This window comes from Thermobia domestica, chromosome 16, assembly GCF_964235325.1.
Source record: "Thermobia domestica chromosome 16, izTheDome1.hap1.1, whole genome shotgun sequence".
NCBI classification, from domain to species: domain Eukaryota; kingdom Metazoa; phylum Arthropoda; class Insecta; order Zygentoma; family Lepismatidae; genus Thermobia; species Thermobia domestica.
Genome location: NC_137469.1, coordinates 120,184,659 through 120,328,837, shown reverse-complemented (window position 1 = coordinate 120,328,837; position 144,179 = coordinate 120,184,659). Strand labels below are relative to the sequence as shown.

Sequence of the window (144,179 nt, the reverse complement as noted above, 5' to 3'; positions counted from 1 at the left end):
TGGAATTGCAAGTGAATGATGATGAAAGAATAGGTGGACTGAGAAAACGGGAGGAAACGGGAAAATTCCGAGAAAACCCAAGTATACGCTATCGTTCTCCACAAACTCACTTGGCCTGGGATCGAACGAGTGACCCCTGAAACCAGAGATTGGCTGTAGCACTGAGCCAACGTGTTCCCGTCCAATAATACCAATCGTGTTAATCGTTTAATTGCAATAAATATTTTCGTTTTTAGTTTTCAGTATTGACTTAATAGTTTTGTAACCGGGTACTTGGAAAACGGATAGGATTTCAATTAAAAACGGTTTGTGGGCTGGCCTAGATAGTTGCGATCTACACTTAACGTAATTATCTTAGAATGAAATTTTATTTACAAAATTGACAATTCAATTAAACCATTAACAGTAGTGCTTTATAAGATAATCCTAATTTAAGATCAATTAAAATTATTGATCAACTAATAACTGACTTTGATGAAGTGGATTACACTAAGTGTGATCAATTTACAGTGTCTACATTTAATTCATTTAAAAAGTTCGTTATTGAATTCTTCGCCCTCGCGCCTTCGCTTTTCCTCGCCCTCGCGCACCCTCACCATCGAAGCTTGTCCTCGCCCTCGCGCACCCTCACCCTCGCCATCGAAGCTTGTCCTCGCCCTCGCGCACCCTCAGCCTCTTCGTCGAAGCTTTTCCTCGCCCTCGCGCACCCTCAGCCTCTTCGTCGAAGCTTTTCCTCGCCCTCGCGCACCCTCACCCTCGCCATCGAAGCTTGTCCTCGCCCTCGCGCACCCTCGCCCTCGCGGCCAAAACTTGTCCTCGCCCTCGCGCACCCTCACCCTCTTCGTCGAAGCTTTTCCTCGCCCTCGCGCACCCTCACCCTCGCCATCGAAGCTTGTCCTCGCCCTCGCGCACCCTCGCCCTCGCGGCCAAAACTTGTCCTCGCCCTCGCGCACCCTCACCCTCGCCATCGAAGCTTGTCCTCGCCCTCGCGCACCCTCGCCCTCGCGGCCAATACTTGTCCTCACCCTCGCGCTCCCTCGCCCTCGCGTCACTGTGGGCGAGGGAATTTGAGGATGAGGATGCCCTCGAGAGGGCCACCCTCGCGAGGGTGAACATCTCTGATTCCATACTTCATTTGTGCGTAAGTTGTACGCTTGAAATTGTACTTAATGTAGGCTCGGAATCATTTCTGTTTACTCTGTGAAGAAGTTCAGTATGCTGTTTACTCTCTTAAAATAGCTGTGTTGGCTAATGGGAATATCTCATGGGCCTTACGTAGTTTACGTCTCATAGATTGGAAACCTTATATAAGGACATTATTTCTAAGTAATGGAAAACAGCTCAAATTGGTTTATCCCTTAAATCAGTGATTCCCAACCTGAGGAGCGCAAATACTGACAGAAATAAACTACGTTTGTGATTACAAATATTGCGAATGTTGTAACACAGAAGCGTTAAATACTGTTTGTTGAGTAAAAGTTACGGTTGTATAATATGAGAAAACAAAGCTGGAATACTGCACTACAGTGGTATGCAGATACTTTGTTGGAAATAATAATAATAATAATAATAATAATAATAATAATAATAATAATAATAATAATAATAATAATAATAATAATAATAATAATAATGGCAGGGATGAGCGGAAGCGAGAAGGTGTGTCCGTAGGGAACAGGCACGTCAGCTGTGACAGGAATACATATAAACGAAGATAGTGCTTTATATGTCATAAAACACATGCTTTTGTGTGTGGCACAGTTTTGTGACATTTCTATGTGTACACTACCTTCACATTGTACTTCACTTCATCCTCTCTTTCTTATGAAGTACTGCGTGCTAGAGAACACACTTTCCGTTTCGTATTTCTACCTTATTATATATCTAAGAGGTAAGATCCCGATATATTTTGATTACTTGTAAAATCCTATTGTGAAATCAAGTAACATTTCTTCTGTGGATTTTCAAATATATGCCCTCATGAAATGAGATAGTACTCATTTCACTACATTTCATTCAGATGCAACTCTCTTCTTATTAGTTTCCGCTCTACATGTATTTCCCTCTATTACTACAGTTTAGACGTCCTAGGTTAGTTAATAAGACATTGGGTTTGAAACGCTGCCATATTATGCTCTATTGCCTATTTACCTAATATTGCATCAGTATACAAATTCATAAGTCCAGAGCTTAACTTTTTTTCTTAAGTCATCACCGTACATTGATTTATAGATTTTTTACTCCCGTGCTGACATTTCGTCTGGTTCTATTCATCTCTCCGTATTTGTGTTCGGCGCCGCCATCTACGGTAGTTAATCCTTTGGTAATATCAAATAACTGCTGTTATTTCCATAACTGACTTTATGCTGGATGTTGGGGTTCGCATATCGGTCTTAAATGGTTGTTACTACAAAAACACAATAAATAGTATTAGATTGTAGTGTTATCTTTCTTTCTTTTCTTTTTTTTAATAGTATTCAGTGCATAGTCTCCTGTGTAGAGTATGATTAACTTTTTTCTTTCTTCTTTTTGTGGAATGGTTTAATGTTGATTTTTGTTTCGCATTGTGCGTATAAACGATAAGTTCTGTTGCAAGTTAACGCGTAACTGTACTCTGACCTGTAAAATATGTTGGGTCAGCATAAAGTTCACTGTGGAGTCAAACAGCGCTTTCAAGCATAAAACACATTGAAATATACTTACGTAAGTAAAGACGAGGAAGTTATTCACTATTTATTTTTATCTATTATATGCAGGGTCGTACCTAAATGATTTTGGTGTCCCCATATATGTTTATGAAATTCAAAAAATGCGAAACAGTAATAAACCATAAACCAAATTGTTATTCAATCGATTTTTTAAATACTGCAACAAGGAAAATAATGTTTATTTTTGTATATTTCTACATAATTTATATTTGGAAAGTTTTCTCTTGTTTTTTTTTTAATTGCAAAGTCTTTGGTTAGATCCTCAGTCACTTCTATCGTTACTATTATTTTAATTTTTACCCCCGCCAAGGAGGCTGTTTTTGAAGAATATATATATATCACTGACGTTGCACAGAAAAGTATGCAAATTCACATGCTATATACAAAATTCCCTGTACTTTTATTTATGTGTTAGGGTATTTTCTTTCGATTTTATTATATTTGGCGGAGGTCTACACATTCTGAGTGGTTATATATATATATCCGTGTGTAATTTTTTCGTTTAATGTGGGGTTCCTTTTTGTGGACCATGGTAAACTCGGCTATGAAATATTTATGTGATGCCCCTTTCGCTTGATACTCTAAGCACATGCTTATTTTGCTCAATAGTGAGTCTACCCCTGATTATATGCAAATTGGTTATCCAATAAGGAAATGAAAGAGAGAAAAAAGATACAGTGAATCTGAAATCTTTGTGCTTCGCCAGACTTGCGACTCAAGATTGTCTAATTTTTAAAGGGTTTTCACCAAAGAATCTCAAACTCGCGAAGCATATAAATGGATAGCGAATTGGAGTCCGAGTAAGCCCGAGCTCCAATTATAATAAAAGGCAGTTTGTCTGTGAGTTACGTTAATCCTAATAGATGTTGCTATCTGTGCTACCGCTTGCCTGTGTAACGGAAGTCCGTAAATAATTGATAAACGCGGTATGGAGTTTCGGATGGTAAGTGGGAAAACTATACAGGGTGAACGGTAACTACGTGGACAAACTTAAACGGGTGATAATACATCTAAAAAGAAGCAAAAAAGTCCATGGGGGAAATTCCGTCCCGTTTAGAAGTGACAGAGTGTCGAAAGCGTGGGAACATGAACTTCAGAGGCCAACAGCTTAAAAATAATACATCGTAGAGAGTGCGGTTAAAAACGTCACTTAGAAAGTCATACCTACTCTATTGAAAAATGCATGTTTGAAAACTGAGCTATGCGTGCGCACGGGATTCCCCAAAGGAACGGAGGTATTCCCGGACATGCTGTAAAGGAAAGAAGTGTCACACGTTGTTAATCCCATTCGTACACGTAGCTGCGTTTTCAAACATGTATTTGAAACCGTATAAATGATGTAGTTCCTCGTTATGAAGTTTCCGCCATTTCCTATTCCCGTTTCTCTTGGTCCAAATATTCATCTCAGGATCTTGTTCTCAAATACTTTCAATCTATGTTCTTCCTTCGGAGTAAGCGACCATATTTTGCAACCATACAGAACAACAGGCATGATTATTGTTTTATATATTTTAAAATAAGCTAATACATTACACACACAATCAATTATAATGTCAGTTATATATGGTGTTCGTTGGGGAAACACTCCAAAAATAAAGGTTCATCTTAGAATGGAGAAATGTTTGTTCTTCCTTTTTCATTATTATTTGGCCATGAAACAAACGCCTGAGATATATGCAACCCCCACATACAATTCTGTTGTGTTGGAATGTATAATGGGTAGAATATGATGCTTTAGTTTTTTTTTTTAATTTCAACACTTCCAGTGTACCCGTAAAAATGTAATAAAGAAATAATGGCCATGTTTTTAAATATTGAGTTAGAACTGGACAATCTACGCAAAATTTGCAATCGATCAGTGAAAACGTCATCTTTCTAGAGCATGTAGTTTCCGAGATCTCACTGTCGAAAGGATTGGCCACATACATATAAATGTCCCCAAACATATCTATCTATTAAAATGCTACAATAGCAATTAAAAGTGCCCGAGTCCCAACCTATAACTTTAGCTTTCAAATCTTTCATTTACGGTTATGTGTGATTTCACGTTTAACAGAGACAAACAGTTTAAGTATTTGTACTTTAAATAGTCTAAATTAGTTAACTATATCTTTTAATAAAGTTTATAATATGAAATTAGCGTTCAAAACTATTGTATTTTAATAAGCCTTTTCCAAAATGAATGCAAATGAACGATGCTGCTATCTTTGGAGTTCTTTTAAACTATATGTTTCTGGAAATTTATATGTTTGTGGCCAACCCTTTCGACAATGAGATCTCGGAAACTACAGGCTCTAGAAAAGTGATGTTTTCACTGATCGATTGCAAATTTTGCGTAGATTGTCCAGTTCTAATTGAATATTTAAAAAAAGACATGGGCATTATTTCTTTATTACATATTTAGAGTACACTGGAAGCGTTGAAATTAAAAAAAAAAAAAAAAAAAAAAACAAGCATCATATCCTACACATTGTACATTCCAACACCACATTGTTGTATATTGGGGTTGTATATGTCCCAGGCGTATGTTTCATGGCCAAATAATAATGAAAAAGGAAGTATAAGCATTTCTCGAGTCTGAGATAAATCTTTATTTTTTGAGTGTTTTGCCCAATGAACACCATATATAAGTGACATTATAATTAATTGTAAATGTGATGTATTTGCTTGTTACATACTGCATGCAAGAAGAAAGGAAACACAGGTCATACATGAATTAGAAACTCCAACCGGAAGTAGGCTCAAATCTTGCAAACGGTGCGAGATATTGAGAAAAAATAATCGAAAAAATCTCCCCTTTATGATACCCCTTGCCTTTTTTTTTATATATATATATATATCAACACGTCTTTCACTTGTGTCTGTAAAGGGACATGTACATATGTTGTGAGGAATGAGAAGGAGATTTATGCTCATATGCGAATGATGCGCTATGTAGAGAGCGCAGGTTCAGCTAGTAGTTTAAAAAACTCCAAAGATTGCAGCACAATTCATTTGCATTTATTTTGGAGAAGGGTTATTAAAATGCAAAGGCTTTGAACAATAATTTAAAGGGATAAACTTTATGGGAAAGATCTCTTTAAGAAATTTATTTAAAGTACATATATTTTAAAATATTTGTCTTTCTTATAAACGTGAAATCACACATAACCTTAAATCAAAGGTTTGAAATCCAAAGTTAGAGGTTGGAGCTTAGGCGCTTTTATTGCTATTGTAGCATTTTAATAGATTGTAAGTACGACTTCAACGCATGGAGCAAGTTTAGCATCCCGAAGACTCAGGCGGAACAGATCTGAGTTTAATGAGTGCAAACTATTTTGAGTCCCATTGAGGATACCTACCTCGAACCGCATGAGGATAATAAACACGAGATAGAGCGAGCGCGAGGACTCTCTGAAGATAGTATGCCTGAGCCTGAGTGAACCTTAATTGCAACATTCCATGGAGTGCGAAACCAGGTATCCTATTTATAAACAGTATACGTCTCATTGTCAGTGTGTCATGCTAATTCCTAATAGTAAACAGTCACCTAATAGATGTCGCTTGCCTCCCTGACATAATAGACGCCGCTAGTGTGTAGATTTTCCAAGCTGATTGCAACCTCCATATTTAGATTTGACCATTCATATTTGTGTAACTGCGTGTGGTTGATGCGGAAACTAAAAAATTAGAACAATTAGAGCTTTAGTGAACACGATTTTATTCTATAAGGTACAACGGGCCGAAGGCTCAGCCGCAGTAACTACTTTTTCTTAAATCGGCTACTTCTGTAAGTTCGGCAGAAACTGGTAGCACTACTACTGGCCATCTTAAAGTTCGTTATACAGTTGTATTACATCTGTATCCATGCAATTCAGAGAGAGTTCTTGCCAGGCAGATGGCGTAACGCATTGATAGCCAACTTTTTAATATGTCCTCGTGTTTATTTTTTCTCTCTCTCTTTAATAGTCAATGTCATTGATAGCGCACCAGTAGCATGTTTTCCAGAAGCGTTTGAATTTGCCTTAAATTAAATATTTGCAGAACTAGAACGAACGTTATGATTAAACTGCAACTGTCGGTTACTATAGCAACTACCTGTTCTGTTCTCTGTGCAGAATGTCGAATGAGCTACAGAGCTTGATTGAGATTACAGTTTAATTTCCTAACTGACAACATGTACTTTAAATAATCCGTTTATATGTCATTAAGATGCTAAAAAAATACTTTTGTTCATAAAACAATTCCTTTGTAATGTATATATATGCGTATGTCTGTTGTAATTAATCATTTATGGCCTGTGATAAGAAGATATTCATCATGTATTGATCAGAAATGGTTTTATTGCACAATCACGGAGATGAAATTAAAAGCAGAAGCGTGGAGCGTGAATTGCTAACTTTATTCCAGTTACTTTATTTATTATTCATTGTTTTATGAAAATGAATTAATTTTGTTGAAAATTTAAACTTATTATATATCTGAATACAAGGATGAATCATAAGTCTGGCAATAATCTGGCACACGGCATACCTATATTTGTTACAATACAATGAAAGCAGATTAATATTCAAAGAATAGCCTCTCGTGTTGGACTAACTGCAGCCGCCTTCCTGCCAGTTCTTCGATTCCACGTCGATACCACGCCTTGTCGTTAGAACAGAAAAGTCAGTTACTACTGTTTCCACCGTCTGCTTGGCGGTGAAGTATCGTAATTTAAGGAAGTATGCTATGGACCGAAACAAGAAGTAATCCGAAGAATCAACATCAGGACTAGATGCCGGGAGTGGCATCAGTTTGAGAACAGCAAGTTCTGAATTTTTTGTTAAATTTATTGAGTCAAGTAAAGTTCTGCGTTATTCTGTTTCAGCAGGATGAGTTTTTTTCTCACCAATGCAAGATAGTTGTATCGTAATAAAGCATACATCCGCTCCATCTGTTCAGAATAAAGGTCGGTATTGATGGTACGATCGTTAGGAACGACCCCGAAGTGAATTACCTCTTCATGCTTTTACACACTAAACATCACTTTATCCTCGAAACGATCATGTTTGACAACAATTGTGGAAGTTGACCCTTGCTGAACTACTGTTTTTGCACATTCGGATTTCGGGAAAGCATCCACACAGTCGCATGTGGCAGTCCGGTTTAGGAGTGCACAAACTGCACATCACGCGAACTTTGCAGTAGTTGCCGGCATGTAACCTTCTTCTCAGGGTTTGAACTGGGTCAGCTCATGTGGCACAATATGGCAGCTCTTGATTTTCCTGAGTTCGTGAAAATAGCGCACTACAGTAGACTGGGACATGCTGAGTTGGTTTGACAATTGTCGTATGTTGGTGGATGGATTTGCCTCAGAATATGTTTACCGTAGGGCGGCTGGACCTCGGTTCATCTTCGACATTCTTTACAATCTGCACGACATTTCTGTAACCAACGAGTTGCTATGCTATGATTCATTTCACCTTTCCTTTTCGCATGACAAATGCACTAGGTTGCTTGCACGGAATTATACTCGAGTTGTCTTACTGTCTTACAGTAACAATTTACGTACGAGACAGTGTTTAGCACTCATTGTTACTACTATTAAAAACTGACTGAAGATACTGACAGTGCCAAATAGTCCACTTCCTACTCTTTTTTGTCAGTTTGGCCTGTATTTAACGGTCGATCACGACATATCTGCGCTCCTGTTGTTTGGATTGTGGAAATATTGCAGAACCTATGACTCATACTTGTATTTCAACATTTTTACGTACATTTGAGTTATTCAGGATAATAAGTGATTTTTGTCCAAAATTTGCCCCGTAATTTCTACCAGAAAAGTATTGTTTAAGGCAGTTTTTTTTTAAATATAATATTTATCTATGTACGAGGGGCGACTGATAAGTTCACGACGAGTAAAATGCATTTCTCACATCGGGCATACAGTGCTTTAATACCGTCGAAAAATATTCTGTTTCATTGCTTTCAAAATGACATTCTATGGCTGCCTTGATTTCGTACTCATCTTCAAATCTTCGGTCTCGTAACTCCTTTTTTAGATTGGAGGGAAAGAAAATAGTCGCTCTGTCGCTCTTGTTGAAATAGGGATCCATTTTTTGACCAGGTGTACGAAGCCCAGGATTCTTTATGGTTGACAAAATGTCTTTAAAAATTTCTGTAACCAGCGTTCCTTTCTTGACGAGGTATTTTATCACGACGAAGTGCGCAAAATTGCGAGAATTTTCGAATTCGCTGACATGGCAATGTTTGTCCTTCCACAGGTAGTAGCGTAATGAGATTGTTATTGAAATGAGGTGACATTCATACTACCAAAGGGTCCTGCTATTAGCGCTGTCATTAATGGGTACAAGAATCATTGCTGAGTACTTCAAGCTGCGAATTTATCAGCCACTCGTATTTATTTTGCATTAAGTATAGAATACGAAGTTTCTTGAGAACCTGCTGATAACTTTTTACGAAAAAAGTGTTGGAATAGAGAGAGTATACGTAGGTATTTCCGGACTGGATTACTGTAATTTGTAATGAATATTACTCTTTGTCCTCCCCATCGATCCTGGGTTCGATTTCAGGTGGGGACACTCTGTGGGAAAGGTGTGAAAGCTTTTTCAGGCCAGCCATCCTGAGCGAGGTTTTTCTCATTCACACCAGGCAAATACCGGGATGGTACCTAAGATACAGTTCCCAGGCCGTTTCCTTTCTTCCCCTTTCCTCAGATAGTGTAATCGCCGAGGGACGTCATCCTTCACATGTGACGGGCTAACATGGCCATAGATGCCGAAAACCTAGAAATCTAATTCCTAATACTAATCCTCTTCCTCATAGGTATTGCGCTATTATTGCCGCAAAGTGAGAAGCTTCTAAATGCTCGTCTTCACATAGGAATTTTCTGTTTTAATACTATCAGTTGTAGTCTTTTTCGCCCTTCCCTCTTTTTCCTGCTAGCAAACTTTCTATCATAGTCCCTCATGGTACAGTTTATGCTCATAGTTTTTCTCCCTCTTTTTAGTTACATCTGGAATTTCTAATTTTCTGATTTGTTTTTCGTCCGACCTAACTAATTCTCCCCATTCCTCTTTCCAACAGCATTTCTAAAGCTTTCAAAATATGTAATTAGTTTTCTATTTTTCTAATAAAAAAAATAAAAAAGAAAAAGAAAAAAATGGAAACCGACGATTACTAACAAACCGACGTTAGTACATTTTTTAAAGTGAAGGTGTGTAATTACTATTTTCGTTAGTTGTTTAGTTTAGTGCAGAACACTTGAGTTACCATTGTTTGAGAACAAGAAAGATTACTTGATAATGTGAATATTGGCAAGAAAAAACAAAACTCTTGTAGAAGTAACAACACATCTGTTTCCAGAGGCTTTTAAAGAAGACAGGAAAGGCATCTATCTCTCACGGCTGGGAATGCACGAAAGGAAAGGTGAAGGCAATTTATTTAAGTTCATAGCGAGAGACCGCTAGTGAGAGAATCATTTAGAACAATCTACTTGAAAGGATCCGATCCAAGAACAAACAAAAAAAGCATTTGAGTAAAGCAGAAGCGGCGAAAGTAACAAATGGAAAGAGAAAGCAATGTGAAAACCTGTTTGCATATAGAAATTGGATCAGCATGACATAGGAATTAGATCAAGGCAGGAATTGAGAAATAAGTACAGTTTGATTCCATTTCTTTCTCTCGGTTTTCGTCACCTCGCTGTTTGCTTTTGTAGTCGTCTTGGCATACTGCTTGCACTGGTGTTTGTTTTGGTAAATCTGAATCATGTGTCCTTGACATACACAGTGCAGGAAAAATAAGTAACGTTTATTCTTAGATTAAAAAAAAAAAAGAAAAAAAAACGTAATCGCCAATTTAAGTAGGTCCTTATTTGCGAGAGTTTAGAATAGAAAATCTTAGTAGTATTGGTCCTTATGCAGTCATTTTAACGTATGGTTAGCGTCATACTAAAGGCCTGACTACAGCAGGAACATATGTTATTCGAACTCTTTAGTATGGCACTAATCACGCGTCAAAATGACTCTGCATAAGGCCCATAGTGTTTAAAATCGCTGCTATTCTTCTCAACTGAAAATTAACCACTTAAGTTTGGCACCATACCAGTCTCATGACTTTTTTTTTTTTAATAAAGAAAGTTGAAAGTTGTAAATAAATTGGTAGTGTGTCGCCTTTACGTCCTAGCTGTGTATTAGGATTTAATATCTATTTGTGGACTAGTGTCAAATGCAAACAAGTATTTATTATGACCACACCTAACACTTAACATGGCGCAATCCTTGTTGAGAGAACTCACGAGAAATTGTTTTAGATTGTGCGAAAGTTTCGTGTATCATGCGGAATTCGTTGCATTTTGTGCATTGTAAACTTAGGAAATATTGTTGACATTTTTCTTTTTGTCAAGATGCATATTCACACTGCGTGAAATGTGAAATCCATATTTCCGTCCTGTTTCGTCATGTATTAACGTAGTGGAATGTGTGTGTCCTTGTCCTCTTCCAAGACATTCACTTTCATTTCATCCACTGGAACGTTCAATCTTGTATTCGCTGCTGACAGTGGGACGAGAAGACAGAAATGTCCGGAATAAATCAATGCGTTCTATTCTTCAATTTGTACTTGTCGGTATACTGCTAGTGTTACTTTTGGATTAGTTGATTATGCTGTTGGTGGAAATTTTTGATTACATCTGGGGTTTTCACATGGTTCATCTCCGTGGTTCCTGGTTTCATTTTGCATAGTAATGGGGGCACGGGGCTTAGTGGTAGAGCGCTTACTTCTGGTGCGTGGGGTTCCCGGCCAACTAAGTCTGTGTTAAACAACATCGTGTCCATAAGTTTTCTCGGGGTACTCCTGTTTCCGTCCACATCTCGTTCTACAAATTCTTCCATCATTTTCTTGCCTTAATTATCGCCTTCCTTAGCTTAACAGGCATAATCGTGGGACGTTAAACTGAAAGATTTTATTTGTTTTTTGCGTTTGTTCGGACCCCATTTAAACAGTAGTCTCTATCGTACATAGTCTTGGTGCAGAAAAGAAACGTTAAACTCCAATGCATAAGTGAGTGCTATTGAATGCGTTTTTAAAAATCTGTTTCCGCTACGTACATTGTTGTCAACGCGATTTTTTTTTTTTTTTTTTTTTTTTGGTGCTCAACAACGATTGAAAACCTTAACATATTTACAATTCTTTAAAAATAAACAAAATACCCAACGTGCAGAATCATAGTTGGGCGAAGCTTAGTCACTAAGAAATTGTTAAATATAGCTTGGAACTGTCAGATCTATCAATGTGTATCAATGATATGTTAGTTACAGGAACGAGAAAAGCACAGAAGGAAAACTGATTCACAATTTCAACACGATCTGCAAGGTGGATATAAAGTCTGAATCTAGAGACACGGCATGAAGCTACGACCGACTCTAAAGTTTAACCCACATTCTTAAGCGCTGTTTCGTTTCTATGATTTTTCTTTAACATTTGAGGATGCAGTCTTACGGCTGTTGTACTATCTGTTTTCTCTCTAAAGATAATCCAAATTGTAGAATTTTGAAAGATACATCTAAAATTCTAAAATTCCTCTCCCTCATATGACAAAATTCATGGAGTTGAGATCTGATGACCGTGGTGACTGTTTCATATACCTCGTTCTCTCGATCCGGTATCTGGGAAACGTCTTTTAACTGACTTGTTATAAGGAGACGAATTGGAATGAGATTTAATAACCGGTTCATAATTTGTAATACACCAACAGTGTACTACTACTGAGAATTTTTGTGGAACTTGCCAAAGATATGCGAACATACTACTGGGCTTGCGCGACTTTAACCAACATACCTCCTTTCAGCAGTATCACAGTCTCAGCAAACACAATTCCGAGTTTTGCAAATTAATGCATTGAGAGATAGGCCTATACCAGCGTTTCCCAACCGGTGTGCCGTGAATGAGCCGCTGGTGTGCCGCGAGGAAATCGAAATAAAATTATTAATTCTATAGCAATCAAATTGCAAAATAGGGAAAAATGAATATTTGTATTTAACATTACTATGGACCTCTACTACGAATCTACAATTAATGTTCAAAAAAGTATTTGTTATCATTGTTATGACCATTATTGCTTCTTTATTGTTGCTGACTATTTCGAAACTTGAAATTTTAAAATATCATTCAACCCTTTCGACAAACCAAACATGCATATAAATTACCTACATTTGTGTTTTAAAAGAACAAGAGATATGTTTGTTCGTACTTTATTTAGTGATCTTCCTTCTTACGTTAGTGAAAGATTGGATAGAGTTTTAGAAAAAGAAAGCGTATATTTTAAAAACCTGAACCCAACATTACATTGCATTTTTTTCTATTTTTAAATTACAATAAAAAAATAAGCATAATGATTAACCAGTGATCGATCTTTTTCTCTATGAGAAGGAGATCAGTAATCACAGAAAAAAATACCACGGTATTTTAGGTATAAATACAAATACATAATAATATCTATGAGTGTGCCGCGAGAATTCAAGTTATAACCGTAGTGTGCCGCAAGTTGAAAAAGGTTGGGAAACGCTGGCCTATACAGTTAAGAAGTGTTGAGGAACGCTCTCTGTTACTCCTCGAATATAAAATCAATTCTTTTACTAGTGCTTGCTCTTACACTTTCATTTAGTGTTGTTTTTGTAGCTACATTTACGAAGTACATCACACGGTATCACATTTTCTCTGCAGCATCTATTTACCTGAACATTATTTGTTTCACATCTATTGATGATTAGCGTTCGCATTTGATGAAATTATGTTCAGATATCGATCGTAAGTGCACTAATTTGTATAAAAAAGGATATGCAAAATGAAATATATCTACTACGCAATCATATGTTTACTTCTATTCACATATAAATTGGCAACACGTTTTCTCCGTAAGAAGTAGTTTGCTCAGCAGGTTCTCAAGAAACCTCGCGTTCTGTATAGTGTGTGCCACCGAGGTAATTCAGCTCAGTTCTAGCACCCTCTGTTGTTTACATACATTTTTCTTTATTAACTCTTATTTTTTAAAAATATTAAAACAATAAGAAAGGAATTAATCTACGTACATGAAATTAAGATAATATCTCAGACCAAAATAATGAATTATTGACCATCTTATAAAGCTGTAAAATGATTCAGAATGAGATTAGTTATTATATAACAGTTAGTAGTTACTAATCAACATATAATCACATTGTGAAGGTTATCTGAAATATAATATTGTTCCTCTTATTAACCACAGTTCAGCATGGGTATTACTGTATGCAGAGGTATCCGGTGGAAGGAATTATGAATCAGGAGAGAATATTGCGTGCATATAATCGATGTTGATTGGTTTTATTACGTAAATGTATGCGATAAGGATCTATTGTAAGAGGATAACACAATAAGCTTGTATTGTAGCGCGGATATTGAACATGCATGTAGCTCTATAGATTATATAGAAGCTTTCAAATGTGACTCTAATTTGTTCCGTATAGTTTAAGGCAAAAATATCACACGTTAACCAATATTTTAAAAAAACATTATTTTGTTATTGACTGCGGTGGCCCATATCAATTAGTTTTCGTAATTCGCGTGAGTTTATTGTTGCAATTTGTATGACTTCAGTTACAAATGCAGAATTTACGTTCGCCTATTAAGAGCACTTAAAAAAATATTGCATAGTTCTTCGATTTCGAGATTGACAAAACTACTTTTGTAAAGTCGTATTTCATTTATGGACATACGTGTCGATACTAATGAAATACCCTAGCAACGGTGAATATCTGAATATGTTTGTCGATGTTTGAGGCATGAAATAGATATCTGGTGGATTAACTGTAAACAACAGAAATTTCCAGTGACATAAATAAACTAAAATCTGCAGATTTTATATATATATATATATATATATATATATATATATATATATATATATATATATATATATATATATATATATAAAATCAAAACAAGAATAGTCAGAATCTACCTCTCTTTCAGAAGTTGAATATCTTTCTTCTTAGAATTGCAGCAATATTCATATTCTTAGTGTATATTCGTCATCAGCGGTTTTACGATAAACTGCTGAAAAGTTTGTAGCCTAACTCAGAGGTGCACGTAGAATGATAAAATTTTATTTTATATATAGTTATGTATAATATGTGTGTGTGGTGCCACTTCAGCTTGGAGTACCTGTCTTCACCTGTGAGAAAATTAAATACTAAAATCACTCATATACGTATCTTTTCCACAAATTATGACGTATCTATTCCGCATATTATGACTGTTTGATTTTGAAGGTGATAGATTAAAATTGTTTGCATAAATTCAGTCAAAACCTAACATAATTTGCTGTAATCACTTTTAAATTAAGGTATTTTGGCAACTGATAACTCTAATAAATTGTTATGCCCTTATGCTATGCTGTTTGAAATTGTGTTCTAATGTCTTTTTCTTTCTTTCTCTTTTCTAGGTAAGTGGTGTATTCATTCACAGAATCTGTACTCTTGTGCTGATGTAAGTTTCCGTGACAGTTTTTCATTGCTAGTATATTGTAAGATTCTGTTAACGATTGCATGTGTGATCTTTGGTTACTTGTAATTTTATTTAATTAACGAAATTTCAAATACAATCTCACAGGCCAATGTAGACTTTAATTGTTAATTGTGTGTTAATTCAAACAACATAATAATAATGGGAATGAAACTAGGAAATGATTCTAACATGACCTGTGTTTATAAATCATTCCAGCACTAGTTTGGTGAAACTAAAGAAAGCCATAGAAGAAATGTATGTTCATGTTGTAATCTTCAAATTATAGCATCTATATTATTCTCCCCATTCTCGTAATCCACTCATAGATTTGCTGTCTTAAATCCCCTCTCGATAACTGTGCAAATTCTTCCGGTTCTTAACTTGATGCTCCATGGACGACACACAAATTCTCGTATCTACTTTCGGTTAGTCCATGACACAATGACGTATCATCGAACTCATTCCATAATATCTTATAATCTGACAAAACAATAAGTTAGCATCATCTTCAACTTTTTACTAATACTTGGTACTATATACCGACAACTAACCTACGAACATAATATTTCATATTCCGACAGATCAGGTGACTTAACACTGAATTTGAACCTAAAACACTTGTTAATTGAGAAGCAAGAACTACTAGCCTGCGCCTGTTCGTTGTTATTTCAAATATTAGTGAACACTTACTCGCGGTCTTTTACACTTTCGTCTTATTATTTATACGTATATTGGTAATTTTGTAGGGGACAGAGTGTTTTTTTCCACTCAGCCTCACGGCACTTAAGACAGCTTCAGCCTCTTAAACTTCATCCTCTCAAATTTCTTAGCCTTATTACCAGGCATGAAGATGAGTGAAACTAAGGACAAACTTATTCTACTTAAATTAGAATATTAGTGAATATATATATTCACTAATAAAATCACATTTCGCTTTTTCACTACACTACAGCCCTTTATCACTTTTATATATCTGTGTGGAAGATTATGATTCCACTATAGATACTTTTCTGACACCGTTAATGCAAATGGGGGACTAGCACTGTGGGAGTAACACCGGGAAGATCCCATGAAGTAATATGATTGCTGCTCCAAAAAATCCTTAGAGGTCGACGTTAGTCTTCAGCAAAAATGTAGACTGTCATCAGAATGGAATGAGAATGTTGGAGGGCGCGTTTATAACTCATACGCACTAAGTATGTGAACCTGGGACTTCACTGATTGGAGCTAGCCATAACTAGGTCCTTGATTGGCTAATAACGTATGCTCCTTAGCACAACGTTATGCTCGATGTCCGATGCAACGTACGTGGTTGCTGCCTCAAAATAAGCAGTAATTCCTCGAACTCAGAGGTTCGAGATACGAGCTGCACTGATCGCCTTGTCAATGTTGGCAGTTCATTTCAAAAGCGCTCAGATTTAATCACCTGTATGTACATACAAATCGAATATAAAAAAGAATTGATGTTAATTTTAGTCCACTGGCCACGATGCACAAGACATGGCTATAACTTGGGTGTGGAAACGTTTAGATAACGAACTGGTAAAGCAATGTGGCTGTCGTCGTTCCGGCGCTTAGATACCTGGTGTGCAATATTTCCATACATGATTGGTGAATACACTTGATTCAGTTCCAAATAACTATAAAACATAGTTTTTGCATATTAATATGTAAGAAAGAAACACTAAAAATCTTTGTCGCTCACTAAAATATTCTCACCACAAAGCAACGTTTTTTAGATGTGTATATATATAAGTGAATGATAAAAGACTCCTTTGTCCTGTTGCGTGGGAAGAAAAACAGTTCCCATCGAAGAAACAAGTTATTTGCGTCTCAGAATAAAGTATAAATCGAAAAATAATTACTGTCTTTACGAAATACACAGAGCGTCCACAAAAATCACTTCTATAACCTGGTGACGTTTATAAAGACTTGCAGCTTTATGCGCCGTAGTGAGAAGAAGCTTGTTTCGTTATACTTGACCCCGGATGTCCATTGTATAAAGTGGACTTCGCAATATTGTTTCTGAAGTTTATTTCGTGGAACTTGTCGGCGGTTACTCGGAGTTATGACTTTTGACGACCACAGATCTGAAGCCAGTTTGCGTTCATGTGTGTTTTAGAGCGTAATTACTGAACCAACATGTTATTGTGGATGTATGCTTTCCTTGAAGATTCTCACTTATTATTCTGAAAACCAAGTCCTTTTACACTTACTTTGAATTTACGAATAACGATGAATTGATAGGGCCAAATCCGACGAGTATGCATAGTACGAAAGAGCAGATGCGCATTTTGAATGTCAGTTTCTCGTAATTTAAACGCGTAGTACATATTACCAGAATCACGTGGAACACAATATAATAAAGCGTTCTTATTAGAACTCTAATTCATTTAACATAAGTTTTGCACAGTGAGATAACTTATATACAAAAATCGTCTAGAAAATAGGTAGTGATTACAAGTTATACTGCAGCTGCGCTGCAGTCGTATAGAAAGCGCGCTCAGTCGATAGCCAGTCGGGAGACTTTGAATTTAGCACAAAGAAGCCGTCATAAAGTTTGTGGTCCCTTTGGAAGAAGAAAAAGCTAAACGTTGCCATACGTAGTACCTTCCTTTCCCTCGCCCCCTTTTCTCTCTCCCTCCTTTCCCTCCAGTGTGTGTGTGTGTGTGTGTGTGTGCCTGCCTTACTCTATCCTATTTTAACTGTATATAAAACTACATACTGACATACATTAAAGGGATACTTCCGGTTGACGTGGAAAGTTGAAATTTCGCATGATTGTAGCTTTCCGGGACTAACCGAAAGAAAAATTGCCAAAAGTTAATATTTTTAAGTTTTAGGTGGCCTAAAGCGGGGATGAAGAATTTCCCCATGTTATTTAAATGGGCTTTTTTTTTTTTTTTTATAGAAAGCGCGCTCAGTCGATAGCCAGTCGGGAGACTTTGAATTTAGCACAAAGAAGCCGTCATAAAGTTTGTGGTCCCTTTGGAAGAAGAAAAAGCTAAACGTTGCCATACGTAGTACCTTCCTTTCCCTCGCCCCCTTTTCTCTCTCCCTCCTTTCCCTCCAGTGTGTGTGTGTGTGTGTGTGTGTGCCTGCCTTACTCTATCCTATTTTAACTGTATATAAAACTACATACTGACATACATTAAAGGGATACTTCCGGTTGACGTGGAAAGTTGAAATTTCGCATGATTGTAGCTTTCCGGGACTAACCGAAAGAAAAATTGCCAAAAGTTAATATTTTTAAGTTTTAGGTGGCCTAAAGCGGGGATGAAGAATTTCCCCATGTTATTTAAATGGGCTTTTTTTTTTTTTTTTTTACCTATAATGTCATATTTTAGGTACTTGGAATTAGAAAAAAAAAACTTGAAATTCGGTATGTTTGTACGTTTTTGTTAGTGTGTAAGTGAATCACCAATAATAACAATTTCAAACTTTAGAGTGGTTTTCTGGGCAATTGGAAAAATCTTTTCCATGTTATTTATATGGGACATATTCTACACCTCAAAATGTTTAGGCACTTCCTGCAGGATTAGAATGATGAATTTTGGCATGATTGTAGTTTTCCGGGACTAGCTCACAGGAAAATTGGCAAAAGTGAATAGTTTTAATTTTTAAGGGGTCTAAAGGAGGGATGAAGAAATTCCCATGTTATTTAAATAGGCGTTTTCTTGGGATAGATAATCTTATCTTGTACGTAGTCGAAATAGGAAAAAAAAACTTGAAATTCGGTAGAATTGTGGGTTTAAGAGGTGCGAGGCCGTAGGCCGAGCAAAGGAGGGCCGTGGGGGGCGAACCCCCAGCTAGTCAAGTTCAGGAAATATGAAGAGCAAATGCACGAAATTTACTGTTCATGCAAAGGCTGATACATAAGAGAAGCGAAGCCGTAGGCCGAGCAAATGCGGGGTCTGGGGGCGGAGCCCCCAGCTAGCCACAGGCTAGTTATAATATAAAATAACAAAAATAATAATGAAATAATTTGTTTAATCAGAATAAAATTTGAGTAATGACTTACCATTATTGGATTCCGTTATTGAGTTCATAATTGTCACCATCATCATCATCATCATCGTCGTCGTCGTCGTCGTCGTCCGCTACATGAATGACAAATCTCTCCAAATTATCTGTTAAAGCTGCATAATACGTCGCCTCTACTTCCATCGTTTTCCACACACACTTGCTCCAAAATTCTTTATTAATTTCTTCTGAACACTTCCGCAAAGCGTCACAAACACTAGCACTAAGGGAAGGGGTAACATTACTTTTCCTCACTTTGTGTTTTAATTGAGCCCACACCATTTCAATGGGATTTAATACGCAATAATAAGGGGGGAGCCTTAATACTTCATGCCCAGCAGCTTCAGCCAATTTATCGATTGCAAACTGTTTATTAATGTTGGCTGCTTTAATAAGTTCCAGTAAGACAATTTTGATTGGAACTGGATGTGGGATAGGGATATTAAATTCATTCATAAATTCTATGATTTTGGGCTTGGGTGTTGCTCGTGTAGGAATTTTGATAACTTGCCTGGAATGGTAACTAGCATTATCGAGAACTATAGCGTATTTTCTATCACTTCTAAGATTATTCAGGAGGGAATGTTGGAACCAATTCTCAAAAATAATAGAATTCATTTCATCATGAGAGTCTGCTTTCGCATCCGCGATGTTCTTTGCTGAAAGATAAAGACAATTTGGCACCCACCCCTCCTCTCCGCCTGCGTGAAGAACCATTATTCTTTTCCCACGTGATACTGGTGTATTAAGCCCACAACCGCAAGTTCCATCGTCCCATCCCTTCTTCACTGTATCATGCGTGTCAAACCATGTTTCGTCCAAATATACCACACCATAGCCAGCAGCTCGCAGTTGGTTAAGTCTGTGAATATACTTGTATCTCCAGGCGACGATCCTCGAAGATTCCATTATCACTCGCCTTTTATTTAGTGTACGGAAACGAAATCCAAGAGACTTTACGATATGTCTCAGTGTAGTTTCTCGATATGGAAAGTCTGCAGTCGTTTGTAAGCGTGAAAGCAACTCGCGAATAGTTGGGGGTTGGCTTTTTTCATAAAAACCGTATATTTCTCTCCTGATTAACTCGCATTGAAACTGGTCAAGTTTTTCGAAACGAACTTTCTTGTTTCCCTTTTTCTTTGGTGTAAGAGGGCCTCTTTGGACAATTTTACGTACAGTTTGTCTATTTAGTTTTAGAACTCGCGCCGTCTCGGTAATTGATCCCTTACCTAATTTATTTTTAACGACATAGTCATGAGCATTGCATACTAATGTTTGACACTGCTTGCAAAGTGCTCTCGTAAAACTAACAGGAGAGCCATTGCCACTGGTGCTAGGTGTCGCACAACTATCACCGCTAGTTTCGTTATTAATATTAGGATTCACTTGCCCGCACGGTTCGTTATTCATTTGAAGAGCTGGTTCCTCACGGGGTTCATTGTTTCTTTCTGCACTGGATTCCTCGTCTTGCCAAGGTCTCCACATGTTTATAAACCACACTCAAAAGATCACAAATAAACGCAGTAACATCCAAAATAACTAACACTAATTATTACGACTACCAGTAAGACTACACACTAATGAACTTTTTATTCTCACTTCCTAAATTTAGCAATTGAAGATATGTCGATTACACAAATCTTTTGCTATTCCCTTTCAAAATGAAAGCATTCAACTCAAGAGCGTATCTATCTCAAACTGTTTTCCTTTTAACAGAAAGAAGGAAAGAAAAAGAATCATTGACAAAAATTTGGCAACAGTTTGGGTTCAGTTTATTGCCCGTCAGTCAGTTTTCAAGGGAGAGGAAAACCAAACAGGACAGTATGAAAAGAAACCGCACACGGAGGCGGCTTCCCTTTGTGAGCAAGTGGCTACCTATAGAGTGAGGCCACTATAAGTGTGTGATGTGTAGTTGGACCCCTCTGCTAACCAGACTTCAGAAAGTGCAGACGCGTCGCAGTGAATTTCACCACGTGTAAAATACATTGTCAGTCATGTGTGTCGTAGTCGAATCCGAGCTTCTCCACCCCAAAGATGTGGAAGAACATCTTGGATTTTTGCTTCTTGGTTCATTAATGGGAAGATTTTTTGGTAATGGATTGTTTGAATGGTTAGGTAAAGGGAGCAGAAAAAGGCACACTAGCTTAGAACTCGAAGTGGCAAGGGTGATGTCAAAGAAGCTGTTTTGAAAGTTTCTCTCGCTGTTCGGAGTAGTGCTCTCAACGGGGCGGGTAGGGTTAAAGACCGCCCCGACCCGACCCGAATGACCCGACCAGATAACTCGACCCGAGCTGACCCGAGTGACCTGACCTGACAACCTAACCCGTTTGAGAGAACTAGAACCTTACAAAGGTGCTAAAAAAAAAAAAAAAAAACGCTGGCCAATTCGTATGTAAACCATTGTTTCGGCTTTTTTATTTGCAGTATAATTATCCTCCTCCTCCTCCTCAATGTTCTGCCATTAACGACAGGCCAGTTTCTGCTAATATCTTCGTCGCAACCTAACATAATGTACCACCCTACTTATTACAGTCTATCAATTGCAACCTTCTTACACACTCTTGCTCGCCTGATATCCCCCCCCTTTATTACATCTCTCAGAATGCAATCCCTTCGCAAGATCGAAACTTGTGACCCGTCAATTTTCTCGCTTCCTTATATCATCCAATATTGCTCTCGTCTCTTGCATTTTTCCAGCATTTCCTAATTCGTTTTCCTCTTTACCCAGCTAACTTTCTCTATTTTCTTCCACATCCAAATTTCCAAGGTTAAAATTCAGGTAATCAACTTCCAAAGTCAAAATAAAATTTGAAGTCTGAAGACAACATTATTTTCTAGTAAGAAATGTATGTAGAACTTCTTTAAATAATTTTTGCTGTGTAATAAAGTATAAACAAAAATTTCATCGCGTTAACATTACGATTTTTCTGTTTAGAAACAGCGTTGGTGTCTGATAGGATCATAAGGAACTAATTGGACTGAAATATCATATTCTATAAGGAATTACCTTTTAATTTTTTCTTGATTAATTTATCTAGAAGATATTTGGAACGTTATATAAAATCAGCGAGTAATTTAGTGCCGAGATAGTGAAACCACTACCTGTAATAATAATAATAATAATAATAATAATAATAATAATAATAATAATAATAATAATAATAATAATAATAAACGGACTAAATTCAAGGTACAGAATCATAGGCGCAGATTGATAAAATAATATTTTTTTCTCTTTAACTAGGCTATTATGCATCTAAACTGTTGTTTGAAATTCTTCACTTGACGGAAATAACTTTTTTTTAATGCTGAAAACCCAGTAAAAGACGTAAGACTGTTATAGTAAGTATATATTTCACATTTTGATCTTTGATTTGAAAAAAATCTTGATCAGTAATTCACAATCAGCAACATCAGACCACTATAATCCTCTTTTTGTCTGTTAAAACTAGAGGTGAATTTATATGGTTAAATATGCAATCATATGATACCTCAAGAACTCACGGACTATGCTTGCAGACATCCTTGATATTGTATAGTATATTTTTCGTTCTGTCATTGCTATTCGTTTGTACTTAATATGTTTCTACCTTGTACTTCCGGCACATCATTAGAAACATGTATTTTATTTCTCTGTTATATCTCACCTGGATTCATGTTTTACATTTTTTTTCGGTGTTTTCGTGTTCCAACTCATGAATTTTAATGACCTCTTTTTCCTTGACAAATGAATTGAACGAAAAGATAGTTTAAAAATGCAAATGTGTGGATAGTCATTTTTTATTTAAACAATGAATGAATTGAAGGAAAGTGTGTGAACTGACTAATGAAAAGTAAGACGGCGTGAAGACAAACTTTGTACTCTTATTCTTAGTACAGTATTTTAGAACGAACATATTTATCACACTTGACTTTTTATTGTTTCGCCGACTGTTCTTTCAGCGTAAGACTGAACCTAATATACTATAGTTACTATAGTTTACTGCTTTATACTACTAGTAACGTGAACCTTTCATCATTTGCGCAACGTTCTTCAGTGATGTTTTGGAGAGTTGAATAATCTGCCTGTGTGAGCCATGATGTAACAATTCAGTTGGCTATTAACGAAGCCTGCCGATGCATGCGTATTTTTCACCCAACCGTAGGATTACATTGTTTACTAATACAGTGGAATCCTTGAGCTCAGGATGTTTCTACTTTAGAAACTAATAATGTTACAGTACTGAGTGGATAGAAAATATTATATGAATAAAGGCAACCGAGCAACTTTTATTAAGTGCCTTCTTTTTCAGCGTATTGCACTTCTACTTCGTCAACCCATCATACAGTACTTACCAGCATGGATAATCAATCAGTGCTTGCATCGGGCCGGTATGGTGAATTAAAATTCCAAAATCATACCAGCTGTAAAAATTAAAAATAAGTGTTCCATTTGAAGTGATGTCCAAGTGCACACTCGTTCATTTGTTATCTCTTTCTGTTCTATGTTTTCTTTCATGGTCGTTCGAATTGCAGTGGTGAATCCAGATTTAGTAAACTTATTAAACTCTATTTATTTGTCATATTCCTATTTTGGTTGTCCTCAGCAATGCTATACCTACGCAACGAGTACTTGATTTGTATTTAAAAGTGTATCCCCGTATTCAACTTATTTTACGTGCTTCATTACGCCAGTACTGGAAAATCGTAAAATATGGATATTTAGATAGAGCATGTACTAGTTCCTACGAAATTTCTTGAATCGCTTAGGAGAGATCCGATAATTTTCAGGCTAGGACATTTTAAAACGTAATGTTTTACATTTTTGGCGGTTTATAACTTTGACATGTTTATTAGAACTTTTTTCTTCTTTCATTTGATGTAAGAAATCACCACCTAAATTTATGACATGGCGTGCAGTTATACCCTGTATATTTATTTATGACAAATATGTAATTGGCATTTCTGAAAAATTTAGTGCGAAACAATTACCCCGAAGAGTAAACTACCAAGCGAAATAACTTTGTGATATTGTGAATTGATAGTGAAATATTTATGAAATAAGAACATAATTGTGTTTAATCATTTTGTGTGAAAACAAAAATCTCAACCCAGGATTAAGCTACCCTTTTCGGTTTTTGCCCAGAAAAATCACCTGTACCGTATTATAGGTATTATTTATTTATGAAATAGAAACAAAATCGTCTGAACGGATTTTGATAAATTTGCCTGAAAAGACGCATCCCCAAAATAAACTACCCTTTCTGGATTATTTCCAGAAAAGTATTTGTACATATTACAAGGTTTTTAATGAAATGTTGATTTATGAATCGCTACAATAGATTTTGATAAAATTGAAGTTTATAGATTTCATTTAATACATTAGTCATCTGAACCATATGAGCTCCATGCGTGTGTAATGCATCAAGAGGATGGGATGCATGATCAGACGGACGAACATCCGAAAATAATTCTTTGAGCATACAGTGACATGAAATGTGAATCGTTGAAAATTTGAATTCGATTTTTGACAATCACAACACGTCCGTTTTCTTCTATCTTAGCTTTTATATATAATCGATGTTTATTTTCTTTTAATAATTAGAAAAGCTTCAAAATCTGATGTTTCTACATTTCATTTTAGTTTGTAAACAAATTTTAGATGTTGTGAAAAACGTCAAAGGAAAAGTGCAGTAATTAGGGTCTCAGGTATATTGTTTTCGTTTTGTTACACCAATATAATTGTCATTGCAGTCACACACAGCCTCATATATACCCCAAAACATTTCCTGAGCTGCTGTTAAAGCTCTTCTCTAAGCTCACCTCCGCCATTTTGAATTTTATTGAGTTACTTAAAGAAAAAGAGTCCATCGAACATTTAGCAAATGAGTCAAATAGTATCTGGAGAACGTTATTAAGGTGAGTTTATGGGAGTGCTATTATTCAATAAACTGCAGCAAATTTTGTCTATCTCGTAATGTATTTTGTGGAGCAATAATATTCAAAACCATACTCAGAAGATCAATATTCAGACTTTGCCTAAAAACAAATTGAATCATTAATCATGGAATAATCCCTGCAGTTCTTGTGATATTTTGTTTGTTTGTTTTCTTTTGTTGTTGTTGTTGTTGTTGACGTAGTTAAAAGTGTGTGAAAAGTAAAAAAAAAAAAAAAAAAGTGATCTGAACAATGAATAAAATAAAATTGCACAAATTAACCTCTGATTAATGATTCAGTGTGATTGCGGACAAAATTTGAATTTTGATCTCCTGATTTAGATTCAGTAATTTTGAATATTGTCGTTCCCCACAAAATACATTGGAAATATAGGGGAAACGTGCTGCCATCTAGTGCTTAATATTGCTTCTTTAAAATCACCGTAAATGAACTAATTAGCTGTTTTCAGACACTTTCTTGTAAGCCAATAATCTGAGTGCGCAGTTCATAACGTCATTAATGTTAGATACACAATTTTTTACATTATAGGAAGGTGTTCACCGAAAACCACTATTAGTTCATACTGCAAATACTATCTGGGTTCATCATTATCTTTAAATAAATCACTAAAATTAAAAAAACAGGGGACTTAGCTAAGAGCCTTAACGACTTGTCAGTGTTTTTTTTTCTTTTTTAAGTGAAACGAGTGACGTGGGACGATTGTATTTTAGGAATAATATCGACTTATTTATTACCTGAAGCATTATGCTATTACAGAATGTAAATTTATGTGCATTATTTAAAATAGGTTTAAAATAGGTTCAATAGCCATGACGACATAGTTGAATGAACAGAAGATCAGATTTTTTTTTTTTTTTTTAAGCAGGATCAGAGCAAACGTTGCTTTTTCCTTTCCTTTTTCATAATTACTTTTCCTTTTATTCTCCCACCGAGTTGCGGTTTAAAAAAACTCAGTGACTAAGCAATATGGAAGTATCGTGTTTGTTGGTCTTTTCAACAGATAGCTTAATGTGTTGGCGAGAGCATGCCCACATAGGAAGCTCGTGTGCGATGTGGGAGCTCCAGGGGTGTCCGTCGACTGTCAGCTCAAACGGGAATAACGAGTGAAATTCATTCATTTTTAAGTGGCAGTACATGTAAACGAACGGGAAGTAGGAGGAAAAAAAAAAGGGTTAATCTGTTCAAACAGCGTCAAATGTTCTCTAATACTTTATGCGTAGAGACAAGTGGACGAAGTCGATCTTCCACAGCTTCCCGTTTCTTTTGTTGATGAGTGCAATTAAACATGAATGAGCTTTAACTGTACGATGTAAAAACGGATGGAAAAGTTCTTTTCTGTTCAGTGCAGCGAAAAAAATGCAGCTGTGAAAAAGTTTTTGTGTTGGAGGAGTCTTTGCCACAAGATTATTTATTATGCATGACCTTACCTTTCATCAAAAGCACAGTTAACGTATAAAATAGATTTGTCCTGAGTAATCGGTACTGAGACTTGTGCAATCGTTGGAAAGTAACATGACTCTGTACTTGCATTTCCACGGAAATTGAGACATGTTAAATAAAGCTAACTTAATGAATTTTTAAGGGGTTTTGTTTTCCAACCAGACCTCCTGTATTTATTTACCCATGTCTGCCTGTCCACAGTGGCTCAGTGGTAGAGTGCGTACCTCTGGTTCATGGACTCCCTGGTTCGATCCCCGGCCAAGCAAGTATTTGTTGGACAGCATCGTGTCCGTGAGTTTTCTCGGGTACTCCCACTTTCTCATTCCACCAATTCTTCCATCATTCACTTGCTTTAATCATCGTCTCTCTCAGTCTAAAAGACATAATCGAGGGACGTTAAACAGAAATGTTTCATTTCATTTCATTTCTCCATGGGTCTGTTTTGGAGGCGAAAAATCTCAAGAACTAATTGATGGATCTCCAATTTTGGTTAGGATGTAGACGATCGTAAGTTAGGAATCGAGTTAGCTGATAGGGTAATCCACCCACTGGAAGTGGTATAAATAAAATCTTTTCCGGTTTTAACATTAGTCATTATAGAGCATAAACTGTAATATATAGCGAGAAGCGGTCTCCTGCAATAATAAATTTCATCTCCACTCGCTACTAAAACCGAAAATGATAGAAATCCAGTACAACTTTCGGTTCAATATTGATCTACATAGAACAAAAACGATGAGAGATATCGAGAAAAGGTTTTTAAAAAGCGATTTAGCGTTCAAAGACTAGGTACCATTTTCTCTCTTAATCCGCCGTAGCACGCGCCGCGGAGTCATACTCCACGGAGACTCCGCGGATAGAGAGATTTGTTTTCTTAGAACTGTTAAAAGAGTTTGTGCTGTAAAATATAAATATTGCGGAGTGAGATTTCGCACGCGTGCCTTGATGTTACAATTGACTACGCGGACTATGGATTGTTAATCCTCTATTTAAACCGGAGTAGAAGTGGCAGAAATCAACTAACTTCTTTATCAGTTTTAACATTGATCATCATAGGGTAAAACGGTAATAGATAATGAGAAGCTGTTTTCTGTAATCAATTGAGCGTCCCAAGAATTTATATTCCATCTTCACCCTAATTTGTCTCAACAAGAATCAGATGTAGAAATCTATGCTACCAATTCTGGTTATTAAGGGAAAATATCATGCCACTACAAACCATACATGATGTGACACTTCTATTTGCTTAAAATTATTCTGTCAAAGGCTTGATTTCTTGAACCAATAAAAATCAGACTATCCTTACATCTTAGATATTAATTGATGAATGTAAGTGAATATACAGTGAAATCCCTCTGGACGACTGGATTCAGTATGAACTGAATTCTGTACCTGAGAGCATGAAGTGCGTAAGTCCAATTTTGGCAAAAATGAGTTAGAATCAGTATTGTATATCTTTCGGAAGTTAGAATCAGTATTGTATATCTTTCGGAAGTCTGCAACGAATGGTTGGCTGTATTTTGTTCTATACGGGCTGATGACGTAAGTAATCAAATATATCCGGGCTTTAAAGGTAGAGGGGAGTAAGTCATTTTTTTTTCTGAAAATGAGTTATTGCCAGATTTGAAACGCGTGTTCTGATTTCTCTTATTCTTAGAAAGCTTGTAGTTGTACTATGAATATTTAATCAAATAGCAACAATAAAATTGGATATAAGTCCGAAGGCACTTAAAGGCAAAAAGAAGTAAGTCACTGTTTTCTGTCTCTCCTGAAAATTTAATAAAAATGATTCACTCCCCTCTCCCTTTAAGGTCCGGATATAATGTAGTATGTCCAATGTGTATTTAGTGCGTAAGTAAGTGTTTTTGCTGTTTTCTGGAAAATAAGAATTTGTTACTTACGCATTTCATGCTCTCGTGTACAGAATTATAGTTCCGTAAGATTTGATTTTCAGTTTAGCGTCCCGTTCAGTAGTGAGACTATATGAGACATGAACCTACAGTGTAACGTGGGATCCGAACCGCATGAGCTCCCGCCGGGAATCGAACCCGGGTATCCCATGCCAAAGGCGCGTACGCTAACCGCTTAGCCACGAGGGAGCTCTATAGTTCCATAAAAGTAATGCATTTGAACCCCTTTTTATACCCATCAACCCTGGTTTTCGAAAGAAAAACATTAGTTTTGCCGTTTGGCGCAGACTTAAGGAAGAGATTTGTCATATGTTGCATAGGACTTAGTCATATCTAGCAACATGTTTCATAGTAGTCTTTGTCATTTGTGTTTATGCAAATTACAAGAATATTCTTAAAGTTTCCAGTAAATTATTATAAAATATAATGTGCAAAGTGTCAGATTGTCTGAAAAATAATTTTAAAAACTCTGCCTGAACGTATTTTAATTTCCAGAAAACGCATGTGCCAACGGATTAAGACAGTAATTTTACTACAAACATGTTTCGTCGAATTGGACACTTGCGGAGTTAACAGACACTAGCCGAGTAGTGTCCCAATTAAGAACTAGAAAATCCCGAAGAGACGTGGTGGGAAACTGTTTCCATTCGGATCGTGAAAATGTTGACTTGTCTCTAAAAGATGTTGAGAGTTCTTTGTCGACTCTTAGAATAATAATACAATGAAAACTCGCATTAATAGGATTTTTTTTTTTAAAGGGGGATTTTCCACATGCTGATCAAGATGTAACATCATGCAGATTATTTAGAAATTTATGAATGGAGTGGAACGTAGTTTCCTCTGATCTAAGTAATACACCCATGTGCAAAACTTAAGAATAATGCTATTTGCATGATTTATTGCACTCAGAGAATGGTGAATCAGCCACATATTATTGGAGTGTTGAACTGCAAATGGATACAGTCTGAAAACACTGGAAGCGAATGCACAGGATGGGCAACAGAGACGAAAATGCATGGGCATGGGAAAATTCGGAAATAGACCAATGTTGTTTTCGAGGGTTAAGCGTAAGATACAGGACATCAATAGTGTGTGTGATTGCCCCGCACTGCAACACATACACCACAACGTGATTGTATGCTGAGAATGAGATTATCAAGAAGTGGCTGGGGTATGTTTTGCCATTCCTGTACAAGTGCCTCCCAAAGCTCAGGAATGGATTTTGGAGACATTTGACGACGTGCAATTCACCTGCCAACCATGTCCCACGCATGCTCGATGGGGCTCAAATCCGATGAGCAACTGGGCCAATCGAATCGCCTGATATCCTGGTGCTCAAGGTACTCATCCACTATGGCAGCGCGATGGGAACGTGCGATATCATCCATTAGAATGAAATCAGGACCCACTGCGCCCCGAAACAAACGAATGTATTGGTCCAAGATGTCATCCCGATACATTGCACCAGTGACGGTACCCCGTGGGAAGACATGCAGAGGTGTACGGGACCCCAGGATGATTCCACTCCATACCATAATTCCGCCGCCCCTGTACTGGTCTACAGCAGACATGTTAGCTGGGAGGAACCATGTTCCTGGTTCTCTCCAGATGAACACACGTCGAGAATCACTGGTGAGACTGAACCTGGATTCATCTGTGAACAGGACCTGCCTCCATTGTTCCGGGGTCCATGCGTGATGTTCTCTGGACCAATTTAACCGAGCTCTTCTTTGCTATGAGGTCAATGGAACACACCTTGCTGGTCTTCTGGCATACAAGTGTCCCTCACTTAACCGTCGGTACACAGTAAATCTTGACACTGGCGTTCCTGTAGCAGCTGCAAGGTCCTTAAAGAGAGATCTCTTCGCCAAACCTCCGAGAGTTGTTTTTATTCCTTTGGAATCGTCGCCAGATCCTCGAGATGACACTTCGTGGGACGCCCAATTCATGAGACGCGTCCATCTGGTTCTGACCCCTCTCGAGTCGCCCGATGATTCTTCCATGCATATCATCATCAATATGGTCTCTTTGCGCCATTCTCCTACACGTACACTGGCAGTATGTCAAGTAATGCAGCTTTGACTCACAAGTCTCTAACGTCTCGAATACAAGTGCTTGCGTGTTGAAACAGTACTCATCATCAACCATCGTTCAATGGGTGTATACAGCATCACCATGCGGCAACATCGGGAGTTACGCGTGTCAAGCGGTCAGGTATGTGTAATAAGATAAATTATATGCATTTACCATACTTTCCAAAACTGTTGTCTTTGTATTTTCAGATTATTCTTAAGTTTTGCACATGAGTGTAGATGACACCTTCTAGTGCATAGGGTTGACTTATTACTGCTCAAGTGCTAATGTACTTTCAAATAGGGTCAAGTGTGACTTTACCATACTATATCAGAAATGGAGCACTTTTCACTGGTGGAATGGCTTGTGTATGTATCTTTGATATACTTTTTGAGTTGAGTTCTCAGTGGGAGAGCATCGAACTCAGTGCAATGGTTTAGATTAAGCTTTAAACCTACATAGCCTTGCTGCTGACAAAAGGATGTAAATAAATTCAATTAAAAAAAAAAAGAGTGCTCTGCCATGCTAAATACATGTTAAATTCATATTAATGTTTAAAAATACCCTCAAGTAGTTGTTTGTTTTTAGGCTTGAATTATTTGGAGAAAGTAGTTAAAGTAAATTGTTGTCAGGATTCATTCAATTCATTCTTATTATGAAATACCTTCAATAAATAGTTGGCTTTATTAAACATCCTTATAAGATGTTAATTTTTATCTATTAATTTACGTGTTCGTTATTTACATGATTTTCCAACATACATTTGTGTTTTAATTGTTATTGCTAAGACAGCACTATCGGAATTTCAAAAGTGAGTCATTTAGTATTTACAAACTTACATTTAATACCTCGATAGTTAGGGTCATTTTTCGTTTTTCCTTGTAATTCCGAATTCTGTGAGCGCAATTGATTACTTGATAATTATTGATTGTAGATATTTCTGTAGTGTATAAAAGGTCTTTAAAACACCATTGGTTCATTGAATAGTATTTTAAATGAGCATTAAGGGAAACACTTTCCAGACCTATGGTATACTTACTTTTGTACTTGTTGAGAGATTAAAATAATAAAAATGATGTGTTCGCGAGCGTAGTGAGGAATCTGAACAAATAGCATTTAGAAGTCATTAAAGTCTGTTAGTAATATAACATTGTAATACAAATTATCTTCGTATTGATGAAAGCACAGGACAAACACGTGAGGGGAACTGTATGTAATTGACAAGCTTTTAGTCGGGAAGTGCGAAAAGTGATCAATACTCGTTGGAAGCTTGGAATTCGTTTAGAAGTTATGAAATGTAATAAGTCGTTCGTTACATGTTAATCAATTTAAACTTTTGCTGTTGCATTTTTTAATATCAAATTTTGTAAATTCTAAATATAATTGCCTTTGTCATATCAACAGTTTTTCGTGCATGTTATCATGGTGATATCGCACTCCATATGTTTTTTTTTTTTTTTATACTACTATAAAACGCATTTACCTACATATAGAAATGACATTGAGTCGTGTAGACATATCCATCTTATTCTCATTCATCAGTAGGGCCTACTACATTATATTAGGCTCTACTTGAGGGGCAGTGGACTCGCTTACAAACCGCATGGCAGTATATTCCACAGGGAGATATCCAGCACTATCTTGATTCCATGCCAGGACGTATAGAGGCGCTGATTTCAGCACGTGGTGGATTCATACGATACGAACTTTTCAAGGTCATAGTTCTGTAATTCTAATCTTTGTATCTTGTCATTTACGTAATCTCTGGAGTAAATTTCATTGTTCTAGCCTATGTCTTTTGGGTGTTGCAATTTTCATAAACAGCAGTGTATTTATCTATTCGAATAAATCAGTTGTTAAAGCAGTTACGCCACTGAACAGTAGGTACCTTAGAAATTCGCGTTTCTAAGGTACCTATGTTTGCACTTCCTCTTTTGGGCTTAGAAATCACTACCTGCTAATATTTTTGATGGTTGGAAATAAGAAAAAATCTTTGATTTCTATTTCTGGTGAGTTAGGAGGGTGATACGAGCTCAACATTTTCACAATCCAGAATTTCCAGTGCTGAGCTGCTATGTGAAAGCTTGCATTGTCATGAGACAAAATGATGTGACCTTTAGAATTGTGGGATCAAAGTGTATTGACCTACTTCTAGCAAACAAGTGGTAGTACACCAATCAGCATTAACTATTTTGCGATTCTCTAAGGCAATAGTAGAGACGTGTCCATATGTCCAGGTTTTTCTAACAATGAAGCAACCATTTGCTTCACAACAATGCGTGAACGATTAATTTTTGTTGGTTTTGACTTATCCTTGGAACTCCTATACAGCAGATTGTCGTTTAGTTTCGGGTTCATGTGAATAGATCCATGTTTCGTTACCTGTGATGATGGTGCATACAAAATTTGATGTTCCTACTTTTTACCATTTCAGCAGGTCTTGCATCACATCACACGGGCGTCTTTTTGCTATGTTGTTGAATTGTGGGGATCTTTTTGACGTAAATAATTTTGACTCATACACAGTGTCGATGTTCTCTTGCACTGCGGGTAACGTATTTTCTTGAAACCAACGATAAATAGTTGTTTTAGATTGAGCCTCGTCTAAACGTATCACTCATTCGACTGACACATTATAGTTGTGGTAAATCCTGTCGGAAGTCATAGTAAATCATTGCGCAAAAATGCTCTCTGGCCAAATCCATTTTTCCACCTACTCCCTCTATTCAAATTGATAATGTAAAACAAAGAACAATCATTGCTGGTTAGGAAGCTACTTGTATATAGAGATGCAAGGGCTCGAAAAAAAAAAACGGCTGTTTTGAAAAAAAAAACGTTTTTTTTTGCTTCGCTTTTTTGGTTGGGAAATTTTGAGTTTTTTCAAAATTTTGCTTTAAATTGATAAAGCAGATTTTGTTTCGCTTCTCTACAGCACAAAAACTCATTTAATTAATGGTTGATGTAGGTAATAATATAAAACCTAAAATAAACCATGAATTTCGAAAGTTTTTTTTTTTTTTTTTTTAATAACTTACTTACCGTCAAGTGGGGTGAATAGGAACAAAACTTTCATGTTTTAATTTAATCAGTCTTACGTTTCATTTATGCAAGTAAACTCTATTTTAATTGTCTGAGACACTCTTCATAGCCTAACCTTGCTGTACGTGCAATAATAGGTTTTGCGGCTTGCTTTGATATTTTTTTCTCCGCAACTATTTTTAGCCGCATTGTTGTTGACAATTGTGAACTTAGCTTAACTTTGTTCACTCCAGAGGTGGCGCTCTAAGCAATTTGTTGTGTGCTACTTCAAATCATTTGTTTATGAGCGCACTTCGAGGTTTAACGTGCAAAACTAGTTTCGAAATCAGATAATTTGATTTTAACACACTTCTATAAATAACAACAGCATTTTTGAGAGTGGTAGGTGAATAGGAACAGAATGCCTCGAGTTTATAAACCAGATCCCCGTGCCAAAAAATATCGCAAATATCCAAAGGATCTGTTGGAAAACGCTAAAAGGGACATTATCGTTAACAGATTAACGTACAGAAGTGTAAGTGAGAAATACGACATACCCACAACAGTTTTACACAGACATGTAAAACATTCTAACGTGAAGTCTCAAGGAGGTCAAACAGTGCTAACAAAAAATGAAGAAGAAATGATTGTTGACAGAATTGTAAAGTGTGCAGAGTGGGGTTATCCCCTAGAAGTATATGACATAAGGCTTATGATCAAAGGATATCTGGACAAATGTGGGAAAACAGTTCCAAAGTTCAAAAATAATTTTCCAGGGAAGGAATTTGCTCGTGGTTTTCTTCTACGTCATTCGGCAAAATTGGCAGTTCGGCTAAGCCAAAACATCAAGAAAGCTAGGGCTTCAGTGTCTCCTGAAGTCATAAATGCATATTTTGACAATTTGGAGAAGGAGCTTAACAGGATTCCTGCTGAAAACATTGTAAACTATGATGAAAGTAATCTTACAGATGATCCTGGAAGATCAAAAGTTGTTGTTAAACGTGGATGTAAGTATCCGGAGAGGGTGATGAATCATAGTAAGTCAGCTACGTCCGTTATGTTTGCAGCATCAGCAAGCGGAGTTTTGCTGCCTCCATACGTTGTCTACAAAGCGGTAAACATGTACAACACATGGAAGCTCGGAGGACGTCCGGAAGTAAGATATAACTGTACCAGATCGGGTTGGTTTGACAGTCGCACTTTTGACGATTGGATACAAACTGTCGTCCTCCCATACTTCAGAAAGTTAAATGGTCCTAAAGCACTCATCGGAGACAATCTCTCGTCACATCTGTCAGTGGAATCAATTCGCCTTTGCTCTGAAAATAACATAAAATTGATATTCCTTCCCTCCAATTCAACACACTTAACTCAACCCCTTGATGTTGCATTTTTTGCCCCTCTCAAGAGAAAATGGCGGGAACTCATTTCCAAGTGGAAAAGAGGCCCTGGTATCCGAGAATCAGCTCTTCGGAAAGATATATTCCCAAGGCTTTTTGCAGAGCTTCTGACAGCCATTGAAGAACATTCTACTGCAAGTAAAACATAAGTCTGGCTTTCGCAAATGTGGAATATTTCCTATAGACAGAGATCAGATTCTCAAGCAGCTTCCCGATGCAGATCCTGAAGCTTCAGGAAATATTGCAGCGTTGGACGGATCACTGTTGGAAATGTTCAAAGAAATGCGATATGGGAGTTGCATTCCACAGAGTTCCAAAGAAGAAATTGTCTGTTGAAGCCGGAAAAAGTGTTGCCCTTCATGAGGAAGACCCAGATGACCTAGATTATTCAGAAGACGATATTGAGCTAGAAGAAGAAGCAATCGAAAGTGACTATGAAGAGGAGGACAAGGGGAAGCAGGAAACGTTTGTACCGGTAGTAACAGATGTTAACTATGACGACATTTCAGAGGACGACTGGCTGTTAGTGTCTTTTCCTGTAGCTGAAACATCAAAAGCTATGAGGGCTAATGTTGAAAAGTTGTTCATCGGTAAAGTTCTTTCCAAAAGAAATGGAAGTCTTACAGCAACGTTCTTGCGCGGCAGATCTACTAGGGAACACAGTGGATTCGTGTATGGTTTTCCCGACGTTCCAGATGTATCCGATTTTCATTTTGGGCAGGTAAAAGGGAAACTCCCGCTGCCCAAGCCTTACTGTAGAGGAATGATGATATTTCCCGTCAATTGCAATGTTGGTATCTGAACTATAACTATAGTACGGTATTGTCAAGTTCTCATTATGTTTATGTTGGTGATATAAATGTCTTTGAATCATTCCTTTTTCAATAAATATTTTTAAAAACTATTATTTTTGTTCCTATTGATATTTCGGGCAGTACAATAGGAAAGTAAGCAAAAAATAAATGCTTGCTCCTATTCACCCCACTTGGCAGGTGAATAGGAACAACCAATATTTTTTAAAATAAAACATGTAATAAAAGGAAAGGGGATTTAATATTTGTCACAGTTCTATTGTCCCCATAAAGACTGTCATTTGAGACCAAAACTTTATTTTTATTGACCAAGCAGTTTTAAAATAATTTGGTTGGAAGTTGAAAAACCGTTTTTATTCACCCCACTTGACGGTACATTATGAATTCTAAGGATTAACCAATAGGTGTAATAATTTTTTAACCTCTTATACACAAAAGTAAGTACATTTATTTTAAAAAATGATACACAAATAACTAGCAAAATTGTATGTAGTATTTTTACTTCAAAATATCACACACCCTCTTTTTGAAACAAAATAAAATAAACCATGAGAGAAATACATTTATATGATAATCTTAAAGGCTGCACATCAAGAGCTTGGTTTCGGGTGGTTCTGCACATTGTTGAAACTTTTAAGTTTTAACTTTCATATACACGGTATTTCGAACAAAATTTCCATTCATTGATCACATACGTAATAATCTGTTACCACCTGTCATGTGCTTCGGATCTGCAAAATCGGTAAAATTCCGAATTCTATAATGCACTGACTGTTCCTTAAGCTTATTTAGAATCGGGCAAGTACCGAATTTTTTGTACATGGATCATATGTGTAATAGACCGTTCATCTGATCGTGTGGTTTCCTAGGCTTATAGCCACCATCACGGTTTACCCAGTCCTGAAGGTTTCTGAATTTTTAACAACAGGAATTCAACTTTTTTTTTTTTTTTAAAAAAAATACTACTACATTTAAGAAGAGTGGAAAGAATCAAACACTGTTTCAATTCACAAGAAAGGCGACAAAACTTATTGTAATAATTAGCGAGGCATTTCTCTTAACATTATATTAACAAGATTGATTCCATACGCAGATTGTCAGTGTGATTTAGGGAGATTATCAGTGTGGATTTAGGGAAATTGATCAACTATCGACCAGATATTTACTATTCGATAAATACTCGAAAAGAAATGGGAATATATTACCCAGTACATCAGCTGTTTATTGATCTTAAAAAGGTTTACGACTCGGATAGGAGGGAAGTATTGTACAATTCTTACAGAATTCGGAGTACCGAAAAAACTAGTTAGATTAATTAAAATGTGTTTAAATGAATCCCAGAGTAAAGTACGAGTAGAAAAATTCTTGTCCATTAGCTTCAACGTCGAGAATGGTCTGAAACAAGGAGATGCGTTATCGCCATTATTATTCAGCATTGTTCCGGAGTACGCTATAAGGAAAATTAAAGATAGCAACCAGGCCCTAGAGCTGAATGGTATTCACCAGGTTATGGCGTATGCTGATTATGTAAATTTAATAGGGGATGATAGGAGAACAATAGAAAAAGATGCGTAGGCCTTACTAAACGCTTGCAGCGACATTGGTTTAGGAGTATATGCAGAGAAAACTAAATATATGGAAGTTCACCGGGATCGTAATACGGCAAATTGTGGATGCGTTAAAATAATACTTTCGACAATGTGGATACTTTCAAATATCTAGAATCAATATTACCAGACCAAAATCATATCCACAAAAAATTAATTGTCGACTGAAATCAGGAAACTCGTGTTATTATTCAGTTCAAAATCTCTTGTTGTCGCGAATTCTGTCGAGGAATTTAAAGCTTAAAACATATAAAACGATAATCGTGCCTGTTGTTCTGTATGGTTGTGAAACATGGTCGCTTGCGATGAGGGAAGAACGCAAACTGAAAGTATTTGAAAGTAAAATCCTGAGACGAATATTGGAACACAAGACGAATGGGAATGGGGAGAAACTTCATAACGAAGAACTGCATAATTTGTACGGTTTACTAAACATCGTTAGGGTCATGAAGTCTAGGAGGCTCAAGTGGGCAGGTTATGCAGCCAGAATGGAAGAAGATAGGAACGTTTTCAAAGTTTTAACTGGAAACCCAATCGGAAAACGTCCATTAGGAAAACCTAGGGGCAGATGGGAGGGCAATTAAGATGGATCTCGCAGAAATAGGAATACAAAGTAAAAACTGGATCCAGTTGGCTAAGGATAGAAGTCAGTGGAGAGCTGTTGTGAACGCGCCATTGAACCTTCGGATTCCATAAGCCATAGAGAGAGAGAGAGAGAGAGAGAGAGAGAATATATTTAAGTTAAGCAAAACTACACAACAACCATGAGTGAGTGGTTAGTTTTTGCACTTCTATCGGGAAGTCCAGGATTCAACCCCGAATTCAGGCATTTTTTTTCTTAATTCTATCTATGAATGTAGACATAGTGCGTGTACTGTGAATCCTGCCGACTTCCTTTATCATTTTTAAATCGTTGTTATTACTAATTACCAGCAGTGACGGCTTTGCGAAGGGGGTTAGGGTGGGGATGTCTTACAGATTGAAGCCTGTACCCCGAAATTACGGAATTTCTAAAACAAACTAAATATTAGTTACGCCTTTACTCATAAACTTCAAGCTCTTCTCAAATAAAAATTAGATATTTTTAGAAAAACTAAACATTAATATGGAAAAACCCTCCCAAAATACTTTTCTAAATCCGCCAGTATAGAATGGTCTTCAGGGTTGTATCCGGAAGATTATTGCTGAATATGTCTATACTCATAAACTTCACGCTCCTCCCAAATAAAAATTAGGAAATTTTAGAAAAAACAAACATTAAGCAGAGAAACACCTCCCAAAATACTTTTCTGAATCCGCTACTGATTATTCCTATAAAACTGTATTCAAGGTTGTATCCGGAAGATTATTGCTAAATCATTCCACAGCTACAGTATAAGAAAAATGTGGAAGTACGCTCTGACAGATGTACTGACAAATGTACGCTCTGACGGATATATTGAAAAACATAACTTATGTGCTAGAAGCTAGAGTGGGCCTACTAATCTCTAAGAAATGAAACACGGATGACTAAAAAGAAATTACGTAGAGAAGAAAAAAAAAAAATGTCGATAACTCAGAAGTTAAAGTAAAGTTAAATATCCTCTACAATTGCCCTCAAATACTAGGTACTGTATGTTTAATTAATAAAACATATGCTCCATCCATCATGATGGTGAATTCCAGAGCGAAATATGGTATTTAGGTAATGAAATATTATTTAACTTTAGATTATACTATAAGAAAGCTATTCAAATAGAAAAATCATAAAAATGAAAAAAGCAAAAATTTCCAAAATTCTCGATTTTTTTTTCTAAAAAAAGCCTGCTTTTTATGTGCAAAAAACATCGATTTAAAAAAGCCGGCTTTTTTGCATCTCTACTTGTATGTTGAACACATATTACTTCACAAATATAATAATTTCCAACATATTGCGGGTTCCTCAATACTAAGTTTCCGAAACTTTCAGTGTAATTATCGTGCAGGGAAGCTAAATTTCATTACTGCGAGCACAGTTGTGATTAGAATCACGTCTTTCTGACATGATCGTTTGCTATGGCAGAGAGAATACTTTAAATTAATGCTAAGATAGCTTCTGGAAATTTAAGTTTACGGCGCCACGGTGCACGAAAGGATTTGGCAGTTGGCATATGCTTAATGAGTGGTACACATCAGCTCTCAAGCCTTTATTTCTGGCTTCCTACAGCATTTATTTCATACAGGTTCAATATTTTCTCATAATTGGTGATGTCTCTTCATCTAAAATTTGTACTGGGCAATCGAACACAAGATCACGCAAATCAAAAGAGACGCGATAACTTTTCGATTTGATTTGATTTTAATGTTCCTTTCAGCAGTGAGACAATATGAGACGGACCTACAGGTTAGCGTGGGATCAGAATCACATGTGCTTCCATTTGGAATTGAACCCTCTGGTCTCCCACACCAAAGACGTGTCGCTAACTGCTTAGCCACGATCACGAGGGAGCTCGCAATAACTTTTCGACTAAATAGAATCACAGAGCAACGTTGCTTCTAATAAAAATGAAACCCTGATGCGTGTAGTATTGTTAAAGCAAATAGGAATATAGAGCTTTCGTATGCAAGTAGTACAAGTACATATAGCGTTGACGTCCTAATGACACAGTCATGTGTTGATCGGACAGCCGTGAAACTTTCTGGCGTCCGGTCTTCTCATATGAGAATTACTAAGGCATCCTTTGAAGACTTTTGGCCTTGAAATCATCGTTAGGGAAGTTGAGCAAGCATGTAGAATCCTGTAAATAATCTTTATTTATTGCGAAACACTTACAGAATGTTGACCTATTTGCTCATGAGATGTATACTCGAATCTTTTATTATTGGATCATCCGAGTAGGAAGCATGCTAAGTTGTATTGTGTGTATTTACTAACTCGAAGAATATAAAAATATTTACTTAATGGCATGGCAGGCATTTCATTCTGGTGATGTGTTTATGTGCGTCATCGTGTTACATTTCATTGTATATAAAAATAATGTTATCTTTGTTAGTACGTCGTTTTGTAAATCAAATGACTGTAGTGAGCTTCGTTTCATATTCGAAGCTGCGGTACATTCTCAAAGTTTCGGGATGCAATTGAAACCGGAAGTAGTGGATCAATGACTTCCAGTTGCTATATAAGGCGTACGATCGGAGATAGTACCTGCTGTTGGGATGATAAGTTCATATAGAAAACAATTTCTTGCCGTCTCGTACACATTCTCCTCGGTAGGAATCCATACTAAAACCTGAAGTTACATTAGTTTTTACTACTTCCAGATTCAATAGAAGAATAAGAATTTAAATGGAATCTGCTCCTGGGATCTTGAACCAATAATAATAAACTTTGTTTCTTCCTGTTCCGTTTTCACCGTATGGGAGTAAATATTGGAACCAGAAGTATGATAAATTTCTTTCGGTTTTAGTAGAGAGATAAGAACGGAGGCTTCCTACTGGTCAGGGAACTCAGGGAAACTCAGGGAAAAAGACTGGAAATCAGGGAAAGTCAGGGACATTTTATAAAATACATTTTTTCTAACATTAATTGTACAGTTCGCAGCAAAAAGCCTGCAACATGAACATGTAACTTTATTATAAACTACGCTTAACAGCACAGGGAATCAACATAAGGTCTAAGTAGCACGAATCACACCAGGAGAAACCTCGTTGTCCTCCCCTGTGCACTTATTTTGGAGCAAAAGACTTCGTCGTTTCACAATAAACTTACATGCTCATGTTGCAAGTGTTTTGCTGCGGACTGTGCACCAATTTCAGCTTAGCCAACCTTGATCACAGCATGGAGCGTTGCTCAAATTTTTATGGATAGTAAGTGGAATATACGTAAGCAATTGATTATTATTTGTCTCTATAGAATAAATGTTCTCATACATAAATATTCACCATTATTTATTCCTTATTTATATGTCAGCGTCATCTGACACCTGTCATCAGTAGGGGCAGGAGTTTTTCGCAATTTGAAATTAAACACTTCGCATTTGAAATTAAAAAAGTTCGTGTTTTGTCGCACTTTGAGATTTATAATTTCTCATTTTGTCGACAAGTAAATTAATTTACAAACTCTAATATATGTAAATTATACAAACTCTAATATAAGCCCAATATAAGTAATAAACAATAATACTACTTAGGACAAAAAGTTATTCTTTATGAAATTACTAACAACAAATTAATTCTTTATTCCTTTACAAGTCCAAAAGTTTAAAATACAGTACTGCCATCACAAAATACAGTACTGCCATCAAGTATCTACACTATTGCCATCACAAAACACCATACATTGTATTAGCTATACACCAAAAACGCATACATACAATACATTAGCGCAGTATCTTCTTGTATATCTCAAGTGAACTTTGTGGTGGACAAACACGGTGTGCGTGGGTTTTCTCGGGGTTCTCCCGTTTCCTCCCACTTTCTTCATTCCACCATTTCATTCATTTCTCATAATCACAGTCGTCTTTAGCCTAACCGGCATAAGCGTGGGACGTAAAACTCAAAAATTTCATTTCATTTTCTTGTATATCTCGTCTACAAATTGTTATTCTGGTGAAAAGTGTAGCATGTAGCAGGTTTCTATATTTTCTTCTTTCATTGGTGGCCTTCTTATTTCATTTGTATCATTGATTACCAAACTTATTATAAAAAAAAAAAAAAAAAAAAAAAAAAAAAAAAACTTTCACAATCAGTGTTCATTATTGGAAGGCATATTGCAGACAGGCTCAAGTTAATAAAATTTAAATTTTCCTCCTCTTTTGTTCTCTGTGCAAGTAAAATATCTATCACATTGACATTGCCATGTGACTCTGCATAACTTTATTTAAAACTCTTACGGAAATCAGCATACAAAGGTTCATACATTGCAGTTTCCTCTGAAAATCCTGGTATGTGAACAAAAACCTTGCTCATGATTTGAGAGGAACCCAAAAATTGAGGAATTAAATAATTTTCCAGGGCGTTCACACATTTCATTCAATTCCTGCTTTTTTAGTTAACTTTAAAAGTGGCTCTTCCACGCATCTTTTAAACAATATCATCATTGTACTTTTTATTTCTGAATTTTAACAATGAAATTGATGTTTTTAAAAATTCGCAATTTGTCGCCTTTTGCGGCATATTTCGCTCAAAATGTTAGTTATCGCATTTTGTCGCGACTTCAAAATACCTATTTTCTTACTGAAACCGACGTAGTTCGTTGAAAAACCAACTCTCGGCTTTGTCGGAGAACTTTCGCGATTTCGCAACTTGCGAAAAACTCCTGCCCTTAGTCATCAGGGAATTCTCTGCCAAAGGTCAGGGAAAAGTCAAGGAAATAGATTTCTCGAGATCAGTAGTAACCCTGTATTATTTAGACATTTAATTCATATCAAAACTGCTTCTAGATATCTATTAGTGTTTTATTTCTATGGCTATATCCGTTGAAAGCATGGATTTCCACCATTTACAGTTTGAATGGAGAGGTAAGGGTTGAGATTAATTCAGAAAACTACTTCTCACTATCTGCGAATGTTATCGGTGTTGCTTTATGGAGTTCAATATGAAAACCTGAAATGTAATAATTTTCTACCACTTAACATAATAGTAGAGAGATAAGAGCGGATTAGAACCTATTGTTTAGACACTAAATTCGTATCAAAAGTGCTTCTGGAAATTTATTATCGTTTTATCTCTATGGCTATCAACGTTGAAAGCATAGATTCCACCATTTCCAGTTTGAATAAAGGGTAAGGGTTGATATTAATTCAAAAAATTGCTTTTCGCTATCTATGAGTGTTATCAGTGTTGCTTTATGAAGATCAATATGGAAACTTGTAAATTTTTACAACATACTGTGTTAATAGAGAGAAACAGCGGGAATGGGGATAGAATCTATTCTTGGGATGTTGAACCACTTGAGATTTGAATACAGGGTTAAGAGAGGAGGAGGAACCTATTCTTGGTATACTGAATCCATATCGAAAAGAGTTTCTCGCTGTCTTTTATTGTTTTTTTTTTCTCATATTTATTGACAGATGGATGGACGGACATGGCCGTTAATTAAGACTTCCTGTAGTTGTGTATATTTCATAGTTCGGAAATCTAATCAACCTGTGGCACTAATAACATATATGTTTTATTTTTTATATATCGAAACTTCGTATGACGTTTGTTTTGTGTATAGGGAATTTACTAACATATACTTGAGTCATGTACGACACATGACACAGGCGTGAAACAAGCTTCTCTTCGTCGTAAGAACTTCCACTGCAATGCAGAATGTCACTAAAATTCATGAACCAATTTTTAAGTATTAACCTAATTAGAGAAAGAACATATAAATGCATATTTGAGTGTTGATGCCCCTTGGGCTAAAGGGCATGGATAATGTGGACAAGTGAATAATGATGGAAGAATTGGTGAAATGAGATTATGGGAGAAAACGCAAGTATCCCGAGAAAACCCACGGACACGATGTTGCCTACGAAAAACTTACTTAGTCGGGAATCGAACCAGGGACCCCACACATCAGAGGTAAGCGCTCTGCTACTGAATCACTGTGCCCCCCCCCCTTATAGTTGAGTTTATCTCCCTCGCTTATGCCCTTGTTGCTAAAAGTGAGTGATGATAAATGCGAATTAATAATGATTTAAGGTTTGGTGTAATTATGATTTGATATGAAAAGAAACGGAAGAACTTCAGGAAGGTACATACAGACACAATAGTTCATTGTAAGTTTAATGGCGTAAATTCGAACCATGAAATATCCGTATCAGAGGTGAGCATGTAACAAGTGAATGAACACATACATCTTCGAATGCAAGAATGTTATAAAATATACCCTATTTTATAACATCCTTGTTCGAATGCGACTATAGATCCTATTAAAAGCTGTAGGGCATAGTCGATGAGCGTACTACCAACCGGACAGTCTGAGTTCGATCCCCGGTGGTGGCGGAGTTTATTTTTCATTTTATTCTCATTTCAACACCACTCAGGGGTTCATCCAGTTTCTGTAAAATGGGTACTTGGGGGACCTAAGGGCAAAGGTGCACGGAGGATGGTGGTGACTGCAGCTCTTCCTGTATATACCGAAGCTGGAGTAAGTGTGAAGCCTTAAAGAACCGATAGGCGTAAATGGATTTTACTGGGTCTCGGTTCCGGAACATAAATTCATTTTCTCGAATAAACTCCTGGACGGGCAACCAAAAAAAAAATTATGAAAATTGTTTCAGACTCGGCATCGAAACCGTTTTCCCGGGCCTGAAAATGAAATCGATTTTTCTGAGAAAATCGATGCTGATTCTGGAAGCGAAACTATGAAGGGGACGCGAAATTACAGAGAAAAGAGAAATAGATTTTGTAACAAAAGCACTGTAGGTCGTTTTCCTCGAGTTATTATTTCTCAATTCCTCAACATCTTTTGCTGCTTGTAATTATTTTTAGGTAACGGTAATTGCAAATGATGATATTAAAATGTATTTCGGTTCTCTTCTCGAACGAGCTCCTTCGTGGCTAAGCGGTTAGCGTATGCGCGTTTGGCGTGGGAGACCCGGGTTCGATTCCCGGCGGGAGCTCATGTGGTTCGGATTCCACGTTAATCAGTAGGTCCACGTCTCATATAGCCTCGTTGCTAAAAGGGACGCTAAACTAAAACCAATCAATCAATCTCTTCCCGAACGGCTTTGTCATCAGAACCGATATATCGAAATATGTTTCGGTTCTTTTCCCGGAACAAACCTAATTAAAACGTTTATTTCAGTTCTAGAATCGGAACCCAAAACATTTTCAGTTCTGTTACGATTAACAATCCTATTTATATCCACACAGCCCCTGGGATTTCATGACCAACTTCAAAGTGTGGGCGCTCGTTTACCTGTATCTTTTATACATTCTATAAACTCGTAAAATATATCTAATCGTATGGAATGATTTGACAGCTCTCGATTTTATTGCATCTGGTTTAACATTAAAAAATTAAACAATCCTATTGTAAGTTTTTCATCAGTATTTCAGAAAGTTCGGCAGCAGAAGGCATAGACGAAAACTATAGTGTGTGTTCATGGTTTGATTGCATGAACACAGTCCTAGAGAAGTTAGAGTTGTTGTTTGCATTCCAGATACACACACCTAGTACATACCCAGTATACGTTGTATGTATCCGCTTTTAGATTTCCGAAGTATGCTATGCAGAGTCATTCTGACGCGTGATTAGTGCCATACTAAAGAGTTCGACTAACATATGTTTCCTGCAATAGTCAGGCCATAGTGACGCTAGTCATACGTCAAAACGGCTCTGCATAAGGCCCGAGAAGTCCTACTACGTTCGTCCATCGACACGTATCAAACCGAAAACGGTCAGAGATACCGAGAAATGGTTTTCTGACGCAATTCAGCGTCCCAAGATTGGTTTCATCCTCTCAACACTATTCGAACCGGAAGTGGTAGAAATAAACCATTTTCGGTTTCGTTTATCAGCATATAGCAAGCCAGTAATATTGAGTTTTTTCTTTTCTTTTCTTTCTTTCTCCATTGATTCACCAACCCAACAAAATGTTTCATATCTATCCTTATCCCTCTGCTAAACACGGAATAGTAGAAATGTAATACCATTTCCGTGTTTATTGATCTCTATATATCAAAAACAGTAACATAACTTTGATGTGCATTGAGTGCTCCACTCATATCTCTTTATTTATACCGAAAGTAGTAGAAAATTACGATTTTCGATTTTAACCCATATATGCCCAGAACTATTTTTTTTCCGCAATTTTCATATTTTGAGTGAATATTTCAAATATGGCGTAAATAAAAGATATATGCTTTACTTTTTCCAAAACATTTATTTTCCCGGATTTTCGGGGTGGCTCGTTAACGACCCAATGGGCATACTGTTTGTTACTAATTTAGTTGTACACAGTTTCGATTTTTAGAACATTTATCAGCAAAGAATACAATAAACTTCTCTGTGTAATTATAAAGTGCTATATACAGGGTGTCTCAAAAGTCCCTTGACATAGGGTAACTTACTATCAAAGTTACAACAAAATGTAACAGGGGGAAACCGTCTCCAAATATGATGTTTTCAATCTAAAGTGAAAGAATTTTTAAAATTGGAAGAGCTATTAGGGCTGAACACTCTTTATGCGCTCAAAGTTAAATGAAAAAGCGAGGTTGCTATTTACCTGGACCCCTAACATAAGTCAAAGAAGCTAGTCTTTTACGCTAACGTGTCGATGACCAGCCCCCATTTCAAGCATGCTCTCATCCACTATACTCTTACAAAATTTATCCATCTCCCGGGGAATGGCAATGTTGCATTTTCATTCAACATTGGGCACATAGAGGGTACAGCCCAAACGGCTTGTCCGATTAAAAAAAAAAAAAAAAATCTTCACTCTAGATTGAAAAAATCACATTTGGAAACGGTTTTCCCTCTTACATCTTGTTGTAACTCTGACAATAACAGAGTTACCCTATGTCAGGGACTTGTGAGACAGCCCGTATATATAAATCTATTGCACAAAAATAATTGTTCGTCAAGTTTTGGTTAGGATTTTTCAACATAACCATGTACAAAAACACAGAAAAGCATTTGTCGTGGAGTCCTACACCACACTTTCTACACCCTTTTGTTGTTTTAGTACTGCAAATATTATAGCGACGCCTCCGTTGCTTTAAAACAATAATTTGTTCTGCAACGTGACGACGTGCTACTGGCGATATATGACTTCCCGGATTTCTTGGTGTAGTTGGTCTGGGTACACTTGGAGCAGTTCCATTTTGCAGTAGAGCCCACACTACGTCTCTTCGAAATACTAAACTTTCACTGGTTAGGCCTTCTTGCCAAAAACCAAGAATTATTCATCGCAACATCGAACATCCAAACGCAATGTGTATGTGCCACTTTTTGCCTCTGATACCAATACGTTAAGCTTCTATATTTTGGTCCATTCTATCCACCGTGCCCATATTTTTACTGTACATTTTGATGACATTTAGCTGGGGAATGGTAATTTTTCTCTTCTCTGAAGAGGAATAACGTTCGGCACTTTGCACAGGATGAACGTCAAATTCAGTTGAGAGGTCACAATATTATTGCCCTTCCACCTAACTGCGATAACGTTGTTTGTAGAATCAAACGTTCCACGTCTTTCTTTCTTGAAGGTGTTTGTGGCAGGTAAAGAGCACTTTCTAACGCGATATTCTTTTACGGTTCCTGTTTCACAGAAACCTCTTTTAGAAAGTTCTACTAATAACATTGATGATGTAAAGATATTGCCAAAAAATGAGAAACAAAGGTTCTTATACATTGCTTGAATTTTTTCAACCAATGCAAGACTTACAGATTCACCTAAATTATGCATAGTTCGTTCAGCGACTCTTCTTCCTTGATACAAATCAAACTGTAGGGAACAATCTAATCTACTACAAGCCGCGCACGCTTTGAATCCAAAACGAATAGTCTTGCCACGTATAAATTGCTTGCAACCATGGCGATAAAATTACGATAAAATTATTTCTGTGTAAAAGTATGCATTCTTTTGTTGCTAAGTGATGTACAAACAATTGACTTCAATGCAGTAGACCCACTGAGTCGATAGCGACCCACCTGCTCACTGGGTCGTTAACGACCCACGTGAAATTATATAGCTTCTAAAATCCGTACTACCCAAAGTTATACAGTATGGCTCATAACATAATTATAGTACTGTCTTGTCTTTCTAATTACGCTATGCAAAGTTTCGGAAAAGAAAGCGCATAAGGTGTATAATGTCTTTTGTGGAGGAAGGTGAATAAGTAGAACTGGCCCTTACAAGTTCCGGAAGAAAAATAATTATATAATTAACTAGATGTAGTCAGATGCAAATAACTACAAAGGCAAGTAAAAAAGGCACTAGAAAATGGAAGTCAAGCATAAAATGAACAATTGTTATTAACCATATTAAACTACCTCGAATCGAAAAAGGAGTCGTTAACGTCCCAGTAGGCGTATGTGGGTTAATGCTGATCGACATAGCGAAAACGGTAATAGGTAGCGAGGAGTCTTTTTTTTTTTTTTTGACAATTCATCCAAGAATAACGTTTAAGTCCACCCTTATCTGTCTACTAAAATTCTGCTTTCAAAATTGTATCCCCATACTATGGAAGTCTACCATGGTCTCAGAATATGAAACAATAATCATCTCTCTCCTTTATTCTAGTGGCCATTGATATACGGGATCCTGGGTTTGATTCCTGGTGGGAGAGCATTAAATCTGTTTGGTGGTTTGAATTTCACCTTAAACTGTAGGCCCATGTCTGATACAGCTTGCCGATGAAAAGAAGATGCTAAACTTCATTAAGCAAAACAAACAACAAACGTCTGTCTCGTTACGTAATTGTCGCATATATACCAATACGCTGTATACTGATAACCTTTTACTTTCAACAAGATAGGTTTGTCGCTTGTCAGATACCTTTGTCTAACTGCCGGAAGTAGCGCTGCATTTCAGTAGCAGAATAAAATATGAAATCAAGGTTATTGGCAAACAGCCAACGAGTGTATTAACGGAATATTTCATTAACACTTCGTTGGTTTCATGAGCGAAAAGCTCTTTAGAGACTTCTTTCCCTCGAATTTAATTAAAACCAAGAAGCAAATGAAAAATGGAGAAATCTGTGCAAGTGCTCAAAAATAAATCCTTATATCTTATTAACGGTGAATTTGATTTTAGCTTTTGTTAGCACATTTCCTTTCATTATCTCATTCAGGGGTTCCCATTTCAATTTCACAGAAGTTTAAGAAAAATAGCACGCACGTATAAATTTTATATCAACTGACCTCAGAGAGAACAATTCATGGTATTTGTATGTTTTGGTATTTCTTTATACGAGTTTGTTTTGATACTTGATAATACAGCTGTTAATTTCTACACACAAAGCATAATTAAAACCATACAGATTTTAAGCTATGGCAGCTTTCATTTTTTTTTTTTTTTTTTTTTTAACAAAATGAAATAGACTTGTTCTTTCAGTTTTCCTCAGAAACTTTTGTACTGAAGATTTTATGACAATTTACAAATAGTATGTTTGTAACTGTTGAGAGTGTGTGTGTCATTCATAGAAGTGTGTGCGTTATTGTTAGAATACAAGATATGATAGTTAACACAGCATATACAGGATGTTTCAAAACATCACCGACAACGTTTGGTAGGTGATTCTTGACACCAAGATAAGACAAAAAAAAAAAAAAAAAAAAAAAGTATAGACGAACCTAGGTGCACAAATGCTTCCTTTCGGAGTTATAGGCTGCCGAAAACTTAAAAAGTGAATTTTAAAGGTCCATAATTCCAAAACTATGGGACCTACCATAGTCGGTTCAATACTTCATTTAGGAACTAGTATGTGCCCTATAGGGCAGCTACTGCGAAGTTGGGGATGGGAAGAATTGGAGTACCCACCGTACTCTCCTGACATTTCGCCCTGTGACTTTGATCTTATTCGAAAGATTAGGGAACCACTACGTGGTAGGCGGTTTGTAACACGCGAGGACATTGCTAATGCTGTGCGCGAACAAGTGACCCGATTCACACATGGTGCGGCAAATGCTGAGGCGGATGGTATTCAGCGCCTCCCACATCGTTGGCAGCGTGTGGTGCAAGTAGCAGGGGACTACTTTGAGGGTCTTTAGGCCCCGGTTTGTCATGCCAACTGTATGCGTACTGTGTTGTCATTCTTTTGCACCATGAAGGCCATATTGTCATGTATACTACTGTAATAAATTAGTGTGTTACGATATTTCAGTGCTATTTATTGTTCACACATGTAATTAACACCTTGTCCTTCCGTCTGTAGTGTATATACGGTATATCACATTTTCCAACCGGACTGGCATCTTCAAGAAAAGTTGCCATGACTTTTGCCCTAACCCTCGTATATATATATATTATACCAGGGTTGGGGCAAAAGTCATGGCAACTATATAATATTGCATGTGAGGGTTTCCACTAAAGCCGTCATTTTTCTCTTTCATGAAAATTGAGACGAAGCAAGAAATTCTGAAATATGCAAAAGAAAAGTTAGTACATATTTAAACGTTACATGTAGTGAGTTGAAATACTTGTATACATCCCATCGGGATATAGCACGAGGGAAATGAGTGCAATGAATCGTTCGTTTCGTTCGTATCTTACTTCGAATTACAACATTATAAACCATTGCGAGTACAATTAGAATTACATGTAAAGTCCAGAAACATATATCCGTGGCATCTAGAGTCCTTCGAGGTAGTATCAGTTGGTGAATTGCCACCATTGATGAATCAGGGCCAAGGCGTATGAGTTGGAACTGAAACGCCAGTCAACGGAATGGCGTCATCTATGATCGCCATCTAGGTAGAAATCTCTCCTCTGTCAAGCTAATGGGCACCATGGCGTATGACGTTAGGGAGTGGTATTTTTTTGCCTTTCGTCTCACATGGCCAAAATGTGAATGTACTGTACTACTCCGCACTTTTCTGCAACGCTGCCTACGTCGGGCTGTTTGGGAGAAACGCTCTCAATCCTTCATGGCGAATTCTTCATTGGCACTCATCCTTCACAATAACGGCAGTGTGTGAGCAGAATCTTCTCGCGCGTTGGAGATGTCAAGTACCCGAGCATCCATCATGTTCAGCAGACTTACCATTTTGTGATTTCGACTCCATACCAAAGCTAAAGGAGCCAGTGATGGAACACGCTTTCGAACATGTAAAGACATTACAATTACCACAACGGTGAGCACTGAAATCATAAGGTTTGTTCATAGTGATGCCACAAGTATTCGGCATCTCCCACGTCGTTGGCAGCGTGTGATGGATTATTTGGGAGACTACGTTGGAAGACTTTAGATGACATTGGTTCTTAAACGTAATTGTAATTGCGCTTGTAATGATTTATTAAGTTGTAATTCGAAGTACATTGTACTTTTTTTTTCTATATCGTGAGGGGATAAGTATATTCGTTTAACTCCCTAAGTAGTGTTTACATATGTACAAAGCTTCCATTTGGATATTTCAGAAATTTCTGCTTCGTTTTTATTTTCGTTAAAAACAATAAACTGCCATGACTTTACAGTAATTCTTGTACGTGGGTTGTTCAATATATGTTTCATTAAGCTCTAAAAAATATTTATTTTTAAAAATACATTTGTAAACTGTACATACATGTGTAGGTGGGTTCCCCCTCACTTCTCCACATAATCCTCATTGAGATTTAATCTGCTATTTTAGTTAAATATAAAATAAAGTTCAAGTGTTAATAAGCATTTGGGCTATATGTCAGTAACCACAGTTCTGTTACTAGTGTTACATGATGAGCTTAGTGAGAATATACTTCAGTGTTACTTTCACCCTAATAAGTGGCGTGTTTCTCGTTATCAACAATTTTTAGGTTTTTAAAACCAATTCGATTTTGCCAAATTCCTACACTGGTGCATATAATTTTCTTCTACTTTGTAAGATCTATCGATTGATATATCTTAACTTGGGATATTTTTTCTGCTAAATGCTAATACTTGTAATAATAGATTATTGTAGAATTTGTATAAGAGGTTTCTTTATAAAGTATATATAATTCATAGTATTTATAAAGTATTATAATTCATAAATTATCACAAAGGATGTTCCCTAATAATAAAAGGCAAACATTTCAGTCTGTTAGTCTCGTTTCCGCGCTAATGGATGTTGCTAATGGTTATATCTTGCTACTCAGTGATATAAATCTATACAATGTGTTGTGTAAAACGAAGTTTTTTCAATCTTATATATAAAAGAGAACGCACAAATCCTTTGTTCCCTCATCACGCTAATACGGCTGAACCAATTTCTTTCATTTTTGGGGGGTTATTAGGATTTGGACCCTAGATGGTTTTTATCATATCACTTTAATTTTTAATTACCAGTGTCTTGAGATAATTGACCATTCAAGTGTCCATAACGTACAAATCCTTTGTTAGTTCATCATAGGTAAAAATAAACGTATTTATATGCAACCCGCATGACCGTGTCACTCGGCGGGTTAACATAAATGACAGGCGATATAATGTTAACATTTACTGCAATCTACTATGGTTTTTATCATATCACTTGAAAGCGAAAACGTAAAAATTATCTAAGTAACAAAGTTTATTGCGTTCCGGGGTGACCCCAGCGAAGCGGGGTGAACGCTGCTAGTAATAGCATAAGTATGGTGTGGTGCGTAAACTCCAAAGCGAATTTTGTTGAATGTTAACACAGTGTGAATGTGAAATAAAAAACAAGAATAGGAATGGCAAAAGAGTTGAAAGAAAGACTCATAAACTGCTTCGTGTGGAGTATTGTATTGTATGAATCAGAAACATGGACATTACGCAAAAATTATAAAAAAAGATTGGAAGCTTTCGAAATGTGGGTGTTGAGAAGAACAGAGAGAATTAGTTGGATCGGGTGGATAACGAATGAGAGGGTATTAAAAGTGATGGGGGAGATGTTATTAAGAAGAGGAAGGGAAACTGGTTTTGACGTCAACTATGAAGGAGCTGCATCAGAGGAACATGCTAGAGGGTGTGGGAGAAAAGAGATAGGGGGGGGGTGCAGGAACTACAATTAATTGACAATATCAAAACAGAAAAATCGTACGTGAAGACGAAGAAGTTAGCAAAAGACCGTGGAGCATGAAAGCTTTTCAGTTGTGGCAAATGACCTTCCAATAATGGCAGAATACAAATGATGATGATAACAGAGAACTTTCAATTAAACATGACTTTAACCTATAACGTACAGCGAGCCGAGGCTATTCCTAATGATAAACAGCAGACTTCACAGCCTGTGAGTTACACTAATCCCAATAATAAAGTCATGCCAATAGATGCCACTCTGCGTTGTTGCTTGCCTGTTCAAACATATCCGTGAATAATTACATAAATTTTACATGGAGTGGTTGGTGGGCAAACTGAAAATAAACAATTTTGTTAAATATAAACAATTAGAGATTGGGTTTTGTGAGAAACTCATCCCTAGTGATGAAGCAACATTTTTTTGTGAATATCACTTAAAAAAAAAAAAAAAAAAAACTTTCGAGTTCTTTAGTATGTCTGCAAAGTTTTGTGACAATATGTCCAATAACAAAAGTAAAGTTACTTATGAAATCGTGTCAGTTATTTTTAATAACGCTGTATTTGTATTTTTTAAAAATAGGTATTTTATATTTTATTTTGTGGCTTGTTGCATAGTTTCTATGTCTGGAATACTGCCTTGCAGGTGAGAAACGTTAAAGTTTCAGATTCATTGTGAGTCTCTAAAAGTTTATAACCAACAATAAATGAAGAGAACAACTCTATCCTGCTTTCATTATGTAACTTTGTATGAAGTTACTCTCCCAAGGCAATAATCAATTTCTTACTATGATGTCAGCATCATCACTGCAGTTAGAACAAAGTAAAACCTTTCTTTCGTATTCTGTAGTTTTGATAATGCTTGGTATTATTTTCTTCTTCACTGCTAGAGAATGGGATTGAGATTGTTTCGAAGTAAATTTAGCCTCCAAACTCGTGAGTTACGCGTATAACGTTTTGTTTCATTTTGCTAGGAATAGAATATTGATATATGAAAGGATTTGTTGAGTCTCTATACTTTGTAATAGAGTGCTCGAATGAAGCAAGCTTCTCCCAATATAATACAATCAAAATATGGTGTAGAACTAATAACTTTATCTTAATTCTACCATATTGCTTTCTCTTCCATACGGCTTTTTGTAGCAGAAGACGGGAAAAGGGATAAGGTAACATGAAGCTTCTCTGATCATTGCACCTTGTCTTTTGCGACGAGTGAAGTAAGGGAAATATTGTTTAGCACTTGTCAATATTGAATGCTGACGATGTCATTATATTAGTTAAGTACTCTTACAAGAACTGCCCGGGAAGTAGTAACCATGTTCGAAAATACAGCAAGGAAATATAACTGTGGTACTAAATTCTGTGTTATATTTGTGCATACTTTTCTATATAATCTCCCGGGATATTAAAGCAGTTGTTATACAGTGCAATGAGCTGTTAAGACTCGTCATAAACACTTGCGACCAGTAATTATGAGCGAACCACTTCCCTCATATCTATGAAAAGTACACCTCTCAGTCTTAAGAAGAACATTCAGTGATTTAGTTGTATCATTCATTTCTTCATTGTACTCAACCAAAAATATTATTTTGTCTTTTTTAGTGCTTGCAAATAAGACAATAACACTGAATTATCTCCTCCTAAATGTTTTAAGTACAGTACATTTGTTTAAAGCATTGTTTTTAAAAGTTTTTTTTTTTACCTTTATTATTGTTACTTTTTTAGCTGGCATGTACGCAGGAACTTATTTCGGGAGTCCCAGACTCCCAGGACCCATCTCTGCGTACTCCCCTGCTTTTTAGTCTTTGTTTAATATTTTTAATTGTAAGAATAGTCTATATCGTATTACGAAAAGAAAAATGCTGAAACTTGTTGATAGGAAGTCAACAGAACGCATAGGTATCAACAACCAACCAAACTTCTTTGAGGGTTTTTATTGTATTAGCAGCTCGATTACTATTTCTATTAATTTTCCAGTAAAACAAGCTACAGGGAAAGATACTTAAAAATATTGTATTGCCATCGAGCTTACATATCAGTACAAAAATTAAGAACTCTAGTTAGTATGGGAGTTTGTGAAATTCAAATTGCAAGATTTAAGAAAAGTAAGCCAAGAAAGGCATTGCAGTAAGAATAATTCTCTGTCCATTATCGAAAACCACATTCAATTGGTCAGTCATTCCAAAGGTATACGACAAAATAAAACTATCAGTACGAAATCAATTTTGCTGTCACTAGAGGCTGATAATATTCGAAGGCCTAGGGCTAAGGTAAGGAAAAGCATATTTTACAGTAGTACATCTCCACCACAAGCTTAAGACGAATGTAAAGGAGTACCAGTCCTCAATAGATGGCAGCATGTTTCCCCTCCCATTCAAATCTATTTTGTGCAAAGCATAAATTGTCATTTGAAAATAATTCAGTCAAATTAAAAATATTGCTCACAAAGACAAATGAAGTTAACAACCAGGGTATAGTCATAGCACTTTTTCAATTCTGTTTCTTCCCTTATTCAGACAGTCGGACGGACTATTCGAAGTAGTCTTATATTTCTTAATGTGAAACAAGTGCTCATAACAGTGAATGAAACAAGATAACTAAAATTTACACAGATTACTGATTCAATGTGCCTTTGAGTGACGCTTCAGTGTCCACTTCCTGAATTTGACTGATTTAACCTAAATATTTTTGCTACGTTAAAAAAATAATAAAAACTGTTGGAATGATAAGAGAAACGTCATACCATCTGTTGGTGCTTATTGTCATTCATCTTAAATGGCGTTTGGAGAAAATTATTTAAGAACACATTCTATTACTGAATCACCATGTCTCATATCTATTTCATGGCCTTGGATGCCCAACTACGAATCTACGGATGTACCGTAGTGAATATCTTGCATATCTTCTACACCAGCGTTTCTCAAACTTTTTTCAAGCGAGTACCACTTTTATTAGTATCAATGCCATGCGGACCTACTGCTCTAGTCCGCTTCGCAAGCAAATTTCCCCTTAATTTTGTATTATTATTAAAAGAAGGAAATACACATTAGTTTTTACTGTAAATCGAAGGCTGTCACGAGGTGCATCAGTATGAATTATTAGAATTTATACAACAGGGTGTCATCGTTCACGAGTCATGAAAAAGTCATGAAATCAGAAAACGGTCATGAAAGTCAAGAAATTTAGCTTTTTGGTCATGCTTTTTTTTTTTCATCTGTACAAATATAAGTATAGACTGGAAAAATTTGTTTTATAAAACGTCAAAATTCACCACCCAAAATGTCTATTGTCGACTTTAGACGCTACCAAATCGCAAGCAAAGCACTTCTTTCTCATGCATGAAAATTCGGCCCAATTCGTACCCAAATTTTCTTTTGAAAATGTTACTAAATTTTATGGTTTGCGAAAGAAAAGGACACGAAAAAGTCACGAAATTTCATTTTAGAAATTTAGTAGACATCCTGTACAATTATTTTATTAAATAGTATAATTTATTACTTCTATTATCTAGGCTTGTTCGAGATTCTTAACTAAAATGTGTGATTCGCATTTCATTTAAATTACATTTTTTCTGTCTTTTTGGATTAATGTTTAACCTAAGAGGCATAAGGACCACAGTTTGGGAAGCGCTTTCCTACAGTATAAGGAACTTCAATCTAGTCATATGTTATTAGAAAACAAGTTTTGAAATGCAGAGTAGAAATTCAACTTCAGATTCATTCCACAACAAACTATATTTCTATTTAATTTTTTTGCTCTTGATTTGTCGAAATGTTATCAAGTCAACTAGCAGTTTCATTTTAAAAACTTTAGATATGATAAACTCATATAAGGTAGGTAGAAGAGAAATTTATTCATTACAACTTATGCAGGGTTTTTGTGTAACACCTTTCCGTTTGTGTAAAGCTTTAATGTAATCTATTTATCTACACTTTATGTTTACTTTTGTAGCAGAGATTATGTGGAACTTCTGCAACTTATCGCTGAGACATATAAAACATACATGTGCTTTTTGTCGCTTATTATCTTTTTCTTTTTAACCGACTTTTAGAAAAAAGGAAGGCTTGTATATACAAGGGTGGTCCAATGTAAATTTCATTAGAATCTGATGATAATCTTGGAAGCTAGACCATGAATAACTGAACGGCTGACGTAACTGTGTTTGTATATTAATATATAATTTTAGTAACGCCTATATATAATATTTGCTCATACATGTTTCATAGGTCGACCCATTTTATAGAAAATAGGTATTCTACTTTTTAGTTTAGATCTAAACTACTAGGGTGTAGCGAAAAAGTGGGAAACTAAAACAAACGTATTAAATACAGGGTGAACCTGAAAGATGTGCACAAACTCCGGGAGGTGATTAGTGACATCAATACAAGACATAAAGTTCTGTTGCATATTGTCGAATTCCGCGTCGTCTGCGAGTGACAGGGGTGCCAACTTGGAATCGAAAATCGACTCGTGACAATTGCAATGGAACAGGAAGATGTGCAAATACTTTGGGAGGTGATTCGTAACATCAAAAGAAGACAAAACATCCTCTTGCATGCTAACGAATTCCATGTCGTGTACGAGTGACGGCAGTGCCAAGCTTGTTTTCCTTTGATGTAATGAATCATCCCCTCCCCCCAGAGTTCGTACACATCTTTCAGGTTCACCCTGTATATTAACCGACTTTTGAAAGCAGAAAATAAAAATAATCTACTTGAAAAACGCTAAAAAACAGAAAATATCTAATTAAAAATCGCCAAAAATATAAAAGAGTAAAGTAAAAGAAAGTTTCTGTTACTACTGGTATACTGAAAAGTTACTGATGTCAGTAAATAATAATAATAATAATAATAATAATAATAATAATAAGTTTGTGCCTAATTGTACAATATTGTTAGCGTTTAACGGAAAAGATTTTGTCCAAATATGAGATATGTACCCATCGATAAACAGATTGAATTGAGCGGAACAAAATAGTATGCATGAGTGTAAAAGCTCATGCGTACTTTTCCGTAGGTTTTATTGAATTATTGTGTCAATAAACGCTCATGCATAATTTTCGATAGGTTTTATTGAGCTTTTTTGGAGTGTAAAAGCCCAAGCATAGGTTTCCATAGGTTTTATTGAGTTATTGTGTGAGCGTAAAAGCTCATGCACGATTTTCGATACGTTTCGTATCGTATTGAGCTATTGTGTAAAACCTGATGCAGAGAAAACAATTAATTTGTAAACCTAAAATTGATGTTACACGAGAACAATGCCACTTATAGAGATGAAACTCACAGTGAAATATACCATTATTAAACTCTTCATTATGATAGAAGCAAGATGACAATACGTAGTATGGTTAATGAGATACAATCTAAAAGTATCATTTACTCTTAAATTTTACTTTCTGTTCAACTAAAATATTCTCCAAATATAAAATGTATATTAGCCCGTAGTTCTAATCGAACTAAACAAGGTAACGTGCTTGAGGGTAAATCATGGTCTCCATATTCTGGAAAGTCAAGGAAACTAAAGAAAATGCTTATAAATCAGGGGAAGTTAGAGAAAATACAGTAGAATACTCTGAATCTCTTCTTCAAAACTCTCTCCCAAAACTAGAAAACCTAGACTTTTTTTTTTTTTAAAAAAAAGAAAGATTAGGAATGTTGTAAACTGTTTTTCTGTACTTCTTGGTGTTACTTCAGCTATATCACTCTCTCTGTTTACAGATTTAACTTAAATGTGTTTGCATCATAATGGGGTAACAAACCAACTTTCTTTAATAACCAATGTCTAGATGAAAAACTGTACTCTGAATCTTCTTCCTGGTTAGGATGTGCACCTGGAAAGTGCACGCAGAATGCTTCAGGCTTACTAATACGAGTCGTAGAGCAGTGTCATCTGATGCTGAAAGACCTTAGCATATATATCTAGCGAGTAGGAGTCTACCGTCATCCCCAGTGTCGCCGCCGAACTGTTACCCAAAAGGTTAACCTAGTCACATCTCCCTTTCGGTGCCAGGAGCCATTACGGCCACCACAACTATCGAATCCCACAGTATGTCCTGCTACTACAGATTGCACCACTAGACCTAGTGGCTCTTGCAAGCTACTCACTTGGGAGTTCTGATCATAGACGAGATTCTGGTCCATTTACCTGGCGTAGCTAAGTTCGACCACTAGAGTGTTAGAACAAGAGTAAGCTGGCCGTTTTTGTTTTTCCTGTATTGACACGAGTGGAAAGCAGGAATTAGGAACAGAAGAATTAGGATGAAGGTTGTCAAGTGCTAACGTAAATAATTACTCCTTCAGTATACATATTTTCACGTGCACAAGTCAATTAATATTCATCCAATGTGAGACATTCTGGCTTCTTTACAATGTGAACGTGGATGCTTCTGAGATTCTACAGTCTGATTTCTCTGCGAAAGAAACGATTAAGACTAAAGAGAGAATTTAATCAATTCATTCATACTGAAAATGCTTTCCCATTTTTGATCTCAATTGCAAGTTATAGTACCACATTAATAATAATATCTTTGACGGCATTATTTCAGGCTTTGTTGAACCATGGTGCATTAGGAGTTGAGCAGTTTCTTGTGAATTGTGACGTCAGTGAATTCATGAATTGTGATTTTGAATTCATGTTTTTATGTGAGAGCTTGGTAATGAACAAAATTATTTAGTTTTTTTTTTTTTTTTTTTTTTTTTGTCATTCCAAATTTCCCTACTTTACAAATTGTTTTACATTTTTACGCTTCACTACAAAGCATAGAAAAGTGTGGAAGTAAAACTAAATATGCATTTGTTCATTATCAGTAAAATTCACGTAGTTGATCTGGGAGTAGGATTCTTTGTGCCTCTTTATTATTTTTCTCCTATTTGGCATACAAATATTGAATAATAATAATAATAATAATAATAATAATAATAATAATAATAATAATAATAATAATAATAATAATAATAATAATAATAATAATGTCCATTTCAGTGCCGCGATCAGCTTTTTGGCAAAAATACATCACGTAGTATCAGAAGACTGCATCGAGATAGAATAATAATAATAATGAATAAGAAAACAGTAAAAAGATGAATACTAATATAAAACACAATGCCGATAAAAGTCAGTTAAGTAGAAATAATTTCTTGTCAACGCTGTAAAAATTACCATGCTCTCGATCCATCTAAAACAACGAAAAGCTAAGAACAGCAGTTTTAAAATTACATTTTAGGTTAATGTTTCAAAACGTCATTGCTTAAAACTATCAGTCAGATCTCCTAAAATATTGACTTGCGTAATACAGTAAGTCTAAAATGTGCTTAAAGAATCTACCAATCTTCTTAAAATTTCACATTTCCAATTCAGAGGAACTAAAATCGTGTTATTTCTTATGTTATGATTGGGTATTTTAAAACCTATGTTTCGTAAACAATATTCACTGATATAAACATGGGGTGATATCAATAAAAATAAGTAACTACTCCTGAGAAGTCCTGCTCGAGAATCAGAGTATCTACACCTGGAGTAATCTCCTCCCTCAATTTCGTATCAATAAAACAAGCCACTACTCAGGTCTAGTCTGCTCCAGATTTATGAACGTTTACTCGCGCTTCCTCTGCACGTAGCACTGAGTCGTATCAATAAAAGAAGTGATTACTAATTTCTCCCATTCATCGCGCAGTCATTTCGTTGTTTTTAACCTATGGCGTGTATCTTAAAAGCCATGAAACGGGCAAGTAGTAACGATAGCTTCAATCAAAGTGCATTTGTGGATATTCTAAAAGAGTTTCCAGTGGTACTTTCAAAGTCACAGCTACCAGAAAGTAAACGAAGGAAAGCCGAAACTTTGAAGGTAATTACAGTGAAATGCAACGAAATATCAAATACATCTACGACTGAGACACAAATTCAAAAGAGAATCTTTAATATTCGAGCGAGAATAAAACAAAAATAAAAAAGAAGAAAAAACGGGAAAGAAGAAAGTAATATTGAAACCATGGGAATGAACCGATTTGAGCTGACGGATGTTGATTGGAATCCAGCAATATCAAGATTAACACGACAAGCGCATATCACGTGTTGTCCAAGGTCTTTGTAGATTGTTTGGCTTTAAGAACGAAATCAGACACTTGGCTCCTTTGTTTTCTTTTTTAATAAAGTTCAGCCACCCACGTCATAAATCACGTCCATCTGATTGCGTTTTCCACACCATACGTGTCCCCTTTCGCCTTGACATAAACAAAATACATTCTCATGTATACACCCTTTCTATCAACGTTGAGTTGAGTTGATTATTAGTTTAACGTCCTTTTCAGTAGCGTGCCTATATGAGACAGAATCCACTGATTAACGTGGAATCCAAACCACATGAGCTCCTGCCGGGAATCGAACGCGGGTCTCCTATGCCAAAGGCATGTACGCTAACCGCTTAACCACGAAATAGCTCTTCCTATTAACGTATTATTCTCCAAAATACTAGGTTTCTTTAATGCCACTTGTGTATAGTCAAGTGCTCCGATAGCACCCGGAAATGTATATTGTTCTTGCCACTCTGCTTTTGCTGTTTGTATATTACGCACACTTCCGGAAACAATCCATTTTCAGGTAGTCATAGACAGTACTTTGAGCCACACCAGAATCCCCTGACATTCCGACCTTGAATCCCGGATCACTCACGTAACGCAAGAAAACCAAGGGCACCGATTTCTCTGTAAATTGGGCGGGGGAGGGCATTCAGATGTAGAAGGTATATATATCAGGATTTTAAGACAAATTGCACTCTAATTATGCCAAATATTGTATATTCATAAATACAATAGGGGGCCCACATGAGCTTTGGGGGGCCCGGGTCCCCTGGCCCCCACAGGGTCGGTGCCCTTGAAAAAAACCCGCATCTTTTCATCATTACGTAGTCCACCACCCCGAATTTCGGTTGATTCTCCTTAAAAAATGTTGTGCTAATCACTACATTTTCTTTCATAAACTTATAATGCTTTTTGTAATCTCTATTTCCAACATTTCTATGCAGTTTATAAGTTTTTCTATGTAGTAAAACAATCATATACTCTGCCATATTTCGCACGGAGTCACCTATTTAGCTTGCTCCACAAATTTGGAGAAGTTACTAGCATCACAGAGGAGTCTTTGATTTTTATTGATATCAAACGCGTAGTAGTTACTCGGCTCGAGAACAGAGGTGTGGTTACTTCAAAAGGGCGGGGCTTCTTCGAGGTCAGCCGAGACGACTATTGTGTTTTTCAGATGTAAAGCATCACGGGCAGTAGCCAATGCTGTGCGATATTCCGCGCGGTGTTGCCGGATTTCGGACTCCCCTTTCCCTTCTCGCTCTTCCTCTAGTTGAGATTATTACACATACATTGGCAACATTATTCACAATGTAAATATACTATTCCAGCAAACTCAAAGATTTTGGCTGTGTATCCTAGAAGTATATATAGCAACTGAATAACCTACCTATTAACTTATTCCAGTGGAACTGCTAAACGTTCGTCTTCAACACTACTTTCACTATCGTCTATGTCAATTAATATTTCGCCATTGTCTGAATCTGACTCTTGTAAATTTTTTATTATGAGTTCCAAAAATTGTAAACACAAAAAATAATTCTTCGAGCTTCACTTCGTAGCACTTTTTTTTTTTTTTTTAAAAGAAAATTCCGCACTTGTACTCGGTTTCCTTAAAGACATTGTCAACTATAATTTTGGAGAACAAATGAACTACCACGAAAGAAAGCAACCTAGACACTGATGAATTCTGTTTATGCTAGAAGAAGAGAAGTTGCGTTCCTACACACACAATCAGCTCCTTTGCTTCCATGTAATAACATACTCTTATACTTGATGTAGGTCTCACAACAACAATCCATCTGATTCGTAAGCAACACGATATGGTCGAGTTTGTTTTGGGTTACAATAATTTATGACACCACTCAGACGCCTGGTGCTTTTGCATCCCTGCTAGAGGAGTAAAGAAGGAGTACGTAATTGGCCACACATACGTAAGGTATTGAAACGAAGAAAAAAAAAATCATACTGCGTTTCTTCTGTCGAATAAGGAAGAATCTTGCATGAAGGCAATTTCAAAACAATATTACGAATGTCCCATACCTTCTGTTCTTCCACATGAGCTCCCGCCGGGAATCGAATATATATATATATATATATGAATCAAATTGCAGAGGCTTGTTATTTAATTCGATCGCTTACTATTCTCAAGGGTGTAGAAACGGGGGAAAAGCGGGCCTTGACTTTCCAAACTATTTCCAGCCCCGAAATGAGGTTCATCTAGTGTATGTTTAGTAAACTTATTTAATAGTTAATGCAAATTAGGAACGTTTATAATAAAATAAGATTTTTAAAAAAAGAAAAAAGAAAACATCATCAATACAGTTTCTGTACCTAATTACAAGGACGCTGATTTCTCTGTAAATTGGGGGGGGGGGTGCATTCAGATGCAGAAAGCATATATGATGATTTTAAGACAAATTGCATTCAAATTATGCCTAATATTGCACATTTACAAATAAAATGAGGGGCCCTGGCTCCCTCAGTCCCCCCAGGATCTCTCACTACTATATTATTGCATAATAATATCTGAGTTGATATTTTTTCGAGTTTTTTCCTTTTAGTATTTTAACCTACATAAACACAAAGTCGGATAAACAGACTGCTAGAAACAGCATTTGTTTTCTTATGAATAGCTTATTGATTTATCTCTTACAATCCGCTTTTCAACTTCAGTACTGTTAAGATCCGTCTTTTGTTAAGGTAGCATCGAGAAAACATAATATGTGTATAGTTAAAATGCTTTCATATTCTGAAAGAGGTCATTTGTTCTGTTTTTAATGTGTGAAAAGCTTTCCTCCCCCTGAAAGTAATGTTCCCCTAGAACAACCTGTTGGTTACACCCCTGATTATCCTTTAATAAAAGTTGAGTTCCATTTCCAAATCGAAGAAAAATCCACTGGAAATTAGACGGGACTCAACGCTCGTTTTACTAATTGTTTTATATGGAAACCTTTCAAAGCGTGTATCATGACAACCAGTTATCATAAAAAGATGTAGTTTTCACGTGTGTGTTCGTAATTCTTTTCTCTACTTCGTAAAGTGAGCAGTTAATGTGCTAATACAATATTTCTAATAAGCGCCTCTGCTATTGTCAAGATTCGCAGTAGCGCGAGAAGTCAGCGTGCAGAACTGCTTGTCGCGAATTGTCAACACCGCTCAAAGCCAATTGGACGCCGCGTAAAGCCAACTCAAGGCCATGCCGCTTCTCATCTGAAATCTGCTGTAGTGCTCAGTTCTCTTTTTATTGATACCAATGCGAGTAACTACTTCAAAATTGGGCGTAATGAGTAACTTCTCCGTTTTATTGATATCACCCATTATCTAGTTGTTGTTTTTCCCCACACATTCTGTCAAAACTTTTTCTTCTATTCATAAGACTTTCCAAACCCCAGTAATCATTCCAACATTCATAGCTAGATGGATAGTAGCTCATTTTCATCTTAAAACATAGCAGTCAAATAAAACATAATCTTGTTTGTCATAGTTCTAGAAATACTGTCCCAAATTACTGAACCAAATTCTAATTTTGGTCTTACAAGTAATTTATAATAATAATAATAATAATAATAATAATAATAATAGGTATTTTAAAGTGAAAACAGTTTGCATATAGCGATTAATACTTATAGCTCAATAATTTGAAGTTGAAGTTCCTATGTTTTCACAGAAATGGCTTGTAAGTGAATTTTGAAGAGTTGTTTGAATTCCATTTTATTTTTCCGCACGCTAAGTTGAAAATAATATTCAGTTTGAAATTGGTACATTTAAATTCATTACGGCTCCCATAGCGACTAGGGAACAGTGTAATACTTGTAGTACTTCAGTCTCCTAGCACAATGTATATAGTCACGTGTAAGAAATTCGAAGAAACAACTACATGTTATATCTTCTTTTATTGCTCATTTTATTTTTCTCTTCTTATATTGTACTTTTTTTTCTTTTAAAAGGAAAGTTTTACTAGCAGTGGCAAATGTTCAAGTTTTCGAGGATAACTGCTGTTGATGTCCCGAAACCTTTCTCCCGTCCGAACAACTTTTGTGTCTGGATAAAAATAGAATGAGAACGTTTACAAGGAATTCAAGAGGACAGCTTGTAAAGACTTAAAGCAAACTGAGGTCCAGAGATTACTGTTACACGAAAAGTTGGAAATATATATAATGGGATATGCTTTTTCATTAACAAATAGATACGAAGGCGTTCAATAAAGATTTTTCGTAACACACTCACGATAGACTGAAGGGCATGCAAGATGTCTTAATTGTTAGTCTTGTATATAGGTGGTATTCCTTTCTTCTTCCATCGTCTTACATAGCTTTCAATACACATTTTGTGGAATTCGTGAGATTGGAATTGGAGCCATGACTGTAGCTCGATAGTTAGTTTGTCATCATCTGGAACATGCTTGAGTCTTGCTATAAATAATTGCCTACAGAAAAGAGGTGGAAGTCAGTGGTACAAAATTAGGTGAATAAGGGAAATGTTGAATTTCATAGCCACAGAAGCGTTCTTTCATCTGTATGGCTTGTAATTATTATAGTAATTAATCAGTGGTAGAGCGTACATTTCTAGTGCATGGGATCCTTAGTTCGATCCTAGCTCTGCTAAGTGAACTTTGTGGTGGACAAACATCGTGTGCTTGGGTTTTCTCAGGGTTTTCCCGTTTCCTCCCACTTTCTTTATTCCACCCTTTTCTTCGTTTCCCATCATCACCGTCTTTAACCTAGCCGGCATAAGCGTGGGACGCAAAACTTACAGATTTCATTTCATTTCATTTAGTAATTATAACAATACGTACATACCAGATTTCAATTTCATTTGGGCTGCATTCAAATCGGTTTGCAGTTTTCGAAGTTTTTGAGAACATTTCTACTATGTTATTAGCGTTTAACGAAAAAAAAAAATCTCCGAAGATGATATATGCCAGGTGTGCCGGTTAATAATTCTTAATTTTTCTTTTTCTTTTTTTTAAAAAAAGTACTTTGGAAGAAAGATAAAATTCAAAGTATGTTCCATCACTAGCTATACATTTGGTTCATCTGTCCTTCAAATGTTGAATGGCCGTCCAGAAAAACCGTCCATATTTTGAGGCGATTCTAGTCAGCAAGCCATTTTTTCGACATGTTCGTAATTGTTAGTGTTGCTGGGGAAAGTGCATGATACATGGACGAAAACAAGTGGTAGTTCGAAGGTGCCAAGTCTTCTGAATGCGTCAGGTAAGGCGAGAGTTCCCAACAGAGTGCGGAAATGGTGTCTCTGACGTCTTTCGCTATGTGTCGTGAGGCGTTGTTTTACTGCAAAATCACGTTTCCGTGTCTTGTAGCTCATTTTGGGCATTTTTCAGTTCAGGACAGTAGCGAACGGTATTTACAGTTTCATCTGTTTCAGATCATTGGTACACCACACCCTTCTGATCTAACCAAATGTACAACATTGTCTTCTTCCTTTTCAAGCAGTTCGGTTTTGCGGTCGATGTGGATGATTGTCCTGGGTCAACCTGAGACTTTTTTTTAGTGCGTTTTAGACCTCGAAGTAGATCCATTTTTCGTCTTCAGTCACAATCTAATACAAGAAAGATTTTTTTTTTCAACCGAGAAAGCAACACTTCAAACAGTTTTTCGCTTTTCCATTTTCCTGCCTTCTGGAACTTTGCCATGGCATGATGATGATCAGATATGGTTTGGCGACCAACATTTAACTTCTCTGCAATTTGTTGTTGATTTTGCGTATTATCTTCGTCCAGCGTCTTGGAATGATTTCGGCTGACCCTGGCGATCTATGTCGTTCAAGTCGAAATCACTTTTGAATCGTCTCACCAACGTATACGTGCATCTTGCATTAGGACATTATCCACCATAAGTTTCCACAAGTATACGACGTCTTTCGCTCGCGTTTTTCCTTTAATTGAACAAGAAAAGCAGTACGTCCCGCACATGCTCTTCATTTGGTTTGAAACTAGACATGTTTACCACACAAACGCAATATCAAGCTAACTCGAATTCGGCTGTACATTAGCGGCGTTTTGACATTGTCCTAGCAACTGAGGCTGTGAACTAGCCCTTGCTTCCAGCGCCATCCAGCGAAGAAATTAAGAATTATTAACTAGCACAGCTGGTATACCAATCGATAGATCTTATTGTACTGAACAAAATGATGTGGGTGAGTTACAAACCTAATGCGTTGTTTTCGAGAAGTCAAGATAAACTAATTTATTTGCAAATCTAAAAAAAAAATATACTGTACGAGAACTGCGTCATCTATGAAGGCGAAACTCACACGAAAGTATTTCCTGATCATGCTCTTCGTTATGACGCTATAGCAAGGTGATAGTACTTAGTATGGTTAATCAGATATAGACAAAAATTATGATTATCTCTTAATTTCTATTTAACTAGCACAATGTTCATATATATATATATATATATATATATATATATATATATATATATATATTGTTAATTTCTCCCTGTGTAGGAGGTAGGTAGAGCTTGGTAGAGCAAATTGTAGTCAGGAATAGACTCCCACTACCGCTTTTATTATCAAACTCCTTTATTAACAGTATTCTACAAGAATAGTACAATAATGTAATTTCTCTAATACAAGGTAGAGAAAGGTGATCCGAGGCCCGAGCAGCCTAGAGCAAGATCTCTATAAAGCCCCGCAGCAAGCTAGGTAAAGTGGATTAGGAATCCTCAGTGCTCCAAAGCAAGCTAAGCGGGAGAAAGGAAAGCCTACTTCCGAAGCAAACTAGAGGCTTGGGTTGGGTACCTCCTAGAGTTCCTAGCAAGCTAAAGGATGGATTGAGCAGCCAAGACTCTTGGTTATGTAGGCGCTTCGGTGAGGGATGTCGCTGCTGTTCCCTCGTCGTCATGTGACTGATGGTGTCGCTGTTGTCTCTGTAGTCTGTAATCGTAGTATTCTATAGTAAAATTCACGTGGTTATATATAAATAGGAGCACATGTAGGCGTTTGTAAACACAAGCACGTGGAACAATACAATATATATTTTACGGGGTATGTATGTATTATATATATATATAATATGTGTGTCAATAGATGGGATTGATCTGAATCAAATGGCATCCTTGAGGTTAAATTCCCATGTGTAGTTTTTGAGAACTGAAAAATAGAACTAATGTGTATGGCACTAAAAAGTGTCATTTGTTGTCAATAATTGGCAGTTTTTATCCCGCTAGAAACTAATATTTCTTTATGTACTGTATATGTGTATACAAAAACTACAGTGTTAGCTAGTAGATTGTGTTTGTTGATGTTCACTAGGAATGGCAAAAATTATCCGGGTTCCGAAGAATTCATTTTCCGGACTTTTCTAAATTCCGGAATTGGCCATCCCCAGTGTTCATCCACCTAACGGTGACACGCGAACCCCTAACAGTTAAACATATACTAGATTACTTGTAAGTTACGTAAGTGATTAATTACCCATTTTGTCATCGACTGTATTATGTATGCCTAATGTAAGTTATTAACGAGGAAACTTCTTTCAAAGGCAATAAAAGGAGTGTAAAAAATTCTTATTTCGCTAGCACCTAGAATTGAATTATTATTATTATTATTACAAATAAAGAAACAGTGTAAAAATTCTTGTTTATAATGATAATTTCGTCTTCCTTTTCAGCCGTGTGTTCCTATTGTGTTTAGTCGTCGGTCTCAAGAGTCTGTTGACGATATTGGAACAAATGATATAGTAGAATGGCGACCTGATTCCACTATGCTTGTTGTGGCCGTAAGTAGCTCAAATTCACTATTGTTATTATTGTTAGACTAGTGAGAATACAAAAGAATATGCTTGTTATATGATAGGTACTAGTACAAAATTTTGTAAACAGTGAAATGTCCTGTACTTACTTCAATTATGGCATGTTACAATGCTGTGCCGTGGGGAGGGCAAGCGGGGCGACAGCCCGGGCATCTAAGTTAGGGGCCGCAAAATTCGGGAGGAAATAAGATATATATTGAAAGAAAAAATAATAGAAAGTGCTGAAAATCAAGGGAAAAAGGGTTTATTTTTGAAAATTTTCTTACGCTTTGCACCAACCATGGTCGCGCTTCGCGGCTGATCTGTCGACCTCATTCATATGTACTGGATATGTATGTATGTAATTATTATTATTATTATTATTATTATTATTATAATCTTAATTTTTAAACTTCAAAGAGACTTTCCAGATTTCTGAAGCTCCAAACTGGGACATTGTTAATCCCAGTATTTTATCAAAAATTCTCATGATAAATTCTCAAAAGACACATGTGTAATGAAAATTTATAATGTACGTTTTTTAAGATTGTACTATAACATTTATTCTTACACACTACTCGTAATTCAAACGAACTTACACTACATAAATATCAGTTTGCACTGAGACAGTATTTTGATTTGTAGTACAATAATAATACTGTTGCAGAAATGAGATATTTTAGTCTCAAAATTTGTTGTTCAGTAGGTCAAACTTGGTGTTCTAATTTCTCAAGCAGTTCTATTTCTCTGAAGACTCGTTTCTTCTGAAATTTATACACACAGAAACATTTTTAGCAAGACAAAATTTAAACGTTAACTAGTGTAATATCCGCAAAATGAGGAGTAAAAGAACAACTACTACACATTATTCAGGCTTATACTTTTCACTTCAATGAACCTTTCTCGAAAAGCACTTATTGTTCTTTATTTTATCAAAGAATTTACTGCAAGTCATTGGAAAATTCATTGTAAAAAGCATTGTAAGAACTATTGCTCTTACTGTTGACTCTTCGATTAAACTTTTTTTTTTTTTTTTTTATGGAAAAAGCTCTTGAAGTTCAGGGGTAAAAGTGGTTCTGAAAAGGTGGGAGGACGGTAGGTAGCGGCATAACGCCACGTCGTTCGCCCTGCATATATTTGCTCATTGTAATTATTTTAGGAACTGGGGGGACGCCATGCGTATTTTTTCGAAGTACGAGGACGGCATCCCTCTGTATTCCCCCGCACTTTTACTCCCCCCTCCGTTGAAGTTGTTAAATAACTTTGCGACAAGAGACTAAATTTCTCCGTCTGATCGGGACTAAACACGAAACCGGCCGGGGCGTCTGGCAAGCCTACATTTAAAAGTACGAATTTCTAAATTTATCAGTGTTGTATTTGACTGATCACTGTTCCTAGCACTATTAACATTATTTTGTTGCTAAATTTACACAAGCAAGTTGGCTCAGAAATGAGTTGTACTATTCTAATTTATTATTTGGAAACGGAACTGCTGAAAAGAAATGTCTGTAATCGACATTTTGTTTCCTTGGGAGGGACACAATAGCTACAATACAGCAGCACTCGCGACTCTTACAAAAGGATTAGGCTTGATCCCATGCCATAGATACTATCATGCAGGGGCGGATTCAGGACGGGCTTCTGGGGGGGGCGGTGGGCTGTAATACTGCTACTTAGAGCTACTTTTAAAGAACTTCAAACTTTAGGATGGGTTTTATAAAATTAAAAAAAAAAGTTTCCTCTTTGGGGGGGGGGGGATCGCCCCTACTGGATCCACCACTTCTATCATGTATATTAATTTGCTCTGAATTCTCTCGCTTTCCTTCACCATCATTCAAACGTACCATCTGTCTCCTCTGCTTCACAGAACATAACATGTGTGACATTTCTTGCCGGTGTAAGTAATGTTAAATTGAACTCAAGTGTAATAAAATACAGGGTTTACCAGCAAGAACATCAGAACTTTAAAATGAGATAAAGTGAAACCTTTACGTCATATTTAAATATTTTTATTATCAAAAACAATCATTTACATTAATTTAGAAGGCTGTGTCTTTCAAATATCCTCCTCTGCTTCGATGAGTGGAATGGATTACTCTGAATTTACTGCACGTAAAGTGTTCTGTCGAAAAATTATTATGTGAACTAGCCATCCAAACTATGTGATCTTTCCTTCTATGGATTATTTTATTTGGGGGTTATGTCAAGTCTCAGGACTATTATGAACTAGAATGGGAACATTAAACACGAAAAATTATGAACTGAAAGGAAACATTGAATGCACTATTGCGAATTTACGGCGCAATTTGCGTGTAAAATTGGATCCTCAGAAGCCATTCCACCTACCGAAGCAGAGGAAAACATACTGAATGCTGTTGGTTGCTTATCACTATATATATATATATATATATATATATATATATATATATGTGGGCACTGTGACTCAGTGGTAGAGCGCAAAAAATAGGATACGTGGGATCCCTGGTTTGATTCCTGCCCAAGTAAGTTTGTTGTGGACAACATCATGTCCATGGGTTTTCTCGGGGTACTCTCGTTTTCTCGAACCTAAATCCTTTTATAAGAGACGTGAGTGCTGTGTTGTAGCTATTGTATCCCTCCCAAGAAAACAAAATGTCGATTACAGACAATTCTTTTTAGCAGTTTCGTTTTCAAATAATAAATTAGAATAGTACAACTCATTTCCGACCCAACTTGCTTGTGTACATTTAATAACAAAATAATGTTAGGAACAGTGATCAGTTAAATACAACACTGACAAATTTAGAAATTCGTATATTTAAAGGTAGGCTTGCCAGACGTCCCGGCCGGTTTCGTGTTTAGTCCCGGTCATATGGGAAAATTTAGTTCCTTGTCTCAAAGTTATTTAACAACTTCAAGCGCTTTTTCCATAGAAAACTTTAATGGAAGAGAACAGTAAGAGCACTAGTGCCCTGCAAAATGAATTTTGCAATGATTTGCAGTAAATTCTTTGATAAAATAAAGAACAATAAGTGCTTTTCGAGAAAGGTTCATTGAAGTGAGAAGTATAAGCCTAAATCATGTGTAGTAGTTCTTCCTTTCCTCCTCGTCCTCATTCCACCAATTCTTCCATCATCAGTCATTTGCGTAAATCAGTCTCTCCTTTAGCCGAAAGAACATTATCGTGGGACGTTAAACTCAAAGTTGTCGTTCCATTTACACACACATACATCTCTCTCTCTCTCTCTCTCTCTCTCTCTCTCTATATATATATATATATATATATATATATATATATATATATATATATGCGACGTACATTACTGAATAGAAAGACCAGACAATTCACTTCCATTTTTCCCTTTTAAATCCTGTTTTGTGAGACAATAGACTGAAGAAAGAAGCAGGATTTTAAAAAAATGTTATGTACTTCAAAAATACCAGTTTTATGTTGTTTACATAAATTCACACATACACATGAGTGTGACCTTCAGAGAACATGCAATACAGTTTGCGTCAAAGTAGTAGGTTTCTCATTTGATTACCGTTGAGAGTTTTATGATAAATGTTGGATATTAAAAAAACTTCTCGCAGATATGACAGCCCATGACAGATTGATTCAGATACATGAAACAATAAAACCATGAATTTCATGGTGAAAGTAAGACTATTTCAAAAAGGCAATTATACAAACATTCTGTTTTCAATTCATTCTTAGACTAACAGTTAACGTGTAACATATTAAAACAATTTAATAGTTCTGCTTTAGAAAGACAGGCTCATTTATAACGTGACAAAGGGTAATATTGTACGCTCAACTGCTTTTTCTGTTTAAAAGAATATTAAATCGTAAGTATAATATATACTAGAGATGGCTAAAATTTTCCAAAATGGGAAGTTTCCCGGTTTTCGGAAAAAATCAAGAATTTAGAAAAAAATCAGAATTCAGAAAAAAATCCGGAATTTTTCCGATCGGATTTTTTTAATTCCGAATTTTTTCCGGAAAGTAAAAGTTACGGAATTGGCTATACCTAGTATATACGTACGTGATCTACAGTACTCATCCGAGCTTGACTAAACTTAGCATGGAGGTAGACCTTGATTACCTTAGTAGTAATAATTATATTTTAAAAACGTGTGTTTGTGTGTGTCTTGTCATCAGAAATTCGCATAGAAATGAGTTATTTAGAGCCACCAGATAGTGTACATAAATATATCTTCACTAGATCTAATTGCGTACGAAACCACTTTTTCTATTTTCGAATCAAGGGGAATTTTGGGGTTTTACACTCTGAAGATTCAAAAGTATAGAGCAAAGACAGCTAATAGGGCGACTGGCAAGTCGTGAGAAGTAGCTGCTGTGCTCTGTGTCATTAGTATCTGTATCGATCACTGTTATTGTTTTATGATGAGAGACGGCGTGAGTCTATGAAAACCTGATCCATGACCCACTGGATCCACGACTCACCGTGACCTACTCTGACCCACCATGACACCTGTAATGAAACAATGTTGTGAAATCATCACTAATCGGAGTTTGAATTTCTACGGTCAATCGCTCAAGCACTGCTCTATTACAGTATCGGTGGATCTTACCTTTACGATATAAAATACGATGAAGTGTTTGTCATGGGTCATATTATAATAAATTTCAATTTGATCATTATATATAACTATCCCCTTAGAGACACTTTTGAGGGAAAATAGATGATATTTGAAGGTCTCAAACCAAAGTAGACCAACGTAAAGAAAAAAAAAAGAGAGAGAGAGAGAGAAACTAAAATTCTAGTGTATTTCGAAACCAAGTAGTAAGTCCTATTGTTATGATTACAGTTACAAATATTAATATCCAAAAGCGCCTGAAGTTCCTTTTACACGTAGATATCTCATCTCACGGAAATAAATAGAAACAAATGGAAAAGGAACAAAAATGAAGGCTTTGAAAGTAAAATAGACAAATTCACCAGTGTTCAGAAGATGCTGTCTACAATGCACTGAGCAGAGAGGGTCGGTGGATCATAGTGGGTCGGTGCATTAGAGTGGATCACGTTCTGTTGATCAACGATCCACCGACCCACTCAGATCTTGACCCACTTAATCTCTGTTTATGGTTCTCTCTAGCGGGCTAGTGAACAGATAATAAGACCGCCAAATTACTTTTGAAATGAAAAGTAGGCCTCAAATCTAAGAAAGTTGGTCAGTTTGGTATAGAATATTACTGAAGGCCTTTAAGTTAGGCGAACCAAACTACTTTACTGTATTGAAGGTTGCATACTCTTCAGTTCATGAGAAGAAGTATCACTTATGTTAATGTGCAATAATTTCTTGTACAGATCTTTAGTTTCCGAGTTATTGGCCGTAAAGTTGAAGTGTGGACTTTAGAAAAAAAATAACAGTAGTTGGTACGATCTACAGAATTGATTCGATCTTGTCCGAACTTAGAGTGGATGTAGACCATGTCTGCCTTAGTACGCATGTGAAATACTGTAAGTTCTTTGCATCCGGAGTTAAGGACACCAATATTGGAGTTTCGATTTTTACTACTACTACTACTACTACTACAAAACAACTACAACAAACACAACAACTACAACAACAACAACAACAACAACAACAACAACAACAACAACAACAACAACAACAACAACAACAACAACTACAACTACTACAACTACTACTACTACTACTACTACTACTACTACTACTACTACTACTACTACTACTACTACTAATAATAATAATAATATAAGAAGCAGTGTCACGTATACACGACGTGAAGGAGTTTGGTTTTTATGTCGTAATATTTTTTCAATCAATAATGAAACCGAAAGTGGTAGTAGTAGATTGTGTTATTTCCGGTTTCAGTAGAGAAATTAGAGTGAAAATGAATTGTACTTTTGGATCACTTAATTGATTGCAGAAAGCAGTTTCTATCTATCAAATTAAAAATACCGCTAATTTTGCATGAAGATATCACATGTAAAATTAGCGGTACTTTTAATTTCGCAGTGATTAGGCCTCTTAAAGATTTCATTTTTTCCTTTAGATCACCACCAAATTTGATCAGAATGTAGAGGATCAAAAGTTAGAAACCAACTTCGTTGTTGAAGGCAATATTCAAATTGAAAGTGGTAGAAATTTACCATTACCGATTTTTACCTTGATCACTATACAACAGACATAGTAATAAGCAGAGAAGAGCTGTTTTCTCCAATCAATTAAGCATCCCAAAAATACATTTCACATCCATCTTTAACTCTTTACTAAGTGGTGGAAATCCACTATAACTTCCGGTTTGAATTTGATCTACAATGCAAAAACGATAAATGGGATTAGTGTTCTAAGAATACGAGATGTGTTAGAAAAATAATGAGACATTTTGTACTAACTAAAGTTTTTATGTTTTTCAAACAACGTTATCCCCTTCAAAGTAGTTCCCTTGGGCAGCTATACATCGGCGAAGTCGTTGTTCCCACTCTTGGTAGCAGCACTGGAAGTCTTCAACTGGTATGGCTTTTAACTGGCCGGTCACAGTCTTTTGAATATTCTCCAGAGTTCCAAATTGACGTCCTTTTAGGACATGTTTCAATTTCGGGAAAAGGAAAAAGTCACAGGGACTCAAAGCAGGTGAATAGGGGGGTTGAGGAACAACAGTAATGCGTTTTGAGGTCAAAAATTCACTGATGGAAATGGCCGTGTGACACGCGGCATTGTCATGATGAAGCATCACTAGTCTGCAATGTCTGGTCTCACACGAATCGCTCTATTCCTGAGCCTTTCAAGGACACTTTTATAAAACACTTGGTTGACAGTTTGTCCTAGTGGAACAAATTCTTTGTGCACGATTCCCTTACTGTCAATAAATAAATAAATAAAATAAAATAAAATAAATCAACATCGTCTTGATCTTCGATTTGCTCATTCGACATTTCTTCGGCCGAGGAGATGACGGAGTGTGCCACTCTTCGCTTTGCCGCTTTGTTTCAGGATCGTACTCAAATATCCAGGATATACCTGTGATCACACAATGGAAGAATTCTTGGTCATTGGCAATCCTCGCAAGAACAATGCACACGTTTTTTCGATTGTCCTTCTGTTCAGTTGTGAGGTTTTTCGGCACCATTTTGGCAAAAATCTTTCGCATGTTCAAATCGTCTGTCTAATTTTGATGTACGGTGAAAGTGTTGTTTAAATTTAACTGTTCACTCATCATCCTTATTGTTAAACGATGGTCTGATCTCACAAAAGTCCTCACACGTTCAACGTTTTTATCAGTTTTTGAAGTTGAAGGTCTCCCTGAGCGAGGTTAATCTTTAACATGTTCTCGGCCTTCCAAAAATGATTTGTGCCAGCGGAAAACTTGTTCTGTTGATAAGCAGTGTTCCCCATAGGTCTGTTTCAACTTTTCAAAAGTCACACTCGCGGATTCACCAAGTTTAACACAAAACTTTATTGCACAACGTGGCTCTATATTCCGATGCTCCATTTCTGTAACGCACAACAAAAACACAACTTCACTGGTGGCGCTGTCAAAAATAATGTGTTAGCTGTACTACGAAGTTGTAACTCGGACTGAGGAAATGGAAGAAATAAACAAACCGGTCTAGCACATGCCGGTAGACACAATGTTGCCAGATAGCCCACAGTGTTGCCAGTCTCATTACTTACTTTTCTCACACACCTTGTATGTACCATTTTTGTCTTAACGCAGAAATCAACCACTTCCGGTTTTAACGTTAATAGCCATAGAATTAAAACTGCAATAGATAGCGAGAAGCGGTTTTCTGTAATCAATTAAGTGTCTTAAGGATATATTCCATCTCCAATGTAATCTTTCTACAAAAGCCGGAAGTGCCAGAAATCTATCACTTCTGTTTAAACGGTAGCGTTGTAGAGTAAAAACTGTAACAGATACGAGAAGCGGTTTTATGCAATGAATTAAGCTTCAAGTATATATTCCATTTACACTCTTAATATCTCTACTGGAACTAGAAGTGGCATAAATATACTGCTACATCCGATTTTGATATTAATTGTGAAAATAGCACGTTATACAAACCAAACTACTTCGCGTGGTATACATATGACATTGCTGTGTGGTAAACAAACACCATGTGCGTGAATTTTCTCAGGTTCTCCCGTTTCCTTCCACTTTTTTCATCTTCATTCTACCATTTCATTCATTTCTCATCATCACCGTCTCCTTTAGCCTAGCCGGCATAAACGTGAGACGTAAAAATTAAAGATTTCATTTCATTTATATATCTAGAAATTGCAACGGCAGAATAAAGAAAGACCATAAGGTGTCAGTAGGCCCATGTTATTTCTCCGTAGTGTCAGTCCTCAGTTGCAATCTCGGTTTCATATTTCTTCATAATCTTCCGTAAGTAATTAATACTCATTTTTTCTTTCTTTAGAGGGAAATTACTATGGATGCACTGCTTTATCTCAGTTTTCAAAATAACTGAAAAATAAAGGTGACAAATTTATTTATTGTCCGAAAACACCCTTTCATTTGTTTATTTAACTTTTGTATGTTTCAACAAATGGTTAACTCTATTCTCAGAACAGATTACAGTTAAATAAATGAAAGGTGTTTTTGGGTAAGTATAATTTTAATAAGTATTTACTATGCAGCCAGTTGATTCAAGTAGCAATTTTAAACTTCGTTTATAAGTTTAGTTAATCAAGCGTTCCACATTTTTTTCTTTTACAGAAAATCGGAAGCGTTACAATGAAACATTTAGTAGGAAACCGTGTAACAAAGTTAGAGACTTTTATCGCGGCAAAATTAACCGTCCATTGTTTGATTCTATAATTTAAGATACTAAATACTATTCCATAAGCATTTCTAAGTACGACTGTTGTGAACTTAAGATTTTCATATCGTCTTTGTCTTTTCGTAATTTTGAAATTATAAGGCAGCGAACATTTTAAGATTTCTTCTTAGTAGGGTCAAGATGCCAAATATCGGATGGTTTCCCAATATCGGATACCGAGAAATATTTCCTGTAAGGTGCTGCAGCCTAGCGACCGTTATCGTAAGTGCACACCAATCGGTGGGCCATTAGACACCTGAGTTACGATATCTCACAACATGTTTATTTGTGTCGTGAAGTGTTTTGTGATTTTGACCTTAGGAAATATTTCCAATACTTCAGTTGATTGCATTATGTCGTCCACAAAGGTAGCCTAATCATATTCATATTATAATTGTAATACAGGCAAAGAAGAGTAGTTTTAAATTATATGTTGTTTTGGTAGTTCGTTTCTGTTTACTTGATGTATATAGTTAAAAGTTGCCATACGACCTACGTTGCCAAATATCGGATAGTGCAGAGGTTCCAAATATCGGATATCAGATGTTAGAGAACGGTGATGCTGATGTCATTCTTCGATTACTACAGGTGATAGAAATCGCTCGAAAAAAGAAGTGGATCTTGAGGCTATGCCCCAGGCTGTTGCTGCCGTCAAGGGAGAGAAAATGGGGTTCTTTAAGGCATCCAAAATTTTCAAAGTTTTGTTCAAAGCCGTATAAACTTGACAAAGGTGGTGAACTATGGATACGATGTACCCAATGTCTTAAATGGGCATACGAGCTATGTGCAGGCACTGATCCAAAAACGTGGAAATCAGTTGTTTGTGATTTTTGCCAGTAATTTAACTTCTTGGTAGATCCTACTACAGATGAGTAGAAACACGTTTAGTTACAAATAAATCTGCATACTTAGAAAGTAGCTTCTTTTGCTGAAAGATATTTAATTAAAAATAAATCTACATGTTGAAAACGTCTACGATTTCGTAGAACAGTGTTTAGTTAAGATAAATTTACAAAGTTGTCTATTTCGTAGAACAATGTTTAGTTAAGATAAATTTACATATTTAGAAAGTTGTCTATTTCGTAGAACAACGTTTAGTTAAATGTACATGTTTTGCAACTATGCGTTTCGTATTCTTCTCCAGTCGTGGTTCTCCTTAAATCCTTCTCGTTTAATTTCCGTCTGATATTAAGACCCCGTACTATCCGATACTGGGCAACCTTTTTTTTCGAACTGAGAAAAATGCCACTTTGTACCAAGGTGTATGTATCTTTCCTTTAATATTTCCTTATTGCTTCGAAACTTTCAAATTGTAATCTACAAAGATAGCAGAACATTTAGAAGAAGCTATATCAATGAAATATCTGTTGGTAAAGTTTTTATTCCTTTTTTTAAACAGTATCCGATATTCGGCACCATTCCTATACATTTACTTACGCTCGGTTAACATTTACGATCTTAGTAGTTTATATATACACGTACCCACAAATTAAGTTTTAAGTCGAACTACATAATGTTTCCAATGGGAATCGAGTGTGGGACCCCCGTGCATCAAAGGCGTGTGCGATAGTCACTAGACCGGTATAACCGTATAGAAAGCTAAATATACGATTTTGTTTTGAAGTATAATATTACAGGATTGTTATATATATATAGGAGTAAAAGTGCGGGGAGCGCGGGAGGACGCCGTCCCCCCCACTTCGCAAAGATATCTGCCGGATACCCCACTGTCTAAGGGCAAAGATAGGCATGGGGGACGGCGTGACGTCATGCGCCCTCTACCTTTTCAGATCCACTTTTATCCCAATATATATATATATGGGTTCTTTTAAGACACTTAAGAGAAATGTGACGGATTAATGAAGTGAAAAAAGAAAATACGTACTGCTTTAACCAGGGTGGATTGATTTAAATCAGTCTGATTTAAATCAAATTCCGAAATTAATTAATTTAAAGCGAAAATAAGTAAAATTCAGCCTCTGGTGTATTATTTCAATTATGGAAGATAATCATAATACAATAAGATGCAAATGTATGTACAGCACAGTATGAAAACGAGTGTTTCAAACAGAGGATGATTAGGGAAAATCTCGTTTTGAACGGATAACGGAGGAATTCTGCTTTCTTATCTTCGTAACATAAGGTTTTTAAATCGTTAACTATTCCAACGAGAAAATCACCATGGGCATTAAGACGAAAATTCTTTTGTGTGCGCGTCTCTTTGTTCCCAGATAATAGGGGTGTATTTATAAAGGGGTCCGATTCCCTCTCCAAAACTTGAATCTTTTTTAGATTTTATAACTTTAGGCGAAATTTGCGTATTTTATAGGTATGTATTTCGTGCCGCAGACTAGTTCTAGTTTTTTTTAGGTATGCCCCTGCCAAATATGAGTAACTTTTGTGAAAAAAAAAGTGTTATTTTGATAAACGTCGCTGTACTTTTTCCTTAGTGCTTAAGAAACATTGCTTGGGACTAGAGAGGCAAAATAGCCGGCTTTTTTGAATTGATGTTTTTTTCACATAAAAAGTCGGCTTTTTAGGGAAAAACGGAAAATTTGGCTTTTTCAATGATTTTTCTATCTAAATAGCTTTCTTATAGTATACTCTAAAGTTAAACAAAATTTCATGACCTAAATGCCATATTTCCCTCTAGAATTCACCATCATAGTGGATGGAGCACATGCTTTATGAATTAAACATTCGGTACGTAGTATTTGAGAGCAATTTTAGAGGCAAATTTTAACTTGGCTGAGTTATCGACATTTTTTTCTTCTTTAAATCATTTCATTTTTAGTTATTCGTGTTTCATTTCTTAGAGCTTAGTACTCTAGTTTCTAGCTCATAGTTAAACTTACGTTTTTCAATATATCCGTCAGAGCATACTTCCACATTTCTGTTATACTGTAGCTGTGTAATGATGTAGCATTAATCTTTCGGGTGCAATCTTGAATACCATTTTATACGAATAATCAGTACGGATTTAGAAAAGTGTTTTAGGAGGGTTTTTTCTTATTAATGGTTAGCTTTTTTCTAAGAAATGCGTGATTTTCATTTGAGGGGAGCTTGAAGTTTATGAGTAAAAACAACTAAAATTTCGTTTGTTTTAGAAATTCCCTAATTTCGAAGAACAGGCTTCAGTCCGAAAGATACCCCCACCCTAACCCCTTTCGCAAATCCGTCATTGATGGTAATTAGTAATAACAACAATTTAAAACATAAGAAATGCAATCAACCAGGAATCACAGTACACGCACTATCTCTACATTCACAGATGGAATTAAGAACTTTTGTCGGAATGGTCGAACGCGGGACTGAATCTCGGATTTCCCAATAGAAGCGGAAAAGCTAACCACTCACTCATGTTTGATGTGCTTGACTTAAATGTATTTCATAGTTTTTCTTTTTTTCTATTTTTTTTTTTTTAAAGGGAAAGTTGCGTAATGACATGTTGAATTTTTGTTAAAAATTCAGAAACCTTCAGGACTGGGTAAAGGTGGAATGGTGGTTATATATTCCATAGCCTTGAAAACCAATCGCTCAGATGAATGGTATTACGCATATGATCCATGAACAGAAAATTCAGTACTTTCCTGATTCTAAACAAGCTTAAGGAACAGTCTGTGCATTACAGAATTTGGGATTTTACCGATTATGCAGGTTCGAAGCATCTGATAGGTGGTAACAGATTATTACGTACGTAATAAATTAATAGAAAATACATTTTCAACGTTTCTGTTCCATTTTAAAGAAGTTTCTGTAGGAGTAGCAAAGGCGAAAGCAAGAGGTGCATTAACAAATTACGTGATTTTTGAGCGTCCCATACAAAGATTGCATTTTTTTCAGTCTTTTAAAGTAATACGTTGAATTGTAGTAAAACAATGATTAATTTTCATTGTTACTCTAGTACGAATCTTTATGAAAGTCTCGGAAGTCAGACATAATAAACTTATAGGCTATAACAGATTTACGAGGGAATAATATTTATTTATTTAACAATCACCAGATGCAGCTCAGAGGCTATTTTATACTGGATATCTAACAACAACATGGAAAGGATTTGGGAAGGTATCGGCCAGGGTCTGTTTTAGTAGGTACCATCCTGGCATTTTCCTGGTAGGACTGAGGGAAACACTGGAAAACCCAGTCAGGATCGTCGGCAGCGGGAATCGGACCCATGACCTCCCGGTTGCGAAGCCAACGTTGAACCATTTGAGCTACTTGATATACGTAATGAACAAAGAGAAGAACATGTTATTTTTGAGAAGGCTACGGCGTCAAAACTTAAATTTGTTTTGTGCGTTTGTTCAGTAAATATATTATTATCTTCCCGACGTATTATTTGTTTGAACTCACACACATAGTACAATAAATTCTGTATGTTATGTAACAGTTTTTTCTTGTTTTTGTATCTTTAATTCACAATAAAAAAATATTGCTTATAATTCATATGAAAGTTAAAACTTATCCGCAGCTTATTATATACATGGATTAATTTTTTGGGATTCATAATAAAAATGTGTTAAGAATTAAAATTGTTTGAAATATGGTTTCGAAATTCATGTGTATTTTCGAGGTTTTGTATTATCATCTTCATCCACTACTACTTAGATGAGTTTTTTTTTTTTTTTTTTTTTTATTGTAGAGAAGCGTAACAAAACCTGCTTTATCAATTTAAAGCAGGATTTGGAAAAAGCCTAAAATTTCCCAAGCGAAGCAGAAAAAACCGAGTCCCCCCCCCCAAAAAAAAGACTGTTTTTTCCCGAACCCTTGCATCTCTATTTGGGATTGAAATAAGTTAACGACTGGCAATCACTTCAAAATTCAAGCCCAATACTTTCACTTAAATGGCATAATTAACATTTAATATTAATTCCTAATGTTTTATCTTCAGTTCGTGACTTGTATTACACGAGAAGAAAGATTTGATTTAAATAAAAAAAAAGAAATCAGCAAAAATGATTTTTAAAAAAAAAAATCATGATTTTTTCCCACACTGGCTTTAACTAATTATCACTATATTGGAAATTGGAATATTTCGCACCCTCAATTATTTTTCTTAAAAATTGTCTAAAAGCTGTTGTGATCTCACCTAATAAGTCTTGGAAAGATATTTAATTATTGTTATAAAAATGCACGGACAAACTATAATTTTTTTCCGGTCCTGTAGTAATGTTTCGTAACAGCAGTAATCCTGATCGTTGGTCTATTATTCTCTTGGTCTACCTTGCTTTAAAATCGTTTCAGTATTAACGTGAAAGCTGAAATAGCGTTGATTGCAATCAGTAGTGCGATGAAATTGGCATATTTTCGTTTTCCAATTCATCAATTTAAATGCAATCCTAACATGCACACTTCCACATCGGTAAATTATTGTTGTAGTTGATGTAATCAGGCAAGCTGCCAACGAAAAAATAATGTGTGACCTTTAACGCATTTGTTTGTTTACTAATTTAATGCGCATTTGATTTTGTGTGTGAATCGAGGCAAGTGCAAACAAGATAATGTTTTAGAAGCCATGCGTAGAGGTAAAGGGGGAAGAGGAGATGGAATACCATTTTGTTTTATACAAATAACTTAGCAACTATACATATAACAAAACTAAGTTCTTATACAGTATTACGGAATGTTTAATGACCTCTAAAATATAATGAACTGACGTTCATTTCACAGTTTCATAAAACAAATAATAAAAACTTGAAGTAAGTAAAAGGCTGGTGTTATGGAACAATAATGGAATAGTATTTTCGATTATTATATTAATAATTCTTATGTAACGAGTTTTCACCCAAATCAGATCACAATTGAGAAAATATTATAATTATAAATGTTTTTTTCATAATCAGTACACTTGTCATGAGCCCAAACATCGCACTAAACAATTACACCCACGTTTTACTTGAATAATTTCAAAAAGTGAACTACCGAAAAAGAAAAAAAAATCCGTTTTACTTCGTTATCAAATAATTGAACATACTCTGCCGTTGTTTTCCTCATCCTGGAATCTTGAAGTTTAGAATTAATAGGCTTATGGAAAGTATTCGAAGTGAAGTGGTCCATAACTCTTTCACACCCATGACCATTTTTTACTTTCGTGTCTAACATAGACAACTTTAGCACAAAAAAAAAAAAAAAGCTTAAAAGCCTAATACATTCCATTGAAATTACACTGAAGATGCATCTTAAATAAATTCATTAAACTTAAATAATGTAAATATACCTGGGAAAATTTTTGACATTTACAATTTTATTTTTCTCACTACTGTACTTTCATATCTCTGAAATAAAATCTCCATGGTGCGATGTTTTGAGCGGTCTTCATAGAAATACTTTCAACGTTCATTATAGGAATACAACTTAAAGGATATACTGCTGTATCATAACACTGTTTTTTCCTCTATTATGTTTATATTAGGAAGGTGACTTTCAAGCAGAGTATAAAAATTGAATTGAAAGTTACCTACCGTATGCACTGACTAAAAGTTACATTAAATTTCGAAGCTTGCAAATTGTGCTTGATATAAATAACAGAGAAAGTTATATTTTAAAATAAACAAAAGAGAAGTAGCTAATTGATAAGTAAGAATCGTTTATTTTTAAAGTTATGTACTTTCCACAGTACTCATTAGAATTCTAGAGAACATGTTATTTTCATTATTTTTACAATTTTGAAATTTTGGAGAATGAACGACAAGATGAAAATGTTTAGTTCGTCCCATTCTAGTAAAACAAATAGATCCGTATATTTATCTTTGGATAGCTATAGTTCACTGCGAGTCTACGATTTTCTGTATACTAACAGGGTAATCCGGATCCTGGCTTTTTGGGCTATTTTTTAGACTTTCAGGCAAGCAGCTACTGTATCGGCACTATTTATCCTAGGATCATGGTTCATACCTCACTCTCTTCAGAATAGAGCTGGCTTTCAAATGGTACCACTTGCATGCTCATACCATATACCAGAAGCGGGAAAAAATGTCAAAATGAAAGTTTCGGAGGGAAAATTTTTTTTCTCGAACTTTGGCCCCCCTCCCCCCTGTGTGAACGTAGCCATCTAAAAAAAATCTGAGAAATAGTACTTGGTATACTGAATGTGTGTGCCAAATTTCAAGTTTCTATCTTGAATAGTAAGTGAGGGAGAAATTTTATCAAAATTTCCCACAATGCCCCAAATTATCACAAAACACTATGATCTCAGGGAAAAAAATTCCTGAGACATCCCTAATTACCCTAGGGTCATGTGTCGCCCATATTCTCTTCTGAATAGAACTGCCTTTCAGGCGGTACCATTTACATGTCTCCATCATGTATCTAAGGCGGGAAGTTGCAGAAAAAAGGGATTTTTTGGTCTAAATTTCCCTTTTTTCAACTTTTAGCCCCTCTGGACCCCCCTTGTTTTAACGCAGAAATCTGAAAAAAAAATCTGTTAAATACTACTCGGTGGACTGAATGTTTGTGCACAATTTCAATTTTCTAGGTGCAAAAATAAGCCCGCCAGAAAAAAAAAATCAGAAATTTCCCCATGTTACCCTATACAGAAGTATATTTTGAAAAAAAATTCACTGAGACGTCCCTAATTACCCTAGAATAATAATTCGACCGTCATTCTCTTCAGAATGGAACTGCCTTTCAGACGGTGTGACTCACGTGTCTCCATCATGTATATGAGGCGGGAAAATCCTCAAAAACGGATTTTTTTGGTCTAAAAATCCCTTTTTCATTTTTTCCCCCTCTGGACCCCCCCTGTTTTAATGCAGAGATCTGAAAAAAATCTCATAAATACTACTAGATAGGCTGAATGGACTAGGCTAGGTAGGCCAGGGACTTACTCCGTTGTCCATGGCGACTAATTTTTTGTGCATGCACATATCTGTTATGTTTATCAAATTGACTAGGTTTGATTCGGATGTCCGGTTGACAGGTTCATGTCTTTTCCTTGTGAGGAACAAAAATTTAATCGACGGTGTTAAGGTAAAACGTCGTAAGCCTAATTTCCAACTTTTTTCAAGAGAGCAAAAAAGCAACCTCTAACTTCCATTTACATCCTTGCAAGACACAAGTATAAAAAGTGGTTTATTTGTCTTAATAATACGCACAAGATTACAATATTTTCCTCACCTATGGCCTGACCTATAGTGAGCTGCATAACATAAAAATCCACATTTTCAATTTTTTGAGAGTTACAACCTTTTACCTTAACACCGTGAGGCATTATGATCTTATATATAGGGCGTATACAAAATTTAGAGAAATATTTTATTTCGGGTAGCGCGTAAACTTTAACACATATATGGTTAGCGTTTAGTGAACATTTTTTTAACGGTTGTACTTTCTGCAAACTATATCGCTGTGAATCCCAAATGTTAATTTTGTGTTTTTTCATTTATTTTAAAATTGAGAAAGGCCAATCCGAGTAATAATAAAATACGTATTATAGTTTTTTTTAAACGTTATTTGCTACGTCTCACTAAATACTGTAAAGCACCTAGTGTTTTAATAAAAGTTATTGCTGTTTAGTCTGTAAGTTAATTGTGACTCAATATACTTTGGTGACATATTACTTAAAATGAGTAACTTCTTCAATACACTGGTTATTTTATGCTGTTTATAAGTACGGGATATACAACAGATTTTCCTTCTATGTATATGATAAATTGTAACACCCTGATACCTTCGCCTATAGATTTAACATAATGATATGATATCCGCAATGTATCTCTTGTTTGAATCGTGTGTCAATTTTATTGGTTTTTATATTTTTTTTCTCATTCTGCAAATTTGAGTAAGTAGTTTCATTGTCGTTGTTATTCCATAGTAAAGAAAAAAGCTACTTCCATATTCACAACTGTGTTAGTATAATGTTATTAATAAGAATTTTTAGTCATTCGGAATAATATGTTAAAACTGAGTTAGACATCATAACGGTAGCACTGACATGCATACTGTGCTTTACCTTCAGTCTAAATTATGGTAATATTCCTTACTAATTCATCCTTGAAAGCTGAAAATTAAGACCGTTACCTTTACATGATGTTGGCTAACGTTTGTTTGCACAAAATAATTCGGTTACTGTACTGCGGGGGAAATTCTTTTAGTACTGACCTTCCGTGATAGCTACAAGAGGAAGCGTACGAGTCACGAACAGAGAGATGGCCATCTTGCACCGGGCGTATTATCCTCAATGGGTCCTGCGCTTCCTAACCTCGTTGGAGCTCTCGCTCTTTGAGGCTCATCGCATTGGATCTTGCGCTTACTAATCTCGGACTCGCTACTCTCAGTGGGATTTGGGCGGCTACTCGCAATGAAGTTTGTTCTCAGTCAATTATCCCGGTTGTCTAGTGGCTAGCTCACGCGCCTTTGGTGCATGGAGTCCCAGTGGGTGACCATTAAACGCATTATTTGGATTTGGATTCCACCTTAAATTCTAGGTCCACATGTCATATAGCCTCGGTGCCGAAAGTACACACTAAACTCCAGTACAACGTACCAACTCATTAGCCCGAACATAGTTGACCGCGAACATCTCTAGGATAGGCAGCGCCCAAACTTAATATACTGCGTTGTATAAGAGTATAGTAGTCACACCATACGCAATCGTTCAAAATGAACAGCGTTTCTGAGTTGAAAAGATGTACATGGTAATGTTAATACCTTAGTAAGATACTGCATATGTCCTTACTAAATACTTTAAATGTCAACATTTATTCTTAAATATATTTTTTCCAATCTTAGATCTTACAGTAATATTAATTCTTTCACAGTTACGCAATTTTAGTTATTTATTTGTTGGCTGTCCATAACGTAAGTAGGTTAAAATATTAAATATCTTACAGAGCCGCAGTTGCTCAGTGGTAGAGCGTTTACCTATAGTGCATGGAGTCCTTGCTTCGATCCCGCTCTCACCGTGAGCTTTGTTATGGAGAAACACCATGTGCGTGGATTTTTCGGAGTTCTCCTGTTTCCCCCCACTTTCTTCATTCCACCATTTCATTCATTTCTCATCATCACCGTCTTCTTTAGCCTCGCTGGCATATACGTGGGACGTAAAACTTAGAGATTTCATTTAATTTTTCTTAAATATCTTGTTTTGTGAGCATTTAGCTTTAACATATTATTATTGAGCCATAAATGTATTTTTCTCAGTTCTAATTTAGGTTTTAAAAAGTGTGTCATCCCGTCTCTTGCCAGCAACAGTGAGAAAAGCCTAAGATTGTATATGCTGAACAATTTATAGGTTACATAGATCGTTAATACATATAAGAATAGAATTGGCTCTAAGATCGTTTCATATGTTACAGTTCTAAAATTACGTCGAATGTTTCGTATTTTAACAATCTGTTTTCTGTCATTTAAATAACTACTGAATCAAAATAATGCTGTACCTCGTATTCCACATATCTCAGGTGAGCATAGCAGAATTTTATGTTATGTGACATCAAATGCTTTGGACGCGCCTAAAGATGCCGTAATTACCTTTTTATCAGTTTTTACAAATAAATTATCTTTATATAGATCTGATGTATTTATGTTATTTCGGAAACGATACTGATTTGGTGAAAAATATGTAATTTACTCTGTTGTTCCCAGAAGGAGCTAGTCTTGTTTAGCCACATTTTTACAATAATTTGGCAGAATTACAAGTAATGAAATTGGTCTATATAATTTATGCATAGTTACATATACCATTCATTTCCTTTATATGTACATAGTGCACATCAATTATTTAAAAAGTTAAATCACACGAATTTGATAAGAGTGGAATGAAAATATTAAGTGCTTATTTCTCGGTCTCTGCTAACAAGTGCCAATTTGGATGCAGAATGGTGCATAAACGATTGATCTGACAAGGAAGGGTCACACAGTGGTTCCGCTGAGATCCGAACGAGACAATTGTGTTTGCATTTGATATGTTATAACTAGATGAATCCCAAAGTTATACGTGCCACCGGGCGGAATATCGTGAGTTACAACATATTTTATAATGTAAGAACTACAAAAAAATTACCTTGCAGAATAGTTTGAACCGAATCATTTGTTCAGAAACGGTTGGGTAAGTGGAAAACTCGGCCAACACGTATCCCATCATTTTCAACAACAAACTTTTTGCGGTAAAAAACTTTGTCCCAGGGTCCCCCGCAGGGTCCCAGACGGGGTCTAACTCAAAATTTCCAAATGGCAAGGGGAGTTAAGTGGCACATCATTTGAAAGTAGTTGTAAAATGAAAGAAAATGCAGCAAGTCTCGACTCTCTACGACAACCCTGTGCAAAATGGCGGAGGTTCAAAATGTAAACAAAAACTTAATTGAAAAGTCCATGGTCACCCTTATAAATCGGAAATGGTGAGACAAACATGAAAATAGAAAGGGAGTGTGGTATTATTTTCAAAGTACAACAATTTAAGTTAAAGCGTCTTGTCCCAGGGTGCCCACAGGGTCCCAGGTGGGGTCCAACTAAAAAGTTTCAAATGGCAAGAGAGGTTAAGAAACTCATCGTTTGCAAGATCTTGTTAAATGAAAGTAGATGGAGCAAGTCTTGACTTTCTACGACAACCCTGTCCAAAATTGTGCCGGGTCAAAATGTAAATAAAAGATTAATTGAAAATCTATGGCCACCTTGAATTCTTGCCGCTAAAAACCTATGCTATTCATAACAGTACAAATCTAAATCTCTATTTTCCCTATTATGTATTTAGAAATACTAGGAAGACTAAAGGACAATTGAATTTCGATTCACTTCAACTATTATTTCATTCGGTAACAACACATATATGTTTTCTTCTTAATGCACGTTCGTCACGGTTCTCTCGACATTATTTACTTGAATATAACGAATATGCGATAAACACACAACTATGACTTCCTACTCATAGTGCTAAAAAAATAGTTGAATACCTTAGGGTATTTTTCTAATTTTGCCATACGTAGTTCATACAGAAAGAACGTGCTGTACCAGTAGGTTGGGGGTTCTATTGTAACGTATTCGTGATGGTTACATTTGTATGTCATTCGTTGGTTTGATCGCAATACTTAAAGCAATACCAAATGTACAAAAAAAAAAAAAAAAAAATAATAATAATAATAATAATAATAAAAAATTGCAAGATTGGCAAGTAGTACCAAACATATGTAAGTCATTTCAGTACATCGAACTGCGTCAAACTTTGTTGGTTTGATCACAGTATTCCAAGAAATAACATGTTTATATACAAAATCATTTTTCACGCTGGCAACCATATTGGATTACAGATGTTTTGTGGATATCTACTATTATCCATAAACGTTCGCTTCTCCAACATCAGTGGTGTGAGCTGGATATGCGTCCGATACATAGTGCGGCATTTTGAACTCAAGATGTCGCGTTTTTGAACATTCAACATTAATGTCAAATTTGTTTTCCTAGCTTCAGCAGTTTGATATGCTTATCCTTTCGATATAGGTTTTAAGCGGCCATCTTGGATTGTTTTTCAATTTGTTTACATTTTGACCCACCGCAATTTTGGACAGAATTATCGTAGAAAGTCGAGATTTGCTCCATCTTCTTTCACTTGACAAGAGCTTTCAAACGATGTCCTACCTGTCTTGCCATTTGAAATTTTTTAGTTGGACCCCACCTGGGACCATATGGGGACCCTGGGACAAGACGCTTTAACTTAAATCGTTGTACTTTGAAAATAATACCAAACATCCTTTCCTGTTTTCACATTTGTCTCACCATTTCCGATTTATAAGGGTGACCATGGACTTTTCAATTAAGTTTTTGCTTACACTTTGACCCGTCGCCATTTTGCACAGGGTTGTTGTAGAGAGTCGAGACTCGCTGCATTTTCTTTCATTTTACAACAGCTTTCAAATGTTGTGCCACTTAACCCCTCTTGCCATTTGAAAATTTTGAGTTGGACCCCGTCTGGGACCCTGCGGGGGATCCTGGGACAAAGTTTTTTTACCCCAAAAAGTTTGTCGTTGAAAATGATGGGATACGTGTTGGCCGAATTTTCCACTTACCCAACCGTTTCCGAACAAAGACTCGGTTCAAACTATTCTGCAAGGTAATTTTTTTTTTGTAGTACTTACATTACAAAATATGTTGTAACTCACGATATTCCGCCCGGTGGCACGTATAACTTTGGGAATCATCTAGTTATAGCATATCAAATGCAAACACAATTGTCTCGTTCGGATCTCAGCGGAGCCACTGCGTGACCCTTCCTTGTGAGGAGAAAAAAAAGTTTGTGGGGAAAGTTAAAATACATTCTTCTATTGTATCGGTTCCTAAGAAAGAGTTTACAAATGATACACAAACAATTGCAAAGAAAGCAACCTCGTCAACACAGTGAAAAATTATAAAACCATTTGTACACTTATGTCTAAAATTATGTCTATAAATATGTTGTTGTAGGAATATAATTTGATAACGAATTCGCCTGGTATTTCTTATAGTGTTAGTATGTGTATAATCGGCAAATTTCATGTCAAAAGAGCAGTAAATAAGAACAATAGAACGAAAATAAAATTTTCGTGTCCATTTAGCAACATTTTGTTTTACTCATTCTAATTTTCGTATTTATACAGTGAAACCTGTCTTAAGCGGAATCGAGCGGGACTTGCAAAAATTTCCGTTAAAGTCAGGTTTCCGCTTAGTGGAGGTAGACCTTTCCTCTTTAAAAAAAAATACATGCTTATAAAGGGGCATACTGAGAAAATATATTGCTGTACGTACATTGTTCGATTCAGTACTTCTTTCTTCTACGAATAAATACACAAAACAATTAAAATGAATACAAAATATACTATGCCCACGTTTTCTTTATTTTTCTAATAGCCAAGCAGGGTTTTCTGTGTACATTGCTGCTTGACTTTCCGCATACACTTTAGGCTGAGAAATTATACTAAGTGAATCAGAATCATTTTTCCGTAAGACAAATTTTTCAGTTCCTTTAAACTTCTCAGAGCATCTTGATATGTATTTATTCTACACTCTTCTTCGAACTCGGTATCGTATTTCTCTTCTTCCTCTATCTCGTTTTCTTCTTTCCGACATTCCGTATGGTTTTTGATTAAGTTGCTGGGATTAAGGACAATTTGTGGGGGTGAATATGAGTAGTGGTTGAGGAAGGTAAACACTGTCCAGAAATATTTAACAAAAGAACTAACATTTTATCGCAGACAATGTAATGTATATGTCTCACAAAATGTCTAAACATCTTCTAAACGCTGTAGTCCGGAACTCAGAATTTTCCGTTAAATGTTGAATTTTCTTTCCGTTGTCCGCGTAACACAGTTTCCGCTTAATGAAGGGACTTTTTACACGTTTTGTTCTCCAAAATTCATGGGACCGTGAAATATTTCCGTTTAAGACAGTTTTCTGTTTAATAAAGGGTCCGTTGAAGACAGGTTTTACTGTAATTCTTTTCCTATGAAATTTACTACAAATATACAATTCCCAATTATACACATAGTATCAGTATTAAAAGTACCCTGGAAGATCATTATCAAATTATATTCTTACAAGAAGGCAGTTATAGATATGCGACAATTATTTTGGACATGAGTGTACATGTGTAAGTAAAACGATGAGAATTCCATTTTACATCGCAAGATCAGCGGGTCTCGCTACCCATAATGACGATTGCGCTCACTAATCTCAGTGGTGTTCTCTATCCTGAGTAGGGCTTGGGCTCGCTCTATATGATTCCGGTTGAGCCCAAGTCCCGGGCTCGTGACTTTTGGCATGTTTGGTAATGAAATACATACAATGATATAATAATAGCACAGTTGTTGGACTGGTTAAAAAGTGTTCACATGAATAAAGCTAGATCCTTGTATCACCCTGTTCCTCTAATTCTCTTTATGTGAGACCTACCAGTACCCAAGATTTCCCCTCGCAGTATATTAAAGTCAGACAGAGGGAAATTGACATAAACGAAGTCATAGGACTAGACTAGACTGGACTGGACTGGACTGGACTGGACTGGACTGGACTGGACTAGATGCAAAGGATCTGATCAAATTACATCAATTGTGCTATTCGATTTGGGATTGCCGCAAACATCTAAGTTATATTAGATGTTTAATAATAATAATAAAGATCTGGTATTAAGACAATCATTCTATATATTTTGATTTTGAACTACTGAAATCTCCAATCAGAGATAAATTATTAAGACAGAAGTGTGCAATTTATCATGATAAAAAGCATGAGATATTTGACATATGTCAAGAGTTCATGTTTGCACGATGTAAACGAAGAATAAGTTGCGCATTTTAAATTTTGTTGATTATCATGGGTTTGGTTATTTTTTATACACTAAAATGTATAGTAATACTTAATTATAGAATTCACAACACTAAAGAAAATCATATCTAGAACATGACTCACGCATTGTGGTTTATCTTTATTCAATTAAGGAAAAAAATGTTCCGAATACACTTTATGATGATTCAGTTTCTTTCCAAACTCATATTCTGGTATTTTAAGGAAAATACAATCATATTTAGAATAATCTTTCTAAATATATCTGTTTTAAAAGTATTTTCGAAGACGTACTTGCGTTATTCTAGTACTTCCATTTAAAACAAGAAACTTAATTTGGCAAAGAAATTCAGATTTGCTTTAATATATTTTTAAACATACAGGACCTTTCAAAAAACAGATGAGAGGGAAAAAAACTCAGTTAAAAACATTTCCGGATCTAAGTATAAAATCTCCGTGAAATGTCGTACAAACACACATGGCATATTCGACAGTTTTGCAGTTTCCTTTATTATTATTATTATTATTATTATTATTATTATTATTATTATTATTATTATTATTATTATTATTATTATTATTTTGTGTGGGGGTACAGTCAGGCTTGCCAATACGTAAATTATTAGCTCACTTACATTTGTATCTTCTTGTTCTTTTGTAACAGACCTCTGGTGGCCATCTTATTTTCTATCAGCTGGGGGTGTCAGAAGATCAAAAAGGACTGTATGATCAACAGGACTCTCCTCATCCAAACCTTAGAAGAGACAGTGCAGAATTATTTATTAGAGAGGTTATCCCTGCGTTATATCTTAGTGTCGTAAGTATTTTCAGATTTTTATTCCTTTTTTTAAAAATCTATTATTACATTCCATGTTTACAAGTCGAAATAGCATTAATTAAAACCTTTTGTGACCGTTGATTTGGTTGATTAAAGCTTCTGCCTATGACATAGACCTATTATTATTATTATTATTATTATTATTATTATTATTATTATTATTATTATTATTATTATTATTATTATTAATAATAATAATAATAATAATAATAATAATAATAATAATAATAATAATAATAATAATAATAATAATAATAATAAATACAACCCATAATTCATACTTTGACAAATTTTTCGTATGAATTTAAATTGTATACACAGGAAATTTGAGAAAATAGATAAAATTCGCAGTTACATATGAATTCCATACGCAGAAATTTGATAATTTGGCATTTTAGTGAATTTATTCATTCTGTAAGAAAGAATAGCGAGAAAATAAATAGATCCAGGGTGTACTATATGTGACAGTGCAATATCAAATAAGTCGGATGCTTCAACAAAATTGAGAACCATACTAGTACCTTCGCTATATGCTTACACAAGTGACAGTTTTACTTCAGCATATTCGCTGTGTTTCTTCATATTCTTCAGTATTTGAGCTCTAAATGGTTAATACATACCACAAAGATAGGCACTATATTTTTTCGGAAGGTTTTTTGTCTGTTAAGAAAAGTGGATAAAGATCTTAAAAACTTTATGTAAAAATTGTAATCCAAATGACCGCTGTTCTATAAAATTGGTGGTTAGAAATTCAGTGTTTAGAATTACGCTAAAAGTGTAATTGAAGAGCTTATTATAAAAATGGATTTTTTGTTTTCAACAGATTCTGAATCTTTGGGATTGAGCTCTGTCGGAGTATGTAAAAGGGTATACTCGTATGCTAATTCAAACGTTTTTGGTAGAAATCAGAATTTAAAATCAGTCGTTTCTATTACATTCACCTCAATCATTCATTTCGATATTTTTCATTCAAAATGGAACATAAAGCGCTTGTTGTATTTTCTTTGAGCGATTTTCTTTTCTTTTTCTTCTTAAACGGCACATTTTCAAAAGTCCTTTTAAGTCAAACTTTATTTCCTTCTACTGCAAAATTATTAATTTGTGAAAATTTTCCCCTTTGAAAATAAACTTCTCAGTTATCCAATATTGGTGTTCGTATTTTATCAAAAATTCTTTGATCATAATTGTTTCTAAAAATTCCGATTCTATGTTATTTTCATAATAATATGGACTTCAAACTTATCCAAGATTATGGGTGTTTGTCCTGAAACAAAGACCATCTATTCTGGAGTAGGGGTTCTTCCCTGATACGTTTATTGGTCCTGGTTTTATTGCAATTAGTCATGCCGGCATAAGACTCATTACATTCATACACTTCTAATAATAATAATTTAAAAATGAGTTGTAATAACTATTATGATCAGTTAGTGATTTATCAGCATTACAGCTATAGCATAAAGTTTGAAATTTCCTGGTTGTTTTTAAATAAAATAAAACGTTAAACCAAGATTTTAGTGACTCCGGGTTGATCATTACTTCATAAAACCATATCATTTTTGTATTTATTTCCTGACCCCATTTTTTCGTAATAAATTATAATTGCCAAAGAAGGATTAAAAAAAAAAAAAAAAACTTGGTTATAGGAGAATACGCGAGGCAGTATGAGTGTACTTCTGCCCTGAGATGGTCTTCCTGTGAATTCTTGTAGCGAATTTATTTTGTTCTGTAGATGTGTGAGCCCAAATAATGCTGTGAAACCATTATTTTCGTGCTGTGATAATTTTTAATTTAGGATTGATACTGTTTTAGAACAGGAAATCCAGTAATTGGAGTATTAGAACAGTGTGAACCTTGTAGCGACATTATCTAGTATGAAGCACGAAATTTCAGGTCTGAATCCAGTATGCAGATTAGAGTTTGGTCGCCAATTTTTCCCTCGCAATTCGGAAGCAAAGAAAGAGAGGCCAAATGCCAATCGCCGAACTGAAATTTTGGTTGCCAATTGCAATCAGGCAACCAGACATTTCACACCCTGTTCTAGTGTATTTAAGTATGAATTTTACTCTCAAAATGATTGAGGACTTAACTTGCTAGAGATGGCGAAGAGAGTTACCCAAGTCAGACGTTCATGTTGTTAATACTACTTCTTTACAAACTGAAAGGCGTTAGCAGTAAGTCTTAATCTCCCAGTTTAGTAATTTTGCTTTTATCTCAAAATCTAATCTTATTTATTATTTTTATTTTTATTTTATTTTATTTATTTATTTATTTTTTTATTTATTTATTTTTTTTTTTTTTAACTTTTGAGACAATTATCAGATATACAGAAATTGATGAGTACGTTTCCGCGATATCCACTGAAGCAAAATTGATTTTATTGATGCTTCTTATTGTATAGATTTCTGTCTTAATATATTCGCTGTTGTCCACTTTGAATTTGAATTGTTTTTTTTCCTGATATGATTATTAAACGTTAAACTATAAAAGTGAAATAATTGTGATTTGATACTCGTAACAGGGAAGACTTACCCTTCCACAAGAAGTAATATTTACAAGGAAAATGTAAAGTCAACATGAGCTATTCCTGGGAAGTAATGTTCTTTCAAATTGTCATTGAAACTGAACCATCGTATACAAGGAATACATCAGTTTCATTTTGTGTATAATAAGGACAATATATAGCTTTTTTCTTTCGATTGATACGAAAGACCCGGTTTCAGTTCCTGGTTGTAGTTCAGATTTCATGTTAAACTGTGATTCATGTTTTATGTAAGCTCGTTGTTAAATGGCTTATTGACCAAGTTCAAATAATTTTATTTTATTTATTATTTTTATTTTTAAAGTTTGAATCAGATGATGTTCTAAAAACATTCTTTTTACTATACAATGTTTACCATGCAAAACTCTTAAGTGCTAAGACATATTTTGAACATTCATATTGAGATTAAATCGTAGAATCTTGCGTTTGTTGGTCACAATTTAAAGTTAACAAAATGTCGATTTTTAAAAAAATCATCACCAAAATAGAACGTTTATCAGGTTATGTATCATTTTTCAGTTCGCCGTCATTACTCAATAGATTGTTATTGATATTGCTTTTATTTGAACTTGGCATTTTATTTACTTATGTATTATTTTCTTACATTCATTCTTCTGTCTTTTTTCCTTTTTTTTAAGAATCAGTAATGAATAATTTGTTTGTTTATATATCTTTTTGTAGTATGAGGAGATACCTGTTGCTGGAGGAATAACAAGCATGGTGTGCATCCGTGATGAGCTTATGATCACCACAACAAGAAATCAGATCCTTCGCTACAGATGGAATGGGGAGCTTAACAGGGATTACTGCCTCGACCTGAGCAGAATTCCATTTTGTATAGATCAACAAGTTTCTAAGGGTACAACAACATTTCATTTAATTTGTGGGACACTTTTTTTATTTGCAATAGAAAATAAAAGGAACTGTTGTATATATACATATTTGAGACTCTGTTGCAGTCATTGGAATTGAATAACATAGTTTACTCTGTTTTATTTATTTATTTTTCTCCTATTTTTAATTCGACTCGCTTTTATTTTCTCTTGCAACAGACTCCGGGAACGGGTGAGGGAGAATGAATCTCTAAATGTTTTCAGTTTAAGTCGTAGGGTGTTATTCTGATTTCATATCGATACTATGCTCATTCCACTCCTTTTTACATATGAAATAATTGGACAACCGGAGAAATCCTCCATCGCAAGCGTGTTCGAATTACAAACGATAAAAGTTCAAAATTAAACAGATTTTGCTAAACGTGTGAAGTAACCAATGTTTTAGATGGACGCTTCATTTTTGGTATCAGGGAGTTTTCTTGGGTGCCCAATACAGTGATGTGTTCAAAACGTACGCATTTTAAAAGGTAAAAGCACTTATTGGGGAAGAGGTGAAGGGTAATGGTGTCCAACAATTTGCAAATTGCCTCCTGTTTCGCACACCGGGTTGTTAGGTTGATAAAAATGTATTTGTCATTCCTTTTCGATTGTATTATCATTCAAATATCACTTTCCTGTGTGGCCACTTTCAAATTGAAGAATTACATTTGTCTCCGAAACGCTTTTCGACCAAAGGTATAATAGTTAACAAACCTAGTAACGTAAAAAAAATTATAGAAAAACTCATTGAACAATCGGGACATTGTACAGTATATTACTCTATAGAAATTGCATACTGTAAACAACTTACTGTTATTACAAGTAATTTTATAAAATATGCAATATAAATAAAGAAAAGTTTTATTGCTACATCAGTCTTGATTAAATAAAAATTGCATACTGTAAGCAGTTACCGTTTCGGTTTTAAAAAAAAAAATGTCAGAAGTATTGAACAATTAGCTCACCAGTCGTGACTCCAAAGAAATGTTATATTTTAAACCGTTCTGTAGTTCTGAGAAACGATGTATAAACATATAAAACGAAAATAATAATAAAACATTTACATTAGAAAAGGTGTTACATTAATTTTAACTACAATTACAATTCGGTGTCATACCTAAAAAAAGGAAACTCTGAAAAACTTGTTATTTGAATGATATTGATAGACAATACATTCGAATAGGGATGGCCAATACATTTTATCAGCCTAACGACCCGATGTGCGAAACGGGAGGCAATTTGCATGTTGTAAGACGCCATTAATCTTTAACCCCCTCCGCAGTAACTGTCCTTATCTTGCAAAATCGCACATTGACCTCACCACTGTGTTGGACACCCAAGAAAACTCCTCAATACCAAAAATTAAGCTTCTATTTCAAAAAAGGCTTACTTCAAACTTTTTGCAAAATCTGTTCAATTTTGAACTTTTAATGCTCGTAATTCAAACACGTTTGCGATCGAGGATTCTCCGGTTACCTAATTGTTTCATATGTAAAAGGTAGTCGAATGAGCGTAATATCGATATCAAGTCAGTGTGACACCCTGCGACCTTCCCTAGTAAGCGCAGGTTCATGGTTTTGTTTGGATTTGTAACCCTACTTTACTTAATCACAAAATGTGTGTTCCGGATTGTCACATGATTTACTCACTGATATATAGTTAGTTTTTACATGATTTTATTCAACTTGCCTCTTGCTGGGAATTAAGGTTGTAAGTTGTAATACTTTGTTAATAATTTGTTAATGGTAAGAGACGGAGTATAGTTTGCTACTGTTATCTTCACAAACATTTTATTTTATGTTATGATGTTGGCAGTTTCTCAGTGAGATTTGAAATATCTCTCTGAATTGGCATATAACACGAAAAATAATCTGATTTGTGAGGTCTGTTGTACTTTACTGGAACATTTAATGAAAATTAATATGTAGAAATAATAGTAGTGGATGAAATGAGTAATTGTCTGTGTGAATTAGGCCTTAATCGTTATCTTATAGTAAAAACACTTCTGGGGCATGCTCCAATTGATACTTGAGAGACATTTATCCGGAAAGCTTTATGTAATATCGAACGCCTTTCCTATTGATTTGTTTGTTCGTCATATTTTGGAAAACTTGATGAAGATAAGAAGTGTTCGTGAGGAAGTGCCGTCTTTGTACAAATTGCGTTGCTACATAAAGTGCAGCATTTGTATCGAGAAAGTAAAGAAGAATTAGGGCCCAAATATGATTCCATAATATCGTTGGTAATATATGACTAAAAATAAGATCATAGGGCAATCATCTGTGAATTTAATTGTCTTCAATTAGTTCTGTGAACTCTCCACTATGTAGTGTAGTCATGTGACCAAGATTTAAAAAAAAATCACTTTTATAATATAAAATAAGAAATATTGCATTGTAACTTTCAAATATGAATCTCAAAATAACATGTTCCGTTCCGTCATTTCATTGTTATTTTAATACAGAACACGTTACTTCAAGTCAGACAGCACTCTTTATCAGAGAATACAAATACATATATATAAAAGACAAAGGTTCTTCGAATGGCGCATAAATCAAACAGCAAATTTCTCCAAAAATATGTACACAAATCTTTCCTGGTACCATCTTTGTAAAGTAAAATGGCATTGTTCAGAAATATTTATGTCCATAAAATATAAATACATGTTTTTAGCTTCTGAATATTATTTTCCAGCTGTACCTATAATGGAATCCAATACGTACGTAGTAGATATTGAATACTCACCTTTAGTTGGAGGATTTGCAATAGTGTTGAATGACGGTAGAGCGGCGTTCCTGACAGCCTCTTCATTGAAATTCGACCCTAATGTAAGTATTTTATTATTATTATTATTATTAATTTTTTAATTTTATATTGTTAGTATTCATAGAGTTTTTTCTTCCTTTTTTCTTGGTGCTGATAATTTTTCAGCATTAGAACTAGTACAGTCGAATATTCTACTATGAAATTCCAACTCTAAATGTTTGCATGCACATTGAAAATACGCTAATTTGGCCAACTCTGTAACTTAACAGCCTATTGATTACATGTGTATAGAAGTACTTACTAATACAGTCCTTAAGTTACGTAAATTCATCTTTATGAAAGAAATTTCCGATATAAGGAAAAGTTACGAACGGCTCTTACATCTGAAGTGAGAAATAGTATTAACTTTCTTAATTCTATTTTGAGAGCCGCCTAGTGAGTAAAGCGTGACTAATTAAGTAACTAACTACTGTTTAACTGTTATTACTGATTAATTAGTTGTTTTCTTACAATCGGCATTGTAAGAATATAAGGTTCTATACAACATATTACGTAATTGAGTTATTGCATTGCAGTATTGTTAAAGTTTTTGCTTGTTTTATATTTTTTCATATGTGTTCGCGATAAATCATGGGTTATGGTAAAAATTCGACTTACGTAAAGAGCACTGGAACAGCTGAGGACTTACGGGCGACGGGGACTGTAGAACATAAGTTGAGGACTGTGTGGCGAATGTCAAATTAAACATTTTTATGTGTAATGTAATTTCTGTTCTAATAAATTACTTAACTGTAATCGTTTCAGCAATGAACCGTATTGCTGTTATCAACCAGGCACATAATTGAAGAGGCATACTTTATTTTAATTATGTATATTTATGTTCCATCCATTCACTCATTGTTTCTATTCATTCATTCATTCAAACATTTGAAAGGCATTGTTTTAATTATTGGTGATCGCGTACACACATTTGCTCAGTACTTGGAAATGACAGTTACATGCAAAGAAAACAATAGTCACGCAACTATGTACACTGTAACAGTTCGAGAAGATGAACGTTGCCAAATTTTCATTTTACTTCAGTTACCAACATTTCACACGGACAAAATGGGTCATTATATTGCCTCCGAGCGTAAGTACCTTTGCATTACGACATATCTCAGTTAATATGTCGTGCCTGAGTCCAAGAACAAGATGATCTTTCCGAATTGAACTAAATTGTCATTTAGTGTGAATAAAATGGCGAAGAAATGTGAATTTGAGGTTAGGTGCAAATCATCCATAAATATTGAAAAGCATCGTACATGCTGGTGTCCATCAGGCGAGTTTCAATTGCGATAATTCTTATAATGGGATGATTAAGAGGAATATAGGAACTGGAATTGAAAGGACAATAGTAGATTCAATAGATGGAGTTTCCGTGATCTCTGGTATATGAAAAATCTAAGGATATCCAAACACAAATTAAAAGAAGTCAATATTCTTAAGAAATACAAGTAGAAAGAAACGTATTTGAGTCATATTACATTAGAACCAAGTATCCAAAATTATATGTATTTGGATAAGAGTAACCTCAATAAGAATTGGGAACTTGTTAGAAACAGATTTATTCATTCAAAATTGTCATTCTCATTAGTATTAAACTGAATAAGTAACTCAATTTTCCGTTTATGTTTAGAGGCTACTGGATGAAGCATTTTGTCTATATGTCAAATTTCGAACTGAAGTGAAAACTTCGCAACATTCGTACTCTCAGACTGTGAACATTGTGTGTACATGTTGCTTCTGATGTTTCATTTGTATGTAACTGTCACTTTCAAGTTTAGACCTAATGTTGTAGGTGATCGCTATTATTTAAAACAGTGACTTTAGAATTATAGATTTCTGGTGGGTGGGGAATCCTAAAGTCATTAAACAAGAAGTAGAAATCTCTAGAAGGCTTTTCAATTAAGTGCCTGGTCGATACTAAAAGAGTTGATTGCGCTGAAATGATTCCAGTAAGGTAATCATTTGAGTAGGAATCACAGGGCACATAACGAGGTTAATGCTTTTTTAAATCTTAACAATAATTTGACAGAATTTATCGATCTTGAAGTTAAATAGAATGTACAGTTATTATTCCTTTAGTTTGTCACTTATGTTTAAAAAAAAAAAAAAAAAAAAAAAGTTTTTTTTCCTTTAAGATATAATTTTGATATTATTTCAGCATAAGTTATGTTTATCTTCATTGATCTCGAAAAAGAACTCATTTAAATGCTTGTAGTTAATCTCAGTCCCTATGCAGTTTACAGTTTCATTCCAAACTTCGATAGCTTAGAGAGTACGGATTTTTAAAAAAGTTTAATTTGTAACAGTCAGATTGTTTCAGATGAATATTTAAGAAGAGAACAAAGTTCAAGATTACTTGTGTATATAGATAGTAGTTACACTACAATATTCAAGCCATGTGAGTAATAAATCAGAACTAGTGATTGAAATATGTGTAATTTATGTGGAAGTAACGTTTCTTTCCTTTTTGTTAATTACTTATAGCAAGTTCAGGGAATTTGGGCTCAAAACATCGATGATGCAACATGTGCTGCTGTGAATCACAAATACCGATTAATAGCATTTGGAAGAAGAAAGTAAGTTGGTAATAAGTTTTCAGTTTATTAACAGTTACACATTAAATGTATGCTTCATAAGTAAATTGTGTTAGTTATTTCTGTAGGTGTGGGATTTTGATAACTAGTAGAAGAACGTATGATAATTAAAATCTCCAAATAAATGAGAATTTTGATCTTTTTCCTGTGGACGTGTGTGAAAATTGTGTTATTCCGGAATAACAAAACACATACATAGCCTGGTAAAATAAGAAAAGTCAAAATAAAGACGTAGTTCCTTGACGTAGTATTGAGTGTTCATAAGATAGTGGATAGTATTTCCATATGCTTTGTTTAAATAATAATAATAATAATAATAATAATAATAATAATAATAATAATAATAATAATAATAATAATAATAATAATAATAACAACAACAAAGATATGTATGTTTCGTCTTTTTTTTCCTTTTTATTTATTAATTTAGTATGTGCTGACGAATTACAGAATCACGTAAGAAATTCTACAATATTTGTTTCTATTATTGTAGGAATGTTATTCACTGTCATACACTAGTATTTTAAGAACATCTAAGTCCTGGCGATACGGAACTGCTGAATTTTGTATAGAATGCCTTCTTCTTTAACATTGTTTGCTGCTGTTGCTGCTGCTTAAATATATTGAAGCATATCTGGTTTGTCTTCATTTTAGTTCCCATGGCATAGTATATTGCATAGATGAAAGCACTGGTGGTCTGGAAGCTTCCCATCAAACTGTCCTGTCCAGTAAGGACTATCCTGGGTTTCCAGGGAAAGTAGAATGTATGAAATGGACACCGGATGGTTGTGCTTTAGCAATAGCCTGGTCAAATGGTGGCCTGTCACTCTGGAGCACTTTCGGAACGCTATTAATGTGCAGCTTAGGTTGGGACTATGGTCTCCATGTTGATCTCACGAAATTTAACCCTCTTCATATCCACAGCATGGTAAGTGGTCTTTCCATTTCTCGTTACTTTTTCTATTAAATAGTGTAGTCGTTAAATAAGCAATGCATTCTTAATTAAAAATTAAAAAAAGGATACGGTGAAAATTACCCATGTAGATAGATAAACCCGTTGCGTTTGTAGTGACAAATGTATTACGAGATCATTTGGTCGGTTATGTAATAATGTTAACTATTGTAATGAAATGTACAGGGTGGCTCATAATTATGTATATGGTGTTTCAAAGACTGCTGTAAAGAACTAGCAACATAACTTGAACGTAAACACATTACTCTAATACCTTTCCTTGCAAGAATTTTAATGTCTATTCTCCATGGCATGGCCCACCAATGCACTATCCAAATCGATACATGCCTGGAGGCGAAAAGTAACTTGTCACAAGCAGCTTGACTGACTTGTACTGGTATCCTGTGGAACTCTTCTCTGATAGCTTCCCGTAGTTTGGCCAAATTGCGTATGTGATGTTGATACACTTTGTCCTTTAAAACACCCCATAACAAAAAGTCAGGTGGTTTCAAATCGAGAGATTGAGCTGGGCATTCCACAGACCCACGTCGACCGATCCAGCAGTTTGAGAATATTTCGTTCAGCAACTTTTTGTCCAGAATTACAAATACTACAGTCAGTTAAACTCATATACATAATTATGGGCCACCCTGTAGTTTGAGATACACAAAAGGAATAGTAATCTCGATTTATAGTTTCTTCTAGATCTATAATAGTTAGTAACTGAGAGAAACAATATTATCACAGGAATTAATTGTTTTAAATATTAGTTGTCAATTATTTCTGACTGTTAGTGTTCAACTTTTATTGTTTAATGTATTATTTTGTGTAAAATGTAATTTCTTTATTTAGATATAATGGTCAAAGTTTGCACGTAAGAGTTAGCAATATTTCGGAAAGAGTTGCTTAAGGAAATTTTTTTATTTTGAACAGAATTCGAAATTTATTGGTAACGGAATATTTTTTACGATGTGTTGCATTAGCAATATTCATATTCAATAGGTTTAACAAATGATGACATAGTTTATTGATCTATATTTCCTTTTTCAAATTTTGTAAGAAATTTTATCAATTAATATAAGAACTTAAAATACTTCGAAATTTTGAATAAGAGAATGGATTAACTGCATCATCATTTTGCGAAAATTAAAAGTACATATCGCTAAAGTAACATATTGTAGTGGTCCTTTGTTTTATCAATGACATTCCATACTGGCGCGTTTAATTTCCATTGTGAACAAGTTCTCGCTAAATACAATCATTCTTAATTTTAACAATATAGCTTAACTATCGTACTAACTACAGAGTAGTAAAGTCAAAGTAACTTAATATTTCCATTATACATTCAGTAATTTATATCACTTGAACATTGTGTGTTTACTATATGTGACCATTTATTACTTTTGCTTAGCACTTAACATATATATATGGCCTAAGAGAAAAAATGTTTAACTGCGTTTTCATGTCAGTATGTTTCTGTGTGTTCACTATTCACAACACACACGCATTCAGGCGATAATCATTTTAATGCCAGACCGTGTCGAGCATGTCTGGAGTAACAATGCTAATTGCCTCGTTGATTCTTACTTTCAGGTGGTTCACATTATCGATTTTAACACGGTACACTATGTCTTTAATTCCATTCTTGACCGCCATGAAGCCCCGACCTCACACATTGGATTTTTTCTTGTTGTATTTTATGAAATACATTGTGTACCGTGTTAAAATCGATGAACTCGACATTGTCTGGTTTGACATTGATTATCCCCCTGGATGTGTGTCGAACTGTGAATCGTGCACATATAGAAATATAGTAACATGCAAACGCACTTGAACTTTTTTTTTTTTTGGGGGGGGGGGGCAGTACAATGGATTCTAGTAACATTTCATTTGTTTCTGAATGAACAGTCTGTGTTGCCACAGAAGATGCTGTATCATTCAATCAACCAAGTTCCATTACTGATACAGAATGTTACAAAAGAACGTACTTAATTGTAGATATGCTTAGAACTGGGTTTTACAGAAATTGTTTTCAATATGTTTCATTGTATTTTCTTCATTGTTGTTTCGTCTAACTGAAATTATGATTTGTAGGAATGGTCTGCCGAGGGTTATCAGCTATGGATGGTGAAGCGACAACCTGACCATGATCCAGGGGGAGAAGATGGGTTACAAGGAAGTTCGGATAGTATTATTCAGTTGAATTTTGTCAAGAGTGCGTTAACGGTGAACCCATGCATGGTATGAAAATCTTGATAATAGTTATGCTTAGTAATGATAGTATGAAGTTTAATAGTACCATTTTCTGTTTACCAACATAGTAATAATTACCTACATGTAAATGATGAGTCAAACAATGTTGCCAAACTTTTAAGAATTACCTGTCCTACCAACCAAAGAACCGTGGATTAGAATTTCTTTTTCAATGCACTGCCTTTCTTAGGGCACACGACCAATGAGACGCGTAAGGGCATAAAGGATTGCCGGGGCCCTTTTGTAAAATATGAAAAATAGCTATTTTGTTCCTAACCAGAGTGCAAACCATAAATAAATGGTCTTTGGAATGGAAGCTACTTCAATATTGCATTTTTTAAAGCCCTAGGCTATAAAACGTTCAATCAGTATTTTATATTTAAATGCATTTAATTACTGTCTTTTGGGACAAGGTATCTCTGTAGTAAAGCACACACCTGTAGTGCAAGGGATCCCAGGTTTGATTCCAAGTCATATGAGTTCATGGTTGAGTATCATCATGTTTGTAGATTTTTTTCGTGTTCTTCCGTTCTCTTCCACATTTTTATCCATGAATTCCGTCATAAAGATTCACTTTTATCATTCATTTCCTTCAGCCTAAATAGCATAAGATTAGGATATTAAAGATTTCATTTCATTTGAGAGATTTCTGAAAGTTGTTCAGATTCTCAAAGATTATATCAAAATTGTATCAAAATATTTTGTAAACATTTAGTATCAGAATATCCTATGCATGATATTAAAAGGCTTTCATTTCCATAGCCCAGATAAGGGATGTTTTCGTACTCTACTTTTCTTAATATTTTGAAGAATGTGAAGATCACCTTCGGAATTATATCCCTGTGTGCTGTTAGTGTCTTCGTCCTCTGCTTTATTACATCAGTGTTTTTATAAATTACAGAAGAAACAGTAATAGATGAAGACAGCATTAAGTTGTAACATTTTATTTTAATTTTCGGAAATAAGTGTATTAAGCTCTGGCCAGAAGGGGTAGTTATGTAAGTAATAGTAATAATTTACTTATTCATAATGTTAGGAAAAGCAATCAGTAAGCCACACTACTTTCTCAAATTGAGAATTATCCGGAGTACATTCAAAATATTCGTACAAAAATTCCTCCATTTCTTAAATCTACTACAAATACATGTACAGGAAATTAAATACCTAGGTAAGGTATTTCACCGTGTGTTTGCAAGGGGTGAGAAATACCAGGTATAACTCATCTGTACCAAAAGGAGCTACAAGCGAGTGATTAAATTAAGTGCTACATACACAAACATAGTAGCTCGAACTATGAGATAAATAATAACAGATCTTGATTGGTGTTTATTTCTTCAAAAACTTTGCTAAGAACATATGATTATTGCCACTTATTGGAATATGTATGTAAAATCAAAAGTAGTGTACTCGATTTATTTGTCATTTTACGTTACAAATTCGTAAATAATTTCTAAACTAGTAGTTCTTGAAGGAGTTGTTCAGTATGATGTTAAATGTTGTATAACGTCTACTACTGAGTTCCACTTGTTTCGCACAATTTTTACTTTCTCGCCAAAGAAAGAAAGAAAAAACTCAAGATCGGCGTCACATAAATATATGATAACGAAAATTTTGTCTTTTCCGAGACATGGGTTTTGTTTTTACGCAAAGATCATTATTTTTTGGTGGTTTAAAAAAGTGTCTATTTTCTACTGTATTTCTGTATCTAGATTTACTGTGTATCTCAAAACAAAGAAAAGCCTTCTTCTTAAATTGCACGTAACAGAAACACAACATAAGAATCTTATGTGGCTATACAAAATATGCTAGCGTACGCGCCTTTTGAGCCGAAGATCCGGGTTCGATTCCCGGTGGGAACTTGTGTGGTTTGTATTGAACGTTAAGCTGTAGGTCCAGGTCTCATGTAGCCTCGGTGTTCAAGAGGACAGTAAACTCCAGTACAACTAATTGACCAACAAACACACGAGTTTGTCACTTACACTAACATTTTATTATTATCTTACGAACACGAGACAACTATTGTAGAAAAATACATGGGAATCTTAAGAAACAAGGATTACTTCAAATACATAAAAGTTATCCACGCCTGGTGCGAATGCAGCACTATAGTTTTCGTATTTGCTGTATCTCCAGCGTGTTATACAAGTGGAGGGCGTGCAATTTCTACTTCTGTTCGCTGTGGTTTAGTTGAAAATGAATGATTTTTTTTTTTTTTTTTACTTTTACTTTTACTTTTAATTTTTGTGTAGAGAAGGCATAACAATAAGGAGTTGATTTTACTTGTATTTAACTTATTTCAAGGGGCACGCTGGCTCAGTGGTAGATAACTGACCTCTGGTATAAAGGTTCCCTTGTTTCCCAAGCTGTGTGAATTTGTGTTGGTAGCATCGTGTCCGTGGATTTTCTTGGGGTTCTCCCGTTTTCTCCCACTTTCTTATTCCACCAATTCTTTCACCATCACTTACTTTCGTTAATCATTCGTCTCCTTTAGTCTACAGGATATAAGCGGGGGACATTATGTTGAAAACAATGGTAGGTTCATTTTTTTGTTACCACGTATCTGTCGTTATAAAGTGTGCAAAATACTTTTTCAGCTGTAAGGCTTCGGATCATGGGAAGTTCCGAAACTCCTGTTCTAAACCATGCATTCTGTATTTTTGAGTGAAGGTCGATATGTGCTCCCCAAACATGTATCCGGTAGTACGGATGAGGTCGTTATCTTGACACTTTAAAGATAGAATGTCATTTAGTTAATTGTTGTTTAGTTATTTGTAGAACCTTTTGCATATTTTATACAGTCTAATTAATATTCCGAATGAATTTCTTGAGGCAATGGGGGACTGCTTGAATTAAGGAGTAGCAAACTTCGATCTCAAAAGCCAGAAATAATGATATTGGATTCGATGCACTGACTTCACATCACTCAGTTAAATTTATGCCATGTGAATATCCTATGCCCTTAAAGTGGTGGAGCGCCAAAGAGCTCATTTTAATTTAGTGTATGCTTACAGGTAGTTTCATATTTATTTGTAAAAGAACTGATAAATACCATTTCTTTCAGAGCCATCAAGGACATTTGTACCTCCAAGGCGAGGATCGGATGTACATCAATCTAGGTGATAACCTGATGAAGGTTTATCACGAAACTCCTTTGGAACAATTTTCAATGTACAACGGAGAAGACGTGTTTGGAGACATGGGCAGTAGTTGTAGCGAGGGGAACTTCACGGTTACAAACACATTCATGGGCAGCAAGCAGTGGATCATCGTACCTATACCATACACATACTCAGGAACAAATTGGCCCATTAGAGTAAGTACCAAAGTACTCGTTGATAATTTGGTGTATTTATGTACAAATTCTACAGTCTATTTAGCATTTAACGAAAACAAAAGTGTTCAAAAATTAGACATATACCAACCGGTAAATCTCCTATGCGGAACAACATGATGTGGGTGAATGTAAAAATTCGCGCGTTTTCGAGAAAAACCTAAAAATGAATGCTGTACGGCATTGGTCGCCAAACTTATGAAGCTTCTAAGCAGCCGTACCGTTTTTAAATCGTACTGTGAGCTACCAATCAAAAGACCTACCAACTTAAAAAAAAAACTTACATTTGTTTATTGCCTGTTCACTTACATTTCTAGTAAATATGAAATCAAAGTATCCAGTTAGCAAATGTCTAATGTACACACGAAAAACATAACGTTCTCAACCCCACGCGTATACAATCAATTGTGAGATGAGGCTGACAATGGCATTTGCCCAGGAGAAACAAGCAGTTGTTGTCGTCCGCACCCTTGTCGTTAGCGTTAGCTCAGTGGAGGAGTTAAGGTTAACCAAGGCGATCTATCAAAAATGTCCCCGCTGGCTACTAGTAGCTCGCGATCAACGTTTGGCGATCACTGCTGTACAGAAACTAATCATGTATTAAGGTGACAGATGGCTGTTCAGGGAGCAGAATAGATAGCATAGTGGTTAAAAGGCATCGGTATTGTAAACCAGAGATCCATGTTCTATTTTCTATCCAGGTTCCCCCTCCCGCTTTTAATATATATAATTGTGTACTGGTTACTTATTAATTTTGTATATATTAGTCTCCCTTAATTCATGTAGTAATATTTATTTTCTTTTGTGATTTTTAGTATACTGCTATTGACGCCGAAGGGCAGAATGTTGCTGTAGCAGGAAGAACTGGATTAGCGCATTATTCGATGGCCACGCGAAAGTGGAAATTGTTTGGCAACGAAACGCAAGAGAAGGATTTTGTAGTGACTGGGGGAGTGTTGTGGTGGCGTGAACATATTGTTATGGGTTGTTATAATATTGTTGAACACAGTGATGAGATAAGGATATACCCGAGAGATACTAAATTGGATAATGCTTTTGTGAAAACGGTGAAAGTGATGTCTCAAGTGTTGTTAGTGAATAATTTAAGAGATAGATTAGTTACATTCTGTGCTGATAGTCACATATCATTATACATACTGTCCCAAAAGGATAATCAAACAAGTAAGTAGAAGATGACCATTTCTTATTTCCTTTTTCGTATAGCTTACATTTTAACAGGTAGAAGCGAATGTAGAAATTTATTGTATTCAGTTGATTGTAATTATAACCAAGTTAATGACAAATAATTTCACTTTCTGTAGCAAACGAGAGAACCACTAAAACTTTAATAGACGCTCGAAAACGCTTCGTTTAGGAGCTAGAAGCATTAAAAATATCGGTAGTATTTTAATAAGGCTGACTTGGAAACGAATGAATATATTGACTTATGCTAACCTGAATATAATAGAGTGGGTACTGGATGTTTTAGTTTCAAAATATTAGTGCTCTAAGAATAGCGTTGTTGGCCTCAAGTTTGTTGTTAAAATTAAAATGTGAACTTGAGCAGAGGTACAGAATCAGTCGCTTGACGTCTGAAGAGAGATAACGTTTTATTATTATTATTATTATTATTATTATTATTATTATTATTATTATTATTATTATTATTATTATTATTATTATTATTGAAATTGAATCTGTTTTCTCTTATAATCTTCCTACATATACAACAAAATAATGTGAAATCTCTTTAAAAAAAAAAAAAAAAAAATCTCACCCGCCCCCTCGTATCTCATAGATAAGAGCCAACGCAAAATTGCGTAAGTTCGATGTAAATCAGTGCTTCAGTCTTTTGAAGTTCCTTTTTAGGTCACGTGGCTGCACCTTCGTCTTGTTTAAATCCAGGTAAGTTCAACCTTCGTCCAAGTGTAACACTCGTGCTGGAGAAAGACGTTAATGATGTTAGAGATTTGTGCTAACTTCGTTTTTCAGCTAATTGCTTTGTGTGGGAAATTACTTTTGTTTCCTTAGAAATGAAAGCGCTCCTTCGTATCTAAGTGGTTAGCGTATGCACTTCTTGCGTGGGAGATCCGGGCTCGATTCCCAGCTAGAGTTCATGCGGTTCGAATCCCACGTTAAGCCGTAGGTCTACGTCTCGTATAGCCTTACTGCTAAAAGAAACGCTAAACTCAAAATCAAAATCACTCTTTGAATTGAACTTTAATTTCAGTGGCTCGATTTTACTGATATTTCTTCTTCAACTCTGTTTAAATGTTCCTTACTTCGTTAAATTTTAATTTTGTGGTATATAATTTTAATATTTAATAATCAAACTTAATTTATTAGTATTATTATTATTAAGTATTCTGCCTTTGGCAAGTTCTGGGACTAATGATTTTTTTTTTTTTAATTTCTTTTCTTTTTAATTTTCAGTTTGGGCCTGGAAATATTTCTTCCATGTTTCTCGATTTTCAGGTTCCCCTTTCAACTCCCAGTATTTTCTTCTATTTTTCAAATCATCGATCACTTGTGTTGCTCTTGCAATTCCCTGCTTTCCTTCCGTCGTTCCTCCTATGTCAGTGTGTCCAATCCAATTGGCCTTTCTGGGAAGGATGGTGGCTAGAAGCGTCCTGTTCTATCCTATACGTTTTAAAACATCTTCGTTTATTACTCTTTCTCCTCATTTTATCTTCATCTTCCTCCAGCACCACATTTCGAAGCTCTAAATATTTCTCTAACTTCCGTAATGTCCAAGTCTCTGAACTATAAAGTCTAATACTCCACATACTCCCCACAGTCCAATAGCATTTGTCCAATTTCTTGCTTAGTCCAATATTAAGGCTACTAGTTAAGAGTGATCTTTTCTTGTTCAATGCTTCTTTAGTTATGGCAATTCTCGATCTGATTTTGGTGCAGTACGCGTCTTGCGTCAAAATACTTGCCAGATATTTGAAATGATCGACCTCTTCAAGTATTCTTTGTTCTACTCTGATCCGTAAGGGCGCATTTCCACGGGATATTCTCATAACTTTCGATTTTTAGATGTTGATTTTCATTCCATGTAATTTTCCAGTATCAGCTATTTTGTCAATCAACTCCTGTAGTCCTTCTTCGGCTCTAGCTATAATATTTAATAATGACTTAATTTAAGTAATGTTAAATGTGTATATGTAATACAAGTTCATTTTGTGGAAGCAAGGTACGTTCTTTTGCACTTGGAAAAGAAATTAGTAAAAGTCAAATCTCTAAAATTCCTCTTAACTATAAAGAAAACAGAAAAATAATTCCCCAAAGATGATGTCTGCACTCAACATCGTTAACTAAAAGTCGTAATCCAAAAACTATTTAAAATAGTAATCAAAGTTTGTAAAAGAAATGAAAACTACACAAGTACTTGTACTAGGTATTTAATTAAGTACTCTGCTCAATATTTGGAGTGACTTTTTTCTTCCGTTTCTTGGGAAGTTTAGGAACTGCAACAATCTTATTTTTCAGATTAAACTTTATTTATTTGTTATCAGCTACCAGTGCATATCTAAAAATTTACTAATTTTCTGGTAATTTGCCATCATGTTCAATCTTACACAATTGCAAAGCAGTTAAATTGTTGGTTGAGTAAACATGAACACATTCATAGTACATATGTTTTACTAAAAAATTATAAAAACATAAATTTCAATTTAAAGAACGTAGTTAATAAATGAAAAAAAAATAAGTAACGAGTAGAAGAAAAAAGATCGATCACGAAATAAGATGAAAACAAATAAATTAATAATTTTAAAAATAATAGACTGGATAAATTTTCAGAACGAGTTCTTAAGATATAAATGTAAATTCCATCTCTCTTCATGTATATGAAGAAATAATAAAAGCAATCACAACAGTTAAGAAGATTGGGGAAACTAACTGAAAAACTAAAGATCAGAAAAAGGGCTGAGTATTATTGTGATTTTTAATTTTCTTTTCACCAACCTTGTATTTGATAAAGCGTCTTAGCGAAAGAGTTTATATGGTACACTGTTTATGTTGTGATGATGATATGACTATTTTCTGGTGAGTAATTCATTCACGTAATTCATTCACTATATCCGCTTTGGGATTCCTTTCTTCTAACTGCTCTCTCTCTTTATATAATGGAGCACTCTTCTTGCCCCACAGCTCCCTCTGTTATAGAGCACCGAGGGATCACCGAAAAATTTACGTAAAAGTTGTTTTTCAATGGTCTTTTCAATGATGAATTAAATATAACATGTTTTACCCTTTAAAATTTTCGGGTGACTTCCCTTGACACTATCATGGGGGGACCCTGTGAGGCAAACAGAGCGCTTCATTCGGTTCACCCTGTGACATTTTTCTATATCTGACTTTTTGTTTCATTTTTATCTCCAGCCGTTTGTGATTTATAGGCATGAATGTTTTGTGTGAATATATTTGTAAAATAAAAGAACATATAGCATTAGTAGGATTCTTTGCGAAACATGGCAATGGCAGGAAAATTATACATCCATAAACAGAATAATTAAATATGAAGGCTATTAAGTAAGGTCCGATGGTCAACAGAAATAAAACTAGTAAAGGTAGTGTCATACATTTTTAATGTTTCTTCGGTACATATTAAGCTATTTTTCTAGATAGCTATCATGTTTGTTTAAACATTTATCATAATGTTCGACAAGTTTTTGTATGCCCATTGTATAGAAATCAGCTGCCTGTGACGGAAGCCAATTTTCAACCATTATTTTCACTGTGGCTATTGGCTGTGTTTGTTGCATCTGTCGAAATGTGCACTCGCGCTGTCTGCCAGCGTTCCTTGTGCATGAGGCGATTCCAGTTGCAGTCGTAGCGTCAGTGTGTATGGTTCAGTGTGGCCAGTTGAAATGTTTCGTCAAACTGAACTACACACTAAATGTGAAATAAGGTCTGTGATTTGAGTTTTGACAGCAAGGAACGTGCCAGAAGTGGAAATTCATTGTCAGGTATGTGAGATGTTCGGCCCGAATGGAGTGAGTGACAGCAAATGGATACGATCGTTCAAGGACGGGTGGGACAATATTCATGATGAACAGCGATCCTGCAGACCTTCTGTAATCTCAGACAAGTTGGTGCGTGCAGTTGACGCGAACATCCATGAAAACAGGCGTTTCACGATTTCCACGTTGCCATTGGAATTTCCATACGTTTCACAGTCGGTGCTGTGCACAGTCATTTCTGAAGCCTTGAAGTTCCGAAAACTTTGCGCGCAATGGGTTTCCAGACTGCTTACTGAGGAACACAGAAAAACAAGACTGGCTTGTGCTTTGATATTTTTGACCCGATACAATGAGGAAGGAGATCAACTGTTAAACTACATTGTCACAGGGTGTGAAACATGACTCCACCATCGAAGCGGCAATCAATGGAATGGCGATAGAAGACATTTTCAGTCAAAGTGAAAGCTAAATAAACAGTATGTACACACAAGATTATGGCAACCATTTTCTGGGATCACCATGATGTTTATTACTCGACTTTATGCAACGAGGAACAACCATTAACTCAGCTGTGTACTGTGCGACGTACAAGAAGCTTTGACGTGCTACAGAAAATAAGCGCCGTGGCCTACTGTCATTTGGTGTTTTGTTGCTACATGACAATGCACGCCCTCATTTTGCTGCTTAAACTCAAGAATTAATAAGATATTGTGGATGGGAGCTACTGGACATTCCCGGACGTTGTGCCAACCGACTATCATATGTTGCCCTATCAGAAGCTTTCTCTTACCGGTCAGCGGTTTGACACCAATGAAGAAGTAAAAACAACGATTGAAGATCGGCTTCGGTCACAGACGGGTGATTTCTACGACGTGGGCATACAAAAACTTGTCGAACGCTATGATAAATGTTTAAGTAAACTTGGTAACTATGTAGAAAAATCGCTTAATGTGTACAGAGGAAATAACAAAGAATGTATGACTTACCTTTTGTTTCTATTGACAATCGGAACTTATCTAAACAATAGCCCTCGCAATTAAAGAAGATTGTTTCCTCTAAGAAGAAGACAGTTACTACGAAAGGTATTCTATATATATAATTCCGTGCTTCTATTAAAGCAGTGAAGAGAGAAATGTTGAATACAAACTATTCGTGATGAAACTATATAATTGCAAAATTTCAACAACCTGGCTGAACACGAAAAGGAGGCGATACATGCTAGAAACAAAAACAAGAACAATCGATGAATGGAAACGCAATGTGACAATTTTTTCCCCACTATTCCCTACCGCAAACACCGGCAGAAACGCTGCAGTTTAGCACTTGATTCCAGAATGATTATCTTTTCAATCCTAGATTAGAACATCGAATTACTTCAGTCTGTTGTGGAAACTCCCTTATTTTCATTCAAAATCCTTCAGGAACTGGAGAACATGGTTTAATTTCAACATCTACCAATCAGAATTATAAACTGAATAGTTAATATTCAGAATGGTTTTAATATTGGTGGTGATTAAGTCAGTGACATTTGTCAGTATCATATTCTGTAAATTTAGGTACTATTCTATTAAAAGTCATAATTTGTTTACCTGAGTGGTGCACCGTGAGGTGTGGAAAAGTCGAGATATTTCGTTGACTTTATTCCTGTTAACATTGATGAGCATGTTATTACTCTGGGACTACTATTTATTCATGGACTTCTTCATATTAGATTTTGTTCTTGTGTGCAAGGCAAAGATTGCTTTTAATTACTAAGTGAAAATTAACGGACAGCCTTATAGAGCTATTATTTTGTCTTCAAGTAACGAAGATATATTTTCGTTGCAAACCAGAACAAAATCAAATATGGAATAAGTAACAGTTCAGGAAATAGCTAGTGCAAGAGTAATAACATGGTCGTCAATGTTGCCATGAATAACGTCAACAAAACGTATCAGTTTTTTCAAACGCCACAGCACGTCACTCAGATAAACGAACTAGGACTCTCATCAGAAGATAATGCGTTGAAATGCATATCTTCACGTCTTATAGATACTATTCTGTTTGTACTCTTGTAAATTGTTTAATTTCATGATATGGTAAAACATGATATATCACTTTTGGACCACTTTCTGACTTTTCACTCTGGTAGTTGGTTTCACGGAGATCTATATGCAGGAAAATGTTGATAATGGGTTAATTAAAAATGCTTATTTAGCAATATATGTTTCTTTTTTACCAGTGATTTGAAAATATTTTACATTTAATTGATAAGGTAATTTGCTTCCTTGTACAAATGCACATATGCTTTGCCATCCTCATGTAGATATATGTATTATTCTGTAAGTTAGAAGGCACATTTCAAGGTCTATGTCTGCACATGCACCTTACTTTAAAGGAAGATTTCACTTGTAGAATGTCCTTATTTCAGATGGAGGTAGTGTGGATGTTTGTAAGCTTCAGGATATAGACATTAGTGCTTTGTGTGTGCATCCTGCGTGTGTTGTGTCCGTGACATTAACGTCTCTAAGGACAGAATCAAATAGAAACAATGTGAAAGAAGCGGAAAGTGTGATTCTGAATGTGAGTGGAAGACTTCTTATGATACAGCGGGATCAGAAACATAATTTCACGGAAGATGGTGGCCGATTGGTAGGTACTTCGTGCATATTTCTTCTGTTTCTTAACTTTAACAAGAGTTAGAAAGAGCTCAGATATTTAGCTTAATTTGACGACAAAAACTGTATTGCTGCGCCATTCTTTCAGTTTCAAATCGAGGCTAAAATTCAGGGTACAGAGATCAAAAAGATTAATGTATTTTAATTCAAAATTTCCAAAATATGAAGCGTTAATATTTTGAAGACTTTTGTATTGTATAATTTCATCAGTATTTCGCTGGTCACTTTCTGTACGGAGATGGTGATTCTTAAGGCCTTCCTGTGAAGAAACAAAGTAGTACGTCTCTCATATTGAGTAGAATCAAGGTGATTCAAAAAAATGACTATTTGCCTTAGCGATTCAGTAGAAGTTGGAGTATAATGGCCAAACTATTGCACCAAGACCAGAAACTTCTTCCCCCCTCACCCCCTCCCCACTTGCTCATTTACAGGAATCATAAATTTGATTAATTGTTGTTGAGAAGAGAAAATGGTAAGAATCAGATTTCAAATTTAATCGGAAAATTTTGAAAGGTGATTTTATCTCAGAACACTTAAATTCTGATGTCACTTATTCCTTATTGTCGTTAAGTTTAAATGAAGTTAAGAGTTAAATATTCATCGAATATACGAATCAGTGTATACAATATTCTTTATTCTAATTTCGTGTCCTCTATGTTAGATCTTATCGCTTCCATTTAAATATAACAATGTGAAACCAAACCTAAATTATATACCAAGTATATTTTGGGTATGTGACATGTTAAAATATGAATAGAGTAAATGTAGTTTCATTAGTACTATGTTCCCAATATTAATCCGTCTCACATTATTAATCTACCTTTTATCTCCCAGTCATATTCGTTATTTGTTATCCTTATGTGTAAGTATTTGTTCATCGTCCCCATACATCGCAAAGTTTCACAATATGTAGACGTCTTATTGGATATTATGGGGCTATTTAGATAGAGAAATGTAGGATGGTTGGAGCATGTTGCTCACATGAGAAATACTCTCGTGTTGTATAGAGGTGCAGCTGGAAAGGCTAAGAAAATAACGAGCCTATGATGCAAAATTGAATGTTAGGGTTGTAGTTAATAAGATCCTTATTTATTCGGATTGTCCAGTGGAAGGCATTTTTGTACTTAGGAATGTTCGAATGTCTTTAATTACAAATCGAATAAGTTAGTGGAATTCAACTTTCGTTGTTCACAATAGATGCCAGTGAAGAAATAAAGAGCTATCTTTCTTCCTTTAAACAAACGAACAAACAAAAATCTTTACCGAAGTGGAAGACAGTATAATTTCTTTCTAGTTATCCTAGTCACTTAGGCGAGTTTAATCTTCATAAAAAATATTTAAACCGACAGACATATTACCTTAACAACCAATATGTTAATTTTAACACAAATTGTTTTAAGGTTTCTCTGCGCTCTCAGTGAGTAGTATTCCTCTTCGCTTCTGAACTTACGAATGAATGAATTTTCCGCTCCTGAGATTCCCTTAACCCGAATAAAATGAAAAAAAGCTGTAGAATTACATTCAACACTTAAGTTGTGTGGGATAAAATAATTGAAATGCTTCTTCTGGATGTCTTTGCCTCCTTAAATATTGATTGTATACCATCTATTAGGAAATATATATATATTTTTTTTTTTAAAAAAAGTACTCTTCTTTTAAGGAGAAGAGGCAAAAAGAAGTATTTATTTTGTTATTATTATGCCTATTGTTGTGTTAGTTTCAGCCTCATACGTGTGTGCCAACTGTGCTAGCCTCGTGTGTGGAGAACGTGTGGGTCCCGAAGAAATGCAGCAAGGAGAAGCCTCATTTGACCGAAGCGTTGTGGTTGTATTGTGGTGCTCATGGAATGAGAGTATGGTTACCTCTGTTCCCTCGCGATGGGGATAAAACTCATACATTTATGTCAAAACGGATAATGCTCCCATTTCATCTCAGGATATATCCATTAGGTAAAGTAATTGTAAACCCATTTTTAGCTTTTGGTTGATGTGGTTTGATGAGGACAGAGTAGATATAAAGTCTTTAGGCAGAGGTTGTATAGAAAAACAAGTCAATGTTTTTCAGAATAGAAACATTTTATTATTTCAGATCACTATCTGTCGAGTTGCAAACGTCTTTAGTGACATTTTATTTAAGAATCATGGGAAAATTAAGTAATACTTTAACAAATCCATTAAACGCATAAAACGTATTCGTTTTACCTTGTGAAATTACGATAAACTTCCAAATTATAACGATTCAAACTAACAAGTAATAATCAGAAATTAAATTTACTATTTACAAAACATTTGGATCAAATAGAAACAACAGGATCATTAGGTTCTTTCTGTATATTATGTTGCATTGCTTCTTTTCGTATCATACAGCAATGGTGGTAAAAGTATAGCACTGAGGAAATACAGCTAATTAGATATAATTCTTTGTGGGAAATAATGAACATGGACGAAGTTGCGACCAAATACAATATGCTAAGTAATACATACGCACAGTTGGAAAATTGGGGAGAAAAAAATTACAAAAGAGAATCTGTTCAAGGTAAGCAGCATTGGCACAGATTGACAATAAACGTGAAATTAAATAGAGCCATTATCTATACAAATACCTTTTTTGTTTATACTTTAGACGCCAAGCGTTTTGTATGAGACAAGAACATACCTTACTTAACCGAGTCTGCCATCCTGCGCATCTATGATGCGATGTCCCTCTCAGATTTGCAATTATGATGATCGGTCCTAGTTGTTAAATGCTTTTAAAAGTCATCATTACGTTATGCTTCTCTGCCGACTTCGCCTCTGGGCGAGCAACGTCACAAGTTGGTTGAGATTTAACCCTTTCATGCGTGAATAGTTCTTATTAACATGTCATGATTATTTTTTTCTTACAAAATGTTCTTGATGTACTATGACTTGTAAAATCGAAAATTTTGAAATTTGATATTTTCTTAGCAGAATTTAATTATTATTTTTATCTGTCCACTTGAATGGACTTCATGCATTTTGGGAAGATAATCATTTCTGAATTGTGACACACAAAGTTTGCACAATTACACTAAAAATAAATGGAATAAACGTTATATTGTAGAAAAACTTGCCAAAGTGATTTTGGTACAAATAATGAGTTAAAAATCAGCATTATCAGGAAAGATGGTCTTTTCCGGAGGTGTTCTGAACATAACCAGTTTTGTCTGACATAACGTGTTGGAGTTAAGTGTAGTGACATCAATTGGAAATCGAACCCAGATTTCACACATATATTAATCAGAAGTCTTGAAGAGGCTCCAATTATATTTTTGTGAGTGATAAGCACCACTTTTTGCAAAACCAATCATATCTTCAATAGATGCATGAAGTCCACTACAGTGGACAGATTGTTGCAGACAATGTCCTTCAAGTGCATGCTGTCCACTACATGGGACATGTCTGTTTTGTAGATACAGGAACAAAACCAGATAATATCATGATGTCAGCTTGTTTCAGACATTGTAACAAAGAAAAGGAAAAAAATCACTTGCGTGGCACACCTTCTATAGAAGATGTCAGCAGATATTTCATAAGAACTCGCCACGCCTCTTTCGTTCTTGTTTCGAGTATGCACCGACGACGTCACACCCCTGCTTTACGTTATGCACGAAAGGGTTAAAGTATGTATTGGTCCCAGTTCTGTATTGAGAAGAGTCATGCCATCTAAGCGCACCTGGAATATGCATTGTTGTAGATAGCTTTTCGCCCTTTTAAATAAGAGAAAAAGTTCACGGAGTAATTAGGAGATGGAATTTTAAAAATGAAAATAAAAATCTCAGTGCAATTACGACTTCAGGGAATAGTCCGTTCGAGTAATTTTCATGTAAAAATTCGTTCAGTCTGAAATGGAACAGGCTCTCATGTCGTATTATGGACTATCGATTTTCGTTCCATAAATAAATAAGGCACTGATCAAGTATAATTAGAATTTTCCCAGTAATTTTCTGATCAGGTGAATTTTGTGGCACAGCTTGTTTATAGTTCTTAAAAGTCATCATTTAGGATTTATTTTTTCCTATTATTGTATCTGCTTTGCCTTTCAGATGTTATGAAAGTCCAATGGACATATAAATTCAGATTTAGTTAATAAAATGTATTTACTAAATGCTTCAAAACTCGCTTATGAACTGACAATAACTAATTGTATTTTATCTTTCTTTTTCAGCAATCTTATTTGAAGATGCAATATTATTAGGTGCTGAAAATGATTCTGTTCTGTTTACTTCAGATAGCAATTCACCTTTCTCACTGCCATTCTGTGTTCTAGAAATTACAGTAAGTATAATACGAGTTTTTGTGTAATTAAATGAGTTTTAAATTTATTGAAAAAGGAACTTCGTATCATTCAGCAACAATGACTAGGTTACTGGCAAAATTTAAACTAAAGTTAAAAGACTGTAAGAACCGTTACATAGTCAGATGCAGAATATATTAGGTTAGAGATTATTTATTCTAAATAAACTATTGTTAATATGTGGGTCTTTCGTAAAGTAAAGAACGTTCAACCGTACAAAGATATGTAACAACTATACAAAAACAGAATGTACATATTGCGATAATACTTGTATCTACTTCACCTTAGACATTCCGGTACTTATATTTCGACACCCCTTCCTGATGATTCAACCTGTATACATTCATTCAGGTCCTCATTATGCACAAAGCGCATATCAGCAAAACTCCTTCAGTTTCTGGAATAGTAATAGTCCGAAGGAACCAGATCGTTACTGTAGGGTTGTGCTTGAGTGTACTCGAATGAAATTCGTCACGTGGACGATATGCAGGTTTACATTGTCATGGATCAGAACAATGCAATGCGAAAGCTTGTTCTGTAGCAGTTTTGAAGAGCTCGTCCAAAAACAATATAATAGACATCAGCATTAATGGTTATGGTACGTGGCATAAAATCAACGAGAAGGATCCCTTGAATGTCCAAGAAAACAATGGCCATCAGTTTCTGGGCTGACGTAGTTTGTTTAAACTTGCATGTGTTTTAGCTGAGTGGGCATGTTGCCACTCCATGACTGTTATTTTCTTGTGGATGTGTTGTGCGAAATGTTTCGTCATCTGTGACAATCTAATGAATAAACGCGTGTTACTCTCTTCGTAGCGCTCCAAGAACATCAATAGGGCACCCACTCGTGTAGTTTTATTGATATCTGTGAGTGTCCATTGCGTACAACTGTGTAACTTCAAATGTTCGATGACAATTTCGGACACATTTGTCTGCAACACTTCAGGATATTGTTTATGTACCTCACACTAATCATGATTTGTTGATTCTCTTTATTGATGCGGTTCACCTTTTGTTCCAGAGCACCCATGGTGACAGATTGTCACCCCAGTCTTCCCGCGTCGTTGTATCTGTTCTTCCATTCTTGAACATCAAGCATCACTTCTTCACATTGGCCTTGCCACCTGTTCTGTCTGTAAGAACCAAATCACATCTCTCGTAGTTTGTGCTATTGATGCGGTCATTATCGCAGTTCGTTACACTTACGTCAAACACCAACTACAGGTTACTTTCCAATCGAACTACCTATCGGAGGTAGGCGAGACTTTGCGAGGCACCGAAACGAGCACGTACCATTGAGCCCGAGAGTACACATAGTACCTCAGCACGATAAAACTTGAAGAAGGTACTCATTAGAAATGAGTTGAGTTTATACACCATATCGGAGAAAGAGTTTAATCTCGCAAGTGGCCTTGTCTACTTCGGCAGTCTACATGTTACAGGGTCTGGTGATGTACCGTGCAAATAAACCGTAATTTGAGATAGGGAGGGGATTGGATCTTGTAACGCCTACCGGGGAAGAGAGGCTTCGGCTTCTCTTTCAAATGGTGACTTACACATGCCATTGGGTCCGGAAGAGATACATAGTACGTAACATGCGCGTGGTACCTCAGCACGTAAACTTGAGATAGTCGGGAATGCCCAACAGTGGGTAGATTCTTACGATCCTGTCGGGGGATGAGAGATTTCTGCTGTCTACCAAATGGACGAATAATACGTGACTATAAGTACAGGAGGTGGAGATTGAGGTATGCGTGGTACCTCAGCACGATTTTTCGAACGATCTGAGGTAGAATGGGTCAGGAAGTAAGAAGCCTTCCCTGGAATTCCAGAGAACCTCGGATTTGGGTTGATTTCTACCAGCTGCGGTTACATTCCGAATATGGTGCTTCGATACCATGACGAAGAGAGCTTGCCTTAACGTGCGAGTGCCAATGCTGCAGATGCTGGTAGACTCCTAGTCGTTGGAGAAGTTCCCTCAAACAGTAGTAGTTATAATTTAGAGGCACTCAGATTCGCTAATGACCTGTATAGAAGACTCGGGTCCCTCACGCTTAATGAGCATAACTCATTACTTTATTCAGAAGGTACCGAGTATTGCATGGATACTGAGTACACAGTTCGCAGTAATTACCGCCTAGTCCTTGCATATATGGGAACACAGATACATATCCACATCTAACGGTAAGCAGAAAATGTGTTGGCTCCCATGAAACAACTGCATGAGCTATATGACCAAATTTTTTCTTTTCGAATGACGTGCTGCCTTAGCTTATTTAGTCTATAAATTCCATTCTTTTCAATGTCACAGACATCAAGTCATTATAAAGGAGCCATACCATTCCAAAATTCAATACTAACGGTACAATTTCCCAATTCTTACGGGACTTTTCACCTGGATCTGCTACACGTCTCTGTGTATACTCTCCTTTTCCAGTGATTTAATTTGTGTACGCAACCATGATGCGGTAATTCAACATCTCTTTCTCTCTCTCTTCTTTACAAGATAACCAAGAAAGTTCTTGCCGTTCTTGAGCAGTGATAAACAAAGAACAATATAGTGGACGGACGGTTCGTACTTTTAGGATTCGAAGTAATCTCCATCAGCATCCAACATCTTTTGCCAAAGTTCCTGCAGCCGCACAATACCCTGGTGATAAATCTCGGCGGTCATGGATGTAAAGAAGTCCATGAGTGCGTTCCACATTTCTCCCTCATTTGGGAAGCATCTTCCACGGAGGTAGTTGTTGAGGGAATGAAACAGGCAGTAATCTGTTAGCGCAAGGTCCAGCAAATGTGATGCATGGCACAGTGTCTTCCAGCCAAGTGGCTGAAGGGTCTTCCGGGCCCACATGTGGCTTGACGTTATCGTGCAGGAACAACACTCTTATGATTCACCAATGCCGGCTCCTTTCGTCGCAACGCACAGTGCACTCTTTGCAACTGCTTAAAGTAGAGATCAGCAGTATGGTTGGACCAAGTGAAAGGAGCTCGTAACGCACTTCTTGCCCACAAATCCATCATACAGAGAGCATAACGTTTCGTGGGTGCAGAAGTGGTCTTTGAGGTATGAGAGGTATGAGGAACAGCATTAGTGGCGACAACCAATGTCTAGTAAGCTTGGAAGTGTCATAGAGGACCCACTTTTCGTCATTAGTGAGCAAGCGATCAGAGACAGCGATCAAATGCCGAGTGAACACACACACACACAGGCTGTTCCTCGTTGTTCCTTGTTGGCTGCCGACAATGTGTCAGGCACCAACTTGCTGAACTTACGATATCCCTATTCCATTCAGGTACATCTGACTGTTTAAGTGGAAACATGGAACCTTTCTTCAAGTTCATCACACGTTAGATCACCGTCCTCCTCGATGGCTACTTTTAGGGCCTCATCATCCTACACATGTGGTCGTCCACTGCGAGGTTCATCCGAAAGCCTTACATTTCCAGAACGAAATTTCTGGAACCAATGCCTGGCGATGCGTTCGTTCATGGCATCTCCCCAGATGCCTGGCATATGCGGCGATTTGATGTGGCAGCTGGTAAGCCCACTTTAAAGTCATACAAGAAACACATGCGAACAAGCTGGTTCCATACTTCCATTTCTCTTCGATACTGAACAAAATATGATTGCTGTATGTGCGCAAGTGCCTGTATTATTGAAGGTCGGTGGTTAGGCTAACTCCGGATCGCTTGGCAGGTACGTGCGTCATTTCGTTTCCTCTCTATGAGCACATGATTAATGGGACGTCAAAGCGGCAAGAACTTCCTTGGTTACATTGTATTTATTTACTTTTATTCACCATTTATGCTCCGTGTAATAGCAGATGAAGAAGTTTACAATGAGTTGAAACGAAACACAATTAATATTGAAATTTAAAATGGCAAATCATTTTTTTTCTTTTCTTTTTTGTTCAGTAGAATTTGATCAACCGTTCCTGTATAATATTGCAATTAGTTTAAAGAATTAGCTGTCATCGTCTATCTTTTACAGGCGTTTTATTTTAAGCTATAGATAACTTAAGTAGCATGTGATTTTAAATCACGGAACTTCTTGAGTTTTGTGATGGTCCATAAAGATATAAATGCGGTTAATTGTTAGGTTTCGTATATTATTGTGAAATAAGGTAAAACTAAAATATTTCTGTTAGAAAATTTTATATCCACTAATCAGTAATTATCTAATTAATAGTTTTCAGTGAAATAACTGCACAGGAGATATTAGCGACATTTTTTAAAGTAAGAAATTGCGTGTGCGCAATTGTACGAGCGAAGTGGAATGAGCCTGACACAACAAATTGTATTTAAGGATGGAGATGCAGTGAGCCCTTTCTATATCCATGTAAGAATCATGAAACCGGAACGTTTTATTTTTTGTTTCGTCGAAGTTTTGCAGCAAGCAACTTTACGTATAGAAATGAACAATTCGAGATTCGATCATAAATATATTCCATTCTATCAATCTCTGTACTACTGAAGGGTTTCCCAGTTAAGCTTACGACTGCAAAATTATCAGTAAATGAAAAAATGTTGAAATCGTCGAACTACCTTACTGAGAAGCGTCTATGCTTCACTGTTCTCTACTTATTTCTACGCCATCACGTTTGATTTTTCGTTTTTTGGTGTCGCCCATCAGTTGTAGGCTCCTTCACCCTCTCTCTCTCTTTCCTGCTATCATACCCTCTATCACGTCCTTCATGATACAATTCTTTCTTAGCCAACGTCCCAACTAGTTTCACCTCCTCTTTTCAATAATATCTAAAATTGTTCTTTTCTCCTCCACCATTTCTAACACCCTCTCATTCGTTTTCCGCTCGACCCTGCTAATTCTCTCCATTCTTCTCCACACCTACATTTCGAAAGCTTTCAGTCGTTTTTCATCACTTTTGCGTAATTTCCATGTTTCTCCCCCATACAGTACAATATTCTACACGAAGCATTTTATGTCTTTTTCTCAAGTCTTTCTTCGAAGTCTCTCAAAATTGCTTCTAAATACTTCTTTCGCCATTCGTATCCTTGCTTCTATTTCACGTTTTCTTTTCATATTATCAATCATTAATAATACTACAGGGGTTAGTATGTTTCAATAAAAATCTAATTATTGTATGCTTAGGCTGTTCCAATGATCAAGTTCTTGACTTTATGATTATTCGTTCACAGCATCTATAAGAAAGTAGAAGTGCCTCTTGTTGCTAAGTGGCTGTCGCACGTTCTTTCTGTTCACATTGTCCGCGATTCGATCCCTGCTGAAGGTGCTTGCTTTGAATGTAAACACAACTAGTGCTCGGGTTCCACTTCAAACAATAGGTCCACGTTAAACTCAAGTCAGTCCAAGGAAAACGAGCTTCAAGTTGACTCTCTCTCTCTCTCTCTCTCTCTCTCTATATATATATATATATATATATATGCGGCTTGGATCTAAAAGGGCCAATGTCACTTTTTTGGCAAAAAAAAAAAAAAAAAAAAAAAAAGTTCGTCAATTTTAACACCTATAAAAAATGGATATTTTCTGTTGCAAGAAAGGCAATGTTAATATGAATGGTATAGTTCCAAACTATTTTGTGTTGACATTTGCTCTTCTTGCACAAGAAAACATCCATTTATAGACGTTAAAATTGAAGAATATCTCATTTTTGCCAGGAAGTGACATTAATCCTTTTAGATCCAGGCTAATTAGGTATATATCTAGATATATTGTTCCTGTCTTGTTCGTATGTTGTATACAGTCAGCCGATTGTATATTTTGTTGGGGTTTGAGTTTCCGATTGTATATTTTGTTGCGGTTTGAGTTTATTAGTACTGTATATGAAAACATTAGTCTCATGGCCAGTGAATTGACATCGAATGATATTCAAAGAGTGAAAAAATGTACAGTTGGACCGAGAAGAGAACCAGTGTCTCTGGCATACCCTGTCAGTGCGTTAACCAATATGCTACTCACTCCATCCTCCGATTTGAAACTGCCTGGATTGTATCACAACTCCTGTTTTACTATATATATATATATAGGATGGTGTGTGTGAGTCGCATTGTCAATATAATAATAGTATTTCCTCCATTTATTATGTAATAGTGAATTAATGTATCTGTTTCCTAGTTTAGAATTCCTTAATGTACTTTGTCTTGAATAATTTATGCAGAATATGATCGATACATACTGTAGTGAAGATTATACGTGACACGTACCTGAGTTATCATGCATATAAATAAAATTTTAAGTAATTAATGAAGCATTTTGATCTAAATTTGAAGTTTATGTGTTTTCTGTGTTACTTGCGTGTTTTATTCTATATTTAATTAGTTCATAGGTTTTAAGATCATGTTCGTATTTTTTCATTCCAGAGTCAAGTGTACCTGCATCAAATTTTAAGGCAGCTAATTAGGCGTAACCTGGGCTTCCACGCGTGGGAAATAGCCAGAAGTTGTACAAATCTTCCGTATTTTCCTCACTCATTAGAGCTACTTCTTCATGAGGTAAATTGTCAATATTCAGTCCTTTACATGAAAAATGTTAATATATAAAATCAATAACAAGCAAAAGATAGTATTGACTATTCTCTGTACTTGAAGTGCAAGCCCTCGAATATTGGATTTGGACTGGCCCCAGTGTTACTTCTATTAAATGAATACTAGCTGAACCTACGCTGTTCACTCAGCGAATCGTTCTGTTATGACCATGAATCTCCCTCCCACTGTGCATGTCTCCTTACACAAGTAAAGGATGAGAGAATCACAAAGGAAATGAACTGCTATGTATAGATATTGGAGTAAGTTTTTAGCAAATATGTAGAAGTAACAGGATATCAAGTGGAAATATTTTCTGTAATAAATCCATATCCGTCCGAGTACTCCTGATTGCGTCTCTTGAGGCCTTTGAAGTTACCAGCATGCAACAGGTTTTGCCAAATTTAAGCAAAGCGCCTGCAATGTCCATCAACCCGCCATACGCAACTTCTCTACTGCTTGCCTAACACCGTGGTTTCGGCCTGCAACAATGTTAATCTTATGGACTCAAAACGGCCCCTAAAATGTTGAATAGAATAATAACGACACGGTTTTTGAAAATTTGAATGAGAACTGGACAATCGACATAAAATTTGGAATCGATCGGCGAAAACGGCACGTTTATAGCACGGTGGTTTCCGAGATCTCATTGTCGAAAGGATTGGGGACAAACTTATAAACCTAGCATTTTAATATATAGATTGAACGTGTGAGTCGTTATTTGTAAACATAGAATTTAATCAATTAGAATAATGTTACAGTACGTACAAACTTGTATAGCTGGGAACTTGCATTTTTCTAAACATTCTGGTGACTTATTCGTATTAACCTTTAATTATCACAAACTCATTTGTATTCGATATATTACATTTGCTGCTTGTTTCTCCGTGTTCTTACCTTGCATTTTTAAAATTGTACATAGCGAATGCCAACCTTAGTAGTATTAAACATGTTACATAATTCAAGGTAAACATTCTTCATCCTCATTTTCCTCCGTACATGGATTAAAGATTCTTCTGAAGGTTTTATATATATAAATGCAGTCAGGAATATGCTACGAGAATGTGGGCAACTACTTCACTAGGACCTATTTTAATTGTCCTATGCTCTTGTAATCTGGATAATCTGGATTAAGAAACTTCCTCTCCGGAAAAGGATATGAAAAAGACGTACATTACATGTGTACGAATTACTCGTCTTAAGTCGTTAGTTGAAGGTTTTGCATTCAGATACGAGAGGATTGTGTTTACATACAACTTTGCTTTTTCTTCTTTCAAAATACTGATTCTCGAATGTGGCACGTTGACTCAATGCTGGAATGTTTCGTTAGGGGTACCTTGCTCGATCGCATGTCATTAATTTTATGAAGTACAGCATTGTTTCCGTGGGTTTTCTCGGGAGTTTGTACTCTTGGTTGATTAGAAATAGAGTAGATTGCTATTTATATACTACTAACAGAAGATCATCCTTTGATCAAAATGAATTTATATAAGATATTTGATTTAAAGTTAAGAAAACTTCACACGAAAGCATCCAATATCAAGATCAGAGTATGATATCAAGAGATACACTTTTTCCTTTCCGTCTTTTCCCACTTACGTAAAGTCAACGTTTCTGATGAGTCTTCATGAAACGCTGTCCGGAATTCTTTCCGTGTTGTTAGACCTTTCTCCCTGAAGTCATTCTTAACCATATCCATTCATTTCCTTCATGGTCTCCCTCTGATTGATTAAATATATCCCATTATACTTAATAATTGTTTCTTTAAAATAATAATAATAATAATAATAATAATAATAATAATAATAATAATAATAATAATAATAATAATAATAATAATAATAATAATAATAATATTATTATTATTATTATTATTATTATTATTATTATTATTATTATTATTATTATTATTATTATTATTATTATTATTATTATTATTATTATTGATACTATATTTCCACGAGTAACTTATCAATTGCTGATTAGTTGTCATTACACTTTGCGGCTTTCTGGTGATAATATCCTAAAATGTTCTAATCATTTATTTCAAAACGAAATCAAAGGAAATTGCAGTAGAAACTCAAACGTGAATAATGTTCCAAACAATAGTAGGTGAACTAAAAGAACAATTGTCAAAATCAAGAAAATTCATGTTATTAATAGAGATGCAAGGGCTCGGAAAAAACCCGGCTTTTTTGAAAAAAAAAACTCGGATTTTTCTGCTTCGCTTTTTTTCTTGGGAAATTTTGGGCTTTTTTCAAAATTCTGCTTTAAATTGATAAAGCAGACTTTGTTTCGCTTCTATATAACACAAAAAGTCATTTAATTAGTGGTTGATGCTGATAATAATATACAACCTCGAAAATAAACCATGAATTTCAAAAAGATATTTCAAACAATTTTACTGAAACATATTTACATTATGAATTCCAAGGGATTAACCAATGTATCTAATAAGAAGTTTTTAACTTCCTATATACAAAAGTAAGCAGAGTTGGCAAGAACCATGATTGTTTTTGAAAATGCCAAAAACCCGTTTTGGGGGGGGGGGTGAACCAGGCTTTTTTTGTTTAAACCAGGTTTTTTGATTTAGATATTTTGCTTTATGTGTTTATATTACATATTCACAGAAATAAGTTTGTTTCACCTTGGTGTTGTTATGCAGCAACGGGGTTATGCTGGAAGAAGTCCCATAAGCTTAAAGAAGTCCGGTCAGTAAATGTCTTAAATTGAGAAGCTCCCGCCCTAGCCATCGGGAAAATCCCGTCATTACTAGAAATGTAAAACAACGGGAAAATCCTGTTGTTGCTTTGCACGTAAAATTTAAAGGTCAACGTATCATAATCAGTACGCTAAAACTGAGGTATTAAATTACAAATTTAGTACGTAGATATCATTCAAAGTCCAATCCAAGTTAATGTTGGAAGCTACGTAGGCAATCGATAAATTTTGCCAATTTCTATCAATATATTTAAGCAATCTTGGCTTCTTTATAAAACAACAGGAATTTAGGCATGCAGAAATATACAATTTGGTTTCGTTTCGTATGTTTAGGCTTAACATCCATACGTAATACCGAGGTTATCAAGGAGAAGACTTTCGCTTAAAGTGACATCCGAACCGCTACTTGGTTTACGCATGAAAGAAGGGTTGTGGTTCGACCGAGAATTGAACATGGGACACCTTGATTAAAAGGTGAAAGGGAAATAAAACTAATGCAGGTGGTTTGATATGTGGAAACGTCACCATGAAGTTCACACGATTCGCATTTTTCGTTCTTTTTATTTTTTTGGTTTAAACTAGTTATTAAAAAAAAATTGGTGTAAACCAGCCAACCCTAAAAGTAAACACTTCTTTTTTTTAAAAAAATGCACAAATAACTAGCAAAATTGTATGTAGTATTTTTACTCCAAAATATTCCATACCCTCTTTTTGAAACAAAATAAAATTAAAATAAAACATAAGAGAAATATTAGGCTGCACATCTAGAGCGTTTGGTTCTGTATATTCTTGAAATTCTACAGTTAAGTTTTATATAACCACCATCACGGTTTACCCAATCCTCAAGTTTTCTTAATTTTTAACAAGAGGGATTCAACATATCATTACGGAACTCTCTCCCCCCCCCCCAAAAAAAAAAAGACTACGGAATATATTTAAGTTAAGCTAAATACAACTGCACAACAAACATGACTGAGTGGTTAGCTTTTGCGCTTCTATCGGGAAGTCCGGGATTCAACCCAGCATTCGACCATTCTGACAAAGCTTTTCTTCATTCCATCTGTGAATGTAGAAATAGTGCGTGTACTGTGAGTTGGCCGTATCATTTCTTATTTTTTTTAAATCGTTATTATTACTAATTACCAGCAGTAACGGTTTTGCGAAGGTTAGGGAGGCGGTCTTTTGGACTGAAGCCTGTTCCCCAAAGTTACGGAATGTCTGCAACAAACGAAATATATATTAGTTATGCCTTTACTCATAAACTTTAAGCTCCCGTCAAATAAAAATTACGAATGTTTAGAAAAACTAAATATTAGTAAGAAAAACCCTTCCCAAAATACTTTTCTAAATCCGCCACTGATTCTCAGTATAAAATGATCCGGAAGATTATTGCTAAACATATAAATGGAACGAAATATTAGTTATGCCTGTACTCATAAACTTCAAGCACCTCCCAAATAAAATTAGGACTTTTTAGAAAACGAGACAATCAGAGAAACCCCTCCTAAAGTACCTTTCTAAATCCGCTACTGATTATTTGTATAAATTGGTATTCAAGGTTGTGTCTGGAAAATTATTGCTAAATCACTGCACAGCTACAGTATAACAGAAATGTGGAAGTACGGTTTGACGGATATATCGAAAACGTACGCTTTGACGAATATATAGAAAAACGTAAGTTTAACTTTTGCGCTAGAAGCTAGAGTACTAAGCTCTTAGAAATGAAACACGGATGACAAATTGAAATGATCTAGAGAAGAAAAAAATGTCGATAACTCAAAAGTTAAAATAAATTTAAATAGCCTCTAAAATTGCCCTCAAATACTACATTCTTCATGTTAGCTTTAATTCGTAAAACATGTCCTCCATCCATCTTGATGGTGAATTTCAGAGCGAAATATCGCATTTAGGTCATGAAATTCTTATCTAACTATAGAATATACTATAAGAAAGCTATTTAGATAGAAAAATCATGAAAATGAAAAAAGCCAAAATTTCCAAAATTCTCGTTTTTTCCCCCAAAAAGTAAAAAACCATCGATTCAAAAAAGCCGGCTTTTTTTTGCATCTCTAGTTATTAACACCATTTTAAAACAAATCGAAAATCTTGTGAATGGAATTGTACGTTTACGTTTTCCTTATAATTATCAGTTAATTACTGGTGGCTGTTGACGTTAACTTTCTCCAAATTGCATTTTCCGTGCGAGAGACGTGGGTTTGATTCTGAATAGGAACGCATTTAGTTCAGATGTCGTATTAAATTGTAGTAGGTTCGCGCCTCATGTAGTGTTGCTGCTGATACAGGATGTTTAAGGCAAATTATCGAACGACGAAATTTAAGCTGGGTGTAATAACGTGGCCACTCTCCGTAAATTGTGATATCTTTCGTTTTTGATAGATGACGGTGTGTATTTAAACAGAAGAGATTAGGCAAATGATAATAAGCTTATTACACTACCACATAGCGCTGCTTGTACCATTCTAGGTGCAATCCTACATACAGTTACTAAATGAAGGAGACTTCAGTGTGCAGTGTTCTTGCTTTTAGGTATAAAGAGTTGAAGCCTAAGAATTTTTACATGTCCAGACATAAGTATAGGGAGTGTTATAAAACAGTTATCTTCATTCGTCCGTCCGTCTGTCTGTCGACAGGTATCAGAGCAAAATAGTAGGAGAAAGCAAGAAATGGCCTTATGGATTCAGCGTCCCTAGAGTAGGTTCCATTTCCACTCTTAACCCTCTCTTCCAAGCGAAAGTGATAGAAATCCGCCATTTTCGGTCTCAGTTTTGATCGCCATGGAGCACAAAAGTCGAATATAGCAAGAAGCAGCTTTTTGGTGTAGATATGGCATCTCGAGAAGAGGCCTTTCCTCCGCGCCTACTGAAACCGGAAGTAGTTGAAATCCCCTGCCCCCGCAATGTCCAAAATTAAGTACTGATCCTCATAGAGCAAAGGCGGTAATAGATAGGGAGAAACTTTTTTTCTCAATGTGAAATGAATGTGCCATGAATAAGTTCACTCTAGACTCGAATCCCTTTGGGCCGCGGTGGCTCAGTAGAGAGTTCACCTATGATGCGTGGAGTCCTTGGTTCGATCCCAGCTTGCGCCATGTGAACTTTGTGGTGGACAAATACAGAGTGCGTGAGTTTTCTTGGAGTTGTCCCGTTTCCTCCCACTTTCTTTATTCCACAATTTCATTCATTTCTCATCGTCACCGTCTCCTTTAGCCTAGCCGGCATAACTATGGGACGTAAAACTTTCATTTCATTTGAAATCCCTCTGTTGAAACCGGAAGTCTTAGAAACCATTCGCTTCCGGTTTAAAAATTGGATTTTCGTAAAGTAAAAACATTAAGACGGAGAGGTTGGTTTTTTATACAGATTCAGCGTCCCAAGGGCAGGTTCCAGCTTCCCCTTTATACACTTACTAGAACCTGAATTGATAAATCGGTTACTTTTGGTTAGAGCTTTAGACTTCTATACTTTGGGTGTCTACCGTAATCTCACATTGTAAAACGAAACTCGCTTGTTTTCTTATTAAAAATTTTTAACCTCTTTCTGTAGGTTTTTGAGTACATTTTAAATTTGATTTTATCATATTTTTTTTAATTCGTTGCTTTTTAGGTTCTTGAGGAAGAAGCTACGAGCAAGGAACCCATTCCTGATGCCTTACTTCCAAGTGTGATAGAATTTATCCATGAATTTCCAGTCTATCTGCAAACGGTGGTGCAGTGTGCGCGGAAAACGGAAATTGCTCTGTGGCCTTATCTCTTTGCAGCAGCGGGAAAGCCGAAGGATCTCTTCCAAGACTGTTTACAAATGAAAGAGCTCGATACTGCTGCTTCATACTTAATTATTATTCAGGTAAGAACTTAAATATATTGATATTCATACTTAATTATTATTCAGGTAAGAACTTAAATATATTGATATTGAAGTTACTTACTTTCATTAGTGTAGTAGGGTTATGATGGTTTACTGTAGAGAGATTATCACAGGTGCGAAAGGCCCTTTTTCGATCGCAGTCGATATCAGTTTTTAATAAACAACATATTATTCGTAGTTCTTTTTCTTTTCTTTCTTTTCTTGAGCATTCTCCTATTTCTCTCACTTTTCATTTTATCAACTATTCCATTCTCATTTGCTTGGCTTTATGACGTCTCGCTTCTTGAGAGTGTCAGTGAGCCGTTAAAGACGTTTCATTTCATTTTTCAAAAATATATTCCTGTAGAAAATAAATGTGTGTGTTTAAGTTTAGTTTCATTTAAGCCATCATATTTCTTCAGAAAACAACAAATGAAAGTATTACGAAAAAGTTAGTGAGAATTCGTGTAATTTTGAAGGCATTTCTGTCAAGGGAAATGGAACTATGGTCATTATGTCACTGCTTATTAAGATATCCTGTTACAGTATTCTGCGTAAAAATAATGCGCCTATTATTTTCTTAATCTTTTAATATTATGTGATATATCTGTTACTAGACAAGTAACTTTCGTGTAATATTTTGATATATTCACTTTTGCGTGAAGAACAAAACTGTGTGTGCGTATATACTTTCTGGTACACATTTTTGTTCTTAACACTTTTTTTCGTGTCATATTGTAAAAGTTATGTGGTTAAGCGAAAAAATAGCTTAAGTCTATCATGATAATCACTCTCTTGTTTATAAACATAATTTAGGATTTTTCTTCATGATTCGTACTAACTTTCGACCTTGATAGAAAGTAATGTAGCTTTTTGAATAGTAATAATACAGTATATTCCCTATTAAATGAGTTACTCGAGGACTCCCCTCTCCTCTTTCCTTAAATCGAGATTTTCACTAAGTGGGGGTTTGATACAAAAGAAGTGTGCATAATAAAGAAAAGAATTTCACTAAGATCTATAATACAAGATTTAAATATTTTAACACATTTTGTGTTTCAAAGCACTAGACTTGAACAGTTTTGATTTGTACTAAGGCTGTCCAAATCAATTTTTCGGGAAACCGAAAATAATTTTTTTTTAAAAAAGTTGAAATTTCAAAAAATTGATTTTCAGTTTCGGCTTTCAAAATCACTTTACGGTTTCGGTTTTCAAAACCAAAATTCGATTTTTGGTTTTCTTTCATCACTGTGCAAACGTTATTTAAAGTGAATGTGATCGGGAACAATGAAATGAAGGGGAAATAATAAACAGAAATAGTGCATTTGCATGTTGAAACATGTTTAATTTGTGCTACAAAGCTGACATACGGTAGTAGTGTTCTACAACACAAACAATTTACATACATATGCTCGTTCCTTGCGTGAAAGGTGATTATGACCCTCACTTCCAGTGCCTGTGAGCCCTGGTATGAGTCCCAGGGTTTGCACGTGAGACAGTGGTTCCCAAACTTTTTTGCTACTTTGTTAATTACACTTACTTGATTTTTTACTGATAGTGATACAAATTACAGTAGTGTAAGACTATAAATTTCTATGAAGTAGTGACTCTATATGGTATTGAATATTGTTGCTATCACTTGAGGCGTTGACTAATACAATATGTCTCGAAATTGTTTCTAAATTATTATTCAGTGCTTCATAACTTTTAAATTCTAACCTTTCACGACATGCCCTATGGCAGCGTTTCCCAACCTTTTTCAACTTGCGGCACACTACGGGTCTAACTTGAATTCTCGCGGCACACTCATAGGTATTATTATTATTATTATTATTATTATTATTATTATTATTATTATTATTATTATTATTATTATTATTTGTAAATAGAAAATACCGTCGTATTTGTTTTCTTTGATTACTGACCTCCTTCTCACAAAGAATAAAGCTCGATCACTGGTTTTCCTCCATCGTAAATCATTATACTTACTTTTCATTCAAATTAAAAAATAGAAAACAATTGCAATGAAATATAGAACTCAGTCTTTTAAAAAAATACACTTTCTTTTTCGAAGAATGTATCCAACCTTTCACAAGGAAGATCACTAAATTACGAACGAACAAACAAATCTCTTGTACTTTTAAAACAGAATTGCGGTAATTTGTATTAGTGTTTGCTTTGTCGAAAGGATAGAATGAGATTTTAAAATTTCAAGTTACGAAATAATCTGTAACAATAAAGAAACAATAATGGTCATAACAATGATAATTAATACTTTTTTCAACATCAAAAATGAACAGATAAGTAACACAGTGTGAAACTTATAATTTATTAACATGGTTAATATACGTCACAATTTTAAATATTAATAAAATTCTGTTTTCGAAATACAAACTATGTAGTAGTAATGTATGTACAATAATATATTACAATTACAGTATTTTTATTGTAGAGGTTCATAGTAATGTGGAATTTAAATACACATATTTCCTGTCTTGCAGTTAGGTTCGTATATAATTAATAATTTTGTTTTCATTTCCTCGCGGCACACCAGCGGCCCATTCGCGGCACACCGGTTGGGAAACGCTGCCCTATGGGAATGAGGAACACACCGGTTGAGAACCACAGCATTAGAACAGCGACTGCAGATCATAAAGTATCTACACCACGTCATGTGAGACTGCATGAAATGACAATGTCAGAATACAACAAAGAAAAAAAGTCCAGTAATCTGGTTTGAACACGGATCCTCTGGTTGATAGGTTGATCGGATTTGATTGAATCTATTTCTATAGAGGAGAGATGATGAAAGTCGATTTTCAGATAATTCAAAGAACCGAAAATGTTATGAATTGTGAAGAGTACTAATTTGTACTTTCAAAGATAGTTCACTTAAAATTATTACAAAAGTAACAAATTTAAATAGAAACATCATGCTGTAAACAGGTTGTTAACTGATAAACCACTGAATCTAACTTTTTTTTTTTTTAAATTGTAAGAATTATATCGATATTTTCACCCTCTCAGAATGAAAAATACCATACTGAAGTCCAGAACAAAAATGATTAAACGTATCGAAATGAAAAAAAAAAAGTATCACTAACGTTTTTCAGTTCACAAGAATAGTACACGCACGTAGGCTGTTATGAGATCAAGTGTTGTAATAACCGATGGAAATATCAAACGTAGTGTCAGTCGATAGTTACTGGAATATTGACACTAGTTTTTGTTGATAGTCATCGAAATACCAACATAACAAGTGGTCTTACAGATTCTGGTAAGTATGGCGGCCTGTATGCGGGAAATTACTAATATGGTTTTCCTTAAATGGAGATTTAAAGGTATTAGTTGTTCCTCGAAGACTTCGACTCGTCTACAATTTGCCTGCACGCTGACGACATCTCTTAGCATCGTGTTGGGGCAGCGCAGTAAACGACACTATTAGCTTAACTGTCAACTATTAGGAATTAACGTGGCTGACAAACAGGCGTTTTTTTAAATAATAAAATCGCCTAGCTACTTATGCAACCCATAACTCTTAAATGTTGTGAAGTTTGCATATTAGCGTTACTCACAAGCTGAGATGTTTTTGTTTTACATATAGAATAGTGTTAATTTTCAGGATCAAATTAATATTCCGTTAAATGCAGGAACGTAAAATCTGGATTACACTATAGTTTGTAATTTGTGTATAGTCAAATGATTGACATGCGTGTGTGGGTCACTTTGGGAAGTAATGGAATTAAGAGGTGAAAAACTCTCGTCTAGGAGGCATTGCGAGTCAGTTTTCTGATTACGCATCACTCATTTAAAGGTGCAGCATTTACCACTTGGGAGTTTAGTTTTATAAGATTGCATGTTATGTAATTGGGTTTTTTACTTTCTCTAACCTATAAATGTTTGCAATATTGGTTTTCTTTTCTTGTTACAGAATTTGGAACCTTCCTCTGTTAGTAGGCAATATGCAACGTTGTTATTAGATTCTGCCTTGGATCAGTGTAAATGGGAATTATCGAAAGACCTGGTTCGCTTCCTTCGTGCAATAGGTAATTATACAATTTATTTTACATGAAGTTGGACTGGGATAAATGCTAACAATTTTGTAACAGTACTCCTTTAATAAATGCATGACAGTTTTGTTCAGTTCAATTGTACTCTCAGCATTGTTGACAATTTTTCCATTCCATTGCAAGAGATTACACCGGAGGTATGAGATCGTTATTTTCTTCCGTTTCCTCTGCATTCCTTCTAGAGACATTGCAATGTAGCTTCCCAAAGATAAATGTTATCAAGCACCTCAAAAGATACTCACCTTGTTTCAGGAAACTTGCCACCAAGTTCTCTTTAAAATACTATATTCTGGCAACAGCATGTAGGCGACGTCTCGAATTTATTTATTTTTTTAAATTGTGAACATAACCATACACGCCAAAACATTTATATAAGCGGGAGGAAAAGGAACACATAGTCTAGACTGAAAGAATATGTTCGGTATGCCAAACCTAACAATGCTCCAACATTGAACCTTTCAAACACTTGAAAGATAACGAAGCACAACATCGATGAAGTGAATGTGATCAAAAATCTTCACCATTCATAGAAAGAGAGGTATGCAAGACCTTTTCATTCGAATGAAGTTTCCAAAAATTTAATTCTGACCTAGGCACTCTGGACATAAGATAGAACAACATGATTGACAGAAGTTTTGATTGTTGTTACTATCCACAAAAAAGAAGCCCAAAGATTTATGATGTGCGTATTGTGTAGCAGCAAGAAGTTGCTGTTTACTATTTGAATATTTTCAAAATATTTAATTTCCTATGTAATTAATCCCATACAATTTATACATCCTATCTCCATATTTTCTTCAGTAATTAATTCCCATACATCCTATACCCATGATTTCCTATGTAATTAATGTCCATACATCGAATCCCCACTGAAACTTCTACTTTGAGGCTTGACAAGCTTGACAATGCTGACAGTTGTTAGTTAAAATTCGATGTTTCGTGTAATTGCAAACGAATGCGATGTTCTGTCCTACAAACGTAATACAACGTCGTGGAAAGTGAGGGTTCTATGGCACTTTTCAAATGATAAGTTACATGGCCTTCAGCGGGCTACTACCTGCTTTCTTTAATCACAGTTGCGCGGTGTTGTCAATTTATAGTAAGCGGTAGTATATACTGACTTTTCATACCAATGCGAACGTTGCCAATAACAGACGCGCTACCTAGAATTATTGTATCACTATATTAATTGCTGTTTTTAGCAAGTAGAAAACTGAATTATGAACGCATACGTGCAAACTGCATGTTTCTATGTCAACTGCTTTTCATGATACAGACTTCTAAATGTTTCCAAATAAGACAGTTGTGAAAATATTTAGAATACGTTGTCTCGCATAACTGCTAGTAGATTTTGATTTAAGCGTTTGTTCCTTTTCTTCTTCTTCTTCTTCTTCTTTCTCTCTCTCTCTCTCTCTCTCTCTCTCTCTCTCAATATTTCTCTCTTACATGAATAAAACCCATCACAGGATAGTAAACAAAATCACTTAATAACACTACATGGATGCTCTTTGCTTGGATATGCATATGTAACTTCGTATAATACAAGTACTAGTAAATTTAGAAAGTTCAAGATTCTTTTCTTTCGAAAAACAAGCCTTTCTTTATCCAATATAGGCTTTCTTTTTTCTTTTCTTTTCTCTGTGTGTGTGTGTGTGTCAGTCAGTCACGTTTGACTGTTTCATCAGGTGTTCCCCCTTCTCTCTTTCTTTCTACTGAACATATGAGCTGATGATTGCTGAAAAAAAGTTCAGGCATCTAAATCGCATCATAAATTATTTGTACCGAAAATAAAACTACTTCGAGACATGGAGGCCTGATACAATTGACCGGCAACAGTGCTTCTTACCTTTACTCTTATAACTGTTCTCCGAATTCTTTCTTAGTCAATAAAATTCACATTGTTGTTTCGTGAGCTATAGAAAATATATTTAAAAAATAGCTGTCAGTTTTTAAGTGGTTCCAGTAATTAATTTTACTTTAATTTTAAAAAAAGATAAAAGAAATTCGTATCATAGGAAGAAAAGCAAAAACTTAGTTCCCAAAACTGTAAAAGCAGATCTCCTGTGTATGTGTTTCATCTGTGCTGAAGCAAGGAAGGCTTCTCTAATCCAACGAGGAAACTAACCTCGTAACAGACCTTTGCACGACATATAGTAAAATTACAAGAGATTTCATGAAATAGCGATTAGCAAAATTTGTAACGTGTTATAATAAATTTAAGACCCAGGCTAACACAGCGATAAAATATTAACTACCATAGACGATCATAATACCAGGGTGAAATAGACGAACTTTTACCAGTTTTAATGGAATAAATTAAAAGACAATTAATTTAGTGCATATTTATATTTTCAACATGAACAGTGAATATTCTAAATTTTATTGGAAGCATTTTTGACATAATGAATAATGTTGGTAATTCATTTGCTATAACGCTAAGTGCAGGAAGAGCGAGAAGGGAAAGGGGAGTCCGCGGTCCGGCAACACTGCGCTAAATATAGCTTATCATTGGCCACTTCTCATGGTGCTCCTTATCTTAAAAGAGGTTTAGTTTTAAGCTCATATATAAGTATGCTGGAACGCTGTCGACGACAGTTTCAATGAATCCTTCATCTTACTAGTGTAGAGAAAAACTGAAGTTGCTCAACAAATCACATTATGAAATTATCCCCAACTTACAGATAATGGAAAGTTATATTCAAGTGGAATATATAAATAGTTGGCGTTATATACAGGTTTAATTTAGAATTTCTTGAATTAAAGTATTGTCGTCAATATTAGAAAAGGTGCTTATAGGTGAGCTTTTAAGTGCCTGAATATGCGTTTAATATTATCTTCGACCTATATTTTAAATTGGTGGTGAACTATTAGACAGCTTTCAAGAAATTCGGAAAACTTCGCTGCAAAATTGAACGTATTTCCTTGAACCCTTGGACAAACAGTTCGTAAAGATCTGCAAAAAACACAATATGTTTCTTACATAGTCATTTCTCTTTAATTTAGGGAATACTGAATTTCACCTTTTATAGTTTCCAAGGATTTATAAATTCCATCTATATATACTTTCTCTATTATGCTTGAATTGGAAGCAAGTTCATAATGTAATTTTTTAAGCAGCTCTCTCAGAGAAGTTTTTCTCTCTACACCAGTGGAGAAAACGGAACCTCAGTATCTGCCTTATGGTTGTGTACGACAAAAATGCTTGTCCTCTTTCCAGTTTAGCACCAGACAGACTTACAAGTTAGTGAAAGATTTTGGAAACCACACGCTTTAGTACGCCCAAAGTAGATGTTCGTCTAATACTTCGTATAGACCATTTCTCTCCATGTAAAGTTTTCCACTGTTTTCCGCTAACATAGTTTAACTATGTTCATTAATTTCAAAGAGATATGAGAAACTTCCATTTTTATTTGTACTTTATTACCCTGTATACGGTACAATATGCGTTTTCATTATGAATACCACATGTGCTAAATATTATCTCCCAGAATTTAACTTGAACTTACAGGCTCTGTTTGAGTGCTTTATGTAATTTTTTGTAATAAGGATGTATGTAAGTTTTGATGGCCTAGAAAGCAGAAATAAATGTGTTTTTCTGAAGATAAATTTGATGCTAAATTGTCACAAGTACTGATGTATCAATTATTGTATAATTCTTTCTTTGTTGTTTTAGATCCAAATGACGTTGAATCACCACGAGCTTCCTTTATTTTACCGTCTAAGTATGGAGTTAATCCTCAAACTCCGCCAGTTAGTCCAAATGAAGAGGATTTGTCCTTAGTTCTTGGAACCATGCAGGTATATTAGCAAGCATACTGTTGTTTTCATGAGAAGACACGTTGCAGAAGGCAGTAGTAGAATTTGATATAGTCTTAAGTTTGAAATATAGTGTAGAATAGAGGCTATTTTATACTCATATACTTAAAAGACTACACCTCTTTTATGAATTTTATTGAATAACTTGAAAGACAATAAAGAGTATCAAAAATTTAGAAGAAAGCCAGATAGTATTTACAAAATTATATCAAACAGGGGTAGCCAGATTTCCGGGCGCCGTCTGTACCTGAGTTCGAAATACAGGTGTCCCAGGGAAACCCCCCACATTTTAAAGGCTAATAAAACAAAAAGTATTGCAGGTAGAATGTTGTTTATTCAAAAATATAAAATGGTATTGAAAACGGTTTTGGTGAAAGTGCAGTTCTTGGAAAATTTTTCTTACGCTCTTCGTAGATAGCCCAGCAGCTGCAGCATGCTTCCTTGTAGAACGTTTCGGAGACACATGTCTCAGTCTCAATATTCTCAGGCGTACGAGTACCGTTTAGTTCGGCGAGATGTTTTTTTTTTTTTTTTTTTTTTTTTTTTTTTTTTTTTTTTTTTTTTTTTTTTTAAATGCTGAACCCGTTGTTCGGAAATTTTCGACCCAGTGCAAGGTAGTCTTCCGATCAAGAACATTTTCATTACGTGGAATAGCAGAGTTAAACGAAAAAGCTCTTTGCACTGTAATCACAGAACTACTGCTTGTGAAAAACATTTCGACTACGTTCGTGCGATGAGCTCTTAAGCAACCCATAATGACAACTTAAGAACGATTGGAGAGCGGTGAGCGGAAACAATTACCCCTACTTCTCTCACTCCTCCACTGACAGTGCTACAGCCGACCAAAACGTGCAGGTTTTATTAGGTATTATTGACAATAATATTGTATTGTGAATAATTGTGTCATTTCAACACTCAACAAAATAGAGTAGTTCAAATCAGAACAAATTAGTTATAAGCTGTTTCAAATTCCGTTTTATATTTGTCAGCAAGTTTCTATCTGCAATACTTTTTTTTTTCAAGTCTTTAAAATATGGAGGTTTTATTGAGTCACCCTGCTAATAAACTTTCTACAGGCCAAAAGCTAAATGTACGGGTTTAAATATTAGATTACATATAATTAATTATTTATGCGTCATAATGTATAGTGCACTTAATTACTTTTACTTATTTGCAAGAATTCTATTTTAATTGTAACGAAAAGCTACGTTTGAATTCTTTTCGTTGTTGCCCTTGTATTAACAAGCGGAACCAGCATTGTTTTCATTTAATTATTTGAGAATCATAAAATTAATTTCGATGGAAATGAGCTGTACAATACGTTTTCTGTTTTGAAATCTGTGTGAGCATTGGATAGGAATAATAATAATTGTTGAAAATTATGGAGTGCATTTCCCGAGAATACAAATGCACCAAACCAGTTCAAATTAGAGCAGTATATTCTCGCTATACCAGTCAGTAATCCACATGCCGAACGAGTATTTAGTGTAAATAAGAGCTTTATAGTCAGATGATAGAATATCAACAAATCTTGTGATGGCTGTAATTTATATTCAGATGAACTTGAATCTGAATGAACCTGCCATTTTTCTACAAAATGGCTTTAAAAAACAAGGCTCTTGATTCAGCAGGGCCTCCCTTCCAAAAATGTGAATAATAAGGTAGGCATATATAATCAGCAATTTATTATTATTATTATTATTATTATTATTATTATTATTATTATTATTATTATTATTATTATTATTATTATTATTATTATTATTACTATTTTGGTACAGTATACATTCAGTTAGTAATGGTAGTATTAATAGTTTAGTAATAGTGGCTATAAATATTAAAAAAGAAAAACAGTGGTAACATGCAGAAATATTCAGTTTCAAATATGTTTATCACAACCATACAAATCCCACTGGTTTCCGGGCTTGCCTTCTGTTCAAGCTGACAACCTTATATTAAATAAAAATAAAAAGCGCTTAGTGAAGACTAATGTACACTGAACAACAACTGATACCTGTGCACAGAAAACTGGAAGAATAGAACCCTCCTACTTCTTGTCATGCTTGTTTTTATCCATTTTCATCTTCTCGTGAACCTTCTTGAATTCCACCAAAGACTGTGAACCTGTAAGATCTTG

The 144,179-nt window shown here is 35.4% G+C and overlaps 2 protein-coding genes across 2 annotated transcripts; both read left to right on the top strand.

Annotated features, from left to right (window-relative positions):
* The first annotated feature begins 34,052 nt into the window (after nucleotides 1-34,052).
* LOC145672597 (uncharacterized) lies at nucleotides 34,053-35,180 on the top strand. The gene has a single exon (XM_081741757.1). The coding sequence runs from the start codon at nucleotides 34,053-34,055 to the stop codon at nucleotides 35,178-35,180; it is 1,128 nt and encodes a 375-aa protein (XP_081597883.1).
* Nucleotides 35,181-68,774: 33,594 nt separating this feature from the next.
* Rich (Guanine nucleotide exchange factor subunit Rich) lies at nucleotides 68,775-142,024 on the top strand (the record flags this gene model as incomplete). The annotated part of the gene is given in 16 exon segments (XM_081743024.1): nucleotides 68,775-68,878; nucleotides 93,599-93,751; nucleotides 96,993-97,170; nucleotides 99,878-100,011; nucleotides 102,482-102,573; nucleotides 103,246-103,519; nucleotides 105,638-105,784; nucleotides 108,858-109,109; nucleotides 109,943-110,309; nucleotides 116,508-116,728; nucleotides 118,472-118,703; nucleotides 120,940-121,049; nucleotides 127,411-127,542; nucleotides 133,917-134,156; nucleotides 138,088-138,202; nucleotides 141,900-142,024. Coding segments are annotated over 16 exon segments (2,787 nt in total), but the record flags the coding sequence as incomplete, so codon positions are not given.
* Between the last annotated feature and the right edge of the window lie 2,155 nt (nucleotides 142,025-144,179).

Bases quoted from the DNA above. Each gene is read 5' to 3' on its own strand.
- LOC145672597 (XM_081741757.1), top strand. From the start codon at position 34,053: ATGCCTCGAGTTTATAAACCAGATCCCCGTGCCAAAAAATATCGCAAA.